This window comes from Micrasema longulum, unplaced genomic scaffold (assembly GCF_059751315.1).
Source record: "Micrasema longulum isolate JH-2025_06_02 unplaced genomic scaffold, ASM5975131v1 h1tg001462l, whole genome shotgun sequence".
Taxonomy (NCBI): Eukaryota; Metazoa; Arthropoda; class Insecta; order Trichoptera; family Brachycentridae; genus Micrasema; species Micrasema longulum.
Window position 1 is genome coordinate 60536 of NW_028278648.1, and position 128754 is coordinate 189289.

The following is a 128754-nucleotide window of genomic DNA, read 5'->3' on the forward strand; positions in this document are numbered from 1 at the left end:
GCATGGAGTTGGAAAAAAAGGGACGAAAGTAGACTGAATGCTGTTGAAATGCGATCCCTCAGGCGAATGTGCGGAAAAACAATGTATGATAGGTGCCCTAATGTCGAAATTAGAGCAGAATGCAAGGCTGAGTTAAGCATTATCGACAAAATTAAGAAAGGTATTTTGCGATGGTTCGGTCATGTGGAGCGAATGAATGATGAAAGAACGGCTAAAAAGATTTATGATGCGAATGTGTCTGGTTGTAGAAGTCGAGGAAGGCCGAGAAAGACATGGCATGATCAAGTACAACAAATTCTTGAAAGTGGTCATGTGAAAAGTCGGAATAATCGACGTGCGTGCATGAGAAGATGTATGAATGTGAAGGAAGCAAAGGAAGTGTGCCAGGACAGAGTGGTGTGGCGTTCTATCCTCTCTGCCTACCCCTCCGGGGAAATGGCGTGATGGTTAGTTAGTTAGTTAGTTAGTATATGAAACAAACGTAGCTGGACATCGAGAGACCGTGGCAAGCACTGAGTTGACAAACGATAACACGATCATCGGCGGGAAAAGGGTACAGCGTATTTGTTATAGCGTATTCGTCGATGTGACGAAAGGTAGGTGTCTAGGGTCGAACAACATTGTCCATGTATTGTGTTCTACAGCAAAGGCGAGCATAATGTGATAATTGCAAGCATTGTGTCGGTAGTCAAATGGCAGAAGGGACCATGTGTATTTTTGTCTATGTTAAAACTAAAGTTTTCAAAAGAATTAATTAATATTTCATTAAATACACGCAGAAAAAAATTCAAAAAATCAGCGTCATTTAGAATGGTAATTTACTATTGAAAAACAATACTAAAATATTTTAGTTTGTGGATTAAAGTCTTGAAATTGAGACGTTTTTCAGCTCTCCTGAACATTTTTGAAAATTACAAATGGTCCCTTTTGCCATCTGACTACCGGTGTATTTATACAATTAAACAATATTTACGTGCATCGATTCGCAAATAATGAAGTCAAAAATTTATATTTATCACAGATAAACATTTGATTTTATGCTCCCGATGTCCAGAAGTTTGTTAATCAATTCGACATAGCTTGAAATATAAAGGGCTCGGTAAATTGTTCAATGAAAGATTTAGATTACGTTTTCAGGCGTGGACACCGCTTGAATATTTTACATTGCTAATGCGAATCCGCCCGAAAACTGTGACTTTTATTGGCCAGATAAGTACTATTAGTATATTTATGTCTATGACATTCTATATTGTATTTGTATAATCTGCGGTATTGTCTACGCGCCTTCTCGAAATGGTCAGACGGTGTTATCTCTGGTCGCGCGTGTCACACCATTCGTCAAACATTACGACCTGTATGCCGCGTTTCTAATGTTCTGCCAGTATTAACCGTCAGTTTTTATAACTAATCCCCTCTAGAACACAGGGTGGCATTGAATATTCGTAAATAATTTGTATGCAGCTAAAACGAGAACAAATACAGTATCTATTAGTAGATCTATTATTTACATAGGTACGAAGGTTTTCACAGTCACTGTTATCAATTTGTTTTTTGGGATTCCGTGTGTGTTGGAATTTGTTCCGACGGTTTTTTTTATTTCGGCTACCATTGCAGGAGCCATCTTCAGGGTAAACTGAGTGTTTTGTAGAAAATAGCGTGTGTTTAAGTACTAGTAATTTGTACCGTGTCGCAGTCGGCAGTAGGCACATTTCTATACATTTTTGTAGTATGTAGTGCTGGGAACCATGTTGAGTTTAATTTAAGCCCGTCGTCTTTGTTTATGTTATTTGGGTGTCTGTGTATTTAAATTGCCTCTTTTATTATTCGTGCACTGTAATTACTGGGTTTATGCAAAACATTTCGGTTCAAAGGCGAAAAAATGTCCGGTGTTTATAAAGTGTTTCGTTATTGCAGATTTGTCAGGATGCCCAAGTTTACACGCTCTTTTGTGTTAGTCTGTACACCTCATCACATCCTTGGCAATTTAGTTAATAAACAGCTTCCGTTTCCAGGGGATAATTATCTTTTGGGTTCAATAAATAGTTCTTTATTTTTCCCACAGTCCCAAACGTTGTTTCAACATTACGTTTTTTCAGCACTTTGGCTATCCTGTCAGTAACATTCTGTACATATGGTAGGTATGCAGTTCATCTGGTAATATCTTCTTCCTTGTTCTTCTTTGTAGCTTGCGATTTAATCATGTTGTCAATTTGCTTCTTCTTATATCCATTACGCTCCAACGCATCTATAATTTTGTTGACTTCTTCTTCCTTTTCAGAATCTTCGCATATTCGTGTCGCTCTTGTTAACAATGTATTTATTAATCCTCGTTTTTGGGCTGGATGATGATGCAAATCAGCGTGTAGGTATCGGTTCGTATAGGTTAATTTTCTTATACCGTATGCCCAAGACTGCCGTTTGATTTTCTTTGTACTTCAACATCTAAGAATGGAATAGACATTAGTTTGTAGTTCCAACACATACTTTTTTTCTACAAAACACTCAGTTTACCCTGGAGATGGCTCCTGCAATAGTAGCCGAAACGTCGGAACAAATCCAACACACACGATATCGCCCAAAAAAGAAACAAATTGTCTATTATTTCACATGCGGACAATTTCATTGCTCCTGGATTGGGACCTCCTATAGATGTAACAAATAAAATACAATATTGATGGCCTTTTTTTTTTTACAAGATGTAGGGACGTTTTTAAGTACTAAGTTCCGTCAGTGAAATAATCAACACTTATGGCGATGATGCTTAACTTAAGAAATGATTTGGGTGAATTTTAAAATATCATGTGAGAATATATGATGTTAGATGGATATCGAATGTTATGTATGTATCGTTTACATTTTCAGGTTATTGATCTTCAGAAATAGCGAGGTGTTTGTTTTCGACTATGGAACAGATCGCTTCAGTGAGTGTCAAGGCTGAACCAGAGACTGGCGATGTAGGAGAAGATATTCTCTACACTGGGGATAGGGTGATGTGTCCCTGCAAAATTGAGGAGCTAGGTGTTGCTACCGTGAAGGCTGAACCGGGCACCAGTACTGAACAACAGCATACTATAGAGAGTAATACACCGATTTTTACAGAAATCGACATTGATTATTCTGATATAAAACGAGAATGTTTGGAATCCTTTCGCAACACCGAAGGAGAATCTAGTAAGTAATATCAACACCCCCTTGACGAAGGCCTGGGGCCTCTGTTTAAAAAACAACTGTCAAATTGATGAGTATAATTTGTGAAATAGTTTCTCTGCCATACTTACCCAAATAGGTTATGTATATATTGCAATTTATTGGTGGAATTCTATTGTATTTAACGAAGGATAACGCAGACGGAGAACAATCAAGAAGGGGGAGTATAAACGTTCTGGCATTTACAGGCCTTATGATCGGTCATTGGCTGGTTTGAGGGGCCACTTTACATCTGTGCAATATTCTTGGTCGTTCTCTATTACCGCGAAACCGTCCAATTTCGCCCTTAATATATATTTTGCTCACTGAGTCTAATGTATGCTCAACCTTTAAAAAAATACATTTCCATTTGATTTCGGTAAATTTGGTACATTAAGGAAAGTAGATTTATGTCACTAACTTCACTCAGAAGGTTTTGTCACTAACTTTACTCAGTGGCTTGTCAGAACCAGTCAAAGTGCGCGTGTAATTTGTTGCGGGCAAATTACGAGTCTGTGTTTTTTAATGTAGGTACTGCTCGATGGCAATGACAAAGGTATTGTTAGTTCCAAAATTAGTTTTACGTAATACGAATAGCGTAGGGTAGATTTTATTAAGAAACCTAGTAAATAAATTCATTTAACATATTGTAGTAGGTTACATTGTTTCGCTAACAAAAGTTTTTTATGCAGTTGTATTATGGACCGAGGGAGTCTCATAAATTTTGTGAAATCTGACCGGGATCCTGAACACGTGTTCTCGGCGACAAGGTCGGAGCTGAAATGAACTAGAGGCGGGATGCAACCGGAGATATAGTCGGCTCTTTTTGGCACATGCAATTTACGTAAACGATCGATACCGTGGACAAAGGCGACGCTAGTTTTTACTATTTACGTAAACATAAGATGACTTCTCATTGGCTAAGAATGCACCAATTACAGACAGCGCTTTACAAAAGGATGCAATCGTTGCGTTGGAGCTAGGTATTTGTGTGTTCTTACTGTTAGTAAATTTGAAATAATTGCGTAAATAATACGGAAATACTTTGGCCCGGTAAATGATAAGATGACATTGTCTTTCCTGAATAGGAATAATGTATTGTAATTTTATTTTAATTTTATTTTATTTTATTTTATTTTTATTTTATTTATTTCGAATACAAACAGATGTACAGGTTAAATTAATATTTTTTAAAAAAAAATTTATATAAAATGTATACATAGTAGTTTAAAGATGTAAGGTGTTCATTACAATAGATTGGTTCCGCAGTCCCTTGTAAGCCAATATCCGAAGTAGTCAAACCCCGACGTTTCTTGACGGCTGCCAAAAATCCATCTCTGGTCATCTGCCTTAAGAATCTGACTACTATGAGTTTCGGCTTATTAGGTTGAGACGGCAGTCTGGAAAAGTAGTCTATGTCGCATTTTTCAAGGGGAAAATGAACAGTTTTGGCAATTTTATTAACAATTTCCAATATGTCTTCTCCGGTTTTATGAGTGATTCCTTGAATTTCGATGTTGTTCCGGCGTGACCATTGAGCCTGTTTATCAGTGAAATACTGAAGGTTGTTTATTTGTTTTTGTAATTCCTCAAATTTCCCTTGCATGCCATCTAACTTATTAATTTTTTCCTCTTGCAATAGAATTTTAGCCTCCATGGCATCAAATTTGTCATTTATAAATGACACGCTCTCTCTCATGCCAACCAATTCATTCCGTAAGGATTTTATGTCACATTTTATAGTCCGTAGTTCGGTCAATTCCATACGAATATTTTTAATTTCAGCGAGTATAGTCTTCGCCTCCGAATTGTTGATAACCCCTGATAATTGCTCGTTATCAGTTCCGAGCGATGTGTCCCGAGCGATACCAGAAATACAGTCAGTGCACTTTACCTTACCACGACGTTCGATAGATAACTTTTTGTAAGCAGCCTCTGGCAAATCTCCGCACACGAAATGATTTGCACCTTTGCACACTGAGCACGTATAATACGCTCCGGCCGTGACCGGCTTTTTACACACTTGACAGAGGTTAGACATATTGCAAAAATAAATTTTGAGTTACCCACTATTCACTTTTAATGTAATTTTAAAAATAAGCTAATTAACTGCAGAAAAGAATAGTTTAAATCACTCCAAGATGTATTAATTCGCAAAGCCTTTCGTTCAAACACTGCTAGAATAACACAACCACTTAAAAATATGTTAAATAATACTTTTTATACAGAGACAAAATTAAAGCCGCCACTTCGTATCAGTTTGAACAACGTTTATATTACTGCAAAGAAGGTCACGCAATGTAACATTCATATGTAACATTCATATGTTTTAGCTAGATAAACTAGAGTAGTAGCATTGACTTGTAGGATTTATTTGAACTTTTTATTATATAAATCAATATACAAAATTGTAGGATATATAAGTCTATGATAACATAAGCAATAATTAGCCTAGGTATTGTGTAATTATATCTTAAATTAAGAATATGTGTATGGAATAAAAATAAACCACAAAAAAGGGAGTGTCCTAGAAAATAGGCGCGCCCAGATGTAGTAAAAAAGGGAATGGCTCCAGGGATCGAGGGTAATTATTTAAGCTTAGGTTTCTGAGAGAGACAGACAGTTCCGAATAAGAAGCCGCAAGAAAACAAAGTTTACACGGCAAGTTTGAATAAAGGGCTAGAGATGAATATTTCCAAGGCTAAATGTATGGTTATTCGGAAAAAGCCACAAACTTTCCCAATGACTTTAAAACGTGGAGCGCAGTTTATTGAGCAAGTTCATCAATATAAATATTTAGGATGCTGGCTGAGTGATAAATGGGATCACTCGCAAGAGATCAAAGTCAGAATAGAGGTGGCGCGAGACTGCTTTTTCAGGATGCGTGACCTTCTTTGCAGTAGAGACTTTAATTTAGACCTCCGAATGCGCATTACTCGATGTTACGTCTTCTCAGTACTTTTTTACGGCGTCGAAACGTGGACACTCACCCAAAACACTTCAAAAAAGATCGAAGCCTTTGAAATTTGGTGCTATAGGAGGATATTAAAAATCTCCCGGGTGGATAGAGTCCGAAACGATGATGTTCTCCGACGGATGGAAAAAGGTAAAGAGGTACTGAAGACCATAAAGAAAAGGAAACTCGAGTACTTTGGGCATGTGATGAGAGGCGAAAAATATAAAAATATAAAATAGAAAAATGTAAAAAAAAACAGGAAAAATTGGACGGTTTCGCGGTATTAGTGTTGGAAGAGAATAAGGAATAAATATGAACAAATCATCAACATTAAAAATGATTACTTACAGTATTGTTTGTAGTTAGGCAGTTCCTATTGTAGTCAGTAGCCGATAGGGGTGAGTACTACAAACTTACTATGGACACAGTGCCGAGTACCGACTACCACCCGTGACCGCCACTTCTTTACATTGCCAACAGTACTGACCTCAGTTCTGCCCAACGTCATACTATTTAAAAAAAAAAACTTTATTTAAAGCTAATTAACACCACTTAAAACGTAATTAATAGTAAATTGGTTTTCGTCTTGTTTGATATTCTTGGTCAATAAAATACGGACAGAGCTTGCCGGGGTGTTGCTGCGTTTCTATCGCCAAGAATGATAGAGGGCATGAATGAATATGAATTTGTAAGTGAGAGACTCATGTTTGTCAGATTTAAGGTCGGACTGACAAGATTGCTTGTTATCATAGGATACGCTCCTGTCAACTCCGACTGTGAATCTGAGAAGGACGAGTTTTGGACGAGTCTAATGAATGTGATGAATGGGAAAAAAGATAGCGAAAGGATAGTTTTGGCTGGAGATCTTAATGGTTGGGTGGGAACAAGGAGAGATGGGCTGGAGTCAGCTCTAGATATGTTTGGGGATGCGAGAGTGAATGACAATGGGAAAAGACTGCTAGAGGTATGCCTGGAATGGAACCTTTTTGTATCAAATACATTTTTCGAGCATAAAGGAATCCACCAATACACATGGGAGAGAGGAAATGAAAGGTCGATTATCGATTATGTCATCATTGACTCTAGATTGAAGCCTGTAACTGTCGACACACGTGTGTACAGAGGGGCCGAGATGGAATCAGACCATTTTTTAGTGGTCTCAAGGGTGATTCTGTTTAAGGGATGGCGGTCCCAAACAAACAAAGTGCAGGCTCCTTCTAGAGTCAAAGTTGAAAAACTGCAAAATGCTGACATAAAAGATAATTTTGAAAGATCTGTGAGTCACAGACTGAACGAAAAAGATGTAGAATGTATGGGTATAAATGATATGTGGGAGTGTTTGAAAATAAGTATGTGCGAGGCGGCGAAAGAAGTGTGCGGTGTGACAACGCTAGGGAGAAAGAAAGGTGATGCGTGGTGGGACGACGAAGTCAAAAAACTCGTTAAAGAAAAGAAGGATGCGTGGATAAATTTGCTTGCTGTAAAAAAGGAATATGAATCGGCTAAACGCGTGTATGGTGAAAGTAAGAAAAAGGTTAAGCAGGGTGTATGTGAACGGAAGAAAAAAATGAAGGATGAAGAAGGAATGAAAATGACACACAATTTCCATGAAAACATTAAAGTTTTCTGGAAAGCTGTGAAAAACTCCAGGAGTAGCAGTGAAAGCGGAGGCATGACAGTTGTTAAAGATAAGGATGGAAAAATGGTGACTAGTGAGAGTGGAATAAAAGAGAGATGGAAGGAATACTTTGAGGAAGTTTATGAATCGCACACTGGTAACTCGGGCGGTGCCGATGTATCGACATTATCCGAGGTGTGTCTGAACGCAAATGATGAGGTAAGTCAGATTAGTATGAAAGAAATTATCAGCGTTGTCAAATGTATGCGGAATGGTAAAGCGCAAGGGTATGACTGTATTGCAGCAGAGTTTATTAAGTCGGGTGGCAAATTAATTCTCACATGGCTACATAAACTTTTTAACTTGTGTCTCAAGGAGGAAAGGACTCCACCTGATTGGAGGAGGGCAGTTGTTATGCCGTTATACAAGGGAAAGGGTTCTAAGGTGGAGTGTGGGAATTACAGAGCTATCAGTCTTCTGAGCGCTGTCGGCAAAATGTATGGAAGAATACTGATAGAAAGAGTAAGAAACGTGACCAAGGAGAAAGTATGGGATGTACAGAGTGGATTTATGAATGGTAGAGGATGTATGGATCAAATATTTGCATTACGCAATATGACAGAAAAGTTTTTGGCGAAAAACCAGAAGCTTTTTTGCGCTTTTGTTGATTTGCAAAAAGCATTTGATCGAGTTGATAGGAAAAAATTATGGATGTTTCTATCGGAGTATGGAGTGAGTGACAACCTTGTCCGCGCTATTGCTTCTTTGTACAAAGATAGTGTAGCGTGTGTAAGGGTAAATGGGTCATTAACTTCCTGGTTTGACATCCCTAAAGGAGTCAAACAGGGATGTGTAATGTCACCGTGGTTATTCAACATATACATGGATAAATGTATGAAAGAATTGAAAAGTATGGATGTGGGAGCGAAAATGAGTAATCTAATTGTCAGTTGCCTTCTGTACGCCGATGACGCAGTCCTCCTAGCTGACAGCGAAGAGGAACTGCAATCCTTGGTTACAAAGGTTTACGAAGTGTGCAAGGAGAGTGATTTGCTAATGAATGTGCAAAAGTCGAACGTCATGGTCTTTGAAAGAAATGTAACTATGACTGAATGTAAGATAGTAAATGGAGATAGTTTGAAACAGGTCGAAGAATTTGTATATCTGGGTAGTATGTTTACTAGAGATGGAAATATGGACAAGGATATTAAAAGGAGGGTTAGTGCCGGTAACAGAGTTAATGGTGCCTTAAAGTCTGTCGTAGCAAATAAGTGTCTATCGCAAGAGGCTAAATTAGCAGTTCATAATGGAGTTCTGGTACCAACCCTAATGTATGGAAGCGAAGCATGGAGTTGGAAAAAAAGGGACGAAAGTAGACTGAACGCTGTTGAAATGCGATCCCTCAGGCGAATGTGCGGAAAAACAATGTATGATAGGTGCCCTAATGTCGAAATTAGAGCAGAATGCAAGGCTGAGTTAAGCATTATCGACAAAATTAAGAAAGGTCTTTTGCGATGGTTCGGTCATGTGGAGCGAATGAATGATGAAAGAACAGCCAATTTAGCCAAAAAGATTTATGATGCGAATGTGTCTGGTTGTAGAAGTCGAGGAAGGCCGAGAAAGACATGGCATGATCAAGTACAACAAATTCTTGAAAGTGGTCATGTGAAAAGTCGGAATAATCGACGTGCGTGCATGAGAAGATGTATGAATGTGAAGGAAGCAAAGGAAGTGTGCCAGGACAGAGTGGTGTGGCGTTCTATCCTCTCTGCCTACCCCTCCGGGGAAATGGCGTGATGGTTAGTTAGTTAGTTAGTTAGGTCAATAAAAAAGCATTAAAAAAACTATAAATGTTTAATGAAGCAGTTAAAAGAAATATGTTTTAGTGATAGAAGGGAAATTTCAGATTTAGCGCTGCTTTCAAGTTATTAAATAATGTTCTTGACAGTCCCGAACTTTTAAATTGCGTGAATTTTTATGTGAGACAGCGTGGGACGAGACAAAATACTTCTTTGCATAGTTGAAACTATGCCAAATACTCACCTCTTCCACGGCTCCACATGTTAGCGAACAAACATGGAAACATAGATTTACTTAATTAATCTGTAACAGACGCGGCGGATCACTGCTTCGTCCGTAGCAATCGCGCCCGTCACAAGAACTGTATATCTATAGGTGCTGGTGTCAAACGCAGAGTGGCCGGGCGTAGGCGGGCCTCGGCCGACGAACGATAAGCTCCGGGGGAGGTATCGTCGCCTAGAGATCCCTTGCGGGGTCGCTAGCGAGTAGCGCTGGCGGCCGCAATCCTGAGTCAGGCAACCGGGTTGTAAGGCCGGTATCTCTCCGTTGGTGGGAACGGCGGGGTGTGTTCCGGGGAAGTATCCAAGGGTCCAAATTATCCGGGGTCCAATATCCAATCCAAAGGGTATCCGAGTTCCAAGTCCAGGGGGGTAGCGGTGTTCGAATCCAGGTGGCGATGAGGTCCGGTTTGAAGCGAGGTAGGGAGGTGAAGTGGAGAGTAGAAAGCCTTAGTAGTGTGGTGAGATGACTGACTTTATTTTTCCCCGGCGGGGCTATATATACAACATTTTGCCGTGCGGCGGTGGGCTAGGCCAATAGCGGGCGGTGCTAGGTTGACCAATCACGCGGCGAGAGAGATAGCGAGCACATTTGCCGGCTCTATCGGTCTCTCTCGCGCCACGTATAAGGTCCCCACCCTCCCGCTACCGGCCGCAGTTCCCCGCCGACCGCGCGGCGATCAACACTTATACAGAACAACATAAAAACACATTATGGGCATACAAATATTTTCATGAATTCTAATCTATATGTGGGCTTCAGTATGGCGATCACCACCCCCGAAAGTGACAAATACTAGTCTTTATTGAGGAGGTGGTAGATCGCTTACACATACTGAAGCCTCCTATGCTACATTAAAGCCCCAGGAAGGGCCGCCAAGTTGGTGCATGTACTTTTACGTCGGCAACACTCCCCCCTGCCGAGGAGGCATCTCTGCGCCGACGTCGTCCTTGATTTGCAACACGGCGAGCTTGACGGCGGGTCGTGTGTAGGTTCCGGTGGCTGTCTGGACCCGGGCGCTCCTGACTTGTCCATCCTTCCCTGGTGTGACTGCTATGACGCGTCCCCGCGGCCATTCATTCCGCGGGAGGGCGGCGTCCGTTATTATGACCAGGTCATCGACCATGATCGGTGTGGCGGCCTGTTGCCACTTCCGTCGCTGTGCCAACGTCGGGAGATATTCCCTCATCCATCTTTTCCAAAATGCGTCGGCTAGTTTCTGCGCCACCCGCCATTGTTTTCTGAGGCACAGTTCGGGCGGCGCGTCTCTGTAATCGGCCAGATGCGGCTGGGCCCCGCTCGACCCGATGAGAAAGTGCATCGGAGTCAGCGGAGCGTCGTCTCGGCTATCAAGCGAGACGTGGGTTAGGGGCCGAGTGTTTACTGTGTACTCGGCCTCCGCTATCGCTGTCATTAGCGTTTCCTCTCGGGGGGCTTGTTCCTTTAGAATCACCATAAGCGCCCCCTTTATCGACCGGACGAGCCGTTCCCAGGCTCCTCCCATGTGTGGCGCCGATGGCGGGTTGAACACCCATTTGATCCCTCTCCTTGTCGCCTCGTTCTGTAGTTCGGGATCGTGAGCTAGTTCCTTCATGGCGGCCGCCATCTCTTTGTCTGCGCCTCTGAAGTTCGTCCCGTTGTCTGAGTAGAGCGTTGTCGGATGTCCTCTGCGGGCCGCCATCCTTCTGAGGGCCTGCACCGTCGAGTCAGTACTCAACGACGGTGTAATTTCAATATGCACGGCCCTCGTAACCATGCACGTAAACAGGGCCCCGTATCGTTTCTCCCGGCGTCTTCCGATAGTCACGTATACGGGCCCGAACATGTCCACCCCACAGTGGGTAAAAGGCCTTACGTGATGATCGAGTCGGCCGGCAGGCAGCTGTCCCATGAGCGGAGGCTGCGGGCGGGCCTTCTGTATTCGACAGTAGCGGCACTCGTATATAATTTTCCTTATATTTGTCCGTAATCGTGTTATAAAGAACTGTTGTCTGAGTTCGCTGAGTGTCCGCTCTGTACTTGCGTGTTGCCGCGACTCGTGATAATGCCTTATCAATAGACGCGTATAGGCGTGCGCTCCGTCCAGTATGACGGGCGCCTTTAGTTGCTCGCTCACCGCGGGGGCTTCCATAATTCGCGTCCCCATTCTGAGGACGCTATCTTTATCGAGGTAGGGAGTGAGACCCAGCAGGCGGCTGTTCCGCGGGAGGCACTCCCCCCGTCTAATTGCGGCTATCTCGGCGTGGTAACTGTCTGTCTGGCTTATAAGTATCCACGCCCTCTCTGATGCCTTGAGTTCCGGGGCGATGAGTGTCGCGCTTCCTGTATTCTTTTTCCTGCAGTGGTTTATGAAGCGCAACACCCACGCTGTAGTCCTGATCAGTCTCCGCCAGGAGGAAAATCTTCTTTCGTCCGGGAGGGCTGTCATCACGATGGCACTGTTCGCACACTTTATTTCACTGCTTGTATCCGGGGTCGCCGTTATTACCTTGAGCGGCGGCCATTCACTTTTATTTTTCTTTATGAAACTCGGCCCACTGAACCACATGCCGGCCGGGGAGATGTCTGGTATCTCGCCGTCCCGCGTCCCGAGATCAGCGGGGTTCTTCTTTCCTGGTACCCACCGCCATTCTTGAGCGTTCGTTAGCTCATCTATTTCCCCTAGGCGGTGGGCTACAAATGGCGTGAAGATACGCGAATCACTCTGGACCCAGCACAGCACCGTAGTAGAATCTGTCCAGTAGTAGGTATCGCGTATATTACTTCCGCATTCTTTCTTAATTGTGGCCGCCAGTCGCGCGGCCATGAGCGCGGCTTGTAATTCCAGGCGTGGAATTGATAGCGCTCGTAGCGGGCTAACTCGGCACTTGCTGGCCATGAACGTCGCATTCCTTCCGGCGGCGTTCTCCTCCACGATGTAGGCTACGGCGCAGCTCGCTTGTTCCGAGGCATCGGAAAACACATGTAGCTCTACTGGCTGGCCCTTGGCGCTCGATACGCGCCGCGGTATAGCGCACTCGGTATTGCGTAATATGTCCACCCAAGTGCGCCATTTCTCTGCGTGTTCTTCATTCACTTGTTCGTCCCACTCTATGTGGGAGCGCCACACATCTTGTAGCAGTATTCGCGGGCGTATTGTCAAACACCCTACGAAACCGAGTGTATCGAAAATGCTCATAACTTCACTTAGCATCTGCCGTTTTGTAGGCCTCTCTGTTGGAACCTCCCGTGACACTTTAAATTTAAATTGAAACTCGTCTGTCACCGGGTCCCATTTGATGCCGAGGACCCTCTCTGTTACGGAGGTTCCGCTAATTATTTCGCGTGCGCTTTTCCCTCTCAGACTTGAAGGAATCGCTTCCATTACGGAGGGATCATTACTCGCCCAATTCGCGAGGATGAATCCGCCCCGCCGTAGTAGTTCGCTGACATCGTGGCGCAGTTGTATCGCCTCTGTTGCACTGTCTACGGCATCCATATAGTCGTCCATGTAGAACTTATTTCGCACAGCATCCCTGGCGGCGGCCATCTCTTGCCCGTGATCTTCTGCGACTTGATTTCTCACGTACTGTGCGCTGCTCGGTGAACACGCCGCGCCGAACGTCATCGACGTCATAATCATTTCCCGAATTTCTTCTTCGGGACTATCGCGCCAGAGGAACAGCTGCGCCCTCTGGTCTTCTTTTCTTATTTTAATTTGGAGAAACATCTCCCTTATATCTGCTGCCAGCGCGATCTTTCCCTCGCGAAATCGCATTATATTTCCCATAAGCGATGAGAGAAGGTCCGGGCCGTTGGCCAACATGTCGTTCAATGACTTCCCGTTGCAGCGGCTGGCGGCGTCAAATACTATCCGTATTTTATCCGGTTTATTCACGTTCGTCACTGCGAAATGCGGCAAAAACCAAAGCCCACTCGCAGTGTCTTGTCTTTCAGCCAGCGTCAGTTCCCGGGCATACCCCTTGTCTAGATATTCTTTAATCTTTAACTTGTAAGCCGCGGCGAATTCACTGTTTTTACTGAACTTTTTCTCTATGCTTAAAAATCGATTCAGCGCTGTACGGCGATTATCCGGTAAACACATTCGATTGTCTTTCCACAGTAGCCCTGTATCGTACTGTCCTTGCGGTAGGAAACGTGTCGTGGCTCTCATGGTTTCTGTGGCTCGCGCCTCCTGACGCGATATCTTGGCTGTCGAACTTATACCTAACGCGTCGACGGCGTAATTCTGTTTAACTAGATTTTCTAGTCTCTGTTCTGTACTAAGCGCCATTAGTATGCTGGCGTTAGTCTGGCGTGTCCGCCCACCGTGTATCACCTTTCCTAAGGCTGTCACTGAGGCGATGTATTCCCCGCATCTCCGTGCCTCTCTCGTCACTATGAGAGAGGCGTTATCTTGGCCGATGAGTAACTGCGGGCACACTTGTCGCATCCTGCCTTCCCCTTCAATCACGGGCTGTAGCGGCAGACTCAGCTTCTGTATTGTGTTTGCGCGGAGAGTGAATAAATCTTCCGTAACTCCGCGCACTTTAATTGTGACTTTTCTTGATGCACTATCTGTTACGCACATTCCGCCGGCACCGTGGATTTTTAATCCTCGAGTCTCTCCCGGCGCGCCGATGTCGTTTGCTATTTTTGCGTCAATCAATGTCACGGTTGATCCCTCATCTAGTAACGCGTACGCGTTCACTCGTCCTCGCGGACCACTTAACATGACGGGAATCACTTTTAGGAGGACCGGTTCCTCCCGAGCGTAGGTGCTCGTCACTATATTATTCGTCCGCGAACTGTGGCCGTAATCGTAGTTTCTTTCATTTGAACTCGCGGCGCGGGTTTCGTTCGCGGTCGGTCTGTTTCCCCCGGCGCCCGCCGCTGCAGGCGTGTCGCGGCGGGCACTATTATCTGGCGCTCGTATATCGGCGCTAGACCGAGCTTCACTGATATCGGCACTATTTCTGTCGTGTAATGTCTTGTGATGTGTTCGGCGACATCCATCGAGGCCGCACTTTTTTACATTTCTACACTTTATCGCCCGATGAGTGTTCGATAAACACGAAAAACACAAATTCTTTCGCTTCACTATGTCCCATCTTTCCGAAATACTACACTCTATGTATTCCTGGCACGTTTGTAGTAAATGTCCTCGTCCGCACAAAACACATGACGCTATACTTTTCCCGTTTCCCTCTGTTGAAATCACTGTATGCACTTGTTCTCGCTTCTGTGGCTTCTCGCGTTGTTTTCCGCTGTACACTTGCGGCTCTATTCCGCCGCCTATCATCGAAGATTCCGTTAAATCTTCCAAAAAGAGCGCGAAATCCTTCGCGGAGGGCCTCACCCGGTTTCCTCTTCTGCTGTACCACCAGAGAGACTTCATGCACAGCGGTAACTTGCTCACTAGTTAACTTAGTAGTTGTGGCGTAGACATGTAATCGCCACCGAAGCCTTCTAAGGTCGCTATCGCGTTCCGAACTGCGCTAGACAGATCTACTAATGCTTGCGTAGATCCGTCGTTCTGTATGCAGCGGAGCCTTCTCACCTTTTCCAACAAGGAAGACGCTACAATGTCCGGCTGGCCGTAGTGTAGCTCCAACGTCTTCATTATCACCCTCACTTGGCTTGGATCCACTAGTAATGACGACACAGATTCTCTTGCCCGTCCTTTCAACGCACGCTGTAGACGCAGGAGGTTTTCTGGATCCGAAAGGCAGCACATCTCCGTCGACTGAGTGTACTGCGATTTGAAAGTAGCCCATTCCTGCGGCTCTCCGGCGAAGGCGGGTAGGTCCTTGGCAGTAGATTGGCGCGCTATCATGGCGCCGACTCTGCTAACGTCCTCTGGGGCTGAAGTCGGGCTTCTTCCTTGCGAAGCCTCTAGTAGAATCGCCATTTTTGACAGCACCGTCATGATGCCGTCCATATCCGTAGCACGCGGCGCGGGCTCGGGATTCGTCTCCAAGGGCACGCGTCGGTCTTGATCGTGTAGTGAAGCACGGAGCGTTCGAACCTGCGTCCTCAGCCGCTGGACTGTATCTTCGGATGTGTCCGACTCGGCTGAGTCCTGATCTGTAGCAGGGTCTTCTCTTGGTTCCGTGCCTCCTCGACCCGAGCGGAGTGAAGGGGTTCTCGAAGTCATCTCTAGGCGCTCTGCGATGAATATCCGGTTCTTCTCGAAGGACCAACTTGTAACAGACGCGGCGGATCACTGCTTCGTCCGTAGCAATCGCGCCCGTCACAAGAACTGTATATCTATAGGTGCTGGTGTCAAACGCAGAGTGGCCGGGCGTAGGCGGGCCTCGGCCGACGAACGATAAGCTCCGGGGGAGGTATCGTCGCCTAGAGATCCCTTGCGGGGTCGCTAGCGAGTAGCGCTGGCGGCCGCAATCCTGAGTCAGGCAACCGGGTTGTAAGGCCGGTATCTCTCCGTTGGTGGGAACGGCGGGGTGTGTTCCGGGGAAGTATCCAAGGGTCCAAATTATCCGGGGTCCAATATCCAATCCAAAGGGTATCCGAGTTCCAAGTCCAGGGGGGTAGCGGTGTTCGAATCCAGGTGGCGATGAGGTCCGGTTTGAAGCGAGGTAGGGAGGTGAAGTGGAGAGTAGAAAGCCTTAGTAGTGTGGTGAGATGACTGACTTTATTTTTCCCCGGCGGGGCTATATATACAACATTTTGCCGTGCGGCGGTGGGCTAGGCCAATAGCGGGCGGTGCTAGGTTGACCAATCACGCGGCGAGAGAGATAGCGAGCACATTTGCCGGCTCTATCGGTCTCTCTCGCGCCACGTATAAGGTCCCCACCCTCCCGCTACCGGCCGCAGTTCCCCGCCGACCGCGCGGCGATCAACACTTATACAGAACAACATAAAAACACATTATGGGCATACAAATATTTTCATGAATTCTAATCTATATGTGGGCTTCAGTATGGCGATCACCACCCCCGAAAGTGACAAATACTAGTCTTTATTGAGGAGGTGGTAGATCGCTTACACATACTGAAGCCTCCTATGCTACATTAAAGCCCCAGGAAGGGCCGCCAAGTTGGTGCATGTACTTTTACGTCGGCAACATAATCTTTATACCATTTTATATTTGAAGCACTAACTTTGTGGTTGTTCATTATAATAAAATTAATAAAACAACTTTGTTTTTAAACACTAATTTTTATTTTTCACCGACCGATTTCTAAGCAAACAAGCTTCTTTGTCAAGGTTTACGTTACTTTTAGTTACGTAAACCTCGAAGAAGAAGCTTGTTTGCTGTGAAACCGGTCGATGAAAAATAAAAATTAGTGGTTAAAAACAAAATTGTTTTATTTATTTTATTATATCTTTATACCAATTAAAATAATTCCTTTTTAATCACCTCTTTTCTAAATTATAAAAATGTACTAAGTGTTATACTTGTGTTACTGTTTATGATATGATACATCGCCTCTGTTACTTCAATACTTTTCATATTTAAACCCTTTAATTATTGTTAATTTGCAGCATACCTACGTTATAATTTCTTATTTAATTTTTCTTTCCTTATTTTCTGCTGATTTTATTTCATGTATCTATATTTTCTATACTGTGTTCGGGTGTTTTGTTTCATTATAATAGTTTTTCAATATTATTGTTTACTTTTTTAAAGGCGTAAGCCGTAGAAATAAATAAATAAATAAGGTTTCTCTCTAGGCCTTGTCGAGGTATATAACAAGAAAGTTGATTTCCCTAATTAAAATTATGCCCTTTTCATTTCAGAAAATATTTCGTCGATTTCGACAGCGTTATTTGTGAAGAGTAGAAATCTACCGTTTCATAGCGGAGAACCAATACCGGAAGAGAACAAAACGCGACAGAAGAAAACTTGTAATGAACGTCCTAGCCAGAAACCGTTTGCATGCTCAGAATGTAATTATACAACTTCGCATAAAGGTCGTTTAAAAGAATGCAAGTTAGTACATACTGACGAAAAACTATTTGCCTGCACGGAATGCAATTATACAACTTTGCTGAAGGGTCGTATAAAAGAGCATGTATTAATACATTCTGACATAAAACAGTTTACATGCTCTGAATGTCAATATACGACTCGATGGAAAAAAAATTTAAAACAGCACATGTCGAAACATACTGGCGAAAAACAGTTTGCATGCTCTGGATGTAAATATACGACTCGATGGAAGAATAGATTAAAAAAGCACATGTTGCAACATGCTGGGGAAAAACCGTTTGCATGCTTAGAATGTAATTATACAGCTTTGCAGAAGGGTCGTCCAAAAGAGTATATGTTTATATACACTGACGAAAAACAATTTGCATGCTCAGAATGTCAATATTCGACTCGATGGAAGCATTGTTTAAAAGATCACATGTTGAAACATACTGGCGAAAAACTGTTTTCGTGCTCTGAATGTAATTATACAGCTTTTCAGAAGGGTAGTCTAAAATCGCACATGATAATACATACTCACGTAAAGCAGTTTGCATGCTCAGAATGTAAATATACGACGGGACGGAAATGCAATTTGAAACAACACATGTTGAAGCATTATGGCCAAAAACGGTTTTCGTGTTCAGAATGTAAATTCACAACTCTACGAAAGAGCGATTTAAAACGGCACATTTCAAAACATGGCCAAAAACAGTTAGCGTGTTCAGAATGTAAATATACAACACAACGGAAGGATAATTTCAAACGGCATACGTTAAAACATACTGGTGCGTAAATATTAGATTTAAACAGCGCAACATAAGCCTGGTAAATTTTCAAAACGAGAACTATTTGAAATGTTTATGACGTACGCAACGCGGACTAATTGTTTGCGGTCATTCTATTGGCTGGTTTCGATCATATGATGTGGATATGACAAGTAGGTAGAACATACCGAGGTACGATACAGATAGTACAGAAGTTAAGTATACCGTCTCGATATATACATATGAAGATAGCGATCATAATCGGTGCACAGGTACCGCTTGCGCTGGCAAATTTAGCATGGTGGATATATTACAAAACAAAAATTTACGTAAATGGCTTCTTGGCCCCGCTGGACCCACTTGTTTAAAATGCTATTTTCACTGGCCCGATCGACAAGTCCTCTCACTAGCACATTTGCACCTCGACTAAAGGAACGTACTAAGGAGGGGGGGTCGCTTCCGCATAAAACGTGAGATTATAGGAATAAACAAAAATTAACATGGTTCCAAAGGGGCATGGATAAGAGATAAATTTTATATTGTTATTTACTCTTGTTTTATATGTATGTTAAAGCTTTATGGCCGTGTTAATTTAAAAATATGTATTTCAGAAATGTGAAATCATACTGCGAGAAACCGTTCTCGCGCCCAGAATACATTAGGATGGAATGATAATTGAAAACGGCATGTTTTGATCCATACTTAAAAAAATAAAATAATTAATGGGAGTTGCATTATTTTTTACCTTGCTTATAATACTTATACAAGGTTTATATTTCAAAAAGAGGATTTTTCTGCTATTATATTACATTATTTTTAGCTAAACTGTTGGAATCAGGAAGAATATTCTAATGTGGGCCAATCAGGTACTTCTCAGCATTTGCTCATGTGGAGAGCGAACCTCTTTAACCTCTTCAGGAGAAGCCGGCCTGTTGACAGCAGTCAACAGGCCTGCCGTTCCACTAGAAGAGTGTTCGGCATTTTGTGCCCTACTTTGGTTTATTTTACCAATTGCCTGCTCTATATCGATCATGTATGATACTACCTCTCGTGTGAGTTTTTATTACCTATCACCGATGGGATGTCGCAAAGATCTTCTCCCAGGCTTCTGCATCTGTTGTCTTTGAAATCTGAAAAAGGAGCAATGCATCAACAGGTGAGGGACACCTTGAGGAGTTTCATCGTCGCATGGGCAGCTGTGGATCTCGGAGAGCTTTAATCGATGCGGGTAGCCAATAAACCCACCGTGACCCGTGAGAACCTGGGTGAGCTCGTAGCCAGCTTTCTGCATTCTCCTGAAATCACATGCATGAAAAATTGAAGGGAAAAACATTTTAGTAATACTTCGGTAGGTTCACTCAAATAACGATCGTTCCAGAGTTGAAGGGTTCTGCTTCTTATTTTCCTTTTGGAAAAGCTGAGCGGGAAATCGGTGAAATCGATACATACTTCTGATTAACAAATTACAACAGGGATGGAGAATGCCTTAAAAAAGGAAACATGGAAGTCTAGGCATTTTTACAGGGCTTACGACCTGTCATTGGTTGGTGAAGGTGATCACTTTACACACTGTGTAACATTCACCATTTTGCCTATGTTTGAACATCCATATTTTTTCAATTCCTCCATCCGTTGATTTTAGTGAAGTTAAAGAGCTGAAACCTTTATTGTTGCGAAGAGATTCGTCGGATTAAATTATTTCAAGTACCACTAGGCAATGCCTGAAAACAATTTTCCAATTTTTAAACTTCTTCTTGGACCAGTTAGTTTAAGTACAATATTTGAGTTTCAAATTAAGTATCTTATTACCAAATGTTTATAGACAAAAGACTGGATTTTACCCCCTCAGCAATCATTAAGTCCTCGGGAGTCATTAAAATTAACATTGTTAATCTTAATGACTCTTAAGGGATAAAATCCAGTCTTTTGTCGACAAACGTTTGGACAAACTCAAATATTGTATTCACCATTCTGCCCATATTTGATATTTGTATTCCTTTAATCTATAAATATGTTGATGTTTGTGATGAATGGTGAATGTTACACACTGTGTAACATTGTGTAACATTCACCATTCTGCCCACATTTAAACATCTATATACCTCAATTCTTTCATCTGTTGATGTTTGTGAAGTTAAAGAGCTGAAACCTTTATTTATGCGGGTGAGTTTCATCTAATTAATTTTATTTATTATCTGTGGACCACAGCATTTTGATCGAAAAACTTCAGTATATTGGTGTAACTGGAATACGTTTAGAATTTTTTAAAGACTATCTTTCAAACAGATCATCTTTGGTAGAAGTTGGAGGTAAGTTTAGCAATTCTGGTAAAATCACCTGCGGGGTACCTCAAGGGTCTATACTCGGTCCGTTGCTGTTTCTTATATACATCAACGATGTGACAAAATGGGGCATCAAAGGAGGAATACAGCTTTATGCAGATGATACGACTATTTTATATCACACTAAAAACAAACAAGATTTACAGAAGATGGTTGAAAGTGACGTTTTACATCTGGCGGAATGGCTGCGTTTAAATAAATTGAGCTTGAATGCAAAAAAGACTCACTACCTTCTATTTGGAAACAAGAGTAATGAATCTATTGATGTCTTTATTGGTGTTGATCGTCTGGAGAAAAAAAATAGCACTAAGTACTTGGGACTGTTAGTGGACTCGCAGCTTACTTGGAATGAACATGTTGAGCGCGTGAAAGGAAAGATTGTCCCTGTAGCTGGAATACTGTACAGATTTCAGAGAATGCTTCCAGTTTCGCTGCTTCGAGCAATCTATTTTTCTATGGTCCATTCGCATTTATCATACCTATGCTGTGTTTGGGGTTTTGCAACTAAGAGCAAAATTTCTGAGGTGCAGATTATTCAGAATAGAGCGATCAGAAATGTGTTTCACCTACCGTATGATACTCATGTAAGGGACATTTATTTTGAAACAAAAATCATGCCTTTTAGCATGCTTTCCTATTTCGAGATAACTGACACTATCATTAATACTACTCTCGACTCAATGCACAGTAACATAAAGCCAGCTTTCATTGGAGACATCCATCGGTACAGTACTCGATCAAAAAACAATATATATATTGGATCTGTGAAGTCTACGAAGTTTGGTACTAGATCTTTACAATACATAGGTTTCAAGGAATTTAATAAATTGCCACAAAAATTTAAAGTACCTATTTCAAAATATAGAAACAGGACGTGCGAATTGAAGAATTATTTTTTCCAGAAGTACTTTGAATAAATAATGTTAGTTTATAGAGAATGCGCATCTTGAACATATACCTTTTAATATTTCACCGTTTTTGCTTGTATATGTAATTTTTAATACTATTTAAATGTTATTTGTGTTTTTTTCTTTTTATATACTTTTTTTGGCTTGTATACATAATTTCAATTTTTTCAACGTTTTTGATAAAAAAAATTAACCTGTATTGGGTGTGCGCATATTTTGTTAATTAAAAAAAATGATTTTATTTTGTACTAGTTCAGTATGTATATATACATCCATGTAATTTTTAAACTTTTTCAATTTTCTTTCCCAGATTGCATAATGTAAACATTATTTTGAATTTATTTCCATGCCTAGTATTCTGTTTATTCTGTTATTTTCAAGTATTTTTCATACCCTTTTTAATTTGTAGTATATCATAATTTTAATTTTTCTGCTTTTGTTAAATAATATTATAGTTTAAAATTTAAAAACGTCTCTAAAAAAAATATTATCTGTGTGTCCCGAAATGAGTTTTTTTTAAAAAAACTCCTTGGGAATATTGTATATAATTATGTATAATATGTTTTCAATATAATAAATAAATAAATAAATTAAATAAATATCACCCACAAACTAGGCAACGCCTGAACATGTATATTTTTTTCAAGTTCTATACTTCTTCATGGACCAGGTGGATTTATCGACAACTCCCCAGGGAGTAGAATTCAGTCCTTGTCGTTCCACAATGGAAAATGTATTTTATTCACTCTCTTAAATCGTACAACACATGTCATGTATGCGCTAGGCCGGGGTGCTTAACCTTGAACTGCTGGCGATCTACTTCAATATTGTTAGACTACGATCGATCGACACTAAGAGGCTGCTGAAGTATGTGTGATGCTGGATTGTCGTATAGATAGGGTGAAGGGTGGCATAGATATTAGTTTTCCGCAAAGCATGCACGCATATTTTTTCTCTCGATCGACTCAAAAAGCAATCTTCACATTAGTTTGAAAATGCCCTAACAAGGCGAAACAATTGTCAAAAAAATTTCATTCAAGTATGCAGAGACAATACTTAAGGTGAGGAAAGTACATTCTAATTTCAAATGTAGAGAATAATCCGAAGGTGAAGACAATAGAATGTACTTTCCTCACCTTAAGGTTTGTCTCTGCATATGGGTATCAAATCAGTGTTTAATTTCTTTTATTATATGTTTGAATATAGAGTTACAAAATAAACACCAAATCAATCTAAGTATATTGTCTATGTGCCTCGTAAAATGGCCGCGTTTGTCATACGCGGAAGGGCTTGCGTGCACAGGGACATTTGAATAACAATGATACATTGCGCCCACTCACGTTATGATTTATGTAAGTACCTGAATTATCCAGTGTTTGCAGTATTTCAATATTATTGACATTGTTTTAGGGCATATTTCATATGCAAGCGCCGCTCTGGAAGAAAATTAACAGTAGCTAGCTTTGGTCGCGGACAATCAGTTGTTTTTGCATTGATCGACCGTATTCTTCTTTCTTGATCTTTTTGCTTCATAGAGTAAGAATATAAAGTGTTCGCGATTTTTGACCTATATGTTATGATGTTGTTGTCTATCCATATATGATTCGGGACCGGGACTCTTAATTTTGCTCCCCTGCGACAAACTTTATTTGCCAAGGTTGGTTTTAGCGTGTAGTGAACTCTTTTGTTGGAACGAAATGGTTAGTTTGACTTAGCGTGGTTTTGTTGTAAGTTAAAAGATTCACTTACATTGTTCTGAGATTTAATAGATAATATAATAAATACAAGATGATACTAATGATTATTAAATTAAATGCAACACAGATTGAATTAACCGTGACGCGAATTTATATTATGTGGGCATTTGAAAGTCTTAGAGAGAGAGAGCAAAAGATAACTGAACCGAAGCTGACACGGGACACGGAGATTCTGTTGAGTTTCTAGCAGTTCCAGTGTGCCTTATGCGGTAAAAATGCAGCGTGAGTGCTTGCCCATGAGCGCATTGTTTACCCTGTTACCGGGACTCACCCTCCTTTCGATATTAAGTATTTCCATCCTTTAAACATACCTCTCGGATACACAATTTAAAAAAATCAATTCTCGGCTAAATCAAACATTTGTTTCGCAATACCATATTATATTTGAAGCAATATGAAGGTACTTCTAAGTGCAAGGTCAACACAATCAAACCATCTAATGGGCCATCTTTTCGAATGATAAAGGGGCCGCATTAGGTAAAAATGTAAAAATGAAGTGGGTCGCAAGTAAAATACTATTTATTAATAAAATACACAAACACTCATTTATTAAAATGCGAAAATTCTGTTACATTTGGTTAATCAGATCTTCAGGTCAAAAACCTCTGTTGAGTTGAAATTTCTTATATAAAAATAATGTATGATGTATTACAAAACTTGTTTTTAAATATTCTACATTACAATGACAAATAATAATTAGTAACCTACCGAAACACGATTCTTAGCCGAAACTGAAACATAGAAAATAATTTAAAAGTCACTTCAAAACTCACTAAATTAGGCGTTTTTATTGGTTAACCTTACGAGTTTATTAAAATAAGTCAAATACACACTTAAATAAAAAGCTTAAATTGAATGAGTAACAATATTTTGAGTTTGTCCAAATTTTTGTAGACAAGGAGTGGATTCAACTCCCTGGGGAGCTGTTTATATTAACATTTTACAACAGAGATGAAGAACATTAAAGAGAAGGTAATAAAGAAGTCCAGGCATCTACAGGGCCCATGACCTGTCAATGGCTGGTTTAAGTGGCCACTTTACACACTAAGTAACATTCACCATTATGCCTATATTTATACATCTATATTCCTTCAATTCTTTCATCTGTTGATGTTTGTAAATGTTGATGTTTGCAAAATAAAGGTTTCAGCTCTTTAACTTCACAAACATCAACAGATGAAAGAATTGAAGGAATATAGATGTCCAAATATAGGCAGAATGGTGAATGTTACACAGTGTGTAAAGTGGCCACTTAAACCAGCCATTGACAGGTCATGGGCCCTGTAGATGCCTGGACTTCTTTATTACCTTCTCTTGAATGTTCTTCATCTCTGTTGTAAAATATTGAATGAGTAAATTTGTTTAAATATAAATATAAAACTGAACCAAATTAAATGTCACAGGTCATGCGGCTGAGTTATGAGGCAAATCCGAATCTTAGACCGGCCACTAATAATAAATTAAAAATATACTTGAGTATGTCTTAAATTATAAAAAATATTAATATAATGATACAAAAATAGAAACGTCGTATAAATAAGTTAAATGTAGTATTATATATTCTGTATGTATCATTTATACCTACAGGTGTTTGATCTTCAGATATAGCGAGCTGTTTGTTTTCAACCATGGAACAAATCACTTATGTGAGTGTGAAGGCTGAACCGGGGACTGGCGATGTAGGAGGAGATATTCTACATACTGGGGAATGGGCGCCATGTCCCTACAGAACTGAGGAGCCAGGTGTTGCTACCGTGAAGGCTGAACCGGTGACTGGCGATGAAGAAATAAATATTCTCCTTAGTAAAGAACGGGCGACTTTTCCTTACAGAAGCAAGGAGCTACATTTTGCTATCGTGAAGCCTGAACCGAGGACTTGTGATGTTGAGCTGGGGTCTGACCATGAAGAAAGAGATATTCTCCGTACTACAGAAAGAGCATCTTGTCCTTATAGAAGCAAGGAGCTACATGTTGCTACCGCGAAGCCTGAACCAGGGAGTAGTGATGTAGGAGAAGATATTACCTGTACTGGAGAAAAGGCAGCATCTCCATATAGAAGTGAGGAGTCCCGTCTCGCTATTTTGAAGGCTGAGCTGGGGACTGACTATGAAGAAAGAGATATTCTCCGTACTACAGAAGGAGCATCTTGTCCTTATAGAAGCAAGGAGCTACATGTTGCTACCGCGAAGCCTGAACCGGGGAGTAGTGATGTAGGAGAAGATATTATCAGTACTGGAGAAAAGGCAGCATGTCCTTACAGAAGTGAGGAGTCACGTCTCGCTATTGTGAAGGCTGAGCTGGGGACTGGCCATGAAGAAAGATATATTCTTTGTACTGCGGGAGGTGCGCAATGTCCCATTAGAATTGAAAAACCAGGTGTTGCTACTGGGAAAGCTGATCCGGGGATTTGTGATGTTGGAGATATTCTCTGTATTGAGGAAAAGGTGACATGTCCTTACAGAGGCGAGGAGCCAAGTGTTGTTACCGTAAAGGCTGAACCGAGGACCAGCACTGAACAACAGATTATAGAATGTGATACACGGATTGAAATTGATATTGACTATCCCGATATAAAACAAAAATGTTTGGAATCCTCTCGCAACACTCAAAACGACCCTAGTGAGTAAAACTGTATTTTACTTTACCATTCAGGGAGTGATATTTGTTTTAGAAAATGTAGTATAAAATATATACTTATATATATATATATATATATATATATATATATATATATATATATATATAGCCACTTAAACCAGCCAATGACAGATCATAAGGACTGTAGATGCCTAGACTTCTATATTACCTCGTATATAATGTTCTTATTTCTGTTGTAATATGAAAGTATTTGTAAATGATAAAATAAGTTATAGGAATTAATCTAATTAGCCTCGTGGTGTAATGGTCAGCGCGTTTGCCTACTATGCAAGAGGTCTCGGGTTCGATTCGAAAATTGATACGAAATATTTATTTAAAGGGGTGTTTTTACACTAAAAATATTTCATAAAGACTGGTACCTGAAGCGTGAGAATGATCATCGTATCCTTATGTAACAAAATTATCAATATACACTGTGATCGGTGTGCCAATGCAGTGCCCTATGCACCATTATGTGCGGAAAGGGAGTGATGACGATTGATTGTTCCATTTGTTCAATAAAAATTCTTTCAGCGTAGATTAGCTCAATCAATACATTAAGATCCCCCTAACCCTAGCCAGAATCTTTTACAAGTAGGCTGATGTCCTGTGCTTCCAGCCATTTTAATATTAATTCTTTTTCTTTTCAGACACTGAATTGAAAACATTGAATATGGATAGTATTAATCTACCTTCTCATAGTGCAGAACCATTACCAGACTGTAAACACCCAACACGAAAGAATAAATCTTATCTTGAACGTGTATTGACAGATGCTGGCAAGAAACCGTTTGCATGTTCGGAATGTAGTTATACAACTCCAATAATCAATCGTTTAAAAGAGCACATGTTGATACACACTGGCGATAAACCGTTCTCATGTTTAGAATGCAACTATACAGCATTACGAAAAAGAGATTTAAAAAGTCACGTGCTCAAACATTCTGGTGAGAAACCGTTCGCCTGCTTAGAATGTAATTATACAACTTCTAGAAAAAGTCATTTAAAAATGCATGCGTTCGTACATAGTGGCGAGAAACCGTTTAAATGTGCAGAATGTAATTATACAACTTCTCAGAAAATTGCTCTTAAAAATCACATGTTTAAACATGCTGGCAAAAAACCATTCGCTTGCTCGGAATGTAATTATACAACATCGTGGAAAGCTGATCTCAAAATCCACACCTGGACACACACCGGTCAGAAACCATTTGCATGTCCAAAATGTAACTATGCAGCATCGCAAAAAAGTTTGCTCAAATGTCATATGTTTATACATACTTCCGATAAACCGTTCGCATGCTCAGTATGCAATTATACAACTCCCAAAAAGAGCCATTTAAAAAGGCACATGTTCACACATACTGGAAAGAAACCATTAAAGTGTGCATCTACAGAGAAAGGGAATTGAAAACATAATGTATTGATTAATAATAAAGGGATATCTCAGCAAAATGTTCGTACGAAGTTTTCTCATAGTACGAAATTTGTTATATTTAAAACCCGTTCGACTTTTGCTCAGACACCTCTCTTTTATCACACCGAGAGTGTTCAATATTGTGAAAGAGCGTATTAAGCTCTCAAGGACATAAACTATTCTCAAGCCAGGTGTTTGGGGCTGGACGATTTTTTAAATGTTTGATATTAATTTCACAAGTCAAATGATGTTTAATTTATTGCAACAGAGAGGGAAAACATTTTTGAGAAGGGGACATGGAAGTCCAGGCATTTACAGGGCTTATGACCTGTCATTGGCTGGCCACTTTACACACTGTGTAACATTCACCATTCCCTAGGGAGTTATGCATATTTAAATTTATTGCAGCAGAGAGTGAAAACATTTTTGAGAAGAAGACATAGAAGTCCAGGCATTTCTAGGGCTTATGACAGGTCATTGGCCGGTTTAAGTGCCTAAAATATTCTTAATAATGGTACTTTAAAAAAATCTTACGAACTTTGGCCTTGACGATGATATCCGATGTAAGTGGCGGGGTGTTCAGGAAGAGGTGGAGCGTTGAGAGGCGGCGCGGCAGCTTCAGTAGACTGGCGAATTGGTGGATTTCAAATAATACAGCTATGGATTTATGTTTAATAAACTTGTTTGCCTTTCTTTCTTTTCTCCTTCTCAGTCCTTTCCCACCGAAGAGAAGTAATGTTGCCCTTTTTTAAACCTTTGATATTGAAATTGTCAAACGTAGTACATACAACGCTTTCACTGCGACTTGATTGACCTAGCCGGACCGAAGGGGGGATTCAAATCTTATAGACCGATTTAGTCAATTTGACTTTATGTACATAAGCATTCAGCTAACCAACAAAAATGAATAAAATACACGAATGAGTAAAATTTATGTAAACATATTACAGCAGAGATGAAGAACATTTAAGAAAAGGTAATATAGAAGTCCAGGCATCTACAGGGCTTATGACCTGTCAATGTCACTTAAACCAGCCATTGACAGGTCATAAGCCCTGTAGATGCCTTGACTTATATATTACCTTATCTTAAATGTTCTTCATCTCTGTTGTAATATGTTAATATAAACAGCTCCCCCGGGGAGTCAAATCCAGTCCTTGTCTACAAAAATTTGGACAAACTCAAAATATTGTTAAAATATATGTACGCGAAAACGTGAATAAATTATTGCACGGTCATAAACATTTCCAACGTTTTATTTTCCTCATGCCATATACAAGTAGGCGCTGGGGTCGTTTGGTCCCCCCGTTCGGATCATGTGTAGTTTTTGGATGCTTAGTGACTACATCAATTAATTTTTTTATTTTTCAGTTAACTTTTTGTACATAGTTTTATTTGTACATTGGCGGGCTTATTGCCAAATGGCAATTTCTTCCAACCAACCAAAAAAATAAAAGTTTTATTTTTATAATTCAAGTTACAGAACATATTCAATAGAAAATTAAGATTAAAAAGCTAAAGATATATAAAAATGGAAATAAACGTATTCGTTTAAATTACCATAAATCAAAACGATTACTCATAGAAAAAAAAGAGGAAAGAAGAAAGGAGGAGAGAGTAAGGAAGAGAAAGGAGATGTTTCTTTAGACGTTATATAAACAGAGATAATAAAGTAACATCTTTGATGGAGGATGGGAGATGATTCCTCAGATTTCAATTTAACCTTAACTAAGTAAGCATAAGGTTAAATTGATGTAGTTAAAATAAGTGGTACTACATTAGGGTTGCCATACTTATTTTAGAATAGGGATATGTTGTAACAAAAAATGCAATTATTTTATAACGGTTTTTCAGAAATATAATAGATTTTTTTTTCTTGTACCTGTAGCCATATTTTTTTTATGATTTCAAATCAACATATTACTGCAATATTTATTCTTCAGTCCTGGCAACAGATGACGTTTTTTATTGGTCCTTTTAACTAGACCAACATCAATATTACTTTTTCCACTATGGTTATCTGAGCGGGAATGGAAATTAAATACTCCCACTTATGGATAGTTTAGCACACATTTTCTGAGACACAAGTCCCAATTCCACGGGATTAAAAGTACCGTGTTGAGTTGGGACGAGCAATTAGTTGGCATAGACACATGAGTATATCTTTATAAACGTTGTATAGGATTAGAAACACAACAATAATATTGATTTTGTTGATATTTCTTAATAAACTCCATAGCCGATGATTATGATAAAATTATAAATGAACTTATTAATGAAATTCCTTGGTAAAGTTTTACTTTTTATTATTTTGACCATTATATTGACTCCTATGGATTGAAAAATGACTAATCTAGTTTTGAAACACATTAAACTCGCTTAACCATACTTTTGGCAGCGAAAACAATATTAAATTACTACATTTTGAAAACAAAGGGAAAAATTTAGATAAATTAGAACCATTAGAAATTAATAGATTTAAACTTAATGCAGTAATAATTAACCAGCAATTGGAATTATCCAACTCTCCTTTACTTTAAACACTAATTTAATAAATAACTCACTCCGTTTGATTTCAACAATGTTTGAGTATGTGCAAATGCTTGCAGATTGGCTGGATTTCCTCCCTAGGGAGTTATTCATATTTAAATTTACATCAACAGAGAGGGAAAACATTTTTGAGAAGGGAATATGGACGTCTAGGCATTTACAGGGCTTATGACCTGTCATTGGCTGGTTTAAGTGGCCACTTTACACACTGTGTAACATTCACCATTCTGCCCATGTTCGAATATCCACATTTCCTCAACTCTTCCATCTGTTGACTTTTGTGAAGTAAAAGAGCTGAAACCTTTATCACGTGGGTGTATAATCACATTCTGAGCATGCAAACGGTTCCTCGCAGGCATGATTCGATATGTGATTTTTAACATGGGTTCTTGTTTGATGTATATTTACATTCTAATCATGCAAATGGTTTCTCACCATTGTGTTTAAATGTGAGATTTATAACAGCAATTTTCTAAGATATGTTAAATCACATTCTTTGCATGCGAATGATGTCACGCCAGCACTGTTAAATTCGTGAACCTTTATTTTATTTTTTAGTGATATTGTATCGTTACATTCTGAGCAAGCGAATAGCTCCTTGCAAGTATGTTTAAACACGTGATTTTTAATAGCACTTCTGTGTTGTAATTGTTGTTAAATTACATTCTGTACATTAAAACGGTTTCTCACCAGTATGTATAAACAAGTGGATTTTTACATGATATTTATTGCAAGTTGCATAATTAAATTGTGAGCACACTTCCAGCTTGCAGGTACCGATTTCATAATGAAGTGCAGCTTCTTAGTTGTAAAAATGTACATTTTGTCGATAATTTAATTGCTTTACGTACGAAGATATGTCTTTCTTTTAAAACGAATTTTTTTAGAGGTCCTAAAAATACGTTCATAGCATGCAAACAGTTTGTCCCAGTATGTATCCACGTGTGTTTTTTAAGATAAGCTCTCTATAATGCTGCATAATTACATTCCGAGCATGTGAATGGTTTCAATCCAGTATGTGTGAAGATGCGAGTTGTAATTCCACTTTGCCGTGACATTGTATAATTACATTCTGAGCACGCGAACAGTTTTTCGTATTAACATGTAGCTTTTTTAAAGTCACATTTCAGTGAAATTGTAAAGTTACATTTAGCATGTTTAAATTATTTCTCATCAGTATGTAACAACATGTGCCTTTTGAAAACACTTTTCCTAGGAGTTTTATAATTACATACTGAGCATGCGAATGGTTTATCATCAGAATGTATCAACATGTGACTTATAAGACCGCTTTTCCGTGATGCCATATAGCTACACTTTGAGCATGCGAAGGGTTTTTCCCCAGTATGCTGAAACATGTGCCGATTTAAATCACATTTTCGTAAAAATATGTAATTACATACTGAGCATGCGAACGATTTTTCGCCGGTATGTTTAAACATATGACTCGTAAGACCGCTTTTCCGTGATGTCGTATAATTGCATTTTGAGCATGCGAATGGCTTCTCACCAGTATGGGTAAACGCGTGATGTTTTATTTTAGTTTTCGATGAAGCTGTATAATTACATTCAGAACATGCAAACGGTTTCTCGCCAGTGTGTATCAACATATGCCTGTTGAAATGATATTTCTTTGATGTTGTATAATTACATTCTGAGCATGAAAACGGTCTCTCGCCAGTATGTTTATACATGTGACTAATAAGAGAACTTTTCAGTGATGCTGTATACTTACATTTGCTGCATGCGAAAGGTTTCTCGTCAGTATGTGTCAACACGTGATTTTTTATATGAGTTTTTCTCGATGCTGTATAACTACATTCAGAACATGCAAACGGTTTCTCGCCAGTATGTTTCATCATATGATTTTTAATGTGACTTTTCGTTGATGCTGTATAATTACATTCCGAGCATGCGATTGTTTTCTTGTCAGTATTACAATGTTTCTTCTTTCGTGTTTTGTATTCAAATTTTGGTTGTGGTTCTGCACTCTGAGACGGTAGATTTATACTCTTTACAGTTGATGATGCCGACTTTGTGTCTGAAAAAAAGTCATAATATTGAGCTATTACAAGCTGAAATCAACTATCGGTCAACTGCTTATTAATTAATTTGAGCTTGTTTCATTATTTTAAAATAAAACAGCGTAGTGTTGGCCAGCACCGAGGTAAGCACTGTTGGCAATAAAAATAAGTTTGTAGTACTCGCCTCTATCAGATACTCACTACAATAGGAATTAACATAATACAACAGAGATGAAGAACATTTTAGAGAAGTTAATGTAGAAATAAAGACATCTACAGGGCTTATATGTCATTTGGAAAAAATCGAAATATTGACAATGGGAATTGCCCAACCATTCACAACACTATCCCTAATTCCCTGAATGGTTAAGCTTAATACAGAATTGCTTAAAAGAGTCACCTTTAGTGTTGAGAGAGGATTCCAAACATTCTTGTTTTATATCAGGATAATCAATGTCAATTACAGTAAAGGCGAGTATTTCACTATCTATTATATACTGTTGTTTAGTACTGGTCCCTGGTTCAGCCTTCACGGTAGCAATTTCTGGCTCCTTACTTCTGTGGAAAAATGGTGCGGCTTCTTCAGTATGGAGAATATCTCCTACATCGCCAGTCCCCGGTTCAGCCTTCACGGAAGAAACATCTAGTTCCTCACTTCTATAGGGGCACAGCATCCCTTCCTCAGCATGGAGAATATCTCCTTTTACATCGCCAGTTTCCAGTTCAGCCTTCACGGTAGCAATACCTGGCTCCTCATTTTTGTAGGGACATGAAGGCCTCTCTCTAGTTTGGAGAATATCTCCTCCCACATTGCCAGTCCCCGGTTCAGCCTTCACGGCAACAACACCTGGTTCCTCACTTCTGTAGGGACGCAGCGTCCCTTCCTCAGCATGGATAATATCTCCTTGTACATCGCCAGTCCCCGGTTCAGTCTTCACGGTAGCAACACCTGTATCCTTACTTCTGTGGAGAGATGGCGCCCTTTCCCCAGTATAGAGAATATTTATTTCCACGCCACCAGTCCCCGGTTCAGCCTTCACGGTAACAACACCTAGCTCCTCACTTTTGTAGGAACACGAAGCTCTTTCCCTAGTATGGAGAATATCTCCTTCTACACCGCTAGCCCCCGGTTCAGCCTTGACACTCACTGCAGTGATCTGTTCCATAGTAGAAAACAACACTTCGCTATATCTGAAGATCAAAATACCTGAAAAAATAAACGATATACATATATAGAATATTGAATACTAAAGAATAAAACCTTGGGTCTGGTTAAATTTTTTTTGAACACGGCCGACATAATTCAACAATACAGCCCAGCGGGGTAACAAAGGATATAATATTTATTGTGATGATTGATAATATTTTCTACAACAGCATTAACAATTCACAAATCAAAAGCAATAATATTATCATTTGTCATAAATATGTAGGATTTAGTAGTTGAGGTGTGGTGATCCCGTCCCAGTTGGAGGTGGACAGAGGAGACGTGGTTGTGGTTCGAATGCTGATTTATTTCATGTTTATAAATATACGACACTTTGCTGAGGAGCGCGTGAGTAATGGAGATGAGGAGTTGACGAGACTGCACTTGGAACTACATGCTGGAGCTGAGTGAACTGCACTGATCTTGTTGGGCTGACTGAACGAGCTGACTGGGGTTGAATGCAGGGTTGAAGCTCCTACCCGTATTTGACGGGCTTGTGGTGTAATGGTCAGCGCGTTTGCCACCATGCAAGGGGTATCGGGTTCGATTCTCGATATGGTTGACACGAAATATTTATTAAATAAGGTGTTTTCACACCAGAATATTTCATAGGATTAAGAAAGGGTCACTGAGATGTTTTGGTCATGTAGAACGAATGGATAACTATAAATGATATAACATATCAGTATGCATCAGGACAGCAAAATATACGGACGCGATCAGCGGAAAGGATTAATTACCTTGGCCCTACCACTCACTCAAAGCTAGCTTAAAGAAACTTTACCTTTCTGGCTCCGAAATTTTTTAATCAACTTCCGGCAGCCATAAAAAACACCACAACTGCCAATGTATTTTTTTTAATGTTTACAATTGGTTTTTGCACATCGATAGGGACGAGGTTGTAATTTTTTTTAAAGTTCTAGACAAGCAATTAGCAAATAATGTCATTTTTAAATCTGAAATCTGAGTCAAGTATAATTGATAAGATTAAGAAAGGGTCTCTGAGAAGGTTCGGTCACGTAGAACGAATGGACGACGAAAGAATGGTAAAACAAGTATATATGGCGAAAATGAACGGTAACGTAAGACGAAGACGACCAAGGAAGACGTGGCATAATCAGATAAACTAAAATCTTAAGTCTGGTCAAGTCAAAAGTAGTCAGAACCGAAGGGCGTGTATGTCAAGATGTATGAATGTGGAAGAAGCTAGGAATGTATGCCAGGATAGACGTGTGTGGCGGTCCTTTCTCTCTGCCTACCCCAACGGGGAAATGGCGTGATGGTAGTAGTAGTGGTAATAAATATTATTAAATATTTGTACATAACCACTTACCGACTTTTCCATGTCTACCGGTTTCGAGAAAGCAAATAATATGAAAATATTTCACATTAGGAAAGCTTTCAAAAACAATGTTTCTTTGATCAATAATCAAACAAACTTCCAATACAGTCCTTTATACGATGTTCCACTGTAATGGTCACCCTATTAAACCTACTAAGCTTACCCTCTCCCTCCATCCCCTCTAGTTTTTTCATGAATTCTCAAACAACAGAATATTTTCATAATTTAATCAGTGCATGTTTGTCCTAATCAGTGCATTGCTTATTAAAATGCGTGTCGTGTTGGTTTTATATTTTTGTGCAACAACTATGGTGAAGGTGTATATTGGGTTTTGCATGTTGGTTTAATTGGTGTCCTGACGAAGAGACGGGTACGTCTCGAAACCGGTAGACATAGAAAGTCGGTAAGTGGTTTTATACAAATATTTAAAAGCATTTATTAAAACGTTTGACCATAAAGTTAATGCTTTAAATATTAATAATATTTTATTATTTTACTATGTATTTTTTATTGTTAATTATTATGGTTTGACACGGGCATATCCTAAAAAGCCTAAATATGTTCATTAATATTTAAACTAGTGTAATTTTGAATGAATGAATGAATAAATAAATAAAAGTATTAACATATTACAACAGAGATGAATAACATTTAAGAGAAGGTAATATAGAAGTCTAAGCATCTACAGGGTTTATGACCTGTCAATGGCTGGTTTAAGTGGCCACTTTACACACTGTGTAACATTCACCATTCTGTGTAAAGTGGCCACTTAAACCAGCCATTAACAGGTCATAAGCCTTGTAGATGCCTAGACTTCTGTATTGCCTTCTCTTAAATGTTCTTCATCTCTGTTGTAATATGTTAATATAAACAGCTCCCCAGGGAGTTGAATCCAGTCTTTGTCTACAAAAATTTGGACAAACTCAAAATATTGTTGCTAAATAAAAATATATTTATGGCAAGAATGAACGGTATAGTAGGACGAGAACGGCCGAGAAAGACATGGCATGATCAGATAAACCAAAATCTGAAGTCTGCTCATGTCGAAAGCAGACATAACCGAAGGGCGTGTATTACAAATGTGGAAGAAGCTAGAAATATATTTTAGGACAGACGTGCGGCGGTGCATATTTTTTGCTTACATGCAGAAATGGCGTGATGGCATTAGTGGTAATGAAAAATTATCTACTTTTATTATCTACCTGTATTCTTAACACTGTTCTATCTTTTGTTGCTTTATATTGTATTTTTTAAATTTAATGTTGTTTATATACTTATATTTTGTAAAACTTTCATGTATGTAAAAGCCTTATGGGCGTGAAAAAATAATAAAATAAAAATAAAATTATCTATTGTGGAAAATACATATTGACTTTTTTAACAACCGAAGCTTCCATAATTGTATTAATATTGTTGATTGTTTCCCAAAAAATTAAAGATGATCCCGGAAACCAATCATATATAAGTAGGTCACTATCGATGATTCTTTATATAGTAACATTCAGAAGTCATAATTCAAGGAAGAAAAAGAAGACGGTCGATTTATAAAAGACAATTGATTGTCTACGGTCAAAGCTGGCTGCTGTTATTTTTCGTCCCGAGCGGCGCGTGCTTATAAACGAAATGTCCCATAAAACACTGTCAATAACATTTTAGAACCGTAAAAAGTATAAAAGTCAGATACTTACATGAATTAATGCGAGTGGGCGCAATGTATCGTCGTTATTTAAGTGTACCTGTGCACGCAGGCCTTTCACGTATTACCGAGGCGGCCATTTCGACGAGGAACATAGACAATATAGAAGTTCATATCCAAAATAGTTTTAACAGTACTTACTTGTCTGATGAAGGAATACATTGACCACAATACGAGCTAACGTCCTCATGTTCAAAATATTTCTAAACAGAGTTATTTTTGATTGAAAATGAACGGGTAATCACGGAGGCTATTAACTACAAGAGTTTCCAAGGGCAAACTTGTATAAAAAAGAGTTAATTGTTATTGATAACCATTGTCACTGCTTTGGTACACCAATCACAGCGTATCTTGATCATTTTTGTTAGATAAAGGTAAGACGATCAGTTTTACGCTTCAGGTACTAGTCCAGGAACTATGACATATTTGAATGTGAAAACCTTGTTTTTTTATTTATTTTTTTAAAAGAAATATTGGCATTCTTGTAATTAATCCAAATATTTCAATTTTGCTGGCCATTTTCAACGAGTTGTAAATAACTCACTATTAGAAAATGGGAATCAAATTGGGGTAGAGTGAGGTTCGAGCCTTGGACTTCTGATCCGTGAGTCCTCAACACTAACCACGGGACCACAACCTGACTTAAATAAATATTTTACATCAACCATGTCTGGAATCGAATTCGAGACCTCTTGCATGGTAGGCAAAGGCGCTGACCATTCCACCACAAGGCCGACTTTGGTATTGGTAAAGTACAACAAAACATAACGGTCAAATTTCATTTGCTCCCTTATTTTAATTTGTTTAATTTTTTCTCTCTTTCTACTTGGTATTTTGATATGTTTTTTAAATATGCTATTTGCTATACAAATACTATTTTTTTACTATGTTTTCATAACATTTATTACTTTGTTTTTGCTTCCTTTTTTCACTAAGCTTTTACTACATTTTTTACCATATTCTTACTTTGTTTTTCACTTTGTCCAGTATCTTTATAACTGTTTCTATATATTGATTCATGTTTTCACATATTTTTTTGACTGTCTTAGAGCGGGGTAAAATAACCGTAATTAGAAAGTCAAAGCAACTTTTTTATATTTTTTTAAAATAAAAACTTTTATTAGCATAAATAAACAATCAACAATACATTTAGTACAAACATGTAGGAAATAGGTACCTAGTTGAGAGTTGGAGTTCCTACCCCAGTTAGAAATTGACAGAGAAGACACGAGGTAGCTGTTTAGTGCGTATTTATTACATGGCGAATAAGATACAGCACTTGATTGTGTAGCGCGGGCGTAGCGGCGATGATGGGTTGAAGAGACTGCACTTGAACTACATGCAGGAACCGTGTTACTAATTGAATTGGACTGACTGACTGAACTTGTTGGGCTGACTAACTGCCGTTGCCACGCCCTGTAGTCTCTTTATAGATAACCAGCGTTGCCAATGCTAATTTTCCAAATTACCCAAATAGAGAGAAAACAAAGTCCCGATTCCGCACATAATTATTTCAAGAAAGAAAAAACAGTTTTAATAAAATATGTATATAATAACATTAAATAAAAACTGGCTAGAATCGTGAGTGTAGCGAGGGTATACCAACGGTAACTTTGCCATTTATGCACATATAATATTACAGATTTTTTTTATTCAAACAAAATAGACTTAAGGTCTAATCATCCTTGACATTTTGAGGAGACGTTTGTGGGCCGGGCCCTTAAGAAGATTTTAAACAAATTTTGTTTGATAGATCTTCCTTTTTTTTACAATTTATACTTCGTTTTTCTGGATTGTTATTCTATTGCATCACACGTCATTATAATTTTATTTAATTAATTTTACCATCTATTTTTTATTTTTAATTATTATGGCTTGATACGGGCACAGCCTAAAAAGCCTTGATAAGTTCATTCATATGTGAACGAGCGTAATTTTGAATGAATAAATAAATACATAAAAACCTACGAAAATAAATAATAGCGTAATTAAAAACCGTCTCTAAATCTTGCAAAAACAGATTTCAATTTTACTACTTGAGTTGGTGAAGCATAATTAGAAATCTCACAATTATTTTTTCAAATATTTTCGCAAATATCTCAGTAACTTCTTCAACGGAGATTTCTAAGCTTGTTTCTAATACCCTGATATTTATTATACATATACGAACGTCGCTGAACATAACTGTATCTTGAGAGACGGTGGCAAGCACTGAGTTGACCAGAGACAAAACGATCGTCGGCATGCGCGGAAAAAAGATTCAGCGCATTTGCTATCGCGTATTCATTGACGCGACGAGGGTTAGGTGTCTTGATTTATGGTCACAACTTATTAGAGCACTTTTCTGTGATGTTTTCACTTTGAACATGCGAACATTTTCTCCCCAGAATGCCTAAACATGTGACGATTTAAATTATACTTTCGTGCAAATGTATAATTACATTCTGAGCATGCGAACGGTTTCTCAGGGGTATGTTTAAGCATGTGACTTATTAGAGCCCATTTCTGTGATGCTGTGTAGTTACAATTTGAACATGCGAACGGTTTCTTCCCAACATGTTTAAACATGTGCCGATTTAAGTTATGCTTTCTTAAAAATGTATGATTACATTCTGAGCATGCGAACGGTTTCTCGCCGGTATGTTTAAACATGTGACATGTTAGAGCACTTTTCCGTGATGCTGTATAATTGCATTTTGAGCATGCGAACGGCTTCTTGCCAGTATGTATCGACATGTGATTTGTGATACACGTTTTCGTTGATGTTACGAAATCACATTCCGAGCATGCGAACGGTTTCTCGCCAGTATGTTTAAGCATGTGCCGATTTAAATCCCACTTTCGCGAAAATGCATAATTACATACCGAGCATGCGAACGGTTTTTCACCAGTGTGTTTGAACATATGTTTATTCAAATGATTCTTTATGGGAGTTATGTAACTACATTCCAAGCACGAGAAAGTTTTCTTGTCAGCATTACAATGTTTCTTCCTTCGTTTTTTGTATTTATACTTTGGTTGTGGTTCTGCACTTTGAGACGGTAGATTAATACTCTCCACAGATAATGTTGTCGACTTAGTGTCTGAAAAGAAAATGTCATTTATTTATTAACGGACATTGTCCATGTATACAATTTATAAGGTTTAAATATTACAATAAAAGAATAGTTTAAAACATTTTTAAAAAAAAAGAAAGAAGCATTGATATTAACTTGGTGTTTCCTGTATTGGACATCAGCCCACAGATTCAGACTAAGGCTAGAAGGAACCTTTATATATTGATAAGTCCACTACATGCTTGAATCGTTATTATTAGATGATTGCCAATAAATTAGTAGATATGACTTTTTATTAATATTCAAAGCATTAACTTTGTTGGTCAAACATTTTACTAAATGTTATTAAATATTTGTACATAACCCCCTTACAGACTCTTCTATGTCTACCGGTTTCGAGCCGTACCCGTCTCTTCGTCAGGACACTAATTAAACCTCACCCCCCCCTCATTTCCCTTTATCTTTTTTCAAATATTTCTCACACAACATGGAATATTTTCAAAATCTAGTCAGTGCATGTTTGTCCTTAGCAGTGCATGTGTGCTTATTAAAATGCATGTCATGTTGGTTTTTATTTTTGTGTAACAACTATGGCGAAGGTGTATAGTGGGTTTTGCATGTTGGTTTAATTGGTGTCCTTTTATTTTTATAATTATGTAAATCATGATTTACAACCTCCTGCTGGCAATTGAATAAAACATAGAAATTAGTTAAGTCTTCCGCCAGTCTGACGATGTCGGTCACCACATAACCCGGTCACTGGTAAAAATTATAAATAAAAGTAGAATATACTATAATATATTTGTTGAGTTAATTCCCTTTATCTTATCAAAACATAATTGTTTTAAGCTTTGTTAATAACTCAAAAACAAATATTTACCTCTGAACAGTTACACAATTCTTTTTATGTTTATCCGAGAGGTTTTTACACGTTTTCGTGACACAAGTAGGCATTTTTGCTTTGATTTTAAACGTCACGCCTAGCTGGCGGTCGAAGAACGACTAATTAAACGCTGGGCATGAGTTAAGTGGCATCATTTTTGAGTATTCAGGGCATGCTATGTATTTATATGCCAATGGGGTTCATAACGTTAATCAGACAAAAATTAAAAATGTTGGCCAGCAGATAGGTAAGTATTGTTGGCAATATATAGATGGGGCGGGCACGGGTGGTACTCGGTAATCGGCACTGTGGCTATATAAAGTTTGTAGTACTCACCCCTATCGGCCACTGACTACAATAGGGACTACCAACCATACACAATACTATAAACACATGTATTTATTTATATTATTTAAAAACATATCACTCCCAGAATTATTAGGCGGAATACAGAAGTGCTTACAAGAGTTATCTTCAGTGTTGCGAGAAGATTTCAAACATTCCTGTTTTATATCGGAATACTCAATGTCAATTTCGGTAAAAATAAGTGTATCACTCTCTGTACTATCGGTACTGGTCTCCGGTTCAGCCTTCACGGTAGCAACACCTGGCTCCTCAGTTTTGTAGAGATATGAAGCCTCTTCCCCAGTATGGAGAATATCTCCTCCCACATTGCCAGTCTCCGGTTCAGCCTTCACACTCACTGGCACAATATGTTCCATAGTAGAATACAAACACCTCGCTATATCCGAAGATCTAACACCTTAAAATATAAACGATACATACATAATATATTAATGCCTTGGGTATGGTTAGTTAATCTTTGAACAAGGTTAAGATAATTTAACAATGTATCGGGGTAAACAAAGGATATACTATTTCTTGTGCTAATTAATAATATGCTTTATAACAGCATTAACAATAATTCACTAACTAAACGACTTTTTTTTCATTAATAGGATTCCCATTGGAAAATCCGCAGTATATTGCAGATTAATGCAGAGTCTAGTTAGATAGTATAAGTGGTAATTAAGATATGGAACTTTGAATGTACCAGCATTTGAGAAAAAAAAAAAAAAAATCTCACTAAAAAAAATTAACATGTGCCAAGAGGTAAATTGTATAATTGTATAAAAGCAAAATGAATGTGCCTCATACCGAGGATTGTTCGAATCACCCACATGTATGTACCGCGATTTTGCGTACCTAGTTTTAGAAAATTTTCGATCGGATCAGTTTGATTTTTTTTTTATTTTTGCAAGGTTTTTTCAGGTTTTTTTTGTAACTGAGTTTGTTTAATTTGTAATTTCACACATAAAATTATCAGGTTCGTAAAATTAATGGAAGCTACAAAAGTTTTGACCTAAAATGCAGAATTTAAGTTCGAGTGAGTCAGACTTGAACTTTCAACTTAAAATTAAAAATCTACAAAAGCAATTCCTTAGTTTCTAAGTTACTTTATAAAATGCGCTAGACTATAAGGTATTGTAATCTAACAAAAACTGTAGTACTTAACAATATTTTGAGTTTGTCCAAATTTTTGTAGACAAGGACTGGATTCAACTCCCTGGGGAGCTGTTCTTATTAACATATTACAACAGAGATGAAGAACATTTAAGAGACGGTAATATAGAAGTCTAGGCATCTACAGGGCTTATGACTTGTCAATGGCTGGTTTAAGTGGCCACTTTACACACTGTGTAACATTCACCATTCTGCCCATATTTGAACATCTATATTCCTTCAATGTTGTTGATAAATTACCTGGTCCATGAAGAAGTAAAGAAATTGAAAAAATAATATTTTCAGGCGTTGCCTAGTATGTAGGTGAAATAATTTAATTAGGTGAATCTCACCCGCATAAATAAAGGTTTCAGCTCTTTAACTTCACAAACATCAACAGATGAAAGAATTTAAGGAATTTAGATGTTCAAATATGGGCAGAATGGTGAATGTTACACAGTGTGTAAAGTGGCCACTTAAACCAGCCATTGACAGGTCATAAGCCCTGTAGATGCCTAGACTTCTATATTACCTTCTCTTAAATGTTCTTCATCTCTGTTGTAATATGTTACTATCGTACTTACTTGGCTATTATTTGCTGAAATCAGTCTTTAAAGACACTAAGGGCGAAAATTCCTGTCATTCTCATCTAGTGTTTACTGCTACTCGTGTCGCCATTTTAACAGTTATTTTTTTTATAAAATAAGAAATCAAACCCTGATTTGAGTCAACTAAATGCTTTATTTTATTTAAAAAAATATAAAAACAACCTTGTGACACTTGTTTTGCCTTGTTAGGGCATTTTCAAACTAAAGTGAAGATTAGATGGATTGAATGTCCTTATATAGTACATTGATCATAAGTGTTTAATAGGTAATGAGGAGTTTAGATATTTATTTTTGAGTTACGGAAAAACTTATAACACCGTAAGTATTTATTGACATACACGTAGGAGTATGTATTGTGAGATAATTAATGAAGCTTTATAGTTTTATATCTTTAGATAAAAGTTGTGGAAAATGTATCAATAATATTATAATAGGTTAGCGTTCTTTATAATTTCAATACATGATTGTTATTTTTTGTTAGTTTACACACTTTGTATCATAATTACAAAATTGTATCATAATACAAAACACATTTTTAAAACATTTGAATTTCCGATGCTCTCTTATATTTCCAAATCATGACTTATCTGCACGTTTTCACAAACTGATTAACCTTGAAAAAAGGAGAACATTAATAGACCTCACATTCCTCTATAAAATTATTAACAGTCTAGCTGATTCGTCCCAGCTCCTAAATAAAATTCAAATTAACTGTCCATCACGTGCCCTACGAAATCACCCAACCTTTAGAATACGTAGTGTCAATACGAACTATTGCCAGAATTCGTTTTTACTCAGAGCGTGTTCCACTTTTAACAGCTTTTTTAACCATACAGATATCTATCATACAGGATTACAATTATTTAAAATTAGTGTATTGAAAACATTTGAATAAAACTCCCGTTGGTCCCTTTTTCTCTTATGTCACTCAAATTACATACATTAATATTATTTTTATAAATCAAATTTCTCTTTTGAAATTTGTATTACTACTAAAATCGCTTTAATGAAATTTTATCGACTTCTCTTGGTTTAAAATCTTCTCCTTATATTGCTTTTTCAAATTTTAAAGATTACTTGCTATACTTGTTATTCCTTCTTTATTTTTTCTTTTTTCTCTGCTGCATTGGCATGTTTTTATACTTTTAAACTACTTTTAATTACTTATATTATATATGTAAATAATATCAATATATTGCTGCTCTTACTATGTGTCATTAATTTTGAAGATGTTTTTTAAATTGACCTAAATTTACTGTCTTATATTTCACTTAAAGATTCATCTCATCGTTTCTTTGAATCCCTCAAAATAAATATGTGTATATTTATGTTTTTCCTTTTTTTTAAAAATGTTATTACTATTTTATTTTATTTTTACATCTGAGCATGTTTTTCATTCTATATTTCAATTCTTAATTACACTTACAAATTTTCTTCATATTTAATATTATTTCCATTTGTAAATACTCACTACAAACTACAAACTTTAAAATATCTTTTTTTCACTTAAATTTTAATTTTTAAACAACTTTCATTTATGTTTTTCTTTTTCCTTCTCTTTTTTATACTTTCATAATTAACCTTACTTATAATTGCTTTTTAATATGGAAACTTCACTGGTCCATTAGAATTAAGTCTAATTGTGTAAAATATTAAACTTTGTAACTGTACTGTATGTTTCCTGAATAAAAGAAAATAAAAAAATAATAATAATTATCCTTAGGAATTTTCCATCTCATCTTTATTTTTTTTATGGCTGATTTCAGCCTATTCAGTACTACTTTTTTATATTATTACAAAAGCTTAGAGTTTAGCGCAGTTTTAAAAGTTACTCAGAATTGCCTTTTTAAATTTTTAATTTTAAGTTGAAAGTTCAAGTCTGACTCGCTCAAACTTAAATTCTGCATTTTAGGTCAAAACATTTGTAGCTTCCATTAATGTTACGAAGCTGATTTTTTTGTGCGCGAAAGTACAACTCTTAAAGAGTGAGTTGCAATAAAAAATCTTGAATAAACCTTCCAAAAATTAAAAAAAAAAAAACTTTTCAGATCGAAACTTTTAAAAACCCCATTAAAAAAATCATAACTCGCAAAATCACGGAACATCCATTGAGGTGATTCTGATACTCCTCAACATGAGGCATCTACATTTTACCCATAGATGGACGTCACTTCTCTGGCCACCTGTGTAGATTATATTCTAACATTATTAAATAAAACAAGAGAAAAAAGACGATCGATATATAAAAGACAAGCGATTGTCTACGGTCAAAGCTAGCTAATGTCGATGTTCATGCCGAGCGATACTTACATATGAAATGTGTCATAAATCATTGTTCATAATATAAAAACACCACAAAAACTAGACAATTCAGGTACTTACGTTAGTCGTAACGCTGGTGGGCGCAATGTATCGTCGTTTTACAAGTGTACCCGTGCACTCACGCCCTCCTACGTATAAAGCAAGCGGCCATTTTGAGGAGGCACATAAACAATATTGGTTATAGACAAAGGAGCATACACAGTACTTACCAGACGAAAAAAGAGTTATAAATTTGAGCTACCTTCTACCTGTTCAAATTTTTTAATCTAAAATAAATGAGTAGTCAATGTCAGTCTTGGTTCACTCGGCATTGTATTGCGCGTTTTGCGGGATAAATTTTATCGCATTTCACACATGCCACGACCTGTAGATGTCTTGTAGATTCCTAAAACTCTATACTACCTTCTCTTACATTTAAGAGAACATTGTTCTTCATCTCTGTTGTAATATGTTAATGTAAACAGCTCCCCAGGGGTATGAATCCAGTCCTTGTCTACAAAAATTTGGACAAACTCAAAATGTTATTGCTAATTTTAAAGAAATAAACGAATCGTTTTAAAAAAATATATAATCGGCTTATATTTGTGTTATGATAGCAATGTTCGCGGTCTGGCAACATTACGCGGCCGCTTAACGTATGCGCGCAGGCGTGATGTCGGGCAGGGGGGCATTTGGAAGACTTCTGGACACAATGCGATGTATGCGAACTTGATTCCACGCGCCTTCTGTGGTGGTATTCTGAATCTTCTCTATCCTTTAGAGAATGGTTAACCTAGGGATTTAAATTTTTTGCATGCACCTCAAATTTGCTGCATTTATGGCCACAATGATGATAATATGTCAAACAAATACGAACCCGTGAAACCAAATATGAGTTTTTCATGTAGACTATTATTGCGACCTTAAGCATTATTCAGCATATTAGTTTTTTTCCCGCTTTTCAAACAGTTTTATACATTTGACGTTTAATTGTTAATGTGGCCATTTTATAAAGTAAAGTGTCATCGCATTCAAAAAATAAAAATTCTCAAATTAATTACTTTCTAGTGGGTAGAGAGGATTCAAAATACCACCCCACTCTCACGGCACGAGAAAACAGTTTCTTTCGTGTATTTTGTATGTAAATACACAAGATAATACGGCCACGAGAGCGTTTGGAATACCAGCTCTTGTATATTATAATTCTGAGAAACAGATTTGATCGCGCCACTTGCCCGTTGGCACATAAACGATCGAAATGCTGGTTCGCGGAATGCGTTATCCTTTATTTACTTTGCCACAGAACCCTAAATACAATGACTGCAATCACCTACCTTATTCTGGGTTCTGGCACCTTTATTGTCTGGCACTTCTGTCGCGGTTGTCAGGATCAGATCCGATCTTGTGGTCAGGAAGGAGGGGCACTTACGAATTACACAACACAGTGGATTTAATAGTCATTGATCGCAAAATATCTTCTCTGCGATCGCGGTGAGAATATAAAAACCACATGGACATACGCCCAGTTCAGTTGTTATTCTGGCGCCGCGCCGGGACAATGTCGGTACCCACGGCAGGCAAATGCAACATCTTAACCAGTGCTCCGTAGGTAGCAAACAAATTTGAACGCATAATCCAAACAATTGTGGCATGTATATAGGTGTGTGCACATAGAGTTAATGTGGTGTAACCAAGACTAAATAAAACAAAAAAAATACAAAAAAAACACTATATTTATTTGGTAATGTATCCAAAATAATACATCTTTATTAAATTTTAATTCTACTTTATTTTTTGATATAAACGTATATTGTTACTTAATTACTTTTTGCCAGATAACTTTTTATGTTTAAATAAAACTATCAAATAAAGTGTTCACGTAAATACACAATAGTTTAAAAATGTATACACAAGTTATCATTGAAAGCACATAAGATTAGATTAAGATTTATTTATTTATGGCAAAATACATCGTTTTAACTTAACATTACATTACATAATTTATTTGTACGAAATATTATTAACTTAACTAGTGTAAATTTCTGTCCTAGACAATGATATTTCATTAAAATGTTGTATAGCTATATCTCCCTTTAATCCGTGCCTCATGTCCGAGGACAGTGATCACGACGAAAGTCTTTCTCCACCTGGAACAGTCTTGATCTGTTCTGTTTGCATTTGTCAGTGACAGTTCTGATAATTCAGCAACTAAGCCGCTCAATTTATCGGCTAACGTCCAAGCGACTGTGTCCCTTCGACACTTTCTAGGAAGATAGTTTTCTCCAACTATCAGAGTTCCTTCTGGAAATATTTTCAAAGAGCTGCAGGATTCTAGAAGTACTACAGGACTGCTCCAAGGAATGCAGGAGCATAATATAAAATATACATAGTTACTGCCGAGTACATGAAGTGAATTTCGAATAGTATTATAGAAGTATACTGTTTGCAAATTGTAATTTATGAGAGCTAATAATTTTGACTAGTCTCATATAAACGATCTTAAACAATTTTAATAAATCTATACTTGTTCTTTTCTCAGTTTAAACAATACCAAAATATTAAGTAGGAAGTCATTATTACTAAGTTTACATGTAATTCCGAGTTTGAGTATCTAATAATTTTTTTTGATAGGTGGGAATTATTATTTACGCTTGATATACTCGTATCAACAATTTTTGCAGCTGAGTTGTACGTTGAGGGATACGTATTTTAATTTTCAAGAAGTTGAGGGTAATCTTAAGTTGCTATTGACTATTTTATATGTAATGATGAAGTGAAACTTCCTCATAGCTATTAAAATGTACATTTTGTCGACAGCTAAGGCGCTTTATGTATGAAAATGTGCCTTTTTAAACAACTTTTTATAGAGATCGTGAAAATCATTCTGAGCATGCGAATGGCTTAACCCACGTGTGCTTTTTAAGATCAGTTTTCCGTAATGTTGCATAATTGCATTCCTAGCATGTAAATGGTTTCTAGCCAGGGCGTGTGAACATGTAAGTTGTTATTTCGCTTTGCCGTGACGTTGTATGGTTACATTCTTAGCAAGTGAATGGTTTCCCACCGGTATGTATAAACAGGTGGCTTTTAAAGTAACTTTTCAATGAAGTTGTATCGTTACAGTCCGCACATTTAAACTCAAGTTGAGTTTTTCACTCAAGAGCACTTAAGTTTTTCATCAGAATGTACGAGCATGTGCTTTTTCAAAACATTTATTCTTGAAGTTTTATAATTACATACCGAGCATGCGAAAGGTTTATCACTAGAGTGCACCACCATGTGATTTTTAATATGAGTTTTCGTTGATGCTATATAAGAACATTTAGAGCAAGCAAACGGTTTCTCACCGGAATGTTTTAACATGTGGCGCTTTAAATCACACTTTCGCGAAAATGCATAAACACATAACGAGCATGTGAAAGGTTTCTCGCCAGTATGTTTAAACATGTGACTTACGAGAACACTTTTCCGTGATGCTTTATAATTACATTTTGAGCATGCGAACGGTTTCTCGCCAGTATGTATCAACATGTGATTTTGTATATGAGTTTTTGTCGAAGCTGTGTAATTACATACAGAACACGCAAACGGTTTCTGGCCAGTATGTATCAACTTATGCCTGTCAATATGATTTTTGGTTGATGCTGTATAATTACATTCTGAGCATGCGAACGGTTTATTGCCAGTATGTTTAAACATGTGATTTACAAGAGCACATCTCTGTGATGCTGTATAGTCACATTCTGAACATGCAAATGGCTTCTCGCCAGTATGTGTCAACATGTGACTATTTATTTGAGCTTTCGTCGGTGCCATATAATCACACTCAGAACACGCGAAAGGTTTCTCGCCAGAATGTGTGAACATATGACGTTTGAGCTGGCTTTTCTGCGATGCTGTATAAGTACATTCTACACATTTAAACGGTTTCTTCCCAGAATGTTTTAACATGTGCCGATTCACATCACACATTCGTAAAAATGTATGATTACATACTGAGCATGCGAACGGTTTCTCGCCAGTATGTTTAAATACGTGAAACCTTATTTTGGTTTTTATTGACGTCGTATAGTCGCATTCTGAGCAAGCAAATAGTTTATTGGAGGTATTTTTCACAAAGTGACTTTCAATGGTACTTTTCTGTGACGGTTTTTTGTCAGTATGTGTAAACATGTGGCCTTTTAAACGACATTTTTCATTAGGCGCATTATTGCATTCCGAGCATGCGAACGTTTTCTTGTCGGTATTACAATGTTTCTCCTTAGGTAATTTGTGTTCACACACTGGTTTTGGTTCTGCACTGTGAGACGGTTGATTTATACCCTCCACAGTTAATGTTGTCGATTTTGCATCTGAAAAGAATAAGTCCATATTAACCTGCTGATAAGAATACGTATTTAGTTTTATTCCACTTTTATTTGTAATTTTTACCAGTGGTCGGGTTTCATCGTGACCGACATCGTCAGACTTAACTAATTTCTATGTTATATTTAAGTGCCAGCAGGAGGTTGTAAATCATTTATATAATTATGAGAATAAAAGGATTTAACCTAAAATAATTTAAGTACAAGTAATAAAAATAGGGAAATATCACAAACGTAATATTTCCCTGTTGTTATAGGAAAATATCACGTATGTGAAAGAAATGTTTTCATACATAACTTTAAAAAACAGATAACTCGTTTTTAAAAAAAAATTTAAGTAAAAGATTAATACTAGAGTTATTATTATTTAAATTTTAAGACCATTTCAGACCACAAGTCGTAAATAACTTGGGCTGGAAAAAATTAAATCGAGTTGTGGTAGTGGGATTTGAATCTCGGACCTTTGGCCCTGGAGTCCACAATACTACCACCGGACCACAACTCTAGAAGGGTCTCTAGAAAACCGCGAGATGTTTGGCATTAATAATTGTGGCGCCAAGATTCGTGACAATCTTCTATAAAAAAATAAAGTTTTTAAACAATATTTTGAGTTTGTCCAAATTTTTGTAGACAAGGACTGGATTTAACTCTCTGGGGAGCTGTTTATATTAACATGTCAAACCATTCCAAAATATTACTCATATTAAAATAAATAAATCATTAGTATTGGGAAAATGCTTATTAACTGCTGTGATTTGTTTTATTATTTAAAAATAAAACGATGTAGTGTTGGCAATTTGTAGACGAGGCGGGCTGGTACTCAGTACTCGGCGCTGTGGGTAAAGTAAGTTTGTAGTACTCACTACTATCGGTTACTGACTACAATAAACTGTCTAACCACACACAACACGTTAACACTTTTTTTTTAAATGTCTCTCCCTGAATGGTTAGGCGAAATACAGAATTACTTACAAGAGTCAACATCAGTATTGCGAGAGGATTCCAAGCATTCCTGTTTAATATTGGGATAATCAATGTCAATTTCCGTAAAGTTGAGTATATCTTTCTCTAGAATATCCTGTTGTTCAGAAGTTGTCCCCGGTTCAACCTTCGCAGTGGCAACACCTGGCTCCTCGCTTCTGCAGGGCCACGGCGCTCCTTCCCCAGTATGGAGAATATCTCCTTCCACATCGCCAGTCTCCGGTTCAGCCTTCACACTCACTGGAAGGGTCTGTTCCATAGTAGAATACAAACACCTCGCTATTTTCGAAGATCAAACACCTGAAAATATGAACGCTACATAAAGAATATTGAATTCTTATGAATCATATCTCGGGTATGGTTAATTGATTTTTGAACACAGTGGATATAATTTAACAATACGGGGGTTTACAAAACGCATAGTATTTTTGCGACGGTCAAGAACATAGTCTTCAATAGCATTAAGAATTCACAAATTAAACGTCATAATATAAACAAAATTTTGAGTTTGTCTAATTTTTTGTAGACAAGAACTGGGTTCAACTCCCTGGGGAGCTGTTAAAATTAACATATTACAATAGAGATGAAGAACACTTTAGAGAAGGTAATATAAAAGTCTAGACATCTGCAGGGCTTATTACCTGTCTGGCTGAGACAAGCATTATCGAAAAAATCTAGAAACGGGTGCAGCGTTGGTTTAGACATGTAGAGCGAATGGACAGCGAAAGAACAGCTAAAAAGATCTACGGTGCGAAAATTTATGGGTGCAGAAATTAAGGAAAACCGAGAAAGACACGGCACGATCAAGTTCATGAAATACTTGAAAATGGACATGTCGAGAGCAGGAATAATCGACGTGCGTGCATGAGAAGATAAATGAATGCAGAGGAAGCGAGGTCTGTATGCAAAAATGTGATATGGCGTTCTATCCTCTCTGCCTACCCCTACGGGGAAACGGCGTGATGTTTTGTTTTTTGGCGGTGGTAATTAATTAATAATTTGTATTATCTACTTCGGAAATGCGTATTTACTATTCTTACAATTTATGTTCAATTGTTTTTAAACTGTATAGGGCAACCATAGTTGATACTTTATATTCTTATATTAAGACGCCATAATTCAAGAAAGAAGAAGAAGACGGTTCGTCTATAAAACGCGAATGATTGTCTACGGTCAAAGCTAGCTACTGTCATTTTTCATCCCGAGCGGTGCTCATAAACGAAATATGCCCCAAAACACTATCAATAATATTTAAAAACCATAAAAAGTATAAAAGCCAGATACTTACATGAATTAATGCGACTGGGCGTAATGTATAGTCGTTAAACGAGTGTAGTTGTTCACGAACGCCTCCACGTATCGCTCAGGCGGCCATTTCGACGAGACACATAGACAATAAAGAAGTTTGTAACCAAAATAGTTTTAATAGTACTTACTTGGCTGACGAAGAACAATACTTTGACAAAATACGAGTTAGCGTCTACATGTCGAAAATATTTCTAAACAAAGTAACAGGTTATTCAGCGGTGGTTTTATATAAGAGATTTAACACTTATATATCTTTGATTAAATCAGAATTATGTTAAGTACAATGCAATACGTTATTAGTTAAATTAATGTTTAAATTAGTCACTCCTTTGCTATTTTATTATTATAGTGATAATATAACTTTTCTATATTGGTTTATATAAATAAAGGTATTTGTTTTTTTTTTTTTAATATTAAATCACACATTGTAACAAGTAAATTACGAACTTTTGAATTACTTCTACTATAACTTCTTGAAGATGTTTTTATCAACTTAATTTTTTAACCTCTGTACTCGTATAACTGCTAGATATTTTTGTTTATAAACTTTATTATGTACTTTGTTTTATACAAGAAAAATTGTATTGTAAAAGCCCTATGGGCGTTTAATGTATAAAAAAATATTTATATATTTAAAATATATAATCGATCTTTTAAAAGGATCGAAGATCTAAAGAGGCCTTGAAACGGCGTTAAAACAGCCAAAAAAGTAATACAATCTAATAAAATAGTAAGCAATTATTTCACCAAAAATGGTCACGGAAAATAATTTCCAAACACAATTCTCTCAATAGAGATAAGAAAAAGATTTAATTGAAATAAACGGTACGGCGATAAAGAAGAACACCTAAATGCATACCAAAAAGACCTATGAAGAATTATTTTATATATTTCTAAGTGGTTACGCGTGAATGTTTGCTGGCATTTATATGCTTTGGCTTTTCCTTGAGGAATAGGAACCTAAGTGGCCTGGTAGTACCTACCGCGTTGCAACAATTCACAAATTCCTTTTTCAAATATAAATCTGACATTTGTATTTTTCCTCAAAAAACAAATTAATGTCTTCTGTGATCCGCACGATCAACTATTAACGAAAAATAATATTCCGACCGCTATCATATGAAGTTACCACTAAAGTGTCAGCATTATCATCATCACCGCATCCAATATCCAAAAATCCTGATACCGCGAAACCGTCCAATTTTTCCCTTGATGGATATTTTGCCCAAAGTGCTCAACCTTTAAAAAAATATATTTCCATTTGATTTCGGTAAATTTGGTACATCAAGAATGAAAGTAGATTTATGACAATCACTTTCCTTAGAAGCTTTTGTCACTAACTTTACTCAGTGGCTTGTCAGAACCTGTCAAAGTGCGCGTGTAATTTGTTGCGGGCCAATTACGACTCTGTGTTTTTTAATATACTGCTCGATAGCAAAGACAAAGGTAAGCTTTTCTAGTTGCATGATACAGACAAAGGGTTTCAGATCATTTTCTGTTTATATTATGTGATGTCAGTAGCTTCAATCAAAAATTATGACGATGGGCAAATAAACCCGCATAAGTTGAGCCTCTGGGTTGTCAATTTTGCCCAAACGGAAAAAATGTGTTAGGGTTGTCATTTTCTTGTTTTCATAATTAGTTTAAATGAAATTAAAACTATTATTTTTTTAATTTATTTCTTAAGTTAGCTTATATTAAAACTAATATAAACTATTATGTACATTTACATCATCTATATATATTTACATTTCCTTACAGTAACTTATACATTTATTTTTAAATTCTTTCAGACACTTTTCATTCTTCATACATTCAGGCATCTCATCATACATTTTTAAACCCTTATACATCAAACAATTTTGCGACTCAGCTCTTTTCAATAATGGTAGTCTTATTTTATCCTTTTGTCTAGTAGCATATTCATGACAATTTTTGTTTTAGACAACTTTATCTTTAAAATATTTTGGTAATTTATCGTGAAAAAATTTATGTGTAAATATCAATATATTAAATTTAAGTCTCCTTCTTACAGATAACCATTTTAGTTCATCTCTCATTTTTTTTACATTGCTATATTTATTTTTCTTAATAACTATTCTCATCGCTTTATTTTGTAAAATTTCTAGTTTATTTAAATTTCCTTCGTTTGCTAAAAATAATATTGTTGAGCAGTAATCTATATGTGGAAGAATGATTGTTTTGTAAATTAGTTCTGCAGTATCTTTATTTAATTTATTTCTCAATCTACTAAGGAAAAATATTTTTTTTGATATTTTTTTTTATTATGAACGTTTTGCACTCATTAAGTATTTTAGATTTTCAAAAGTATCATCATTATTGTGGATAATTTAATTTAATTCTACTTTGCCTTCATTAATTTAATAATGTTTTTTTATATTCCTTATATTGCGTTTTAATAAATTCTGAAGCATTTCACATTATTTGCATACTATAAAATTTCTTTCTTTATTGGATCATTTTTATTATATCTGAAGTTAAGCAGCCTCCATTTTTATCCACCCTCAAACAAAATTTCTTCATTTTCATAGCTATGGACTTAGATTTCTAAATAATTTGTACTTATATTTAAAATTGATGTCGTCGGTTTTAATCTTCTTAGTTGTTCATTGACTATATGCCTGAAACCGTTTTTTTTTTAAATATAGGTATTAGCCATTTCGAAAATTGTATGTACCTACCAGTGCTTCGATTATAAATGCTATCTTCATCTGTATATATCGAGATGGTATACTTAACGTCTATACTATTTGTATCTTACCTCGGTGTGTTCTACCTACTTGTCATATCGACATCATATGATCGAAATAAGCCAATCAATGACCGCCAAAAAATAGTCCGCGTTCCTTACGTCATTAACATTAAAATAGTTCTCATTTATAATTCAAATAGGCTTCTTTGATAGAAAGTGCCCACTTCAAAGCGATTATAAACTCCAATAAATCCCGATTCAAGCGAAAAATGCTCGCTTGTAAAACGAATGATCTGGCATTTTTTAGTGTTTAAGTACATTTTATTTACTTTACACCACTCATTTAGAGAATTGAGGTTCTGTTGAACGGAAAGGCAATCTCCAAAGATTTTTATCACCTTATATATTTTAAGATCATCCACAAAAAGTAAAAACATGACGTCATTAAAATTTTTTGTAATATCGTTAATAAAAAGTGGAAAAAGCACCGGACCCAAATGAGAACCTTGGGGTACACCACTGGTAGCCTTAAAAGAATAAGAGGAAAAATACCTTTCTTTAACAATTAATTGCCTATCGTTCAAGTTACTAGTTAACCAGTTTAGAAATCTCATAAAGATAGTAAAACAGATGGAAAAAATATAAAAACCACATTTATTTTTTAAAAGGGTAACTTTCTAGCTATATGGGACAGAAACAAACGAGATTATTTTTTTGCATCTAGCCGCTCGTTTTTTATAATCTGACAGTTATGTCGAAAAAAAAATTGACTTCAAAATTTACTCATTTCTCTCTAATATATTTATAGACTTTTAAGAAAAAAAGTGCGAACCTCAGAACGATTAAAGCTTTTGTTAAATCATAATTAAAGGAAAAATTAAACCGATGTACTTACATCAAAACTTGATGGGGGGGGTATCGGTAGTATACTTTTATCTTCAACTATGACGTCATACTGAAGATATGTCGTTTTAGAACGTAGATATGTGTACCGTGACGTATGCTTTCTCTTGTTTAATATCGATATACCTACCCTAAACTTGAAGGTGGGAGGTCGATAGTATATCTTTATAATCTCTAGAGGGAATTTATCTTCAACTATACCGTCAAGGTGAAGGTATGACGTCTTTTCTATTCATCATTATCAAGGCCCTGATATTAAATTCGTTATTTAGGTAATTTTTAATAATTTAGTAATTAAGGTAAAGACTAGGATTATTGGTGTGTGTACCTACTTAAATTAATTATTACTTTAAATAAACAAGATTCGTTTATTTTTCTTAAGCTATAAACCAGATTTTGACAGCCCTAAGGCCTATAAATTCCTTGTGTGAAAACAAATAGAGTTCGGCGGGTAAATTTGCCTAATTGTTTTTAGACGAATATTTTATTAGTTGGCCATTGAAAATATGCTCAAACGTCGATTTTGCCCTTGAATTAATAATTCAATAAAGTAGTTCTTAGACAAGAACGTCATATGAGCTACAGTTCAACAAATAGTGGTTGCGGGCAAACATGGAGGTAATTTTGCCCGCCATCATAAATTAAATTGCCTGCAATATGACTGAATTTACAATTGTAACCCAATTCAATGATTACCAAGGTAATTTCAAAGTAAAGCACAACATACATTTTTTTGGAGAAAATTATTATAATTGCAAAAAACGAGGGAAATTTGGACGGTTTCGCGGTATATAGTTCGTATTGAGGTTGCTATACTATTGAAGCAAATTCCAATTGACAACGAACATGAGCAAGAGCAAAATCTTGATATATGTAATAACTGCGTAAACATGAAGTCTGAAAGCTGCATAAAATACCTGGGAGTAATCATTGACTGTCAACTTAAATGGACTAATCATCTTAAAGTAATTGTTAATAAACTAAGATATTTAACCTATGTGTTCAAAAGACTAAGTATTTACGCCCAGGTAAATACGATTAAAATGGTATATTATGCACTTGTACAGTCATCGCTTTCCCATGGAATAATTGGATGGGGGTAACTTACAACAATCATATTAAACCATTAGAAACTGTTCAAAAATTCATATTAAAAATAATGCTTCGCGAAAATCGCACTTTTCCCTCTTTCAAATTGTTCCAAGAAGCTAAACTTCTAGACCTAAGACAAATATATTGTTTTCAATGTTTAAAATAAATATTTAAGAACCGAAATTTCTTTACAAGTAATTCAAATAGATCGAGTCAAAGAAGGAATCGTGTGTTAGAAATAGCACATTGTAAAACGAGGCTCGCACAGAGACATGCATATTTTATAGGCCCAAAAATTTTTAATTCTTTTTTTACTGATAATATTTCATTGATTATAAACTTTCAAAATTTTCCTTATTTTAAAAAACATGCACTATCCTGGATTCAAACTTAAGATACGAACTCTTTTTTCTATGATTTATTTTGTTGCCCTTAAATAATAAGGAATATTTTGGTGTTTTTTTAATATTAGGTATTTATTTCCTTTTTTAATAACTATAAAAAAAATACTATATTATCTTTTACAGAATATATTATTTTTTCTTTCTTATGTTACACAAAAATATTATAACTGTCCATTATTTATTATACTAGCAAAAAATCATTAACATTTTCTTGTATACCCACGAACAGGCCATGCCTTTGTGGGATTTTTTTATTTACTTTTTTCACTATTTATATGTATTTCATTGTTATGTAATTATGCTTTATTTTTTTAAAACTCTGTTTAATCATTTATATTTATTGTAAAAAAAATAAAAAAATAATAATGTGGAGATGCGGATGACTTTGAAATGCGTAGTGTAAACCCAAAAAGTTTAAAAGCTTTTTCGACTATCGAGTTTACGTGCTCTTGAAATGCGAGTTTCCTATCCATTAATACACGCAAATCTTTGCTTTAGTTGAGCGGCTGAAGGGTCTCCCAGATAAATAATAGTCGTAAACAAAGTATTTTTTCTCCCTAGTGTTTGACATGACTTGACATGTATCAATATTTAGAAATAGCCGATTCTATAGTCCTTAAAATGTAACATGATTAGAATGACAGTTGTCAGAAAAAGTGACGACATAACTTTGTAGTAACGTCAAAGGAGTGATTTATATTGACACACGAAAAATCATTTGTATCTGGCGTGTTAATTTATTTTTTTAATACAATGCTTGACACATAAATCAACATTAATGTATAAAATCAGCTTTAAAAGTAAAAGAAAACAAAAATAAACCTAATTACTAACGACATTCTTACAAGGTTACATCATTTTGCAAAAACGTTAGAGATGGAAAAATTTATCAATGTAAATTGATCAAATAAAAAAATAATTCATTTGAGGTTGTTCATGAAAAAGTATAAATGTCTCATTTTTTGGTGAATAATTTTGTTAAACACACTATAATTGGCTTTTTTTGCGTTTTTTATATAAATTTTCGGAAACAGAGTTTCATGATTGCATGAAATAACTGATAAAATCGATTTGATCAGTGATTAGTAATTTATTTATTTAAATCTTAAAGTAGGGCACACATATCATACATATTGTTATGTGTGTTCTAATAATAACATAGCAAATATATTTAATTTCCCATCACTAATGAAATTAGTTTGACAGCTGTCATTCTAATCACGCTATATTTTAAGGACTAGGTATAGTTACAGTACCTAGCAACAGATTCTGTCATAGTCAGCTTGCAGTTCTTTACGATTCTTGATTGAGGATACAACTTTAAAAAGATTTTTGTCCTCAGCATATAAAAGGATCTAGAATTCATGTTTCAACATTTCTTTAACCAGGGTGTCATAATATATATTTTTAACTTCCTTATATAACCCCTCTTTTCCACTTGCTGACAAGCCCCTCATATAAGGCTTCGTGGGTTATTCTGTTAAAAAAAAAGACATTTAATATTAAATTTCAACGAAACCTCATTCAGAATTCAGTTTTTTACCAGTATGTTGAAACATGTGCCGATATAATTCACACTTCTTTGAAAATGTATAATTACATACTGAGCATGCGAACGGTTTCTGACCAGTATGTTTCAACATGTGAAATAACAGCGTTCTTTTTCGTAGTGCTGAATAATTACATTCCGAGCATGCGAACGGTTTCTCGCCAGTGTGCTTAAACATGTGACTCATAATACTGTTTTTCTGTAATGCCGTATAATTACATTCCGAGCATGCGAACGGTTTCTCGCCAGTATGTTTAAACATGTGACTTATAAGTTCACTTTTCCGTAATGCTGAAAAATTACATTCCGAACATGCGAACGGTTTCTCGCCAGTATGTTTAAACATGTGACTTATAAGACAGCTTTTCTGAAATGCTGTATAATTACATTCTGAGCATTCGAACGGTTTCTTGCCAGTATGATGAAAAACGTGTCTTATTAGATCACTTTTCCGTGATGCTGAAAAATTACATTCCGAGCATGCGAACGGCTTTTCGCCAGTATGTATCAAAGTGTGAATTTTAAGAGTGGCCTTCCATGATGTTGAAAAATTACATTCCAAGCAGGCGAACGGTTTCTCGTCAGTATGTTTAAGCATGTGACTTGTAAGACCGTTTTTTCGTAATGATGTATAACTACATACTGAGCAAGCGAACCGCTTCTCGCCAGTATGTTTTAACATGTGATTTAAAAGATTTCTTTTCTGTAATGCTGTGTAATTACACTGAGAGCACTTAAACGGTTTTTCACCAGAATGTTCAAACATGTGACTTATGAGACGGTATTTCTTTAATGTTGCAAAATTACATACTGAGCATGCGAACGGCTTTTCGCCAGCATGTATCAACATGTGACATTTAATATAAGTCTTCGATGACGTTGCAAAATTACATTCCGAGCATGTGAACGGTTTCTCGCCAGTATGTTTAAACATGTGACTCATGAGATTATTTTTCTGTGATGCTGTATAGTTACATTCTGAGCATGCGAATGGTTTCTCGCCCGTATGTTTAAGCATGTGCCGATTTAAATCACATTTCCGTAAAAAATTATGATTACATTCCGAGCATGCGAACGGTTTCACGCCAGTGTGTCTCAATTTGTGAACTTTCAAACAATCCTTTATGGGAGTTATGTAATTACATTCCGAGCATCTGAATGTTTTCTTGTCGTTATTACAATGTTCTTTCCTACGTGTTTTGTATTCGCATTTTGGTTGTGATTCTGCACTTTGAGATGGTAGATTTATACTCTCCACAGTTAATGTTGTTGACTTGGTGTCTGAAAAGAAAAATTTACAGTATTAACCTGGCGTTCCTCGCACTTAACATCAGCCTTTATGTAACAGATCGTACCTAGGGCTAGAAGGAAACTGTGTTTACTGATTAAGCGAGTCTACGCTAGAATGAAATTGGATAATTACCTATAAATAACTATGACTTGTTTTAATTTATGTTAGATTGTGAGTTTGAGTCTTTTGTCTAATGAATAAAATGCAATTTCGATTCACAGGCGTTCATTTCGTAAATCAGTCAAAAAATAAGCAATAAATGTTTGTCAGCAATGCAGTAAGTACTGTTGGCAAGTACAGATGTGGCGGTCATGGGTGGTAGTCGGTACTCGGCACAGTGGCCATAGAAAGTTTGTAGTACTCACCCCTATCGGCTACTGATTACAATAGGAAATGCCCAACTACACGCACTACTATTTACAACAATATTTTTCCATGAATTTATTCCTAAACAAAAATTACACGCTGGGGTGGAATTGTAAATCCTCCCTTCGACTACACTTTGCTTCATATATAGCCACACAGATGAGTAAACGTCAAATAATGTATAAAACTGTTTAAAAAGGGGGAAAAAACTAATACGGTTTGGTCAATTCGACCTTATTAAGTGTTTTGGGTAATGTTCAAGGTCGCAATAATGTTCTAAATGAAAATCATCATATTTAAATTTATTTCAACAGAGGGGGAAAAAATGGTGAATGTTACACAGTGTGTAAAGTGGCCACTTAAATCAGCCAATGACAGGTCATAAGCCCTGTGAATGTCTAGACTTCCATATTTCCTTCTCAAAAATGTTTTCCCTCTCTGTTGAAATGATTTTAAATATGAACAACTCTCTAGGGAGGAAATCCAGCCAGTCTGCAAGCATTTGGACATAGTCAAACATTGTTGAAAATTATCATGTTTGGTTGCACGCGTTCGTATTAATTTGAAGTTTAATAATCAGTATGGCCATACATGAAGCAAAGATATCATGCCTAGCCTTCGTACAGGTTGGGCGTGGTATATAGTTCCTTTCGTCATCTCTGGCTTAAAATTCAAAAACACATTCTAAATTATTTAAAAAAAAAAACATTACATTAGGGTTTATAAGTTGTCAATGCGTGGATATATTTGAAACAAAAGGTAAAATAAGGAAACTATTTATTTTCTAGCATTGCGTTTGACCATTTATTTTTATGGACGCTTTCTTCTAAACAAAAATATGTGAAAAATAGTAATATTCGAAGTTAATTTCAAGACTGATTCCATAAGACCATAAAAATTCATTCGGCCCCATGGTGTAGTTGTCAGCGCGTTTGCCTACCATGCAAGAGATCTCGGGTTCGATTTCTAACACGATTGACATGAAATATAGATTTTAAAAGGTGTTTTTACACTAGTCCTTGGACTGGCTCCTGAACCGTAAGACTAATCATGTTATATTCATGTTACAAAGATGATCAAGATTTGCTGCGATTAGTGAACCGATGCAGTGCCCTATGCACCATTGGGTGCAGAAAGGGAATGATGATAGAATATATAGCATAGTAAAAATGTATAAATTTATAAAAGTTTAAGAGTTTTATCACGTCGGGGTCACCATTTCGTAGAGGTGTTTTATTATACTAGATAGTAGCTATTTGTTAGTTCACGTAAAACATATATTTTAAATATAATATTATGATTGAATGGATTTGATGGATTTAACGGAATAACCTCAAAGAATAAATAAATGAAAAAATTTAAGTTACTTACAATTTTTGGTTTATTACACACGAACATACAGAGATTAAACAGATAATACTTTAAAGTGAATTTAAATACTGGTGAAGATAGAGAAGGGCGAGTGACGTGTTACGCGCCCTTATATAGGTCCATTGGGCACTGCGGCCATAGACAACAACACATCCTCGTCTTTCACTCTCTGCTCCCCACACATTAATTCATTTGTGACACAGAGGTGGCAAAATTTAACTATCTAGGACACTACGCGTCATAATAAGTTAAAATAACAGTGCTAACATATCGAGAACAGTGTTACTTAAAGTAATAATACGTTTATTTATAAGTGCATAACAAACAAGATGGTAAAAATATAATACCTTATTCCAGCAGGGTTTCAGTTTCAATTTGACCAAAATTTAAAAAATACATTGAAAGCATCCACCGCATACCCGAATCCGTTTTAAATACTAAATGTCTTTCTTCGGATTTACTCATACAAGCAAGCATTTTTTTTTCATTACGAATTGATTATATTTCATCCTTTACTAACTAAATTCAGTAAGGAAAAGCGCAAACAAATATTTACATTTACAACTTTCAATATCCCTTTCACCATCGATCTAAAACCACCCTTGTCCTCTACAAGGTAGAGACAAAGAGAAGTATAAATAAAATAAATAAATAAATTCTTCACCCATTTCAAACCCCCTTATGTCGACAGTGATAGGAAACGTTAGTTACTACTCTCTGGAGCACCAAAACGCCCCCAGGTGACAGTCAAGGCCAGTCACCGGCAGCGCACCCAAAAGCAGCAGACTTACCCAAAGATTACTGGTTGCAAACCAACTTTTGCCACCACTCATACCTACTCAAACTGTTATTTTTGAAGAATTTAACCTCATCAAACGAAAGCAATAAAAGAGACGTATATTCCGTGCATAGGGAAGTCCTCAGCAAAAGATGTCCACTGACAGGGGCACCCGCAATCAAAAACCTCAGTCCCCAGACACGTCCAGTGACTCCTGTTTCGTAAAGGATTAATTACCCCCACCTTTCCTTAGATCAGGACAAAGACGGCACAGAGATGAGTTCCGCACCTCGACCAGCATGGATCCATTCCTCCCGTATATGTGCAATCTACTGGTGCAGTAGGCCCGGGGGTTATCTCGGTCAAGATCGAGGGGCCCCCAACAGGTTCCACTTTTGAACCCACCCCTCCACAAACGCAGAAAATGCTCTCAAGTTGATCCTATTCGCCACTAGATCGGTACACTCAACAGGTCTCGGCACATTGCCCAGACTACAAACCATCATGTGCCTCTCCGTGTCCAGGAGTGGGCAGCCCCACAGAATATGGGACGCTGTTTGACGGAGTTCACCACAAGCACACGTTGCACAATGCGCTAGACCCAAATCAAAAAGTTTTGCGCCAAACTCGCCGTGTCCTGATAGCGTTTGAACCATGTTGTGGTTCAAGCAACTCGAACCTAACTTTGTTCTCATCGAGATGTCTGGGAAGTATGTCCACCTTCCCGTGATCGCAGCGTCCCATCTACTCTGCCAGACCTCCATCGTCCTCCTCTTGATTCGTTGAATCAAGGGTGTTAGTCTTTCTCCCTCTCGTAACTGTAAAGTTGTGTCAAAATAATCCACCACCTCCCCCCTTTTTAGTAATTTCACCGCCGATGACTTCATCACCTCGAGATCTGCGGGAAGTTCTCCAGCTAAAGCAGGCAGGGCGGCAGTGGATACGATTCTGTAAGGCACCCGTGTAAAAAATACAATCACAAATTTTAAGCAGGATTGTTGCGTCCTTAATTATGTATGTACATTCTACTCTAAAGTTGCGTCTCAAAATGGACACGAAGCCGATGAAACAAAGGCATCATCTCTTGGTGCACATTTGCATCGTATCTACCAGAAAGTAACAGAAAAGGTGTGGCTAACATGTTAGCGGTTACCATGCAGAGGGTGGCGTACATGGGACTACACAACCTATCACTACATAGGTCGTTGCTTTATTTTTGTGAACAATACAATATGAAAACAGAGCAAGATTTATTTAGTTGTTTGCTAATAACTTGTTATCATTAAAACTTGACTAGCTTTTTTAAAAAATAAATCATTGTCAGGTTTTAATGCCATTCGTCAATTCGTTTTGTAGCTGCAAGACGTTCGCTTGGCGTAAATATCATAAGCCATCAGATAATTTCATACTTAAAAATAGGGTTTGGCATTTCAACAGTCTGTGTGCTCTGTAGTTGCAGGATTTGGTGTAATCCAGCGTTTATTTGAAACGACCTAAAATAATTATATTTTTTTTAATGTAAATGGGGGCTGGGCTTCATACCATCCACGCGCTCGGTAGCTGCAAGACATGCTGTAATCTAGCTCCTATCTGTTATCTGTTGTTGTATTCATTCATATTTTTTTCCGTTATAAACTATGAATAATAATAAAAATAATATGACCTCACTGGGTTACCCGTGCCGAGGACACTTAACAATATACTTTAAAAAATATATCTTTAAAATTGAAAATAAACTAAGACATAATAAAAAAGAGACAATACGTTCAAACAGTTTTAAATACTACGTATTTATGTTTATAATTCATTTATGCACATCTATATTATTTATTATACAAAACGCACAATGGAAGAACGAAAACATAACATAAGCTATACCATCCATTTTACTTCTACCAGCTCCACTATCCATTTTTTATAGCCTCTTTGAAATTTTTCTCGTTACTAATTGTTTTAATGCATAGTGGAAGTAGGTTATAGATTTTAATTGAATCCCTAAATCTCAAAATCCCTATATATTACATTATAATTTGAAATAAGGAATTAGAATCCCAACCGTCCATGCGCCATGTGGCTGAAAGACGTGAGGGGTATTTATTGTACAGCGCTTTTGAGGTGATTTTCACAAAAATGGCGCTATATAATCCACAGTAATAATGGTAATCAAGTACAGTCGCATGAAATGAATATAAAAAACAAATTAACCTCTCGCTAGGGGATAGAGAAGATTTAAAATGGCGCCCCTGAAGGGTGAAGTGAAAACGTATTACTCACTAGAGTCTCCTTCAGTGTTGTGTGAGGCTTCCAAACACTCTCGTTTGATATCGGGATAGTCAATGTCGATTTCCGTGAAGATCAGTATATCACTCTCTATAATCTGTTTTTGTCCAGTACTGGTCCCCGGTTCAGCCTTCACGGCAGCAACACCTGGCTCCTCGCTTCTGCAGGGCCACGGCGCTACTTCCCCAGTATGGAGAATATCTCCTCCCACATCGCCAGTCTCCGGTTCAGCCTTCACACTCACTGGGGCGGTCTGTTCCATAGTAGAATGCAAACACCTCGCTATATCCGAAGATCAAACACCTAAAAATATAAACTGCGTTACATTCTACTGAATGCCCTCTGCATGAGATGTGTTAATCAAATCCCAACACAAATTTACGGGGTCATAACTGGAAATTTCGTCTTTAATCCCAAGGAAAAATTTATTTCCAGCAGGGTAGCTTCAGACTGGAATAAATTGTCAAGCCAAGTTCTACATTCCATTTTGGTCAACCATTTGGATGCTTTTTAAAGAAAAAAAAACTTGATATCCGAGATATAGGAGCATCAGCAAAGGTTACCTGCCTATAACGAAGAGTAATAATGAAATAATACAGAATATTAATAATGGCTTGGGTATAGTGAATTAATTATTGATCACGGATGTCATTATTTAACAATACAGCGGGGTAAACATACTACATTATTACAATATTTGAGTTTGTCCAAATGTTTGTAGACAAAATACTGGATTTCACCTCCCCGGGAGTTATTAAGATTAACAAATTCACCGGGGATTTATTTATTTATTTTACGGACTTATGCAGTCCATTCTAACAATGGTAAATACAATTTCTTATAATAAATACAGGCACTAATAAAATAAAATACAATTTAATCAAATTAAAGCTAGGACAAAAAATATAAATTACTGCCTCAAGACAAGATTCGGTCTATCTTAGTGAATTTTTAAATCTATAAAGACATACACCAAAAAAGGCCAGATCTTGTCTCGAGCTTACAATACGACACAATCGGGACATTGGTGCATGCAAGCCATAGTTTGTGCTGTGTTGATCAAGGAACAACACATTATTATTTCGCAACCGGCGAATTGAAACATTGAATGTCACTTGTTCCAGGGATGAAGAACACCTTAAAGAAGGGAATATGGAAGTCTAGGCATTTACAGGGCTTATGACCTGTCAATGGCTGGTTTAAGTGGCCACATTACACCCTATGTAACGTTTACCATTTTGCCTATGTTTGAACATCCATATTTCTTCAATTCTTTCATTTTTTTTATTTTAGTGAAGTTAAAAAGAAAATTGATTTCAGGCGTTGCCTAGTATGTATAATAATTCAGTCAGAGGAATCTCTTCACAACAATAAAGGTTTCAGCTTTTTGACTTCACTAAAATCAACAAATGGTAGAATTGATGAAATATGGGTGTTAAAACATTGGCAAAATGGTGAATATTACACAGTGTGTAAAGTGGCTACTTATCAGTCATTGACATAAGCCCTGTAAATGCTTAGACTTCTATATTCCCTTCTTTAATGTATTCTTCAACCCAGTTGTACTTTGATAAACAAAGTATTTTTTTTTAAAATTTAAATTATTTGTTGACAATTCTTGATGGAATTCCATTGTAATAATGTAATAATTTATATTTACATACAAATTATAATTTTAAAATACTTGGTACACTTCCGCTTATTTGTTTGACCAATTAGCGCTTTCAGACAGTCTGAAGATGCCCATTAGAAGGTGAAAGCGCTAATTGGTCAAAAAATAAGTAGAAGTGTACCAAGTATTTCAAAATTATAACTAATTTGTTCGACTCCCGACATGGTTGATATGAAATATTTATTTAAACGGGTGTTTTCACACTAAAATATTTCTGTCCCTGGACTGGTACCTGAAGCGTAAAACTGATCATCTTACCTTCATGAAACAAAAATGATCAAGATACGCTGCGTTTTGGTGTACCAATGCAGTGCCCTATGCACCATTAGGTGCGGTAAGGGAATGATGATGATGATGAAATATAAGTTATTACGACATTATATTTCATATGATGATTCACAAATTCATATATCAAATGCCATTTTATTATTATTTGTCATAAATGGAACATCCAATGAAAATTCTGTAGAATTCTGCTAGTTAACGTAGGGTTGGAGCTCCTACTCCAGTTGGACATGGATAGAAAAAGCGAGGTTGATTTGGATGGTATTTATAACATAGGGAATAAGATAAGGAACTTCGTTTCTATACGAATTTTGCATAAAAATGGTTATTTTCTCTAATATAAACAAAAAAAAGAATTGCTTGGAAAAAAAATATTAACTCTTCCTTCCCGGTGGTGTGTACACATTGCATCAAATAACTTAAATATCTCCATAAATGTAATAAATGATGGGTTGAGATTTTCGGTATTTCTTCGTTAGACATTTACGAATAATATATATATTTTTTTTGATTAAATAATTTATGCTTATTGGGAACATAAAAAGCGTTTTATCAAAAGTAGGAAATATCACCAATACAATAAAAAGTTTACCAATGTGTCGCATGTTGCGTTCGTAGTAAAAGAGTAATCCTAATATATAATTATCTCGCACACTCTATACGTCTCACTCTCGATAAAACGGGTATATTTGGGAGCGAGAGAGACAATTTTTAAGCGTCACACGCGCGAACAGCAAAGTTTCTTGTACTTCACACAGACGCCCGTTAGCTGCATTAGGAGCTTTCCGGCTTTCGTTGGGGGCGATTTTTTTTAGCGCGCTGAGAGCATAAATTAATGTTTTTTCATGTTTTTAGCAATTAGATTAAACATATATCATCACTTTTGACTTCAACTACAAATAATTTAAGCAATTGCCGATGAATATTACACTTTTACGATGTAAAATCGTAAAATGTCGTGACTACACAGAACCGTAATACGCGTATGTTTTTAGGACAGTACCTAAGGGAAAGGTTAATAGGTCAACAATTGCTGATACTTGACATTCTTACTTAAGAAGCCATAAAACCAAAAAGAAGAAGATGTATGATCTATAATAGACGACTGATTGTCTACGGTTAAAGCAAGCAACTGTCATTTTTCATTGTGAGAGGTGCTGGCATATAAAATGTACCCTTAAACAATGCCAATTTTCTTTTTTCAAATCTCAAATGTATAAAAAGTCAGACACTTACACGAATCAACGCGAGCGAGCGCAATGTCTCATCGTTATACGAGTGCAGCTGTGAACGCACGCCCTTTTACGTGCGTCACTCGCGGCCATTTCGAGATTGCACATAGACAATATGTACGATGAAAGGTCATGTTTATATAGTTCTTACCTGGGCCGCGATTATGAACGGGTATCTTAATCGGTATATACTGAGACGGTATTTTTTTTTTTTTTTTTTTTAAATTTATTTGGAAGTTCAACAAGAATACATACAATACATACATTTTTTAAGTGAGCATAACTAACGTTCTTTACATGTATTCTCAATTATAGAACTTCAACATCTTTCATAAATTATATAAAATAAGAGTGTAAATTCAATTTAAGTAATGGTAAAGATTAAGTTTAGTGAAAGGTAAAAATAAAGAAAGATTTTTTTTTTTTTATAGAAAAGAAAAGAGAAATTAAAAACATATAAGATATAATAAAAAAGACTAAAATTAATTTACATACACAAAACTAAGGATTAGGCATTTGATCTAAGATACATAGTAATGTTTTTTTTATAACTATTTGCTCTATCATGATAAATGTCAATGTTAACTTTTTTTTCCATTTTGTTATAGAGTCTTAACATACTTGCAAGAGGGTTAAAATGTGCCATATTGTTTGTAAAAATTGGAAGGTAAAATGTATTAGGTGATCTAAGGCGCCTACGGGGAACGTACAATGACACACTTTGAACACAAAACACTGAATCAACATTATTGTGAATTATATTATACAAGTACATCATATCTATAATTTGTCTCCTAGTTTCTAACTTTTCAATTTTAAAATACTCCAAGCGCTCTTCATAACATTGAAGTATTCTGCCCATGTTACACTTAAACGACAAAGAACGAAGAAATTTTTTCTGTACAGTTTCAATTATATTTTTATAAATCACATAATGAGGTGACCAAACAATACTTCCAAATTCCAACTTGCTACGTACAAGAGAATTATACAAACAAATTATTGATGCTGCATTACTAAATGGCTTGGATATTCTGTGTATGAAGCCCAGCATTTGTAAAGATTTCTCTTTAACAATATTGAAATGATTGGAAAAAGTTAAACGTGAGTCAAATGTGATTCCAAGATCTCGGATTGTGCTTACTGAGTTGAGGTCAATATTATTAATGCTATAAGTAAAACAGTTTTGAGTTCTTTTTCTTGTAAACGTTATTTGATAGCATTTTTTAACATTAAGGTGCATATCATTCAGTTTACACCATTCACTTAAGGAATCAAGATCTTTTTGAAGCATTGCGTGATCATCTGTTGATTCAATTTTACGAAATATTTTCAAGTCATCAGCATAGAAAAGATAATTACACTCTAACAGGGAGCCAAGATCGTTTATAAAAATTAAAAATAATAATGGTCCAAGATTAGAGCCCTGCGGCACACCAGATGTTACAGTTAAAGGTGATGATTCAAATTTATTTATGCATACAATTTGGGTTCTGTTTTTCAAATAAGATATCATCCAATTTAGAAGATCGCCATGTATACCGATTGCTTCCAACTTTTGTATCAATATATGGTGGTTAACTTTATCAAAGGCCTTCTGGAAATCTGTATACACAGAATCCACCTGACATTTTTTATTAAATGATGAACAAATATAGTCACAATATTCCAGAAGGTTAGAATTAATAGATCTTTTAGGAAGAAAACCGTGTTGTTTGGGACAAATTAATGGCTTAACATGTTCCAGAACAACTTTATAGATTAACGATTCAAAAACTTTGGCAAAACATGAAAGAATACAAATAGGTCTGTAATTTGTGACAGACGATTTATCCCCAGATTTATGGATGGGGGTCACATTAGCAATCTTCCACAGATCAGGAAAAATACATTCATTAAGAGATTTATTAAATATCATGTACAATGGTTTGCTTAATTCATTACTGCAGTTTTTTAAAAACCTACTTGGTATCTGGTCAGGCCCTGGACCCTTATTAATATCCAAATTTTTTAGAGAAATTTTGATTACATCTTCGTTAATTTTTAAATCAGATAGGTTAAATTGGTAGTATCTATCATTTGATACTTTGGATGTATTTGATACATTCTGATCAATGTTTGATTTACTGAAAACAGAGGCAAAATAATTCGAGAACATTTCAGCTACGGCAATTCCATCACTGGCGCGTTCATTTTCATATATCATAACTTTTGGAATACAGTTAGTAGCACGCTGTGTTTTAGAAAATGACCAGAATACCTTCATATTGTCTACTAAGCCTTCCTCAACAGATTTAATATAAGTTCTATAGCATTTCTTTTGCAAAGCTTTGGATCTTTTTCTTAGGATGGAGAATGCCTCATAATCCAGTGGATTATTGTATTTTTTCGCCCTCGTCCGCATTTTATGTTTTTCTTTTAAAACCTTAATTAATGGTTTACTAAACCATTGTGGATAATTACAATTTGATTTACTATTTTTAAATGGGGCATGTCTATTTATTATTTCCCATAAAATGTTGTAGAAAATCAAGACCATATCATTTGTATTATGTTCTCCAAACTTCATCTTCCAGTCTTCAGATGATATGTCTTGACGGCAGAGTTCGTAATTACATTTTTTAAAGTTGTATTTGAAAGTTTCGCAATTTTCATTCAATAATTGAGTATTCTCAATTTCAAATGAAATTTCGATTGCTGGATGATGCTGATCAATTGCTACAAGACCGTCGACTGGAAAAACTTTTAAATTATTTTTATCAGAGAAAACTAGATCCAATATTCGACCATTATGATTGCATTGATAATTAAATTGATAAACGTTACATTACGTTACCTGAAGCATCTGATACCCATTTAATTTCAGGTATGTTAAAATCGCCCAGAATGATGCATTGTGAATTTGATTTACGTTGAAGACATCTGTACTGAAGTATGAACTAATATCAATATTTATGTACGAAAGTGTGTATATTTGTAAGTAAATTCAAAGTATCTTCGTTGATAACCAATAATTGAACATGTTTCAAAAAAAAATTGTAAATATATTCTATTTTTCATACAGAAAACTTAATTTGACTTTGTAGATAAAATTGAATATAAATATTTACTTCCATCATAATACGTGCCCCGGTTCTTTTTTACCCCTAAGATAGTGATTTATTTGATGATTAAATTTTTGTTATTTGCTTCATATAATGGCCACAATAATAATTAAAAGTCAAACAAATACGAATACTTCCCCAGGACCTCGATTTTGATGAGAAGATAAAGACGTCATACCTTCGCCTTGACGGTAAAGTAGAAGATAAATTTCCTCTAGCGATTGTAAAGATATACTACCGACCCCCCACATTTAAGTTTTGGGTAGGTTCATCGACATGAAACAAGGGGAAGCGTACGTCACGGTACATGGCAGCCTCCGTGGTGCAGGGGTCAAGACGCTTGACTCACGCACGGAAGGTTCCGGGTTCGATTCCCGGTGAGAACACAAAAATTAAAAATGTGATTTTTCTCAAGTCTGGTTGTTCTGTAATGTAATTGGGCCTCCTGGCCTGTTGTGGTGCAAAAAAATGAAATGAAAAAAAAAATACATATATCTACGCTTTAAAATGTCATAGCTTCAGTATGACGTCATAGTTGAAAATAAAAGTCTCACGACTGACTACAAAGGTATAGTACCGATCCCCCCACCATCAAGTTTTGATGTAAGTACATCGGTTTATACCGACGGGTCTAGAAACCCTCGATACGTTTATCTACGCAAAAAATAATTTAGTTATTTTAGAGAACTTTTTAAATGTACACTGACATTAACATTGACACTGTAAATAATGACCTAAGGAACGCGGACTAAATGTTTGCGGTCATTCCATTGGTTTGTTTCCATCATATGATGTCGATATGTCAAGTAGGTAGAACATACCGAGGTAAGATAAAGATAGTACAGAAGTTAAGTATACCGTCTCGATATATACAGATGAAGATAGCGTTCATAATCGAGGCACTGGACGAAGGACTCGTCAAGTATCTCCGTTAAGTTGCAACAATTCGCAAAAAGTATACTCATATAATGCTTTTCCGAATGGACTCTATGAACTCGGCAATAACTACTCCGAAATCGCTCATATTTTTTACATAAAGAATAGTTAATATAAATCAACTCTCAACAATGTTTGAGTATGTCCAAATGCTTGCAGACTGGCTGAATTTCCTCCCTAGGGAGTTATTCATATTAAAATTTATTTCAACAGAGAGGGAAAACATTTTTGAGAAGGGAATATGGAAGTCTAGGCATTTACGAGGCTTATCACCTGTCATTGGCTGGTTTAAGTGGCCACTTGACACACTGTGTAACATTGTTGAATTATCTACCTGGTAAAAGAAGAAGTATGAAAATTGAAAAATTGTTTTCAGGCGTTGCCTAGTAGGTGATTTGGTTCAGCCGGATGAATCTCACAATTAACGGGTCACACAAAACAACATCATCATTCCATTTTTTTGCAAACGCATTCTCCTCAAATGCAACTCACCCCGGTAGATCGATGAGTAAAAAATTTGCGCTCCTAACTTCTTTTTTACATAATCGATTGGAGATTTTAATATCTACACGAACACGCACAGCGCAAAGATCTATATTTCTCTGAAAACCGCACGTAAATCGGTTAAGCCGTTTAGGAGGAGTATGGTGACGTCACACGTAGAGAGGAATTATATATACAACGATTGTATCTTTTAAATTTCTGTTGGCCTTCCAATTAAATAAAATAAAATAATGATTTCCATGTTTACTTTTGTATGGGTATTAAATATTGTATACTTCATTTTTGAATGATTTAATTTTTATTACAACTTTTTTTTAAAACAGTTTTTTTTTTTAAACTTTTTTTATTATTTGACTTATATTTTGTAACATTTAAAAAAATCCTATTCTACTTAACATAATAAATTTTATATGCACACATTGATTAAAATTTTTATAATCTATATCCATTGAATTAAGAATGATCCAAGAGCGTAGGATCATATTTGAATATATCGGACTTTGTTCAATAATTTACCCACTGTGCCTCACTTTCGCCGCGCGCATTCGTGATGCCGCCGCGTAATGTTGCACGGTGGAAAAAAAATATATAATTACAACACAAATGTAAGATAAAAAAAGCAATCTGTAAGTTTCTCTAAAATTTTATTGTGCACGCGGAAATATAATTGACACAACAGAGTAGATAAGTAAAGGGTCATTTAATAAGAGTACTTGCATTAATGAACTTTGAACTTAAAATAAATTTTATTTTACATATAACAGATATTTTTGTATCATGTTAAATAATATTTGATGTATTAAAGATAATGTCGGTCAAATGTCCACCAGTTGTTTGATCCGAGGTCCAATTTACATTAGTCCTCTCATTAGATGAGCAAAGTAGGGTAAAAATTTACTACCCTGGCAACACTAACGAAATGTTCATTTTGTTTCTTCGGCAATTTGACAGATGGAAAAATAATTCAATTTTAAAGTAATGCATTCGTTTGCTAATTACACATGAAATGTGATTGCATCCCGTTTCTTTAAGATCCCAGCAGTATTTCTACACTTTAAAAGGACACAACGCGGCATAGTTGAATTCAAATCAGGAGTTGCGTACTGAGCGACGTCTACAAAGAAACTAATGGGTCAAAAAGTAAACCTATTAATTTATGAGTAGTTTAGTCGCCTTCTGTTGGATGTGCGTTTGCAGTTTCTGGACTATTTCTTATTCTATGTCTATATCTTTAAGCACGTTCTATATATGAAACTGCTGTGTTTTAATATTTATGTATTTTTTAATCTTTTTTACGTTCTATGAAATATGTGTTTTTGTAAAGGCACAGTGTGCCGTGTAAATAAATAAATAAGTAGTTTACGGGCTTTTTCGACTGTTGAATTTACGAGATGTTGAAATGCAAGTTCCCAATCCATTAATACACGCAAATCTTTTGCCGTAATTGAGCGGGTTTTCCAGATAATTAATATTCGAAGACAATGCATTTTTTCTTCCCAGTGATCGATATGACAAGTCATTTAATAATATTCAGAAATAGCTGAATCTCCTTACAGTAGCATCAGATTCTGTCTAAGTCAGCTTGCAGTTCTACACAATGCTTGAGGACACCACTTCAAAAAGTTTTTTGTCATAGGCTTATAATAGGAATCTAGAGCTTTTTGTATCAACATATCAACAGCCAGGGTGTTGCGGAATACTTTCATAACTTTCTTGGATATCCCCTCTTTTCTACTGCTGATAAGCCCCTAATATAAAGGCTTCGTGGATTATTCCGTTAAAAAATAAAAAAGACTTTCGATATGATTTTTCTTTGATGCTGTATAACTTCATTCAGAGCATCCGAACTGTTTCTCGCCAGCATGTTTAATCATGTGGATTTTAAGAGCACCTTTCTGTGATGCCGCATAATTACATTCCGAGCAAGCGAACCGTTTCTCGCCAGTATGTTTAAACATGTGTTTTTTAATATGACCTTTCTCTGATGCTGTATAGCTACATTTTGTGCATGCGAACGGTTTCTCGCCGGTATGTTTAAGCATGTGTCGATTTAAATCAGACTTTCGTGAAAACGTGTAATTGCACACTGAGCATGCGAACGGTTTCTCACCAGTATGTTTAAACATGTGTTTTGACATATAATATTTATTTGATGCAGTATAACTGCATTCTGAGCATGCGAACGGTTTCTCGCCAGTATGTTTAAGCATGTGGATTATAAGAGCACTTTTCTGTGATGCTGCATAGTCACATTCAGAGCATGCGAACGGTTTTTCGCCAGTATGTTTAAACATGTGGATTATAAGGGCACTTTTCTGTGATACTGCATAATTACATTCAGAGCATGCGAACCGTTTCTCGCCAGTATGTATCAAAGTGTGGTGTTTAAGAACAGCTTTCCATGAGGTTGAAAAATTACATTCCGAGCAAGCAAACCGGTTCTCGCCAGTATGTTCAAGCATGTGTTTTGTAATACGACTTTTCTTTGATGCTGTATAACTACATTCTGAGCATGCGAACGGTTTTACGCCAGTATGTTTAAACATGTGCTGTTTTAGATCGTACTTGATTGAACACGTATAATTACATAGTGAGCATGCAAACGGTTTCTCGTCAGTATGTTTAAACATGTGGATTTTAAGAGAACTTATCTGTGATGCTGCATAATTACATTCAGAGCATGCGAACCGTTTCTCGCCAGTATGTTTAAACATGTGATTCGTAATATGATATTTATTTGATGCAGTATAACTACATATTGAGCATGCGAATGGTTTCTCGCCAGTATGTGTAAGCATGTGCCGATTTAAATCACACTTTCGTGAAAATGCATAATTACATTCCAAGCATGGGAACGGTTTCTCGCCAGTGTGTCTCAACTTATGCTGTTTTAAACAATTCTTTGTGGGAGTCATGTAATCACATTCAGAGCATCTGAATACTTCCTTGCTGGCATTACAACCTTTCTTCTTACGTGTTTTGTAGTCACATTTTGGTTCTGGCTCTGCACTTTGAGACGGTAGATTTATACTCTCCACAGTTAATGTTGCCAACTTGGTGTCTGAAAAGAAAAAAATATAGTATTAACCTGATGTTCCTCGCATTGAACATCGGTCTTTATGTAACAGATCCAAGCTAGGGCTAGTAGGAAACTGTGTGTTGGGGCCAAAACTAAATTGAGCAATATTTCGTTTATTATTTTGTAAAGAACGCATTGAAATCACTAACAACTTCGTTCCGAAGATTTGGCGGGTTAAAATAATACTTTACAAAGAATGCTTTATTGGTTAATTTTGTATACCGACTGGCAATTTCGGATGTTATTGTTCTGCTTTGCAACATGTTAATTTCTTTAAGTGTCGTATATCGTGAATTATTGTTTTATGCCCTTTTAAATGTTGTCTACCGAAGTTGAGATATTCATTTTACTGTGTATACTTTGTACCCTTGTATTTTTTTAATATAATATTTTAAAGAACCGGACATTTGTCCCATGCTTAAGTATTAAGATCCTAGTTCAATTTATTTTTTTGTCCTAGGATGTCACATATAATTTAATTTATCGAGGAAGAGAAATCTTGCAATTGTTTGTAAAGGTCTCAGATATATTTTGTTTGGCACTAAAATATCAGTATTTTTTTGTAGAATGCAATCGAAATAGGTTTTGGAAAGCTTGTGAGAGAGCAACAAGTTTAAGTCTTCATCTTGGAGTCTGCAAGTGCGCTCGTAGAGTTGCTGACGGAAGGTCAGACCGTAGCAGGCGAGGAGTGTACGCATCCTCGAGTGTTACGTGTATTTGATTTGTGTGTTTAATGAATATGTACCGGCTCAACCTTTTCAGACAGTTTTCAATTGTGATTTATGTGACATTGTGGAATTTAGAAAATAAATAATATTTTGAAGAAACTGTGTCTTTTTCCTCATTCGCATGTCACCCGAGATTGGCGAGACCGTCGAAGCGAGAACCCTGCACCAGTTGGCGTGACACTGTGTTTATTGATTAAGTGAATCTACGCTAGAATTGTTGGCATTGGATAGTTGCCTATAAATAACTATGACTTGTTTCAGCATTTAGGTTTGACGTGAGTTTGGCTATTTTGCTTAATTGGTAAAATGCATTTCCGATTCACCAGCATTTATTACGCAAATCAGTTAAAAATTGAGCAATTAATGTTGACCAGCACTGAAGTAAGTACTGTTGGCAATGTACAGATGTCGGTACTCGGCACTGTGGCTATAGTAAGTTTGTAGTACTGACTCCTCTCGGATACTGACCACAATAGGAATTGCCCAACCATACACATTAGTTTTGACAACAATATCGTTCCATGTTTTATTCCAAAACAAAAATCACTCCCTGGGGTGGTTTTGTGAATCTTCCCAACGTAATGGAAAGTGGAAACATGTACATGATTAAATAATAGCGACATTAAAGAAATTATAATTGAATTGAGTTGTGGTCCCGTGGCTAGTGTTGGGGAATCACGGATCAGTGATACCCTAACTTGATTCCCATTACTTTAAATATTTTTGAACGTAAAACATTTAATAAAATAAATAAAACAACTTTGTTTTTAACCACTAATTTTTATTTTTCACCGACCGGTTTCAAAGCAAACTAGCTTTTTTGTCTAGGTTTAGTAGTGAAAAATAAAAATTAGTGGTTAAAAACAAAGTTGTTTTATTTATTTTATTATAATGAATAACCACAATGTTAGTGCTTCAAATATAAACTTTATATTACAAAACATTTATTTTAATAAACATCTGGAAAACAAGGTTAATAGTATAAATCTATGCAATATCTCGCAGCAGTCTCCTGCAATGGCCTCTTTCTTTGGACAAAATCCAAACTTGTGCACTCTTTCTGAAAACGGCTTTCATTTTGAAGAACTTAATATGTGTATCCAGGACACTCTTGGGGCTACAAAAGAGAAATTTCTCCGAGAAAAAGTCGTACGTGTTTTTGGAATTAAATAATTCAAATTACTGGAAAAAGCACAAATGTACCACTCTCTAGGGGGGTAGAGAAGATTCAGAATGGCACCCTTGAATGGTAAAGAAGAATACAGTATTACTCAAGGGAGTCACCTTCAGTGTTACGAGAGAATTCCAAACATTCTCGTTTGACATCGGGATAGTTAATGTCAATTTCCGTGAAGCTCAGTTTATCACTCTCTATAATGTATTGTTGTCCAGCACTGGTCCCCGGTTCAGCCTTCACGGCAGCAACACCTGGCTCCTCGCTTCTGCAGGGCCACGGCGCTCCTTCCCCAGTATGGAGAATATCTCCTCCCACATCGCCAGTCTCCGGTTCAGCCTTCACACTCACTGGGGCGGTCTGTTCCATAGTAGAATGCAAACACCTCGCTATATCCGAAGATCAAACACCTAAGAAAATAAACGATACATCCAGAATACAAATAATGGCTTGGGTATAGTTAACTAATTATTGAACACGAGTGACATTGTTTAAAAATACAGCGGGGTTTACAAAGGACATAATAAAAAATGTTCTTAACCCGCCCGTTTCTGTGATGTAACCGGCGTTGCAAATTGCTCTTAATTCATTAATATCTCGTCAACTTTTAGGCAACAGAAAAAAGTTAAATCATATTTTTAGGTTCATTTGGTAATTTTAAATGAAATATTTTGTACATAGAGATGTAATCTAATTAGATTACTGAGCAAGACACACATATAATTTTAATAAGATGAAAAGAGACAGTAATTATCAATCGATCGTTCCATGAGCTTCGTATATCTAATACGAAATCAGTTGACCTCGGAACTTTATACCAATGAACCGAAAGTCGCCGCTCTTTACTAAAAAAAAAGTGTGCTGTGTCTCCGAATTGTAAGTAATATGTTTTTTGTATGGTTAATTTTTTTGATTTCTGTAATTGGTAGTGATTTTATGAGTTAAGAACTAAAAAAAATTGTAATTTTCGGAATAATGTTACTCGAAATTAAATATTAATATTCAACATTTAATGAAGTGCATTCAAACAGTCGTGCAAAGAAGGAAAATGTAAGTACTTAAAATATAATATTTTGAGTTCGTCCAAATTTTTGTAGACAAGGACTGGATTCAACTCCCTGGGGAGCTGTTAATATTGACATTTTACAACAGAGATTAAGAACATTTTAGATAAGGTAATATAGACGTCTAGGCATCTACAGGGCTTATAACCTGTCATTGGCTGGTTTCAGTGGCCACTTTACACACTGTGTAACATTCACCATTCTGCTCACATTTTTCCTATACAAAATGAATAGTTATGATGATTAAAACATTTAAGTTTGTAAGTGAAAATTCTTGATGGAAGTTCATTGTAATTTATTATATAAATAAAACACGAGTGATACTTTAGTCCACAAATTTGGAATATCCAGTGACCGGTTTCATCGCTTTCGCGACATCTTCGAGACTGGTATCTTTATTAAAAAGTTAAATGTATTTATACAGAACAGAGGTAAGGATACATAATTCAAAGTTATATGTAAGTAAATTAAATAAAGTTATTTTTATCTTAAGGATCATTATCGACAAATTTTCTATGGGTTAACTAATGAATGGATATAACTCATTAAAATAACATTATAAACCCACTATACACCTTCACCATAGTTTTTGCACAAAAATATAAAACCAACAGACGTGTGTTTGAATAAGCACATGCACTGATTAGGACAAATATGCACTCATTAAATTATGAAAGTATTCTCTTGTTTGATAATTAATTAAATTTAATTTAATTGGTGTCCTGACGAAGAGAAGGGCACGTCTCGAGAAATAGTTTAAAAAAGTAGAGGGGATGCAGGGAGGGGGTAAGCTTAATAGGTTTAATAGGGTGACCATTACAGTGGAACATCGTTTAAAGGACTATATTGGATGTTTGTTTGATTATTATTGATCAAAGGAACATATTTTTTTTTAACTTTCCTAATGTAATATTTCCATATTATTTACATTCAACCCTTTATTATTTGTATGCAAGATTCTAACTCCTGTATTTTTAACATATTACAACAGAGATGAAGAACATTTAAGAGAAGGTAATATAGAAGTCCAGGCATCTACAGGGCTTATGACCTGTCAATGGCTGGTTTAAGTGGCCACTTTACACACTGTGTAACATTCACCATTCTGTTTATATTTGAACATCTATATTCCTTCAATTCTTTCAGCTGTTGATGTTTGTGTATTCCTGTATTTTTATTAAAGTCACGATTTAAATTGATTAGGTGATTTGCGAATTCAGAGAAATTATTATTGTGAAGACACCTCATATGTTCTTTAAAACGAATATCAAAATTTCTTGATGTTCTTCCAACGTAAACTGAAGGACAAGAATTGCATTTTAATTTTTGTCTTTATTATTAAGCAATAATTTACCAATATTGTTATTCGTATAAAAAGCAGGTTTGATATTATTTGGTTAAAATATGAATACATTTGTGGATGTAGTATTTATATAAAGAATTTTTCTCCATTTATTATCATCATTAGTATTAATATAATTACTGTTGACAGAATGTAAAATTTGTTTGATCGATTTTTCTCTGGTTTTCTATTTAAAAGGGGATTTACAAAATTATTGGTATTTCGATTATGAAGAGCAGTTTTTTATTTATTTAATTCAATTCATTCTAACTAACTAACTAACTAACTAACCATCACGCCATTTCCCCAGAGGGGTAGGCAGAGAGGATAGAACGCCACACCACTCTGTCCTGGCACACTTCCTTTGCTTCCTTCACATTCATACATCTTCTCATGCACGCACGTCGATTATTCCGACTTTTCACATGACCACTTTCAAGAATTTGTTGTACTTGATCATGCCATGTCTTTCTCGGCCTTCCTCGACTTCTACAACCAGACACATTCGCATCATAAATCTTTTTAGCCGTTCTTTCATCATTCATTCGCTCCACATGACCGAACCATCGCAAAAGACCTTTCTTAATTTTGTCGATAGTTCTTAACTCAGCCTTGCATTCTGCTCTAATTTCGACATTAGAATATCACATCTCAAACAAGAGAATACTTTCATCATTTAATCAGTGCATGTGCTTATTAAAACACATGTCGCGTTGGTTTTATATTTTTGTGCAACAACTATGGTGAAGGTGTAAAGTGGTTTTTGCATGTTGGTTTGCATGTTGGTTTAATTGGTGTCCTGACAAAGAGACGGGTACGGCTCGAAACCGGTAGACACGGAAAAGTCGGTATGTGGTTATATACAAATATTTAATAACATTAATTGAAATGTTAAACAATAAAGTTAATGCTTTAAATATTAATAATAACGGACATGATATTTATTGATGATAATAAATATATTCTACCACAGTATTGAAAATTCACAAATTAAATGGCATGGTACTATTATTAGTCATAAATATAATATCCAAAGAAAAATCTGTAGAATTTTGCTGCATAAGATAGGGTTCTTCATTTTTTTCATTTTCATTTTATGTTTGCACCACATTAGGCCAGGAGGCCCAATTACAGTGGTGAATTACATCACAGAACACCCAGGCTTGAGAAAAATCGCATTTTTAATTTTTGTGTTCTCACCGGGAATCGAACCCGGAACCTTCCGAGCGGGAGTCAAGCGTCTTGACCACTATACCACGGAGGCCGCTGTTGAAGCTCCTACCCCAGTTGGACACAGAAGAAGCGATGTTGATTTAGATGGTATTTATTACATAGTGAATAAAATAAGCAATTTCGTTTCTGTATGCGTTTTGGGTAAGAATTGTTATTTTCCAAGTATTGTTTTTTCGATTATTAAAAGATTTGACAAAAAACAAATTACATAGGTCAACAATCGCGGATACTTCATATTCTCACTTAAGAAGCCATAAAACGAGAAAAAGAAGAAGACGAACAATTTATAAATGACGGATGATTGTCTACGGCCAAAGCAAGCTACTGTAATTTTTCATCGGAAGCGGTGCTCACAGATGAAATGCACCCTGAAACACTGTAAAAAAATATATTAAGAACTACAAAATGTATAAAAGTCACGCACTTACATGAATCAACGCGAGTGGGCGCAATGTATCACCATTAAACAAGTTTACCTGTGCACACACGCCCTTCCACGTACCACACGCGCGGCCATTTTGAGGAGGCTCATAGACAGTATAGAATAGGGATGGTCGTGTTTAAAATAGTTTTATAGTACTTACCCGGTCAATTAAAATTTAACAATTATTGCTAGAATAATAACTGTATATAGGATACTGCCTCATCTAGGCATAACCTCTGCAATCGGGATTATTGAGAAAAGCTCGTTGTTTGTATATTCGGAATCAGCGCAACGAGATCTTTAATAATAATCCGTTCTTATTTATTTATGATATTTATGTTTTTTTATAAAAATTTCTTGATTAAATAAAATTATCAAATAAGCATCTTCGTTTACATTGACTTTTTTATTGTTTTGACCAACGAGCGCTTTCGCCTAAGCAGGTATTTTTAAAACTAGTAAATTGTGTATGTAGGTCTAGGTAGTGGATTAATAAAAACAAAAATCAACGAACATATTTATTATTATTATTTATTTTTATTTATAAATTTATTGCAAAAAAATAATATACATACTTAATAACAGGGAATCTATAGAAAACCAATTAATGTAAAATGAAAACGGAGTGTTCTCTGTTTATGATAATCTCCATCTAACATGGCACAGCCTGTTCTAAGATGGAGATTTTCTATACCTCTACATTTACTATCATACGCATGCGCACAAACACCCTTTTGTTGTACCACAATTTAATTTGTATGATTTTTTAATTTATTTCAGCAGAGAGAGAAAACACTTTTCAAAAGGGAATATGGAAGTCTAGGCATTTACAGGGGCTTATGACCTGTCATTGGCTGGTTTAAGAGGCCACTTTTTTTTAATTTTATTTTTTATTTGAAAATTTATTTATAAACCCTTACGGATTATTACACTCATATTACATAAAATAATATATACATTTTTCATTTATACTCTGTTGTTCAAGATAATATTTTTTACATCCTTAGAAAAGTTTGTCTGAGTCTTTTGTTTAGTTTTGTCTGGTAGTTTATTATATAATTTCAGTCCCTGGTTCATTAGTCTTGATTGTCCTTGTCTTGTTTTAGAAAGTTAACATACTGTGTAACATTCACTATTTTGCCCATGTTTCAAAATCCACATTTCCTCAACTCTTCCGTCTGTTGACTTTTGTGAAGTAAAAGAGCTGAAACCTTTATCACGTGTACAAAAATTGGAAAATTGTTTTCAGGCGTTGCCTAGTAGGTGATTTGGTTCAGACGAATGAATCTCACCCAACTACTCAATTAGAATAGAACTAGCTGACACGCTTAGATCAGCTACGTCTAAGGCGATAGAATAAGTTATCATACCTCTACGCAAACAGCGCACTAAATTCAGTGAACGCGCATTTGCGGTCGCAGGCTCTACGGCATGGAATGCTCTCCCAGCAGAGGTGCTAGGCTGTGAGGTGAAGTGATGTTTCGTACACAACTTAAAACCAACTTGTTCTCTGAATCATTTAAATTAAATCCGTTGCATGTCATAACAAAATTAATTGTTTTATTTATTCATCAACAATATTTTGAATTTGTCAAAATTTTTGTAGATAAGGACTGGATTCAACTTCCTGGGGAGCTGTTTATATTAACATATTACAACAGAGATGAAGAACATTTAAGAGAAGGTAATTTAGAAGTAAAGGCATCTACAGGGCTTATGACCTGTCAATGGCTGGTTCAAGAGGCCACTTTACACACTGTGTAACATTCACCATTCTGCCTATATTTGCACATCTATATTCCTTCAATTCTTTCGTCTGTTGATGTTTGTGAAGTTAAAGAGCTGAAACCTTTATTTATGCGGGTGAGATTCATCTAATTGAATTATTTCACCTACATACTAGGCAACGCCTGAAAATATTATTTTTTCAATTTCTATACTTCTTCATGGACCAGGTAATTTATCATTATGTAGGTGAAATATTGTGTGTAAAGTGGCTACTTAAACCAGCCATTGACAGGTCATAAGCCCTGTAGATGCCTATACGTCTATATTACCTTCTCTTAAATGTTCTTCATCTCTGTTGTAATATGTTAATTATTTATTTATCCATAAAATCACTTTGTAAAGCGCCCTTGAGGTATTTTATGACGAAAATAGCGCTTTATAAGTTATCCATAATATTAATAATAAAACATTCAAGTTTGTAAGTTAAGAATTCTTGATAGAAGTTCATTGTAATTGATTATATAAATAAAAGATGAGTGATACTTTAATCCACAAATTTGGAATATCCACTGACCGGTTTCATAACTTGCGCGACATCTTCGAGACTGGTATCTTGTGTATCTGTCACCGCAAATCACCAAATTCATGACTTTAATAAAAATACAGGAGTTAAAATCTTACATACAAATAATAAAGGGTTAAAAGTAAATAATATGGAAATATTTCACATTGGGTAAGCTTTTAAAAATAATGTTTCTTTGATCAATAATCAAACAACTTTTCAATATAGTCCTTTATACGATGTTCCACTCTAATGGTCACCCTATTAAACCTATTAAGCTTACCCCCTCCCTCCACCCCCTCTACTTTTTTAAACTATTTCTCGAGACGTGCCCGTCTCTTCGTCAGGACACCAATTAAATTAAATTTAATTAATTATCAAACAAGAGAATACTTTCATAATTTAATCAGTGCATATTTGTCCTAATCAGTGCATGTGCTTATTAAAACACACGTCTGTTGGTTTTATATTTTTGTGCAAAAACTATGGTGAAGGTGTATAGTGGGTTTTGCATGTCAGTTTGCATGTTGGTTTAATTGGTGTCCTGACGAAGAGACGGGTGCGTCTCGAAACCGGTAGACATAGAAAAGTCGGTAAGTGGTTATGTACAAATATTTAATAACATTTAGTAAAATGTTCGACCACAAAGTTAATGCTTTAAATATTAATAAAGATTATTTCATTCGATTATACCCGATGAGCGTAAGGTTCGCTAGAATGTCTTCGTTCCATTTTCCAATGTAAAGCGATTCAATATGGCTAATACCTTGGGAAAATCTCTCGACACATGGTAAACAGCATAGTACCTACGTGAGACTGAAAGCTTATGCTGATATATTTGATCTCCTACTTCACACCTGAAGTACTGTTTATAACTAAAGACGTCGTTTAAAAAGCCTTTAACGCCACAAACCAACAATTTCTCAGGGGAGTGCTAATGAGTTTTCGTTGATACTCTAAATAACACTCTGAGCATACGGACGGTTTCTCGTCAACAAGTGTCAACATATTGTATTTATAAGAGTTATCGTTGATACAGAGTATAATTACATTCAGAACACGCGAACGGTTTCTCGCCAGTAACAAAAACCAACAAACCATCATGTTTCCCCGCAAGTGTAGGGAGAGAGGATAGAACGCCATGTAACTCTGTTTTTGCATACGGATCTCGCTTCCTTTACATTCAGACATCTTCTCATGCACGTCTGCCGATCTTTCAGGCTTTCGACATGTCCATCCTCGAGTATTTGCTGGCATTGGTCACATGTCTTTCTCGGTCTTCCTTGATTTTTGCATTCATCAACATTAGCATCATAAATCTTTTTAGCCATTATTTCGCTGTCCATTCGCTCTATGTGGCCAAACTAACGCAAAACTCCTTTCTCGTTTTCGTCGATAATGCTTATCTCAGCCTTACATAATGTACGTATCTCGACGTCTGTGCATAATTTTACAAAGCATTCGTCTATTTCAACATAATTCACCTTACTTTCATCCTTGTTTTTCCAATTCTATACTTCACTCCCATATATAAGGGTCGGCACCAGGACTCCACTGTGAACTGCTTTTTTTCTCGCCAGTATTTTTTATTTTTTAAATAACATACGGTCGTACAAAAATAAAACAATAAACGCATATTTAAAATAAATAGACCAATTAAGTTATCATAAATTACTAACATATATATTTATACAAAACCAAAATACAATTTAATTAATACGAGCTATGAGCTAAAAGGAATGTTTGAATCTCTTATATGCATGGATGCATCTACTAAAGATATCTACTTGTTGAAAATAGTTTTTATAGCATGTACAGGCAAGTCTAATGAATGAATTCTGTGGGCAATTATTTTTGCATTTAGGTACATGGAAAAGTGAAGTTAGTTGAGTACTTACAATGAAGAGTTATCCAATTAGGTATGGTGAGTCTACGAAACCATTCAAGATTTAATAAAGGAAAACTAAACAACAATTAAGTGGCGTCTTTGTAACGATACCACTTTAAATTGAATAAGAGAAATATTGCAGTCATTATTAAAGATACCAAAGAGATATTCAATGGTTTTGAGATTTAAAAAATATATATAATCCATTGAGATATATTCACTTATACATGCCCGAGTCCTCAAAAATGATGACACTCAACTCATGCCCATCGCGTATTTGGTAGTTCTTCGACCGCCAGCCAGGCGTGACGCTAAGAATCGAAACCAAAATGCGGAGCCTGCTTGTTGACACAAATTTCGTGACCGAAAGCGTGTAAAAACCTTTCGGATGAACATGGTAAAATGGATTGTGTAAATTTTCATTAGTAAACATTTGTTCACGAGTGATTCACAAAGCTTAAAACAATTCATATTCAGATATAGATCTTATTTTTTATAAACGTCAAACTACGCCTAGCGGCGCAATTGCGAAGCTCGTCTTAGTTACAGGGATGCATTGAAATAAATACGTTTTTAAAATATAATAAACGTAAACGAGTTATTAGTATTTTTGCGTTCCACAAAATCCAATAAGAATAAATTGATAGGTCAAAATTCCTTATGGAATGAGGAAGTTCAGTGGTTTTTTTCAAATTTTTTATTTGTTAATAGACTGTTAAACTAATTCAAATTTTTTTTAAAAATTATTACAGATCGTTTTATCGGCGCTACGATTTTTTAAAGTTTTGTATTTCTGAAACAACTCCGCGTGTGACGTCAGAGGTTCATTTCCGCTTATTCTCATTCAGTTCTTCCTATTGGTCCAGAAGCGACAAGCAGACCGGAAATCTTCCATAGCTCTCAGATCATAGGTTGATTCACATGAACCAGTGACGTCATTTAAAGTAGTGCGTTTTTATCAAAATATTTTTTATTATTTTTTCTGTACATTTTCAAGAAACTTTGAATTACAATTTAATGCACTAATTTTTACCCCGCGTAAGAAAACATTTTTTGTATCCAATTTCCCGTAGGGCTGAAGTTCCTCATTAAAGGGAAGAATCTGATTGGGATTTACCAAAAACTAATGTTGATTGTTAACGTTCAAATACAAACTTTTTTATGTACCAATAATGAGTAAACTCCAATTTTCGGTAGCATATGCATCGTTGAATGCAGTCCTGGGTAAATAAACAAACTTAGTAATTATGTATTCGTTTCGTGTCACTACTTTTAACAATATTTTACTCTTTAGGGCACGTATTTGTAATAATATGTTAATGATTATTAGGTGCGGAAAGGAAACGATGATGATGATGAGTTTATAAGCCTTTTCGACTATTGAATTTACGTGAACCTAAAATATCCATTACTACACGGAAATCTTTGGCTGTAGTTGAGCGGCTTTCCCGGGTAATTTAAAGTCGTAGACAATGTATTTTTTCTTCCTAGTGAATGAAGTCATTTATCAATATTAAGAAATAGCTGAATCTCCTTACAGTAGCAACAGATTCCGTCTAAGTGAGCTTGCAGTTCTTCACAATCCTTGATTGAAGACACATCTTAAAAAAGCTTTTTGTCACCAGAGGAATCTAGAGTTTTATGTATTAACATATCAAAAACCAGGGTGTTATGGTGTATTTTCATGACTTCTTTGTATATCTCCTCTTTTCCACCTTCTAATAAGCCCCTAACATACAGGTATCGCGGTTTATTATATTAAAAACTAAAAAATACTTTTAATATGATTTTTCTTTGATGCTGCATAACTTCATTCAGAGCGCGCCGACTGTTTCTTGCCAGTATGGATCAAAGTGTGCTTTTTAAGAGCAGCTTTCCATGAGGTTGAAAAATTACATTCCGAACATCCGAACGGTTTCTCTCCAGTATGTTTCAACATGTGGATTAAAAGAGAACTTTTCTGCGATGCTGCAAAATTACATTCTGAGCATGCGAATGGTTTCTCGCCAGTATGTTTAAGCATGTGTCGGTTTAAATTTGGCATTCGTGAAAACGTAAAATTACAGACTGAGCATGCGAACGGTTTATCGCCAGTATGTTCAATCATGTGGATTTTAAGAGCTCGTTTCTGTGATGCTGCATAATTACATTCAGAGCATGTGAACCGTTTCTCGCCAGTATGTTTTAACATGTGGATTTTAAGAGCACGTTTATGTGATGCTGCATAATTACATTCAGAGCATACGAACGGTTTCTCGCCGGTGTGTACAAACATGTGTTTTTTAATATGATTTTTTTCTGATGCCGTATAGCTACATTTTGGGCATCCAAATGGTTTCACCCTAGTGTGTGTAAGCATGTGCCGATTTAAATCCCCCTTTCGTGAAAATGCATAATTACATTTCGGGCATGGGAACGGTTTCTCGCCAGTGTGTCTCAACTCGTGCTGCTTTAAACAATGCTTTGTGGGAGTTGTGTAATTACATTCCGAGCATCTGAATATTTTCTTGTCGGCATTACAAGTCAGTTTTGGTTCCGCAGTTTGAGACGGTAGGTTTATACTCGTTGATGATGCCGACTTGGTGTCTGAAAAGAAAAAAACATAATACTAACCTAGAGTTCCTCGCATTCAACATTAGCCTTTATATAACAGATCCTGGCTAGGGCTAGAAGGTAACTGTGTGTATTGATTAAAGCCAATCTACGCTAGAATCATAAGCACCGGATAGTTGCCTATAAATTACTATGACTTCTTTTATCATTAATAATAATTTTGACTGTATGTTTGAGTATTTTTCCTAAGGAATAAATTGCATTGCCGATTTATCGGTGTTCATTACGTAAATAAGTTCAAAATTGAGCAATCCATGTTGGCCAACACTGAAGTAAGTACTGTTGGCAATGTAGGTACAGATGTGGCGGACACGGCTGGTACTCGGTACTCAGCACTGTGGCCATAGTAAGTTTGTTTTTTTTTTTGCACCACAGACACACAGGCCAGAAAGCCCAATTACAGTGGTGAATTACATCACGGAACACCCAGGCTTGAGAAAAATCACATTTTAGTTTTTGTGTTCTCACCGGGAATCGAACCCGGAACCTTCCGTGTGTGAGTCAAGCGTCTTGACCACTACACCACGGAGGCCGCCTTGTAGTACTCACTCCTGCCCCCCACTCAAACTGCCTACCCATACACACTACTATTGACTACAATATTATTCCATGTATTTATTTCAAAACAAATATTACACCCTGGGGTGGTATTCTAAATCCTTACTAACCAAAAGAGATTAATTTGGGATATTTTTGCATGCGACAACATTTTCCTACATATACAGCTACGCTGATTAAACGTCAAATTATGTGTAAAACGTTTAATTATCAGTGTGGCCATATATGAAGGAAAGTAAAGTCACACGCTAAAAAAAAAAACTACGGATAACCACTATCTAGGGGGTTGAGAAGATTCAGAATGGCGACCCTGAATGGATAAGTGGAATACGAATCACTCTCACTAGAGTCACCTTTAGAGTTGCGACAGAATTCCAAACATTCTCGTTTGATATCGGGATAGTCAATGTCAATTTCCGTGAAGCTCGGTATATCACTCTCTATAATGTATTGTTGTCCAGTGCTGGTCCCCGGTTCAGCCTTCACGGCAGCAGCACCTGGCTCCTCGCTTCTGCAGGGCCACAGCGCTCCTTCCCCAGTATGGAGAATATCTCCTCCCGCATCGCCAGTTTCCGGTTCAGCCTTCACACTCACTGACGCGATCTGTTCCATAGTATAATACAAACACCTCGCTATATCCGAAGATCAAACACCTTAAATATAAACCATACATACAGAATATTAATAATAGCAAGGATATCTATAATATTGATAGTCTAAAAATGATCGATTGCGTCTGTCATGTAAGGAGCTGTTTCGCACGTATTGCGCCAATCAACTTGGTCCGGTAAAATTAGGGTGGGTGGATACTTATTTACTTTTTGGTTTTCTTTATTTAGTTTTTACCCGTGGGTGTAATTTTTGCTAGAGAAATCGAGTGGAGATTAGTCGGCCTTACGGTGAACCGTTTTGTGTGTTTACATACCAATTGATAAATTAAATAATTTTAAAAAGAATGATTTATTAAACCACCTTAAGTTATTTATTAATGCCGAACTATGTTGAACGCTCGACTTAAAAAGCGGATAGGAATTTGAGCTAAATTCTATAAGTATGATTCATTTTCGTTTGTTAAAATTTGTCATCTAAAACTTGGGGTGAAATTGACGGCTTAAATCTTTCGGTATAGTATAGGGTTGCCATATTTTGCTAGGGTCTCGTCGGGACGTTCTGGAATGGGGATATGTAGCAACAAAAAAGCAATTTTTTGATGGTTTTTCAGAAATATAATATATATGTTTTTCTTACTTTTTATGTGGTGCTTCATTTTTTTTACTGGGCCAACATCAATTACATAACTTTTTTCAATAGGGTTTTATGAGTAGGAATGGAAATTAAATACTCGCTAAATTTCAAAAATTGAAAAAAAAAATATTTTACAGAGCCCATCAACTTCCGCTCTATCGAGGCAAGATGATCTACAATTAATTTCTTAAGATACACCAATTGCTGGAAGCATTTGCAACCATATTTACACCTTCATAGTCAGTACGGCCGTAGAAAATTTATGTTAATTAACAGCGTTGTACTGTGTAAGTCTAAATCGGGACATTATAGGTTTCATCGGGATGTCTGGACAGAGGGCTCAGTGTCGGGACGTATGGCAACCCTAGTATAGTAGCGTCTCTCTCAGTCTTAAGGAAACAATGTGTATGTGGCAGAAAGAGTTTAAATTTCTCGCTTAAATTTCAATGAAACAACGTTGAAATGTCAAAACATGTTGAAAAAATCACAAAAATTTTGTATTATTTTCCTCTTTTTAGAATTTGTAGCCAAACATCGTTTAAATGCCACATTGTAAAATTGCAGCCTTTTTAATTCAACAACAATAAACAATGTTTCTCGATTTAATGAATTACGCCATACACGAAAAGTAACGCGTGTCAATTTTAAGGTTATCTACACGGACATCCGTAAGACTGTCGCGCTCTCGACTATTTAGCCATATAAATATTTTGTGGGGTACGATGCACATGGCTTGAGCGGTGCTGACATATGAAATGTAGCCTAAAACTCCGTTAATATATTTTTTTTAAAACATAAAATGTATAAAAGTCAGGTACTTGCATGAATCAACGCGAGTTATACAAAGTGTACCTGTGCGCGCACGCCCTTCCACGAATGACACTAGCGGCCATTTCGAGGAGGCACATAGACAATATAGAAGAAAGAAGGTCACGCTAAAAATAGTTTCAACAGTACTTACCTGGTCAATAAAGATTAAACCATAACTAGAATATATAATAATCTTTAATATACAGATAAACGTCGTTTTTCGCCAGTTTGATTTACGCCGATTTTCAATTACACCGGTTGGTGCCGGCGTGGAATTCCCCGGTTCGACCGACACCAGACGGTCGGTGGCGCGATTTTAATAGCAGGCGTACTTTTACATGTTGTTTTATTCTATTACCGTGTACGCGAGCAACTTTTTGTAAGTTTAAAATTGTTTGCGAGTTGATTTTTGTTTTGTGTTTAAGAAAAATAAAAAGGTTTGATTGTATTTTTTATTTTCTTATTATTAAAATATTTTATTAGTTAGCCATTGAAAATATGCTGAAACGACAATTTTGCCCTTGAATTAATAATTCAATAAAGTAGTTCTTAGATAAAAACGTCATATGAGCTACAGTTCAACAAATAATGGTTGTGGGCAAACATGGAGGAACATGCAGATAATTTTGCCCGCCATCAAATTTTTTAATTGTTTGAAATCGCATTTAAATATGACTGAATTTACAATTGTAACCTAATTCAATGATTACCAAGGTCATTCTTCGTAATTAAAGAGCAAAGCACAATTTACATTTTTTTGTAGAAAATCAACATAATTGCAAAAAAGCGGGCAAAATTGGACGGTTTCGCAGTATTCAACAAAAATCCAATTTGAACTTGTTGGTAGTAAAAAATGTATTCAAAAGTGAAGTTAAGGCTGCAGCTATTTTCCAAAATGCTGCATGCGACTACACTTTGCTTCATATATGGCTACACTAATCTAAAAACGTCAAATTACGTTACAAGCACAGTTTTATAATTTATAATTTCGTAAATCGAGATTATAAAACTTTTTAAAATTTATTTTTATTTAAGACACATAAATTTAAAAAAAAAAATAATCCAATATTTAACACAGACACATACAGAGTTTACAAAAAAAAATGGTTGTACAATAGGCACATTCAAAATCATTTCCTTGTTATTTATGGATGTAGTCACTCCCTTGGCCTCCAGGCACGTTTCGGTGTGTCTTTTTATTAGTGTATTATTTATTTATACATAATAGTACATATTTTCACACTAAATGTTGTGTAAAAATTCAAAATAAATATGAAAAAAGATTTTAAAACATAGCTACATAAACAAAATGAGAAAGAACCTTTAAAAAATTAAAATATATATTCTGATATACGAAACATATTCCTCAGCTTCCTGTCCAGTCCTTTTAGTAATCATAATAATAATAATAATCCAGAGAGAAGGCTCTAGGAGCGTCGCGCGGCGGCGTACAGAAAGTGGATGCGTCTCCGGCAGGCTCTGGCGACTGGATCCAGATGCAGCGCTGGACTGGAGACTTTGGCACAAATGTCGGCGGCTGAAGGACTCGACGTGGTCCTTGGAGGAAGATCTTCCCTTGAATGGACGTTTTCAAACGCGGCGTGATTTCCCGAACAAGATACCTGCGATTATGGTTTAATCGGGCAGGTATTTAAAAACACTTAAAACTCTTCAAGAGAAGCCGGCCTGTTGGCAGCAGTCAACAGGCCTGCCGTTCCACTAGAGGAGTGTTCGGCATTTTGTTCCCTCCTATGGTTTATTTTACCATTTGCCTGCACTAAATTGACTAGCTTGATTAAGTTCTATATATTATAAAAGTAGTAACAGTAAATTATACCTACTAACAGGTTATTACAAATTATTTTATAAAGCTAACATATGGGACTATTTGATGTATAACATACTATTTGATTACTAGCAATATTAACATCCATCTATAACTTCAAAATCATTAATTAGTTTAGCATATATATTCCATTCGATTTTTAATGTATATAACAAATTGTATTTTTAAAAAAAGCTGACGTTAAACTTAGACATAATATTATACATTGCATTCTCGTCTGTATAGATTATTCTAGCCTATTAAGTTGTTCGCATTATAATTTGTATGTGATCGATTTATGTAGACAAATATCAATAATGGAAGTTTGATTGCGAAAATAACTTAGTATTTGATATTAAAAATTGTCATTTAGGTAATTGAGACTCGGATTATTGGTACCGTCAAACGTGACAATTTTGAACTTATAATTAGAAATCAAACACTGATTTGAGTCTACTGAACACTTTATTTTATTTTTACAAATATAATCATATAAAAATAAAAATTTCGTGACAATTGTTTCGCTTTATTAGGGCATTTTCAAACGAATGTGAAGATTATTTGGATTGAATGTCCTTATATAGTTATGTAATTCAAGGTACTTAAGTAGAAAATAAAAATAATCTTATGAACTATAGCATGTACATTAATCATAATTGAGGGAAAAACCAATGGTTAAGGGTGAGGTTAAGTGTTTAATAGGTAATGGGGAATTTAAATATTTATATTTGAATTTCGGGGAAAATATAACCAAGTGAGTATTTATTGACATACAAGTATGTATTGTGAGATAATTAATGAAGCTTTATAGTTTTGTAAATTTAGATAATTGCTGTCTAAAAAATATCAATAATATTATAACAGGTTGCTGTTCATTTTAATTTTAAAACATGTTTGAAATATTATGAGGAAATTTATATAAACAACAATGTATTATTATAGAATATTTCTATTTTTAAGAATTTCTTATCAAAATATATAAATGCAATTGTAACATGATTCATCTATTAATTACGCGTCATATAAGCGTGTACAAAATTAACAAAGTGAAGAATAACAGTATATTTAAATATGTTTAATAGTGATGAAGATATTAGGTTGGTTTGTTCATTTATTATTTTAAAATTAGGATTATTTAGATATTTATTAATTTCCAATTGTTCAAGTATATTGAGTATACGCCCTTTGCTTTCAACGTGTAATGGAATTGGTTTATTTGAGATATGAATTTTATGATTACTTTCAATTAAGTGATTGGCAAATTGAGAATCTTGTTTTTTATTTTTAAATGATCTTATGTGTTCTGAATATCTAGTTAAGAAAGAGCGCCCAGTTTGCCCCACGTAAACTGCATTACAGTCGTTACATTCAAGTTTGTAAATACCGTTATTTTTTAAAATATTTTTCTTATCTTTTGAGTTTTTTAAAAAAGCTCCATTATTATGATTTGTTTTGAAGGCTACGTTTATTCAATATTCTATTGAAATCTTTATTGAAATTAGACCTGAAAATTCGTGACAATTTTGCCCAGTTTTAACAAACTTTTACAATATCATATTTTTTTTTGTATAGGACTACTCCTATCCATTTTGTTGAATAGTAATACTAATTATTCTGAGCATTTTTACAAGTAAAAACCGTTTGCTTTTTTTTTATTAATGCAATTTTAGAAGACAAAACATGCTGGGCAAAATTATCTCCACTTGTTGACAATTTTGCCCACTTGGTAATTAATTGTTATTTTTGGTTTTATCATCCTTATCATACGGTTAATTACTACTTTTTGGGCGAAAAAAACTGTTTATGTTGAAACAATAGCATCACTGAGGCATCACCATTATTTATTTATTTATTTATTTACTTAAGTTAGTTAATATTACATTGTATATTAACTAATATATTTACAATTATAACAAATACTTATTAAATATTTCTTACATAACTACATTATTACAATAAACATAACATTTTTTTTTTAAATCCGTAAGTTTTCTTTCATTCTTCATACTTTCAGGCATCTCATCATACAGTTTTAACCCTTTATACATTAAGCTATTTTGTGATTTTGTTTTTTTCTTAAGTGGTAGTCTTATCCTATTTCTATTTCTTGTCCTATATTTATGTACATTTCTATTTAATATAATTTCACTTATAAAATACTTTGGCATGAGATTATTAAACACTTTATATATAAATACAAATACATTATACAATAGTCTTTTCTTTATTCCTATCCAGTTCAATTATTTTCTCATTTTTTCAACACTATTATATTTGCCTTTTTTCAGTATAATTCTCATTGCTCTATTTTGTAGTATTTCAAACTTGTTTATGTCTCCCTCGTTAGCTAAATATAATATAGTAGAGCAATAGAAAAATAAAATAAAATATTATAAAATCAATGAAAAAGCCCGGTACGCAAAATTGTCAACTATTTCCTCAATCGTTCTATACAATGTGGATTTGTGGGCCAGGGTTGGCACATAATTGGATTTTTAACAAAACCAAAGGAGTTTATCTCTAATCCTTTTAATTTGTTCGTGTTTGACTATGCATAAGTTTTTTTTTTTTTTTTACAAACCATTTCAGTTCTGATGCGATTTTCGTAATTAAGGGAGCTTGCCCCCAAAACGATTTTTCTTTAAATGTGTATGTAGAAAAAAAAAACGATCTTTATTTTTTTGTACAGCAGTGCAATTAATTGCTAGATTACCATACTTCGAAATTGTATTTTTGTACAGAATTCATAATATTTTGTATGTTTTATTTCCTTCTTTGGACTGTTAAAAATATTTATACAAAAAACATTTAAAATAAAAAATAAGTCTTCATAATTTCACAAAAAGCTGGCAATTTTAATAAATAAAACTTTCTGAAATGTGGTCGGATATTCTTACATTATTTTTAATGGTTTAAATTATTTTTGAATGGTTAAAATGAAAATTGGTTTTTGTACAACAATTTTTAATTTACTACGAAAATGACTCAATCTTGCAGTTTTTAAGATTTACATTGAATTTATGAAAACCTATACGCAAAATTACAGGTTCAGGTAAAGATTTCACTATGTTCCAATTAAATACATCAGTAATATCCTCAACTTGAGATCACACAAAGCTCCATTACGTTTGCGTCTTACAAATGACATAATAATATTAAAATTGTGGTAGTTGATGCGCTGATAACTTAACCTACATAATATTTGTCATTTTGCGTAGCAACAGTGTTAAACTCTACTAAAACGAAAGCGACTTCTTCACCGTTATTAATTTCAAGCGGATCAGACACTGTTTTTTCGTTTTCCTCGGCCAAAGATTCGGAGGCACGTTGTTCATATTCGTCGTAATGACTTATGATGAATGCCTCGAAATCTGTTGATTCATCAACTGAGTAGGCATCAAAGTCTGTTGTTTCCGTGTCGCTATGACATGTTCTCCTCTATAAGGTGTGGGTATCTTTTGATCCTGAGGGCAGAGAAAAATCGGATGGATTGTTTACCAATTGCTGTGTGGTATAAAAAGTTTAAATGAACAGAATAACTGGCTTGTCATTCTCAGCGTGTATTTGAGTTGAGACCCCCATCAGATTTTGACATTTTATTTGGTAAATCTTTGGCAAAAAATTTGCTTTATTGGCCAATTTGAACAAAACATCCCGTTACCTCGTTTAAAATCATGTTTTTGCCATTTACTTCATTTTCTTTTACATTTTCTTAGATTTCTTGGCTAGTGTTTTGACAATTTTGCCCACTTAAATATTTATTGTGTTTGTTCAAATAGATATACAGAAATACGTTGTAAGGCGTCTTCATTATGTATGCAATGAAATATATAAAACTTACTTGCCTCCTTTCAACACAAACTCCGCAACAACAAAAGTTTTGACAATATTTGGAGATATACACAAACCGACCTTCAAATTTCAAGTGATAACTGAAGCTGGCGGTAAACTAAATATTTAGTTTTGCCATGGAACTATCAAAATATACTTACCAAATGTAATTTTTATGATACCAGTAACTTTTCTTACTTTAAAACTTGATTTTGTTAAGGATTTCGGCAGTGGGCAAAATTGTCATGTTTGACGGTATAGTATTAATTTTTGGGGAAACTCTACTATTGTTTAGCACGTTTTTAAAATAAAAAAAGGCATGTCAGGAAAATGGTAAATGCTGATTACCTGGCAACATGTAGGTCGATTTCTATTAGATTAAATTTACTAACGGAGACAGGAACTTTATCTTATCGTTAAATCGAGATTTGAACATTTGAGTACACAGGAAAAAAAAGCCACTTTCATAACACCAGGAATAAAAGAAAATTAAAAATTCCATTAACGAAACAATAATTTATATTTTATATGTAAAATGTTTCCCTCGGCACGGGACACCCCAGTTACCCAACAATATTCTGTATAAAACAAAAAAAATACAATATTGAAAAAGTATGAATAAATAAAATAAAGATTTGTTATTATTATTGTATTCTCTAATGGAAAATAGAGTTAGGGATACGATTTTAAAATTTCTTGTAAATTGTATCTTTATATGAATATCAAGCTTTTTCGACTATTGTATTGACGTGATCCTAAAATGGAAGTATACCATCCATTAAAACACGCATTTTTTTTGCTTTTGTTGAGCGGCTTACGGGTTTCCCAGATAAATTATAGTCGTTGACAATGTATTTTTTCTTCCTAGTGAATCACATGACAAGGCATGTATCAATATTTTTTTAAAAGCTGCTTCTCGTTACAGTAGCAACAGATTCTGTCTAAATCAGCTTGCAGTTCTTCACGGTCCTTAAACTTTAAAAAGCTTTCTGTCATCAGCGTATAATAGGAGCCGAGAGTTTTATGTTTCAACAACCAGGTTGTAACGGTGTATTTTCATAACTTAAGGAAGTTATAAGGGTATATCTCCTGTTTTTCAACTGTGGACAAGCCCCATATATATAAGCTTCGCGGATTATTCCGATAAAAAATGAAAATTGCTTTTCAGTAAACTTCGTTCAGAGCATACGAAGCGTTTCTCGTCAGTGTGTATCCATTTGCGCCATTTAAAAGCAGTTTTCTATGAGATTTCAAAATAACATTACGAGCATGCGAACGGTGTCTCGCCAGTGTGTTTGCGCGTGTGGCGATTTAAATCGGACTTTCGGGAAAACGTATAACCACATTCTGTGCATGCGAACGGTTTCTCTCCAGTATGTTGAAGCATGTGAATTGTAAGATAACTTTTTCGTGATGTTGTATAATTACACTCTGAACATGCGAACGGTTTTTCACCAGTATGTTTAAACATGTGGATTGTAAGAGAACTTTTCCGTAATGCAGTATAACTACATTCTGAGCATGCGAACGGTTTCTCGCCAGTATGTTTAAGCATGTGCTGGTTTAAAACAGATATTTGTGAAAACGCATAATTACATACTGGGCAATGAAAAGATTTCTCTCCAGTATGTTTTAACATGTGAACTACAAGAGTACTTTTCCGTGATGCTATATAATTACATTCAGAGCATGCAAACCGTCTCTCGCCTGTATGTTTTAACATGTGAATTGTAATATGACTTTTCTTTGATGCTGTATAACTACATTGAGAGCATGCGAACGGTCTCTCGCCAGTATGTTTAAACATGTGGATTGCGAGAGAAGTTTTCTGTGATGCTGCATAATTACATTCAGAGCACACGAACGGTTTCTCGCCAGTATGTTTAAACATGTGTTTTGCAATTAAATTTTTCCGTGATGTTGCATAATTACATTCAGAGCATGCGAACGGTTTCTCGCCAGTATGTGTAAACATGTGTTTTGTAATTAAATTTTTCCGTGATGCTGTATAATTACATACAGAGCATGCGAACGGTTTCTCGCCAGTATGTGTAAACATGTGTTTTGTAATTAAGTTTTTCCGCGATGCTGCATAGTTACATTCAGAGCATGCGAACGGTTTCTCGCCAGTGTGTCGAAACTTGTGTAGTTTTAAACAATGCTTTGTGCGAGTTATGAAATCACATTCCGAGCATCTGAATATTTTCTTGACGGCACTACAAGTCGGTTGTGGTTCTGCGCTTTGAGAAGGCAGATCTGTCCTCTCCACTGTTAGGGTCGTCGACTTGGCGTCTGAAAAGAAAAAGTCATAGTTTTAACCTGGTGTTCTTTGCATCGAACATCAGCTTTTATGTAACAGATTCTAGCAAGGTCTAAAAGGGAACTGTGTTTTGATTTAGCTAATCTACGCTAGAATCACAAGCATTGAATAGTTGCCTTCAAATAACTAAGTCTTGTTTTAGCATTTATAAATAAGTTTGACAATGTGTTTGGGTCATTTTCCTAATGAATAAAGTGTATTGCCGATTCATCGGTGTTCATTACGTAAATAAGTTTAAAAATTCAGCAACCAATGTTAGCCGGCACTAAAGTAAGTACTGTTGGCAATATACTCGGCACTGTGGCCATAGTAAGTTTGTAGTACATTTTTTTTTTTATTTACATTTTTTTTGCACCACAACAGGCCAGGGGCCTAATTACAGTGGTGAATTACATCACATAGTACCCAGGCTTGAGGAAAATCACATTTCAATTTTTGTGTTCTCACCGGGAATCGAACCCGGAACCTTCCGTGCGCGAGTCAAGCGTCTTGACCACTACACCACGGAGGCCGCAACTCCTATCGGCTACTGACTACAAAAGGAACTGCCCAGCCATACACACTACTACTGACAGCAATTTTATTCCATGTATTTATTCCGGAACAAATATTACACCCTGGGATGGTATTCTGAATCTTCTCTACCCCTTATAGAGTGAATGATTTGGGCATTTTTATTTTTGCATGTGACTACACTCTGCTACATATACGGCCATACTGATGAGTAAATGTAAAATGATGTATAAAACTGTTTAAAAAACAGAAAAAAAAAAATAACAAGGTTTGGGACGATTCAACATAATTAAGTATTCTGGGTGGAAATAATGTTCTAAATCAGTGGTGGTCAGCATTTTGTAAACCATGCGCCAATTTTTTTATGCGGTTAGATGTGCCATACAACTCAAACTTTTGCCTTCTTACGTTCACGTTTGGGGTTGTAAAATAGAGATAGGAATAGGAACTGCTTCGCTTATGAGAGGAAAATGAATACTTCAATCACGGAATTCAATTAATTAATGTACGTCATGGCGCCTATTTTAAAATAATGGCCACAAGAATACAACTTGTGATCGTTGAATGCGCCATGTATGGCGCATGCGCCACGGTTCGGCCACCACTGTTCTAAATGAAAATCATCATATTACTTATGTTCAAAACTTTAACTTTTTAGTCAAACATTTTATAAGTGTTAGTAAATATTTGTACTTAACCACTTATCGACTTTTTATGTCTACCAGTTTCGAGACGTACCCGTCTCTTCGTTAGAACACTCACTACACCAACATGCAAATACTTAAATACACTTTCTCTTTTACCATCACCTAGTAAACAAAGTATTTACGAAAAATACATAAATTACATAGAGTTAAAGGGGATGCAAACACCACCATGTCCGAACACGCACGTGTCATACATGTGTCTTGACGAGGAGACGGGTACGCCTTGAAACCGGTAGACATAAAAAGTCGGAAAGTGGTTAAAAACAAATATTTACTAACATTAATGAAAATCATCATGTAAAGTTTCACGTGTTTGTATTTATTCGACGTTTAATCATCAATGTGGCCACATATAAAAAAAGTATAGTCGCGCAAAAATAAGAGAAACAAATAACCACTCTCCAGGGGCGTAGAAAAGATTCAGAATGGCGCCCTTGAAAGGTAAAGTAGAAAACAGTAGTACTCACTAGAGTCACCTTCAGTGTTGCGTGAGGATTCCAAGCATTCTCGCTTGATGTCGGGATATTCAATGTCAATTTCCGTGAAGATCAGTATATCACTCTCTATAGTGTATTGTTGTCCAGTACTGGTCCCCGGTTCAGCCTTCACGGCAGCAACACCTGGCTCCTCGCTTCTGCAGGGCCACGGCGCTCCTTCCCCAGTATGGAGAATATCTCCTTCCACATCGCCAGTCTCCGGTTCAGCCTTCACACTCACTGGGGCGGTCTGTTCCATAGTAGAATACAAACTCCTCGCTATATTCGACGATCAAACACCTAAAAATTTAGACGATAAATACAGAAAATCAATAATGGCTTGGGAATAGTTAATAATTATCAATACAGCGCAGCAGGGTAAACAAAGGATATTGTATTTTATTTTTTTATATTTGGACCCCTGTATTTAGTAGCCTTACGTGTCATGTAGAAGGCTAAGGTACCTACTCGAGAAAAATCGCTTTTGTTTGTCTTGGAAATGGGATGTTCGATCGCTGATTTTGGTTTATTACCTTTCCGAGTCCAATCACCATTGTTGCAAAGTATAAAAACAATGGCGCGTGATAACTACTTTTAACTACAGTGGGGATATCTGTTAAGGATATTCCATCTTTCCCACTTTCTGCTTTAAGATTATGGCGTTGTAAACTGAAAAATTCATTCATTTAGACAGCAAAAAACAAACAAATTATCAAATGACACTCTAAAATTAATGGAAGAAAGGAAAACACTTGACAGAGACTCGGATCAGTATAAAATACCAAACAAAGAAATAAAAAAAGATATCGAACATATAATACAAACCTCATCTTGCAAATAGAAAACAATAAAAACATGTGTTAAGGGGAATTGAATCACGCAGCAAACCAAATATAACAAAATCAAAGACAAAGATGGAAAATTAGTTAAAGACAAGGATTTAATCTCAAAAGTGATAAAAACATTCTACACGGAACTCTTTACATCAAATACAAACCATAGCGTGCAAGAAAAGGTGTGTATAATGAATGTAGGATCTGAAGAATTGCCGGAAATTGAGCATAACGAAATTGAATATACCCTGAAGTATATGAACAATAGTAAAGCCCCAAGTGAAGACAGAATTACTAGCGAAATGTTAAAATTAGGTGGTAGAAAGCTAACAGAAGCCATCAAAATATTACTTGATAAATGTTTAGAAGATGAAAAAATACCTGACGATTGGCAAAATGCAGAAATTAAATTATTGTTTAAAAAGGGCGACAGTGACAATCTCGAAAATAATAGACCAATCAGTCTACTGTCACACCTTTATAAATTGTTAACAAAAATTCTAACTAACCGATTAACACAAAAACTTGATTTTTATCAACTGTAAAAGACGCAGGCTTTCGCAAAGGCTTTGGAACTAGAGATCACATCCAATCAATTCGACTACTCATAGAAAAGTCAACTGAATACAACATAACACTACATTTAGCTTTTATCGACTATCGTAAAGCGTTTGACTCAGTTGAAAAATGGGCTGTTATTGAAGCACTCCAAAATGCCCGAGTTGATTCTAGATACATTAGATTAATAAAATTCATTTATGACAACGCTACTATGGATGTAAGGATTAATGAGGACACAAAAACTGATAAAATCAAAATAGAGAAAGGTGCCAGACAAGGGGACACAATATCACCAAAGCTCTTTACGATAGCCTTAGAGGATGTATTTAAAACCCTAAATTGGGAAAATAAGGGTGTAAAGATCGATGGCATGTACCTGAGTCACCTCAGATTCGCAGATGATATAGTGGTCATAAGTAAAGACATGGATGAACTAGGCGAAATGATTAAAGAACTACATGAGGCTTGAAAAAGGATTGGTTTGGAAATGAATATTCATAAAACAATGATTATGAGTTCAACAGGACGAGACATTTTCATTAACGATAGTAAAATCGAAGTGGTTGATGAATATATTTATCTAGAACACAAAGTCAAACTCGGTAAAGATAACCAGATGGCGGAGCTACCAAGGAGCATAGGGCTAAGTTGGGCTGCTTTCGGCAAACTTAAATATATTTTTGAAAATAAACAAGTCCCTATATGCTTGAAAAGACAAGTATATCAATCGTGCATATTGCCGGTGACAACATACGGACTAGAAACCATGTCTATAACACAAAAAAGTAGCCAGAAATTAAAATGCACGCAACGATCCATGGAAAGACAGATGCTCGGTGTATGCCTAAGAGACAAAATAAGAAATGAAGAAATAAGGCGCCGAACCGGAGTCGCGGATATCATGGATCGTGCTGCGAAATTGAAATGGCAGTGGGCAGGACACTCGGCGAGGCAAAATGATGGCAGGTGGACACCCAGAATAATAAAGTGGAGACCGTGGGCAAACAAAAGGAGTGTTGGAAGGCCACAGAAAAGATGAGTCGACGACATTGCCTCTATTGCCGGTAAAACGTGGATGATGAAAGTGGGAGATAGGAAGGAATGGAGACGTTTGGAAGAGGCCTTTATCCAGCAGTGGAGAGAATAAGGCTGCAGAAGAAGAAACTGAAAAGTGGGCACTGAAATAACAGATGTTCGATACTCTGTGAAGAAATATCATCGCTTGGACAATAGTCATCATTTCTTAATTTAAACCTATATAGGTAACTTTTCGTAGCTCCGTGTCCGGTAAAAATTTGGGTCGTTTCGAAAGTATTTTGGTGATGATGACGGAAGTTTGCCGCATCAGCCAGCGTTGGGTTTAGTGATTTTACCCGTAGAAGAAGCGCGGTAATGATCCTGCCAACGCTGCTGCGCATTTTGTTTTATGCAGCGTTTAGCAAAGCTAAGGGGAAATTCTGTAAAATAAGGAAATTATATTTCTTGCGATGACTTATGACGATATGTTTTACAACAGGATTAAAAATTCACAAATTCAACGTCTGTAGAGGTTGTGGGTAGTGAGCGTTGGAGTTCCTACCCCAGTTAGAGATTGGCAGAGAAGACACGAGATTGCTGTTTGATGTTTATTTATTACATGGCAAATAAACAATGAATTATGACGGCGATGAGAAGTTGAATAACTGCACTTGAATATGTTGTCGATTTTGAGCCGTTCCATGAGTGCTGACGACGCTGAAAATCGAGGTGTTGCACTTTGGTGCGAATAAACTGTTGAAATGTGCAGCGTTGCAGTGTTTGAAATTATTGTCCATCGCAAAAATAAAACAATGCACAATGGAAATTATTGATATATTTTATTGTGCAAACGTTAGTAAATTGTTACCACTGAAATTTGAATGCAAAAGTCATCCGTTGATTTAATTAAATCCAGCTGTTTGTCAGATGGTCATTGCCGATAAATATCTCACTGTAGATTGACAGGTATCACAGGGTGAGATGAAGCGCTTTCTAGTGGCAATGAGTTGTCCACGTCGGAGAACCGACGCTTGTTCTCCGACGACAATTTCAGGGCACACCGAATGTGTGAATGCGTTATGAAGATTCTTTCCATGACTTGCAAAGGTTGGATATGATACTTGCAGGATGCTTGATGAAGTTATCGTGTTGATAAGATGATTGTTGGTACGTTGATGCTTGTGCAGGTCGACGTAGGTTGTTGCAAACAATGCCGTCGAGCCGCAATATTGTTAAAACATTGCTGTGTAGAATCAGCGTAGATGGGCGAGTTCGGCGTAGCTTTGCTTGGATGCGTGATTGGCGTAGAAGAGCGAATTCGGCGTAGCTGTGCGAGAACAGCGTAGATGAGCAAGTTCGGCGTAGCTGTACGATAACGGCGTAGAGGAGCGAGTTCAGTGTAGTTGAGCGTTTTCGTTGCGGTTGAGCGAAATCAGTGAAACTAGGCGAGATCTGCGAAGATGAGCGTAATTGGCGTAGTTGTGTAAGATTAGCGTACTGTATGTTGTCTTCTGTCGTCCAACTGGATACTCTGGGAAACACCGCACTCTACGCAGCATCTAGCTGCGTAGAGTGCGGTGTTTCCAAACACGTCGTTCGGAGAAGATCTCTGCAGCAGTTAAGCGTTCCATAGGATACCACCCTGGTATTTTGGAGGAACATTAGTCGAAACGACGGGACACGTTGAATGAATAACATTTTGTTGAGGAGCGCGTAAGTAATAGTGATGAGGTTGAGGTAACTGCACTACATGCTGGAACTGAGTAACGTCGTCGAGCTGGTCTAACTGATTGAACTGAACTTGTTTGGCCGACTCACTGGACGAGCTGACTGACTGGCGTTGCGTCCTGTGGTCTCTTTATAGACGACGTTCCTTTGTAGTTCATTTCTTCATGGTAGGGACGATGTGAATGTACTGCAGAACAATGCAACGGTTTAACATGCAATACTATAAGAGTTGCATTATACGAATGTATTGGATTCGATAGAGAATGATGACATTGCATCGTCACTCATTAGTCTACTTGAAGAGAACTAAGTTAACGGCGCACTTAATTTGGTGAGCGCGCATTTGCGGTCGCAGGCCCTATGGCATGGAATGCTCTCCCAGCAGAGGTGCGAGGCTGTGAAAGTGAAGTGATGTTTCGGAAAAAACTTAAAACCCACTTGTTCTCTAAATCATTTGAATAAATCCGTAGCACGTGACAACAAAATAAATTATTTTAATTAAATTACAAATTTAAAAGCTTCAATTAAATTAACTTAACAATAGAATCACCATGTAAAGCGCCCTTGAGGTATTTTATTACGAAAATGGCGCTATATAAGTTATCCACAATAAATAAATAAATAAAATAAATTAACACGTGTGTGTCATTAATTATAGACTATGGCCCTTACATGTAATAATTTATTATTTGTCATAAATGGAATACCCAATAAAAAATCTGTAGAATTTTACGGGTTAATGTAGGGTTAGAGCTTCTACCCCAGTTGGGCATGGATAAAATAAGCGAGGTTGATATAGATGGTATTTATTACACAGTCAGTTAATGAAATAAGGAACTTCATTTCTATATGCATTTGGCGTAAAAATTTGTTTTATTTTTCAGAGTATATTTTTAAAGATTTGCCTAGAAACAAATTATATATGGGTCAACAATAATTGAGGAAACGTGATATTCTTGCTTATGAAGACATAAAACGAGAAAGAAGAAGACAGACGATCTATAAAAGACAAGTGATTGTCTACGGCCAAATCAAGCTTCTGTCATTTTCATCCGGAGCGGTGCTGACATACGAAATGTATTCTTATGTAAATAATATTTTTTTAAAAACCATAAAAGTCAGGTACTTACTAAATCAACGCTTGTGGGCGCAATGTATCACCGTTTTACAAGTGTGCTGTTTACGCGCACCCTTCCGCGGATGACACACGCGGCCATTTCGAGGAGGCACATAGACAATAAGTCGTGGAAGTGGAAGGTCATGTTCAAAATAGATTTAATGGTGCTTACCTAGTCCATAAAGATTTGACCATTACTAAAATGATTTAATGCTGATATTGATATCTTAAACGATACATGTAATAATTATTTATTTATTTTAAAGAAACAAACAGTCGACAATGATAAAATAACATTTTTTTAAAAATAGACAGACCAGACAGACCAGCAAAGTTTCTAAATAAAAATCATACATATTATTAAATTGTGTTACAACAAAAGGATGTGTTTGTGTGTATTTGTATGAGAGTAAGTGTAGATGTGTGTTTATGTGTATTAGTGTGGGAGTAAGTGTTCAGGAGTGTGTATCATTAAATAGTAAGTGGGATCGTATCGCAGCCAGAAATAATAAGTTTTAATTTATTTTTAAATAAATTAAGGGGCATGTAAAATATATCAAAAGATGAAAAAAAATATAATTAGAGCAAGAACGATAGAGGAACGAGTGTATAGTTAATGCTACAGACTGGTAGATGGAATAAACACTTATTTCTTGTCACGCGAAAGAGGCCTTTAAGATTAATTTTGGAGAGTAGGTTAAAATAATCTACCTTATTATTTAATAATTTATGTAAATAGCATAATTCAGATACAGTGCGTCTATTTTCAAGGGTAAAAAAATACATTTTGTTTGGCAGATTGGCTGTAAGTACAAAACGTTTTATTGTTTTTATAATGTAGGTATTTAAAACATTTTCGTTGAACATTTTCAATCCTTTCTATATTTGTTATGTATTGTGGGCTCCACCCGACGGATGCAAACTCCGAATTGCTACGTACAAAAGTGTCGTATAAAGTTTTTAGTGTATTCCGTTTTTAAAAGGTTTGGAAATTCTTAAAATAAAGCCCAGCATTTGGTAAGCTTTTTCAACAATAGAATTTATGTGAGACCCAAACAGCAATCTACTATCAAGAATAACTCCTAAGTCTCTAATCTCGCTACACCGTGATATGGAATTATCTTTGATCGTATAATAGAGTATTTTCACGTTTTTTTTTTATTTTGCAAAAAAATAGAAAAAAAAATTACGATGGTAACTGTACAGTTTTTATTTTTTTATGTCCACGCGTTAATTTTTCAGAGCGGTTTAAAAACGTATACTTTGAATTGGCGCCAAAACGAACACTCGGATGCCGTATGGGCTTGTGACGTCACGCGTTACGAATTTGACTGACCGTTCAAACAAATTCATACGAATTTGTATAGCCTACGTGTTGTTTTTGTTGTTATTGATTGTTTTAACTAATTAACGCGCATAAAATGTATTTAGTTATAAGATACAAGTACTGTTTAATTCCGATGTGCACAAACACTACGATGAAGACTCAAAATAAAGCTTTTTTCGCCATTCCTAGTACCTAATGAAAAAATGCAGAAAAAATGGTTTAACGCATTTGAACGTTATGAAACGAGATGTTAAAAAAAAACAAACCACTATTCTTTTTTCCGTAGGTCTTGTTCAGTACAAAATACTATATTTTATGGTGTAGACTGTAGACTATAAACATTTACTAACAGTAGGTACTGAAATTAGCACCTATAAAGCTTGACAGGTACTACAAAACTAAATTAGTTTATTCTTTGAACGTTATTGTTTATATTTGTATTATATTTCTGTACTTATGTTACTTAGTTTAATTTGTGGAACTGTTGGCAACTGACCTTGAGATGCTGGACAGTCTTCACACTTGCAGGAATCTATTATTTCCTAGACTTCATCGCAAATCAACGTCACCGAGTACGATTTGGTTCTAGCTTTAAGTTATGCTGGGGTGACTCGACCTTTTACCATTCAAATATCACCCGTCCGTTTTACTTGAATGTAATCTATGGCATTGTCTCCGTAATTTACCCTAGCTGATATATTAATAAGTAAATCACATTTAATAAAAAAAGGCATTAACACGCACTCGAGCAACAGAGATGTTTACAAGCAATGGTATTTTATGGATTATGTTGTGTCAAAGTCACGTTACTTCCCTTTTGCATTAAATGTACGCTAAACAATATATTAATAGTACATGCAAATAATACAACTATTTGAATGAATACATTCTGGAAGCAAAAATTATATATTTGCTTACCTTACGGCCTTTACATTTCTATACTCGAACTTAAAAAGTTTGTATTGGATGAGAAAAAAATACCCATCATGATTATATCTATTTTGGGCAAGTTATCGGACTTTCCTTGTAAAAAACCAATTTTAGTCATAATGCTTAATGCTTTAAATGAAAACAAAAAAAAACAAAGGAAAAGACGAAATTTAACTAGAAAAAACAAATAAAAAGCCACAAGCCGCCCGCGTCGGAGTATCTCAGTATAGGATTTGAGTGAACGTAGGATATATAAGTCACGCGTGACGTCATCAACCCTTTTGGCCAGTTACGGGCCGTTTTATTTCTATCAAACTTTAAATAGGAAATTATAAATGAAAACATTCGTTTCAGATTTTGATAGTAATATGGTTCGAATCGTAAAAATATTCTTTAAATATTGAATACATTAAAAATCATATCCCCAGTTTATGAAAATACCCTATTGTAGAATAACTGAAACGCAATTTATAAAATCAAAAAGTCACTTATGTTAGTTAGGTAAAATAATTTGGAATTACCTTTAAGTAATAATTTATTGTAATAACTTTTATAACAATTATAGAATTTAATTAAGAAAGCCAATTTAAACGTTTTTATTGTAAACTTTTAGTTTTTGTTTTATTTGTGCATGCTGTTTTCACACATAATTGATAAACAATATTGAAAACATATCAAATTGTGATTGTTATCCCTATGTCGTATGTATTGTTTATTGTTTGTGAACCAAAATAAATAAAAAAAGAATACACGAACTGAACCTGGCAATGCTTTGCTGTTGCTAGATTTGTATTTATTATTGTATTTAGTCGAAATTAGATATGTACATAAAAAAAATATTTTTGTGTTTTGGATTACATAAATTGTGATGATTTGGATAAATTACTGTCCTAGTGCTTGTATGTTCGATGGACCATTTTGCAAATTTTACAAGTATTTTTTTGTTTTTATTTATTTATTTATATATATATGGGCGTATATGCCCAATGGGCATTTTTAAGGACATATTTATGCATAGAAAATTATTATAAAAAAAGTAGAAAGATTCAAAGGTATATAGTAGACTTAGTGGGAGTGGAAGCGGGAGAGAGGTGTTTATAATTGAATTTGATTCAGTGATCGTTTGAAAGAAGACAACTTGTTATCAAAGAAATCAAGACTGGTATGTTTGTTGGCAGACCTGAGAATTCTGGGCAAAGGGGAATGAAAACCATAGTTAGTTCTATGGTTATCGGTATGAAATAGTCAGTTTTGACTGAGGTTTCTAGTTGGGATATTTAATTTTATTGAGCTCAGTAGTTCAGGCGCATCAAAGAGCGAGTTAAGCATTTTAAATAGGACTAGAAGGTCAGATTTGTTTCGACGGCCTTGAAGAGAAGATATATTTAAGGTAGTTTCTAACTCATTATACGCGTATTGGTCTCTGGATGAGCCCGACCTCCAGCCTGTCTTTTTAAAAGTCAAATGAATAAAATCAGTACCTAAGTGGAGTAATCTCTTGAGTGGTAATAAACTCAAATAATGTTGAAAATACTATTTAACAACGGAAAAAGAATCATTTTTAAGCCACAAGGGGGGTACTTTCTCCACTTTTATTTTCCCTTTTTATCAATCCAATGACAAAAAACCTCCCCCGTTCGTACCATTTATATACCGATGATTTGCAATTGTATATTAATTTCGAACCCGTTGAAATCATGGAAACACATAAAGCAATGTCACTTGCACTCGAGCATATATCTCTTCATAGACAAAAAAACATGAGCTTCTCATAAATCCAACAAAAACCCACATTGTTCTCGTTGGTAGTAAAAAAATGTATTCAAAAGTAAATATTTCCACACTTTCTCTTTTCAAAAACGATGGTACTGAAATTCCATTCATGACTTCAGTCAAAAACTTGGGTGTTATCATTCATAAGCATTTAGGGTGGCACGATCAGGTGAACGAGGTTAGTCGTAAACTTTATAACAGTTTGCGCTTACTTAAAATATTACAGAAATAAGTTTACAATTCAATTGATATCTGGCCACACTGATTACTTGTATCTGAATGGGGAAGACGAAATAAATTATTGTTCAATATTTCAAAATGCTCAGTTATGTCTTTCACCAGGGCCCACAAAACGCCTTTCTTCCGCTATATTTTTTCGCTTCCTTGTATATCCCCTCTTTGCCAACTGCTGACAAGCCCCTTATGTATAAGCTTCGCGGAATTTTCCGTAAAAATTCAAGACTTTTAATATGATTAGTCTTTGCTGCTGCATAACTTCGTTCAGAGCATGCGAACCGTTTTCCTCGGTGTATATCAATGTGCGCCTTTTAAGAGCAGTTTTTTTTATATGGTTGCAAAATAACGTTACGAGCAAGCAAACGGTTTCTTACCAGTATGTTGAAACATGTGCCGAGTTAAATGATACTTCCTTGAAAATGTATAATTACATTCTGAGCATGCGACCGGTTTCTCTCCAGTATGTTAAAACGTGTGAATTATAAGAACACTTTTCCTTGATGTTGTATAATTACACTCAGAGCATGCAAACCGTTTTTCGCCAGTGTGTGATTTTTGATATGATTTTTAATGTGATTTTTCTTTGATGCTGTATAGCTACATTCTGAGCATGCGAACGGTTTCTCAGCAGTATGTTTAACCATGTGAATGGTAAGAGAACTTTTCCGTGATGAAGTATAACTACATTCTGAGCATGCGAACGGTTTCTCTCTGGTATGTTTAAGCATGTGCTGGTTTAAAGCAGATTTTCGTGAAAACGCATAATTACATACTGGGCAAGCAAACGGTTTCCCTCCAGTATGTTGAAACATGTGAACTATAAGATTTCTTTTCTGTGATGCAATGTAATTACATTCAGAGCAAGCAAACGGTCTTTCACCAGTATGTTTACGCATGTGCTGTTTTAAAACAGATTTTTGTGAAAACGCATAACCACATACTGAGCATGCAAATGGTTTATTGCCAGTATGTTTGAACATGTGGATTTTAAGAGAACTTTTTTGTGATGCTGCATAATTACATTCAGAGCATACAAACGGTTTCTCGCCAGTATGTTTAAACATGTGATCTGTAATATGACTTTTCAATGACGCCGTATAACTACAATCTGAGCATGCGAACGGTCTTTCCCCTGTATGTGTAAGCATGTGCCGATTTACATCAGACTTTAGTGAAGACGTATAATTACATACTGAGCATGCAAACGGTTTCTCTCCAGTATGTTTAAACATATGAATTTTAAGAGAAATTTTCTGTGATGCTGTATAACTACATTCTGAGCATTCGAACGGTTTCTCACCAGTATGTTTAAGCATGTGCCGGTTTAGATCACGCTTTCTTGAAAATGCATAGTTACATTCCGAGCATGGGAACGGTTTCTCTCCATTGTGTCTCAACTTGTGCTGCTTTAAACAATACTTTGTGAGAGTTATGTAATTACATTCCAAGCATTTGAATATTTTCTTGTCGACATTACAATTCGGTTGTGGTTCCGCAGTTTGAGACGGTAAACTTATACTCTCCACAGTTAATGTTGACGACTTGGTGTCTGAAAAGAAAAATTGATGGTATCAACCTGGTGTTCCTCGCATTGAACATCAGCCTTTATGTAACAGATACTGGCTGGGACTAGAAGGAAACTGTGTATATTGATTAAGCTAATCTATGCTAGAATCTTATGCACTGGATAGTTGCCTATAAATAACTATGACTTGTTTTATCATTTATAACTAAGTAAGACTGGGTTTTTGGGTCTTTTTCCTAATAAATAAAGTGCATTGCCGTTTCATTGGTGTCCATTACATAAATTAGTTTAAAATTGAGCAATCAATTTTGGCCAGCACTGAAGGAAGTACTGTTGGCAATGTACAGATGTCGGTACTCGGCACTGTGGCTATAGTAAGTTTGTAGTACTCGCTCCTATCGGCTACTGAATTCAATAGGAACTACCCAACCATACAAACTCCATGTATTTATTCCAGAACAAATATTACACTCTGGGGTGGTATTCTGAATCTTCCCTACCCCCTAGAGAGTTATTAATTTGGGTATTTTTATTTTTGCATGCGACTGCACTTTGATAAATATATGGCTATACTGACGAGTTAACGTAAAATAATATATAAAATGTTTAGAAAACAGAAAAAAAAATCAAAAGATATGGCCAATTCAACATAATTAAATGAAAACCATCCCGTTTAGTTTCATGTTTTTTTTTTTAGTGAAAAGAAATATTTGCGATCTTATTTTTATTTGCACAAATATTTATTTTGAGGGCCATTTTCAACGAGTTGTAAAAAACTCACTATTAGAAAATGGGAAACAAGTTGGGGTAGAGTGGGATTCGAACCACGGACCTTTGAGCTGTGAGTCAGAGACACTAACCACGGGACCACAACCCGATTCCGTTTGTGTTTGTAATTTTTTGAATTTTAATCATCAGTGTGGCTATCAATGAAGCAAAGTATAGTTGCACGCAAAAAATATATACAAAAAACTACAAATAACCACTCTCCAGGGGGTAAAAAAGATTCAGAATGGCGCCCCTGAATGGTAAAATAAAATACAGTGTTACTCACTAGAATCATCTTCAGTGTTGCGTGAGGATTCCAAACACTCTCGTTTGATATCGGGATAGTCAATGTCAATTTCCGTGAAGATCTGTATATCACTCTCGATAGTGTATTTTTGTCCAGTGCTGGTCCCCGGTTCAGCCTTCACGGCAGCAGCACCTGGCTCCTCGCTTCTGCAGGGCCACAGCGCTACTTCCCCAGTATGGAGAATATCTCCTTCCACATCGCCAGTCTCCGGTTCAGCCTTCACACTGACTGGGGCGGTCTGTTCCATAGTAGAATGCAAACACCTCGCTATATCCGAAGATTAAACACCTATAAATATAAACGATACGTACAGAATATTAATAATGGCTTAGGAATTGTTTAATTTATTATTGAACTCGGGTGACGTTATTTATCAATACAACGGGGTAAATATATATAATGTATCATTAGATTTACAGTGGATTTTTTCACTTGGCTCTAGTATTGTTAATATTTTTCTACTTATTTTGTTATGTAATAGCTGTAAAAGTCGCAAATTACATAAAATAAATAAATACTCAATGAAATATCTGTAGAGTTTTGCAAGTAGGGTTGGAGCTCCTACCCCAGTTGGACGTGGATAAAATAAGCGAGGTTGATATAGGTGATATTTATTACATAGTAAATAAGATAAGGAACCTCGCTTCTATATGCATTTTGCGTAAAAAAAAAATATTTTTCTGAGTAATTTAAGATTTGTCTAGAAACAAATTATATATAGGCATACAAAAATTGAGGAAACATGATATTCTTGCTTATGAAGACATAAAACAAGAAAGAAGAAGACGGACGATCTATAAAAGACAAGTAATTCTCTACGGCCAAATCGAGAAAATGTCATTTTTCATCGGGAGGGGTGCTGACATACGAAATGCATTCTAAAACACTGTCTATAATATTTTTTAAAAACCATAAAATGTATGAAAGTCAGGTACTTACTAAATCAACGCGGGCGGGCGCAATGTATCACCGTTATACAAGTGTAACTGTTCACGCGCGCCCATCCGCGTGTGACGCACGCGGCCATTTTGAGGAGGCAAATAGACAATAAACAATAAGTCATGGAAGCGGAAGGTCATGTTCAAAATAGTTTTAGTAGCGCTTACCTGGTCAACCATTGCTGCAGTGGTATTCTGATCACTCTCGACACCCACGAGATGATCTCGACTTTCGGACGAGAATATAACGTGGTGTAATTTAGGGATTTTTATTTTTTGAACGCGGTTAAACTTGGTATTCTATATGGCAATTCTGATGATTACATGTCAAATTACGTAAATGAATTCGAACACATAAAACCAAAAATAATGATTCTCAATAGAAACATTATTGTGACCTTAAGAATGACCCAAAATACTTAATTATGTTAAATTTACCAAACCTCAATCGTTATTTCTCGTTATTTAGACGGTTTTATAATTGACGTTTCATAGTTCGATATCTACCCGCAACAGCGTGAGTGGCGAAAATGAGAAAAAATACTCGTGCGCATGCGTCACTGACGAGATGAATATACCTATTACAAAATATAACGCTTTTGCTATCCTGATGAAAATTTATAACGTTTGCCATGTGGGGTATTTATTTTTTCTACACGCCAAACTGTACTTTTTATATTGCAACAATGCAAAACATAAACAAACATACAGTGACAGTTCAACTACTTTTGTAAATGATAAGTATGCCCCGGATCTACATGTCCTTAGGGATTTTGTTTATTTTTATAGAACCTCTGTGAAATACCTACTGTACTCTATAGAAACTTGCATACGAACCACAGCGTCCCTAAATGTACATCTTGCGCGACAACAGGAATCATCATTTGAAGGTATGTTTATCTAATTCGGTATTTTAATCAAACTTATATATTGTGTACGGTTTAAACCTACCTTACGAGTTTTTTCTCAAGTTGGTAATCATTATAATATTTATAAATTGTAAAAGGTTAAGAATAAGCTAGTGTTAGTAAAAAATAAACAAACCACCAAGCCGTTTTCCCGGGACGGCCAGAGGATATACAACACACATGCGTTTGCAGTCATACAAAATCTCATGCATGTGTGCTGATTTTTTCAACTTTTGAAGTATTACCATATCCGCAGTGGTACTGCAATACCGCTACTGCGAACTTTTAGTTTTAATTGTTGATATTCGTAATGTAAATAATTATTATGTATGTAAATACATATCGTTTCAGCGGTATTTTCGTTTGGTTAAAATCGCATTAACAGCTTTTATGTTCCCATTTTTTTTTTTTTTGATAATTAGGCTTCCCGCCCACTAGGCAGCCTGGCTGCCGCAGTCAAAATTTTGCGCAGCCAGTTAAAGCAGCCAGCCTGACGGCCAGTCCAAATAAAATGGATGTGGAAGATGTTTTTGTTTACATTTTATCTCGTAAGAAACGCAAACCAAAAAGAAGATATTGAATTCATCCTTTACTTGAAAGGGTTCATTTCAAAATTATTTTATGGATCTTCTGTATCGAAAGTCATTGCAAATTCGTTTCATAAAATACTTCTGGCTGCTACGACAAGTGCGTGGAGACTGAGGCAGTCACATACATTTGCTTTGTCTCGTTCTGGCTGCAGTGCACGTCAAACGCGTTCTAATGGCTGCCGCAGCCAGGAATTCTTGGCTATTATTAGTGGTTTAGTGGTGGTATTTCAATTTGATTTATTCATATAGAACATCTTAATTCACACATATAGAAATAATGAAAATAAAAAGGTAAAATTAGGTTATTTATAAAAATAACACAGGTATACATAATATCCAGAAAATAATATTTTAAAAAAGTAAGAGAATCTTGTAACGACAAACTCCCTCGGAGACGTGAAAAATTACAAATGTTTATTAAGAAACAATGAAAGACAATAGGACATGCATACACATAAGATATTTAATTTCGCTAAACCCATCACCCTTTATAATAGCTCACAGCATGTGTTATAAAAAGGATACAATATTATTAAGGTTATTGTAATATAATATAATTTATGTTATGAATAGTGGTGTTTAAATATACCTTTGTACTAAAACAAATATTATATCAATATTAATAATAATAGTAGTAAATAGTAAGCTCTATAAATGTCTAGACTTTTAATGATATTATCTTCTAAAAAAAATCTCATTCTCTTTTAGAACATCTGTAAATAATTTAACCTTTATAAGTGTATTTTTTCAGATTATATTAAACCAGGAAAGCGGATCCTTCGAAGGGACGATATCGATTGGCTATTTAAATTTATGCTGTAATGGAATATATGGATATCAAACTATAGGATATATTCGTCATCTGCTTGGAGGTGGGACACGTTGTTTATTAAGTAATTCAAGTTTTTTTTGCACTCTTGAAAATTCTCATTTTAAATTGTAATTTACTAAAAAATGAAAGATAAGTGGTACTTAAATTCACAAATCTGAAATAATCAGTAGCAAGATTCGTCGCTACACCTTTTGACTGATATCTTTATTATAAAGATAAATCTAAATAAAAAAGGATACAATACTTCAGTTATTATTATATAAATTGTAATATATGTATTTTTATAGTTAAGATACCAGTCTGGGTATTAAAGATGTTGTAAAAACAATGAAATATCACTACCTACACAGTTATTATACATTTGTATATTTAAATATCAATCATCATTTATTTCCATATTAAACTATTTATTAGATTTGCTTTAAATAATACCCAATTTGTTATTTTTTCAAATGTTTTTTTATTACCAAACAGATTAAGAGCCAAAGTACATAAGAATTTTTAAAAAATGAAGTAAGTACTATTAAAATATCTTGTATTAGTTTAAAATTCATATTATATTAAATATTTTCTCTACAGCTCACGTTGGCATGTCCTAACAAAAGGAAATTTGGAAAATACAAAGTTATACCATTACATATGACATCGCTTATATCATTTTGAATATTTAGAATTAATCAGCTTACACATATTTGAATTGCAATATCATAATCACAATACCTACAGACAACTTTAAAAATATTACCTTTACTGCATAATAATTTGCTCTGAGAAATAAAACATATAAATCACAAAATATAGCCTTCAAAGTTTTCTTTTTAAAAGGTTTAACAATATGCGGAATAATTAAGGTGTTTGATTTTTGCGTGTACCGATGAACTTTAGTACAATATACAAAAATATGTATATTGGCAGGTTTATTGCAATACCTGATGAATAACTTCCAACTAACCTAAATAAGATATATTTTACCATTTTAAGTGCTTATTTTAGTATGTCATTTTGTAATAAATGTAATTAAAAATGTATTGTAAATTATATAATTTTTTGTTTTTTTATTTTTAGCAAAGAGGAAATATCGAATGTTGCAATTTGGTGTCAATTTTTAACACCTTTATGATCATCTGAGAAAATGGGAGTAAATATGTGGCAGAGCAGAAAAGCGGACTACAGAAATGAGTCTACAACAACTTCATCAAACACTCAAACCTTTTCTCACAAATGTAGAGCATTAGCTAAATTCTAGTTAGTTTTTTGTAGTTTTTTTTTATTATTTTATACCTAAAAACTTATAAACTACAGTGCAAGTACTGTTATTGAAAAAATATTTTGGTGTTTTAGTTTCCTTTTCACACGTAATTAAAATATAGTCATATCTCACACATAAATATTTAAACACATATTCTAAATATAAGGAACCTTAATGTGATCACTTTCACCGGGAGAAATAAGGGCTCTGGCCAAGAATTGTATTTACTTTAGTTTTAGTTAGTTAGTTTTACGAAAACAGTACATTTGAAATTATTTTTATTTATATTACCTTTTGTTACAAGAAAATGTATTCTCACATCCTCTCAAAGCGTTTGCTTATCATGCAAGAGGTCTCAGGTTCAGTTCCTGACATGGTAGACATGAAATATTTATTTTAAAAGGTGATTTTACAGTACAATATTTCATAGTCCCTTGACTGGCACCCCAAGCGTACGATTGATCATTTTTTCTTTAAGTAACAAAAAGATCAAGATACGCTGCGATTGGTGTACCAATGCAGTGCCCTATGCAATTAGGTGCGGAATTGAAATGATGATGATGATTACCTGCATTTATTTATTCTACGGTATAAAAATTCACTATATATTTTTTTAAAAGAGATTTGTGTTCTTATGATTTACTTAAACATTTAATTTTGAGGGCCATTTTCGACGAGTTGTAAATAACTCTCTATTAGAAAATAGGAATCAAGTTGGGATGGAATGGGATTCTAACCACGGACCTTTGAGCCGTGAGTCCATGACGATAGTCATAGGATCACAACCCGATTTAACTCAATTGATTCACAGTTTACATATTAATGTACTGATTTTTTTTAGGCTGTTGCCGTGTTATGCCATAATAATAAGCATAGGGGAAAAAATCTAGTGAAATTAAAATAACAATATTAAAGTCCAAATAAAATGTTATATACACATAAAAATTATAAAAAGTTACAAAAATTAAATTTAGTCGATTAAAAAAAAGTTTTTTTTTTTAACTTTATTAATTATTTGTGCATGTTGTATTCACATTTAATTCATGAAAAATTTCTAAACATAACAAATTGTGATATTATACCAATTTATTGTATTGTTCATTATTTGTAAGCCATAAAAAATAAAATAAAAACAATCTTAAATGTTAATATGCATATTCAACATAACATTTAAAAAAAAAATAATACAGACTTTATGGATATGGTACCATAGTGAAAATAAATAAAACAATGTTATGAGTACGTCCAAATACTTGCGGACTGGCTGGATTTCCTCCCTAGGGAGAAATAATTTAATAAAATTCAATTTGTTGCAACAGAGAGGGAAAACATTTTTGAGAAGGGAATATGGAAGTCTAGGCATTTACAGAGCTTATGACCTGTCATTCATATCATCCGGCTGAAATCACCTACTAGGCAACACCTAAAAAAACAATTTTCCAATTCTTATACTTCTTCTTTTACCAGTTAGTTAATTCAACAATGTTTTGAGTATGTCTAAATTTTGCGGACTGACTGGATTTCCTACCTAGGGAGTTATTCCAATCTAAATTTGTTGCTGGATGGATGAATCTCACCCACATGATAAAGGTTTCAGCTCTTTTACTTCACAAAAGTCAACAGATGGAAGAGTTGAGGAAATTTGGATGTTTAAACACAATAAGTAAAGTGGCAGCTTAAACCAGCCAATGACAGGTCATAAGCCCTGTAAATGCCCATACTTCCATATTCCCTTCTCAAAAATGTTTTCCCTCTCTGTTGCAACAAATTTAGAATAAATTGATTAAATATATTATGCTCTATTATTCCTTTATGGCAACCAACAATGAACTCAAACTCTGGGTAACATAATATTGCATACCCTTTGTCCGTGTCCAAGCTGACAAAGGAAACAGACCTGTTTGAAAAATGAAAGCAGAGCCCTGGACGAGCGTTTTCGGCTTTACTGCAACTCTTATGTAAATTCTGGAAAAGGAAATTGGGTAGAGATATGTCTGCCTTGTAAGGTAGTAGTCGGAGCGTTCGCCGACCGTGCTTGAGGTCTCAAGTTCGATTCCTGGCAGGATCAACAGAAAATATTTATTCTTGAGGTTCACTGCAATGTTTCAGTCCCTGGAATAGCACCTGAAGTGTAAGATTGATCACCTTACCTTCATGTAACTGATGATGAAATATGCTGCATTTGATGCGCCACACGGTGAGGATAGGGAAATGATGAGATACCTTACACAACCTTAATGAAAATAATTAGTTACTTTATATTTTGGTTTGACACCTTTTAGTAATTGAGAATGTCAGAAGAATAAGTATATTTCAACAATATGGGATCAAACAAACAGATCTTGCACAGGTTCATTTTGTACTCACACATTCAGAGATTGTGACATCAAATCTGAAAATAAGGATTTAAAATTTATATGCATTTTGATTTGATATTTAAACCTTACAGCTACAATTGTAATTTGAGCAAAAATTGTTCTTGCATGTAATTGTTCTTCCTTACATTAACTGCGTATTTCATTTACCAGTTGTTGCAATTAAGCATTCATTTGACAGAGGTTGTGAGTGATATTCAATTAACTCATTAACATCTTCATTGTTGAAGTCCTATACTATATCATCTGTGATAGTTTCCAGAGTTTCTTCAAAATTCATAAAATCCATCGTTTGCGGGCATAATTGTTTACAGGAACCTTTCATTTTTTATTTCAGCCCACAAGTATCCAATATTGCTTATTGCGTTCCATATATTATAATTCTACTGAAATTGTCTTAATGTAGGCACACCTTCCTTGTCAGTTTCCTTAATGACCTGATTCATTATTTTCCTCATAACATATTATCTTAACATAGTTATCACTAGTTAGCCGAGGGAGCACCTGCATGCAAGCGAATAATTTTAGCATTATTGATAAAAATCTGTAAAAAACATAATTTATTTAAATGTGTGAAATAGTGAATTACGCAAAAGTAGAAAGTACAAAAGCCGACCGTATGTCTTTGGGAATACTAAATAATCAATCAATGCATCGTCTTGTCATTCAATTAGCTTCAATATGGCAATCTTTAGGAACCTTTATAGCATGATTAAGATGCATTAAATGTGTATCCCGAGTTTCGTACGATAATGTATGTATATATATAAATTAATAATTAATATAAATTAGAAACGAATTTAGTGTTGAAATATAATCAACACCGACTGACATACTCAAACTGTGCCAGATCTGGATCGAGGAAAAAAGACCTCAAATCGATCTGACTAATATTTTGACAGTATATGACGTGTTTTAATTGATTCAATGTATTAATTACGAGTACTTACCTGTATTAACTCCGTTATTTTTGACAAAGACTAAAAATGTCCAGACAAATTTAAAAAAACTTACGAACCTCCAATTTATGACCACAAATGGATTTGTCGTAATTTGTATAATGGCGTCTTTTGAGTTTTTACAGATGACGCAATATATTTAATTGTCAATTTAGTAGCTCACAATAAAAAATAAACATACATTTTTAAAAACAAAACATCTCGCGGGTCGCATGTTTGACGTTTGCCAGATTTACAAGGTTAGTTTATTCGTATGCTGTGCGCATGCGTGGTTTTAACGATACCTATTACGAGATTCGTTCAGGATACCAAAATGATTTTAACGAGGTAGAGAGGCCCACGAGAGTGGTTCAGAATACCACCCCTGGAATAATTATAATATATCGTCGTTGTACATCAAATATGGGACAGTGACTCGGAGCACATTCCGATAAAATCGATTTAAAAAAAAGCCAAACCGAAAAAAATACTTCTGTGTATGGACGAAGTAGGAGAAATACAGTGTTCTTCAATAAAGTAATATTTTTATTTGAAATATTAATTACTTACTAATTTATTTATTTATATACGGCATTTCTGCCATTTACATATATGTGGTATAAAGAGTGCTTAGAAAAAAAATAAATAAAAATAAATCGAGTATGAAATATTAACATACTCGTACTGTACACATTATTAATTACTTGAAATTCATATATATTTTAAAGAAATTATACAATAACAAAATACATTAATCAATCAAATTATAACTATTCCAACCCAATCTTCTGAAGATGATTTGCTCTTTTTGTTAAAAATATTTTTTCCCTCGTAAGTCACCAGTGCTGGTTCCTTAAGCCTTAATTTATAGGTCTTGAAACCTAATAAAAAAATCTCAATAGCCCAGAAGGCAAACATTATAAAATTGTGCCCGAAGACTGAAATTGTGCCCCGAAGGCAAATATTATTGTGCCCCGAAGGCAAATATATTGATGATGTGCCTGAAGACTGAAATTGCGCCCCTAAGGCAAATATTTTCTAAATTCATCCAGAAAGAGTGAAATTGTGCCCCGAAGGCCAGTGTTTTATAATTTCAGTCCCGAAGGCAAATATTTGTAGCCCTGGAGGCAAATACTTTGATATTGTGCCCGAAGACTGAATTTGGCAAATATTTTATAATTTCATCCCGAAAGAGTGAAATTGTGCCCCGAAGGAAAATATTTTATAATTTCGGCCCCAAAGGCAAATGTTTGTAGCCCCGGAGACAAATATAGGGATATTGTGCCCGAAGACTGAAATTGTGCCCCGAAGGCAAATATTTTATAATTTTAGCCCCGAAGGCAAATATATTTTTCTAGGTATTTTCTAGAATGGTTATGACCATTCTTCAGCTGACAAAGCTATATCTCTCGAACACCATTTTTTTCATTTTATCTCTGGCAATTACATTTTTATACTGCCTCTTTCCCTAGTTAGTTAAGGTTACCTCATATCTATCAAAATGCAAGACAGCAGTAATTTTGTATGGCCCTGCATATCCAAGATCTAGCTTGCCGCTAGTCAATCCAGGCCTTAAAATCTTTCTTTCGATTAAAAGTAACGTTCCCACTGCAAATGGCTTAGTAAATCGGCGACGTTGATCATGCCGTGATTTCGTGCGCGACGATTTCTCGTGAATTTTTCTAGCTGCGCTCTCTCTATTTGCAGTAACATCAAAAGCAGTGCAAACTGGACTTTATAAATCTCTCGCCAATCGCGGTCGCGAGCCACATAAAAGCTTTAATGAAGTCTTTCGAGTCCCTTGACTTAACAGCTGAGTACACAACAACTGAACTTCAGGAAAGTATTTGTTTCTCCCTTTTTGTTCTTTACGCATGTGAGCTGTTGATGTTAGAATAGTGCGGTTTGGTCGCACTTGGCCATTGGCCCTAGGAGAAGCCACCGCATTTTTCACATGCTTAATGTTCAATCCATCACGATACTCGCTAAACTCTCGACCAGTAAACTCAGTTCCTCTGTCGCTAATCGCTCTCACTGGATAACCAAAAACTTGCGTCAATCGATTTAACACTGAAATAGCACCCCTGGCGTTGGCGTAAGCTATCGCTTGGAGCCACACAAACTTTGTAAAACCACTTCACTTAGTATCAGCTTTTAAATCGGTTGTTTCAGATGTTTACCTAAAGTTATATGAATTATCAATGATTTATTGTCCTATATTTCAGGTCGGTAAAGACCATTTTCAAAAACATGATTTTGTGTACGAAGAGGAAATATTTTAAAGAATATGGAATATCTTTATCAAGAATATACCTACTAAAGAAACCTAAATTAAAAAAGAATGCTATTCCATTAATATTTCCACCATTTGTAACTGTACTGTATGTTTCCTAAATAAAAGAAAATAAAAAGATAAAAAAAATAAAAAAATAGTTGAAGATAAATTTTCTCCATCTCATTTAAGCAGCGCGTAACTAAGCACGGGTTCAATTAATATTTTTTGGTACGTCAAAATTCAAGTATGGTAATACCACGTCAGACCGTGCATTTTTGAAAAGCAAACACCGCCCGTGACGAGCGAAATTCGTGAATAAACGTGAATCTTAATAAAAGCTAAGATGTAGTTTGTTATATCGTGGGAGCATCGCTTTACGGCATGTTAGTACTTTGTACCGCGAAACCGTCCAATTTTGCCCTGGATGGATATTTTGCCCAAAAAGTCTAATCTATGAGCAACCTTTAAAAAAATTATTTCGATTTGATTTCGGTACATTTGGCACATTAGGGAGGAACATGTACTAATTGTTTGCGGTCATTCCATTGGCTTGTTTCGATCATATGATGTCGATATTACAAGTAGGCAGCGCATACCGAAGTAAGATACAGAAGTTAAGTATACTGTCTCGATATATACAGATGAAGACAGCGTTCATAATCGAGGCACTGGTGTCTTTCCTTTTCAAAATTTTAAACAATTTTATAGAGACCTAGTTCTTATCTCTAACAGCGTATTTCGATAAATAATTGTCCCATTAAGTCAACACACTTTTTTTCAAATAAAAATCGACTTCCTTAAAAAAAAAATATTCAAAAATTATCTATCTATCGCAGCTGCTCTAAATTCAACTTGCTTTGTCCCCATTCAGATATTTTTAACACTTAGCTTTGTTACTTCAAAAAACTTTTTAAAATACTATAAAATGAAACAGCTGTCAGTGCGTAGTCAATTTATTTACCTTTTAACTTTTAATATATTTTTTGTGTTATTATCGTAAGTAAATTTCGAGTTGGTCAAGTATGTTTAAAAAAATCTTTTCCTCCCCTCCTCCACTTTTTTTCCTCACCCCCAACCTACTTACAGTGCTTTTTTTTCTTTTTTAATATTATATGCTTTTCTCATCATTGTGCTATATGTTATATCATTATATTTGCGAAAAACTCTAACTAGATATATATACTACTTTTTTCATTTCATTTTTTGTATAACATCTTTTGTTTTTCATAATAGAAATAAAATAAAATACATATTCTCATGTACGCCCGCCGATTATTCCGACTTTTGACTTGTGCATCCTATAGTATTTGTTGGGTCTTTCTCTTGATTTCTGCATTCATCAACATTCGCATCGTAAATGTTTTTAATCCCTCTTTCGCTGTCCATTCGCTATATATTTCCAAACCAAAGCAGAACTCCTTTCTTGATATTGTCGATAAAGCTCATCTCACCCTAACATGACGTACGGATCTCGACATTTGTACACAGTCTCGTACAAGGTTTTACAGCACATTCGTCTAAGATATCGTATTTCGCTAATATTCACCGTACTTTCATTCTTGTTTTTCCATTCTATACATTGCTTGCATGCATAATGGTCGGTACCAGGACTCCATTGTAAACTGCAAATTTTCTCGCCAGTTTGTATCAACGACAAGGGTGTTGTTATTATTATTATATATGAAAAATTGTTCATATGGTGCCCTTTTGTAAAAAAAAACCGTAAGTGTGTATTTTTAGAACTTCCATCTATATCACCCTTTTCCACCAGCTGACAAGCCCCTAAAATATATGCTTCGCGGGTTATTCCGTTAAAAAATTATTTAAATGTGTTTTTTTCTTGATGCTGCATACCTTCATTCAGAACAAGTAGATCGTTTCTCGTCAGTGTGTATCAACGTGTGCCTTTTAAGAGCACCTTTCCATGAGGTTGCAAAATTACATTCCGAGCAAGCAAACGGTTTCTCACCAGTGTGTTGAAACATGTGCCGATTTAAGTCACACTTTCTTGAAAACGTATAACTACATACTGAGCATGCAAACGGTTTCTCGCCAGTGTGTTTAAACATGTGATTTGTAATATGATTTTTCTTAGATGCCGTATAACTACATTCTGAGCATGCGAACGGTCTCTCCCCAGTATGTTTAAGCATGTGCCGATTTAAATCCGCCTTTCGTGCAAACGTATAATTACATACTGAACATGCAAAAGGTTTCTCTCCAGTATGTTTAAATATGTGAATTATAAGAGCACTTTTCTGTGATGCTGTATAATTACATTCAGAGCATGCGAACCGTTTTTCCTCAGTATGTATTAATGTGTGCCTTTGAAGAGCAGCTTTCCACGAGGTTGCAAAATTACATTCCGAACAAGCGAACGGTTTCTCACCAGTATGTTGTAACATGTGCCGATATAATTCACATTTTTTTGAAAACGTATAATTACATACTGTGCATGCGAACGGTTTCTCGCCGGTATGTTTAAACATGTGATTTTTAATATGAGTTTTAGTTGATGCTGTATAATTACATTCTGGGCATGCGAACGGTTTCTCGCCAGTATGTACTAACATGTGCCGGTTTAAATCACACTTTCGCGAAAATGTATAATTACATACTGAGCATGCAAACGGTTTCTGGCCAGTATGTTTAAACATGTGACTTGTGAGAGCTTTTTCTCGTGATGCTGTAAAATTACATTTAGAGCATGCGAACGATTTTTCATCAGTATGCACAAATACGTGAACCTTAATTTCGCTTTTTAATGGCGTTGAATAGTTACATTCTGAGCATACGAATAGCTTCTGGTGAGTGTGTTTAAACATGTGATTTTTAATAACACTCTTTTGTGATGTTGTATAGTTACATTCCGTACACTTAAACGGTTTCTCGCCAGTATGTGTGAACATGTGCCTTTTTAAATGACATTTTTTATAAGTCGCATAATTACATTGTGAGCATGCGAACGGTTTATCGCCAGTATGTGTCAACATGTGCTCTTTTAAATGATGCTTGGCCGGAGTTGTGTAACTACATTCTGAGCATGCAAACGTTTTTTTGTCGGTATTACAAAGTTTATTGTTTCGCGCTTCGTATTCACACTCTAGTTGTACTTCTGCACTATAAGACGGCTGATTCATATAATCCACACTTAATGCTGTCGACTTTGTGTCTGAAAAGAAAAAAAATCATATTATTTATTTATTTATTAATACATCAACGGTTCAAAGAACCTTTTACAAAAAAAAATAATTTACAGAAATAATCACAGCAGTGCACAATAATTATGTAGTACATAGTGTGGCAACACTATAGACGTCACACGCGACGTCGCGCGCCAGGTCCGAGCGACGGACAGGACGAGAAACGTTTTAGCTGTGTTCGGTGATACACGTTCTTAAGACAAAAACTTGATTTAATTTTAATTGTTACGATTTCATACCTTTTCTTAACTGCTTTATTTTACGTTTTGCAAATTAGATTCCTTGAGTTATTTTTAAGAATTTCCATTCTCTATTATATTAAGTTTAGTTAAGTTTATATATTGTGTCTTTTGTATTATTAAAAGATAATAAAACTGTAAGTACAATCTTTTACTCTATCTGTGCATTACTTTTTTAAAAATTATATTTTTATTTTCTTTTATTTAGGAAACATACAGTACAGTTACAAAGTTTAATATTTTACACAATTAGACTTAATTCTAATGGACCAGTGAAGTTTCCATATTATAAAGCAATTATATGTAAGGTTAATTATGAAAGTATAAAAAAGAGAAGGAAAAAGAAAAACATAAATGAAAGTTGTTTAAAAATTAAAATTTAAGTGAAAAAAGATATTTTAAAGTTTGTAGTTTGTAGTGAGTATTTACAAATGGAAATAATATTAAAAATGAAGAAAATTTGTAAGTGTAATTAAGAATTGAAATAAAGAATGAAAAACATGCTCAGTAAATGTAAAATAAAATAGTAATAACATTTTTTAAAAAAAAGGAAAAACATAAATATACACATATTTATTTTAAGGGATTCAAAGAAACGATGAGAAGAATCTTTAAGTGAAATATAAGACAGTAAATTTAGGTCAATTTAAAAAACATCTTCAAAATTAATGACACATTATAGCAAGAGCAGCAATATATTGATTTTATTTACATATATAATATAAGTAATTAAAAGTAGTTTAAAAGTATAAAAACATGCCAATGCAGCAGAGAAAAGAGAAAAAAGAAAAAATAAAGAAGGAATAACAAGTATAGCAAGTAATCTTTAAAATTTGAAAAAGCAATATAAGGAGAAGATTTTAAACCAAGAGAAGTCGATAAAATTTCATTAAAGCGATTTTAGTAGTAATACAAACTTCAAAAGAGAAATTTGATTTATAAAAACAATATTAATGTATGTAATTTGAGTAATATAAGAGAAAAAGGGACCAACGGACATACCATGTTAGTCTGAAGATTTATCCAAAACGAGCGTGAAGTAAAAAACATTCTCACGAGAAGATTTTTATGGAACGATATCAACGCGGATAAATATTTAGCAATTTATGTGGAACCTACTAGGCAGTTGACATAACCCGACGTTTAGTAGGTAACAAATAACCACCATAATTGTATGAAATAATAGAATATTTAAAACTAAAAAAATTAGTGAACATACAAAACAAAAAGTAAAAAAGAAACATAACATTTTTAAATAAAAGATAACAATAGCCATGAGAAAAGCTTATGTTCTAAATATAAATATAACACGGTAAAGTTGAGAATAACTAGATAACAATAAGTTAGATAATAAGTTTTTTGAGCAATAAAACAAAAATAAAAAAACTTAAATGACTAAATAATACCTTTATTTAGTGAAATCATCATCATCAGTTGGTTGAAGAAGTTGCCATTTTGCAATAAATCCACCAATGTACAATTTAAAATTATGTCTAACATGTTAAATAAAGAAATAAAAAAATCACGTGTTCCAGGAAACAAAGTTAAATTTAATAATATATTTTAAAATAAATCCATTAGTTTTCTATTAAATAACGAGTGAGAGTTCGTTTTGATTCTTGAACAGAATTTGTATTGAAAATATCGAATTTTTGTTTTAATTCATTTCCATACCTTTGTATCCTGGGTACTGGGTATAGGTGAGTGCATTTCGAAGTTTGTCCGCGAATTGTTGCAAAAAAATATTTTTTTACTTCTTGTGAACCTACCAGGTATTCGAATTTGAATTAGTTCAAGCAGAGCAGGGCTGTCAGTTATAGATTTCATTATTTTAAATAAGAATAACAAATCAGCTATAACCCTACGATCAGACACTTCAAGTAATCTCATTTCATTTCTAAGGAAATCATAATTTAAGGATTCTACGGGTATTTTCAATTTATAATTTTTAAAACGCAAGAATTTATTTTGTACCCTTTCGATAGCATTATATTAAAAGATTTCCAAATTTATGGACGATTTCCAAGATTAACATAGGGTTGCCATATTTCGCTTGGGTCTCGTCAGGACGTTCTGGAATGGGGATATGCAGCAACAAAAAAAGTAAATTTTATAATGGTTTTTCGAAATATAATAATTATTATTATTATGGATAACTTATATAGGGCCATTTTCGTAACAAAATACCTCAAGAGCGCTTTACATAGTGATTCTTTTAAATTTGTAATTTAATTAAAACAATTTATTTTGTTGTCACATGCTACGGATTTATTCAAATGATTTAAAGAACAAGTGGGTTTTAAGCTTTTTCCGAAACATTACTTCACTTTCACAGCCTCGCACCTCTGCTGGGAGAGCATTCCATGCCATAGGGCCTGCGACCGCAAATGCGCGTTCACTAAATTTAGTGCGTTGTTGCGTAGAGGTTTAATAACTTTTCCTCTCGCCGTAGACGTAGCCGATCTAAGCGTTAGACGCCTGTCAGCTAGTTCATCTGGAATGCATAGCTCCCTTAGATATTCCGGAGCAGAGCTGTGCAGTGACTTATACATAAGCCAACGGAGTTTGTATTCGACCCTCAGTGGAAAACGTAGCCAGTGTAGTTCCCGAAGTAGTGGAGTGATATGGCTGAACTTAGAGATTCCGAAAATAAGTCTCGCTGCGGCATTCAATACAGATTGTAGGCGAGTCATTTTGTTCGTTGGTAGACCTGCATAGATACCATTACAATAATCGACTCTAGACACTACAAACGCATTTATTAATTGACGGGCGGCATCAACCGGAATTTTTTTGCGTATAATAGATAACAGATATGTTTTTCTTACATTTTATGCGGTGCTTCAATTTATATTTATATTTATATATATTTTTTCTGACTTAATATTGACGTAATACTGCAATATTGATTCTACAGTCCCTGGCAGCAGGCGACATTTTATATCGTTGCTTTTTACTAGGCCAACATCAATTATATAACTTTTTTAAGTGTGGTTCTGAGTAGGAATGGAAATTAAATACTCGCTAAATTTCAAAAATTGAAAAAAAAAATATTTCACAGAGCCCTTCAACTTCCACT

General features: G+C 35.4%; 12 protein-coding genes and 2 long non-coding RNA genes across 21 annotated transcripts; 4 read left to right on the forward strand and 10 right to left on the reverse strand.

Annotated features, from left to right (window-relative positions):
* Positions 1–1345: 1345 nt before the first annotated feature.
* On the forward strand, positions 1346–19247 carry LOC148275301 (uncharacterized). The gene is made up of 3 exons (XM_088235868.1): positions 1346–1512; positions 2863–3171; positions 17583–19247. The coding sequence occupies exons 2-3, from the start codon at positions 2904–2906 to the stop codon at positions 18548–18550; spliced, it is 1236 nt and encodes a 411-aa protein (XP_088091994.1). The 5' UTR covers positions 1346–1512; positions 2863–2903; the 3' UTR covers positions 18551–19247.
* LOC148275302 (uncharacterized) lies at positions 5991–8544 on the forward strand. Its single transcript, XM_088235870.1, has 2 exons — positions 5991–8492; positions 8536–8544. Exons 1-2 carry the CDS (start codon positions 6801–6803, stop codon positions 8542–8544), a joined length of 1701 nt encoding a protein of 566 aa, XP_088091996.1. The 5' UTR covers positions 5991–6800.
* Positions 19248–23022: 3775 nt separating the features above from the next.
* Positions 23023–28275, forward strand: LOC148275303 (uncharacterized). 2 transcript variants are annotated; one of them, XM_088235871.1, is made up of 3 exons: positions 23023–23123; positions 25116–26147; positions 26816–28275. In XM_088235871.1, exons 2-3 carry the CDS (start codon positions 25157–25159, stop codon positions 27574–27576), a joined length of 1752 nt encoding a protein of 583 aa, XP_088091997.1. In that variant the 5' UTR covers positions 23023–23123; positions 25116–25156; the 3' UTR covers positions 27577–28275. The 2 variants fall into 2 exon arrangements, with proteins under 2 accessions (XP_088091997.1, XP_088091998.1); XM_088235872.1 differs by lacking the exon at positions 23023–23123 and having other exon boundaries at positions 24827–26147.
* LOC148275304 (uncharacterized) lies at positions 24118–36494 on the reverse strand. Of its 3 annotated transcripts, none has more exons than XM_088235875.1 (4): positions 36394–36494; positions 32557–33363; positions 31868–32173; positions 24118–24259 (listed from the first exon to the last, which is right to left on the reverse strand). In XM_088235875.1, exons 2-4 carry the CDS (start codon positions 33320–33322, stop codon positions 24225–24227), a joined length of 1107 nt encoding a protein of 368 aa, XP_088092001.1. In that variant the 5' UTR covers positions 33323–33363; positions 36394–36494; the 3' UTR covers positions 24118–24224. The 3 variants fall into 3 exon arrangements, with proteins under 3 accessions (XP_088092001.1, XP_088091999.1, XP_088092000.1); XM_088235874.1 differs by lacking the exon at positions 24118–24259 and adding an exon at positions 31301–31481; XM_088235873.1 differs by lacking the exon at positions 24118–24259 and having other exon boundaries at positions 29875–32173.
* Positions 36495–38184: 1690 nt separating this feature from the next.
* On the reverse strand, positions 38185–44928 carry LOC148275305 (uncharacterized). Its single transcript, XM_088235879.1, has 3 exons — positions 44834–44928; positions 40804–41103; positions 38185–39484 (listed from the first exon to the last, which is right to left on the reverse strand). Exons 2-3 carry the CDS (start codon positions 41060–41062, stop codon positions 38757–38759), a joined length of 987 nt encoding a protein of 328 aa, XP_088092005.1. The 5' UTR covers positions 41063–41103; positions 44834–44928; the 3' UTR covers positions 38185–38756.
* A 1763-nt stretch (positions 44929–46691) lies between these two features.
* Positions 46692–51483, reverse strand: LOC148275306 (uncharacterized). Its single transcript, XM_088235877.1, has 3 exons — positions 51386–51483; positions 50089–50397; positions 46692–49104 (listed from the first exon to the last, which is right to left on the reverse strand). Exons 2-3 carry the CDS (start codon positions 50354–50356, stop codon positions 47909–47911), a joined length of 1464 nt encoding a protein of 487 aa, XP_088092003.1. The 5' UTR covers positions 50357–50397; positions 51386–51483; the 3' UTR covers positions 46692–47908.
* Positions 51484–56627: 5144 nt separating this feature from the next.
* Positions 56628–67440, reverse strand: LOC148275307 (uncharacterized). Its single transcript, XM_088235876.1, has 3 exons — positions 67346–67440; positions 64147–64455; positions 56628–59347 (listed from the first exon to the last, which is right to left on the reverse strand). Exons 2-3 carry the CDS (start codon positions 64412–64414, stop codon positions 58038–58040), a joined length of 1578 nt encoding a protein of 525 aa, XP_088092002.1. The 5' UTR covers positions 64415–64455; positions 67346–67440; the 3' UTR covers positions 56628–58037.
* Positions 67441–72514: 5074 nt separating this feature from the next.
* Positions 72515–81101, reverse strand: LOC148275308 (uncharacterized). 2 transcript variants are annotated; one of them, XM_088235880.1, is made up of 3 exons: positions 80934–81101; positions 76977–77276; positions 72515–74946 (listed from the first exon to the last, which is right to left on the reverse strand). In XM_088235880.1, the coding sequence occupies exons 2-3, from the start codon at positions 77233–77235 to the stop codon at positions 73715–73717; spliced, it is 1491 nt and encodes a 496-aa protein (XP_088092006.1). In that variant the 5' UTR covers positions 77236–77276; positions 80934–81101; the 3' UTR covers positions 72515–73714. The 2 variants fall into 2 exon arrangements, with proteins under 2 accessions (XP_088092006.1, XP_088092007.1); XM_088235881.1 differs by having other exon boundaries at positions 80930–81101.
* Positions 81102–84878: 3777 nt separating this feature from the next.
* Positions 84879–90374, reverse strand: LOC148275309 (uncharacterized). The gene is made up of 3 exons (XM_088235886.1): positions 89527–90374; positions 88632–88931; positions 84879–87693 (listed from the first exon to the last, which is right to left on the reverse strand). Exons 2-3 carry the CDS (start codon positions 88888–88890, stop codon positions 86918–86920), a joined length of 1035 nt encoding a protein of 344 aa, XP_088092012.1. The 5' UTR covers positions 88891–88931; positions 89527–90374; the 3' UTR covers positions 84879–86917.
* Positions 90375–95105: 4731 nt separating this feature from the next.
* Positions 95106–105372, reverse strand: LOC148275310 (uncharacterized). Of its 2 annotated transcripts, XM_088235884.1 has the most exons (4): positions 105275–105372; positions 99997–100305; positions 98117–98281; positions 95106–95622 (listed from the first exon to the last, which is right to left on the reverse strand). In XM_088235884.1, exons 2-4 carry the CDS (start codon positions 100262–100264, stop codon positions 95597–95599), a joined length of 459 nt encoding a protein of 152 aa, XP_088092010.1. In that variant the 5' UTR covers positions 100265–100305; positions 105275–105372; the 3' UTR covers positions 95106–95596. The 2 variants fall into 2 exon arrangements, with proteins under 2 accessions (XP_088092010.1, XP_088092009.1); XM_088235883.1 differs by lacking the exon at positions 95106–95622 and having other exon boundaries at positions 96491–98281.
* A 3947-nt stretch (positions 105373–109319) lies between these two features.
* On the reverse strand, positions 109320–113161 carry LOC148275311 (uncharacterized). The gene is made up of 3 exons (XM_088235882.1): positions 113068–113161; positions 112108–112416; positions 109320–111077 (listed from the first exon to the last, which is right to left on the reverse strand). Exons 2-3 carry the CDS (start codon positions 112373–112375, stop codon positions 110008–110010), a joined length of 1338 nt encoding a protein of 445 aa, XP_088092008.1. The 5' UTR covers positions 112376–112416; positions 113068–113161; the 3' UTR covers positions 109320–110007.
* A 236-nt stretch (positions 113162–113397) lies between these two features.
* LOC148275312 (uncharacterized) lies at positions 113398–116723 on the forward strand. Of its 2 annotated transcripts, none has more exons than XR_015824060.1 (3): positions 113398–113956; positions 115316–115436; positions 116462–116723. It is a non-coding gene; the product is annotated as an uncharacterized LOC148275312 (long non-coding RNA). The 2 variants fall into 2 exon arrangements; XR_015824061.1 differs by having other exon boundaries at positions 113587–113956; positions 115316–115457.
* A 46-nt stretch (positions 116724–116769) lies between these two features.
* LOC148275313 (uncharacterized) lies at positions 116770–120296 on the reverse strand. Of its 2 annotated transcripts, none has more exons than XR_015824063.1 (2): positions 120039–120296; positions 116770–119564 (listed from the first exon to the last, which is right to left on the reverse strand). It is a non-coding gene; the product is annotated as an uncharacterized LOC148275313 (long non-coding RNA). The 2 variants fall into 2 exon arrangements; XR_015824062.1 differs by having other exon boundaries at positions 119971–120296.
* A 2874-nt stretch (positions 120297–123170) lies between these two features.
* On the reverse strand, positions 123171–125399 carry LOC148275314 (uncharacterized). The gene has a single exon (XM_088235885.1). The coding sequence runs from the start codon at positions 125371–125373 to the stop codon at positions 124090–124092; it is 1284 nt and encodes a 427-aa protein (XP_088092011.1). The 5' UTR covers positions 125374–125399; the 3' UTR covers positions 123171–124089.
* Positions 125400–128754: the final 3355 nt, after the last annotated feature.

Excerpts from the sequence above, each read along its gene's own strand:
- LOC148275303 (XM_088235871.1), top strand. The coding sequence starts at position 25,157 with ATGGAACAAATCACTTATGTGAGTGTGAAGGCTGAACCGGGGACTGGC. Across the intron at positions 26,148-26,815 it reads CAACACTCAAAACGACCCTA|ACACTGAATTGAAAACATTG; the intron begins GTGAGTAAAACT and ends TTTTCTTTTCAG.
- LOC148275301 (XM_088235868.1), top strand. The coding sequence starts at position 2,904 with ATGGAACAGATCGCTTCAGTGAGTGTCAAGGCTGAACCAGAGACTGGC. Across the intron at positions 3,172-17,582 it reads CAACACCGAAGGAGAATCTA|AAAATATTTCGTCGATTTCG; the intron begins GTAAGTAATATC and ends TTTTCATTTCAG.
- LOC148275311 (XM_088235882.1), bottom strand. The coding sequence starts at position 112,375 with ATGGAACAGACCGCCCCAGTCAGTGTGAAGGCTGAACCGGAGACTGGC. Across the intron at positions 111,078-112,107 it reads CAACACTGAAGATGATTCTA|ACACCAAGTCGTCAACATTA; the intron begins GTGAGTAACACT and ends TTTTCTTTTCAG.
- LOC148275306 (XM_088235877.1), bottom strand. The coding sequence starts at position 50,356 with ATGGAACAGACCCTTCCAGTGAGTGTGAAGGCTGAACCGGAGACTGGC. Across the intron at positions 49,105-50,088 it reads CAATACTGATGTTGACTCTT|ATGCAAAATCGACAACATTA; the intron begins GTAAGTAATTCT and ends TATTCTTTTCAG.
- LOC148275304 (XM_088235873.1), bottom strand. The coding sequence starts at position 33,322 with ATGGAACAGATCACTGCAGTGAGTGTCAAGGCTGAACCGGGGGCTAGC. Across the intron at positions 32,174-32,556 it reads ATCCTCTCTCAACACTAAAG|ACACAAAGTCGGCATCATCA; the intron begins GTGACTCTTTTA and ends ACTTTTTTTCAG.
- LOC148275309 (XM_088235886.1), bottom strand. The coding sequence starts at position 88,890 with ATGGAACAGATCGCGTCAGTGAGTGTGAAGGCTGAACCGGAAACTGGC. Across the intron at positions 87,694-88,631 it reads ATTCTGTCGCAACTCTAAAG|ACACCAAGTCGGCATCATCA; the intron begins GTGACTCTAGTG and ends TTTTCTTTTCAG.
- LOC148275308 (XM_088235880.1), bottom strand. The coding sequence starts at position 77,235 with ATGGAACAGACCGCCCCAGTGAGTGTGAAGGCTGAACCGGAGACTGGC. Across the intron at positions 74,947-76,976 it reads ATTCTCTCGTAACACTGAAG|ACACCAAGTTGGCAACATTA; the intron begins GTGACTCCCTTG and ends TTTTCTTTTCAG.
- LOC148275302 (XM_088235870.1), top strand. The coding sequence starts at position 6,801 with ATGATAGAGGGCATGAATGAATATGAATTTGTAAGTGAGAGACTCATG.
- LOC148275307 (XM_088235876.1), bottom strand. The coding sequence starts at position 64,414 with ATGGAACAGACCGCCCCAGTGAGTGTGAAGGCTGAACCGGAGACTGGC. Across the intron at positions 59,348-64,146 it reads CAACACTGAAGGAGACTCTA|ACACCAAGTCAACAACATTA; the intron begins GTGAGTAATACG and ends TTTTCTTTTCAG.
- LOC148275305 (XM_088235879.1), bottom strand. The coding sequence starts at position 41,062 with ATGGAACATATTGTGCCAGTGAGTGTGAAGGCTGAACCGGAGACTGGC. Across the intron at positions 39,485-40,803 it reads CAACACTGAAGATAACTCTT|ACACTAAGTCGACAACATTA; the intron begins GTAAGCACTTCT and ends TTTTCTTTTCAG.
- LOC148275310 (XM_088235883.1), bottom strand. The coding sequence starts at position 100,264 with ATGGAACAGACCGCCCCAGTGAGTGTGAAGGCTGAACCGGAGACTGGC. Across the intron at positions 98,282-99,996 it reads CAACACTGAAGGTGACTCTA|ACGCCAAGTCGACGACCCTA; the intron begins GTGAGTACTACT and ends TTTTCTTTTCAG.
- LOC148275314 (XM_088235885.1), bottom strand. The coding sequence starts at position 125,373 with ATGAATCAGCCGTCTTATAGTGCAGAAGTACAACTAGAGTGTGAATAC.